The sequence below is a fragment of the Crocodylus siamensis genome, chromosome 5 (genome assembly GCF_052110815.1).
Source record: "Crocodylus siamensis isolate JL-2025a chromosome 5, ASM5211081v1, whole genome shotgun sequence".
NCBI classification, from domain to species: Eukaryota; Metazoa; Chordata; order Crocodylia; family Crocodylidae; genus Crocodylus; species Crocodylus siamensis.
In genome coordinates this window covers 20,931,901-21,076,079 of record NC_143399.1, presented here as the reverse complement: position 1 = coordinate 21,076,079, position 144,179 = coordinate 20,931,901, and the positions used below count along the sequence as shown (strand labels likewise).

General features: G+C 42.0%; 1 long non-coding RNA gene across 1 annotated transcript; it reads left to right on the top strand.

Moving 5' to 3' along the window:
* Nucleotides 1-67,927: 67,927 nt before the first annotated feature.
* LOC149863586 (uncharacterized) lies at nt 67,928-139,573 on the top strand. The gene is made up of 3 exons (XR_016442558.1): nt 67,928-68,044; nt 138,798-138,990; nt 139,436-139,573. It is a non-coding gene; the product is annotated as an uncharacterized LOC149863586 (long non-coding RNA).
* Nucleotides 139,574-144,179: the final 4,606 nt, after the last annotated feature.

The window sequence follows — 144,179 nt, the reverse complement described above, 5'->3', positions numbered from 1 at the left end:
TAAACTAAGTCTTGACAGTTTTACTTACCTTACTTTTTCTTCAACCAAAATCTCAGTAACATGACAGGCAATGCAAATTGGTGCAACCTCGTTAAAGTCAAAAGTGCCCCAGAACATTCACAAAAAAAATCAGGAGATTAAATCTGAGTAAGGAGATCAAGATTTTGCCCAAGGAGTCTATATTAGTCATGAAAAATTGTGACAGTGGATGCAATATACCTTGACTTTTGCAAGGCTTTTGATATGGTCTCCCACAATATTCACAAGCAAGCTAAGGAAGTATGGGTTGGATGAATGGACTGTAAGGTGGATAGAAAACTGTCTGGATTATCAGGCTCAGAGGGTAGTAATGAATGACTTAGTTAGCGACTGGTATCAAATGGAGTGCCCCAGGGGTCAGTTCTGGGGCCAGTTTTATTCAATGTCTTCATCAATGACCTGGAAGATGTTATACAGTGCACCCTCAGGAAGTCTGCAGATGACATCAAGGTGGGTGCAGCAGTAGATATGCTGGAGGAAAGGCCTAGGTTCAAAGATACCTAGACACATTGGAGTATTGGACCAAGAGAAATAGCATGGGCCATGTCCACACAAGCAGGGGCATGCATTTGCAACAACCCAAATAGTAGTGGCACAAATCTGTGCTGCTGCTTTGTGCTGCTGTGCATGCCCCAACTCATTTGCCACTATGGTTTCCCAGGGCTGCCTGCTCCCCTATCTCCACATGTTGCAAAACCTCCACATTGAGGCACCCTGTGCCCCAACCAGGGAGCAGCTGGCTGCGGTTCAGTGTGCCTTGAGATGGGGGATCAGGCAGCTCCCTGGCCTGGCTGCTCCTTTGTCTCTGTATGCCCCTGCTCATGTGGTTTGCAGCAGAACATGTCACACTGCTCCATGTGCTGCTAAGGGGGCTGGATGGGACACAGGGTGCCTCAGCATGGGGTAGCCAGCAGGCAGCCCCCACTCTCAGGCATCTTGTGCCATAGCAAGCCAGGGAGTGGCACATGGAGATGCGGGAGCGGTGGTCTCAAGTTGCAGCAAGGAAAGTTTAGGTTAGTTATAAGGAAACATTTTCTCACTAGGAGGGTAGTTAAGCACTGGAATAGGTGACTCGGAGAGGTTGTGGCATTTCCATCCTTAGTGGTTTTTACAACACGAATCCTTGGCTGGGATGATCTAGTTGGGGATGATCCTGCTTTGAGCAGGGGGTTAGACTAGATGACCTCCTGATCTCCCTTCCAGTCCTAATTTTCTATGATTCTTTGACACACCTATGAGAATCAGTTTCAGATTAGGAAATTATAAACAAAGAATAATTCAATTTTATTTTTTTCCCATTTGTGTGGAACTACAACCAGGACCTTTGTTAACCTGATTGTATACCTGGTTCCATACTTTATAAATAGTTTGGCCTGAATAGGAGTACAGATTCAGCGCTCACTCCCATGAATTTGGGAAAGTTTTTTTTAAAACTAGATGTCAACTATAAAACTACTGTCTTTTGCCAAGTATAAATAAGTTAGGAACAATTAAATTCATTCTTGTGGCATAATTATATCATAAATGCTGTCTTTTTTTGAAATTATGTTATAAAAGACAGAATCACTGTCATTTGTGTCAAAGCATAATTTCCCCCTGCTGAAACAAGGTACATTATGTCCCATTTTCTTAGAAAAACAAAACAGAATTAAACTATTTTCTATATAATATTAACTGATTTACTTATGTCTGGAAAATTATTCTGTGAGTAAAATTATTTCAATTGTTACTTTCAGAATAGTGTTGTTTGAGTGTGCTGAGGAGAAACAGTTATGATAAAACACAGTCCATGAAGGATTAGGCACTTAGATAAAATGTTGATTAGTATAATATAAATGTTTAGATAGCTAGTCTGTCTGTCTATTTGATAGACATTAACTGCTTGTGCCTAATAAAATAGCTTTTCTATTACTGCAAAAAAGATTCTAAAAAGACAGTCTGTTAGCTAGGCATTGATTTTTATGTGTAAGTAATTTGTATTTAATATTTGGCAACTTGTGATTCAAAGACCACTTAATTTCAAAATGATAAAAAAAAAAGTTCAGTGAAGTGGTCACTTTTAGATATGATATCCTCTGCCTTTCTTTCAGGTTCTGTGATTATAACTCAGTAACATGACGGCCAAAACTTGCACAATGCAAATTTGTGCAACCCCCATTAAAGTCTAGAGTGCCCCAGACTGATTATAACTAGAACACTCCAGAGTCTAAAGGTCAGAGGAAAGTCTATGCAAATATAATGAAATCCAAGAAAATTTAGACATGTCTAAATTGATGCAAAGTAAACTTTTGTCCAGTCCATTCCATATTTAAGCTGTTTCATCTCAGCCTCCCCTTTTTTAGATGTAAATATTTAGGCACCCATTATTTTAATTATTTATTTAAATATCTTTATGTTTCCAGGCTGAAATTCAGAGGCAGTACATAAAGAAAATCCCCTATACTCTGTTAAACACTGTCTGAACTATTATAGCCACTCTATTAAACACAAAAATACCTTAAATTTGTACAGTTTACAGATGAGGAATCAAAAGTGGTAGAAAAATGCTAATTTAACTCAGGGAGTTTGCTGCTACATATCACTTCCGTATTTGGCTTAAAAATTTCACATTATCTAGAAGAGCTGTTGTGCTGGAAGTATGTTGTTTTTAGTCCAAATGCTGTAGCAAAATTTTCAGCACCTGGGGTACCTATACACATACAGGGTAGGCATTTCCAAACATGCTTTAACCTTGGCACTTTACTTAAAATACTTTCAGTACATCACCCTAAAATATAATAGACATTTCATGGCCTGGTATGAGTTTCATGTGATGCTGTAGTTCTGCAGAGTACACAAAGGAGATTGCCTTGAGGCATGCTGATACCGGGCTTCAGAGCTAGCTACACCTGGTGGTAGCAATTAAGAATTACCACTTTGAAAGGCCCCAGTTAAATACATGTGCAATAAATGGTGCATTAGGTAAGCCGAGCCACTGCCATAGTTAGCTTTACATTTAAAACACATACAAAGTTTAATTAAAGCAACTTCTGCCACTTTAAAAACATTCTAAAGTCGTCCATGTGTATTAAGAGATGTCTTTAGAGTGCTTTAAATGGTGAAAATTTGTATAGCCACCCCTACAGTGCCCTGCAAAAGTAGCAAAATGTATATCACTCCAGCACCTCCATCTGGAGATACTGGGATCTTTTGGATATTTTTCAATGTGTTACATGTACATTAATCCATTAATCTAAAGAGCACTCAGCTTCTTCAAAGGTGAGCTGTTTCCATCCAGATAACCCATCAAAAGTGCATTAACCTGAATAGTGAAAACCAAGAGCCAACAATTAACCCTAACCTCATCTATTTTAACTTTACCTATACTGTCCTCCAATATATACATCTTCTGAAAAAAATGTCACAGCAGAACCTATATAACATAAACACAAGCTGCTAATTGTTTAGAAAATGCAGTTCAGTCATCATGTTTACAGATTAACCTTTCAGATTTACTTATGCTTACACCATAGATGTGGATAAAATACAGCTTTAAATGAACGAGGGGATGACTGAAGCAACCGATACTTTTTAAATAGAACTATATTGTCACAGCAAGGTCATAAACACTAAAACCTTCTTTGCTAATATGCACTTAAGTCAGGTAGTAGGCTGACTCAGATGGCCCTGAATGCTTATTAAATCCATTTTTCCAATAAATTCCCAGTGGTTACATTAAGGCATACTACTGGGTAATAGCCAGAAGTAACATGTTTCTAAGACAACTGGGTTTTTATTTACTGGTTTGCAGGAAAAAACATCAAAAAATACATACATAAAAAGATACATAGATAGATATATAGATACATATATATTGATATAGATATATGTATATTAGGGCTATGCAAAGCGTTGGTCCCTGATTTGATCTGGCAGGGATTCAACCCTTTTCAGTCACCAAATATCCGAATCCAAATCGAATCAGAGTTGAATCAGAACCCTTTGAATTGATTCAGAGAGATTATGAAATTTGGAGATTTGGACATAGACACAGCTTTAAATGTTTTTTCTACATACCTATATGTAGCAGGGGCTCATGAATGCTGTGATGCTGGGGTGCATGAAGTGTCCCACAGAAGTGCAGAGGGCACCCTGTGCTCAGCAGCAGACCCGGAAGTGGACCACAAGCACTTCTGGTACACTTCCAGGTCTGCCGGTGAGCACATACCCCCCCACCCCCGCCCCACACACACCCCCTCACTGGCTCAGTGACTGGTGCCTCCTGGGCCTGGGGGCAGCACCTGGGGGTCCCCCCATGGCTCATTGCCAAATCAGGAAGGTGTGGCCCAGTGCACTCCCCAGGAGACCCAGAAGTGGACTTTCCGGTTTGCCGCCAAGCATGTGGAGGGCTTCCCCACACTCCTGTGGGATGTTCTATGCACCCAGCATTGCAGTGTTCATGAGTTGTGCCTGCTACCTCAGGGTATATAAAAGAAAAAATTCAAGCTGTGACTATGTTCGAATCACTGATTCTCCGGATCAGCATCAAATCTCCAGATTCGGCTGAATTGAATCAGGGACAGTGATCCCAATCAACAAATTGAATCACTATCCCTGATTTGGACCAAATCCAAATCGAATAGGGCCCATTTCACACACCCCTAATGTGTGTATGTGGGGGGAGGAAGAACCAGCACCATATCTACAGGCTGGGGAACTCCCTTCTCATCAGTGCAGAGGCAGAAAAGGATCTTGAAGTCATCATTGATGCCAAGATGAATATGGGCCGGCAGTGTGGGGAGGCAGTCAGGAAGGCCAACCACGCCTTGTCATGCATCCACAGATGTATCTCGAGCAGGTCCAAGGAGGTGATCATTCCCCTCTATGCGGCACTGGTCAGGCCACAGCTGGAGTACTGCGTCCAGTTCTGGGCGCCACACTTCAAGAGGGATGTCGACAGCATGGAGAGGGTCCAGAGGAGGGCCACTCACATGATCGGGGGCAGCAGGGCAGGCCCTATGAGGAGATGCTACAGGACCTGAACCTGTTCAGCCTCCACAAGAGAAGGCTGAGGGGGGATCTAGTGGCCTGTTACAAACTAGTCAGGGGGGACCAGCAGGCACTGGGGGAGTCCCTGTTCCCCTGAGCACTACCAGGAGTGACTAGAAATAATGGTCACAAGCTGGCAGAGGGTAAATTCAGATTAGATATCAGGAGGCGCTACTTCACTGTCTGGGCGGCTAGGATCTGAAACCAACTTCCAAGCGAAGTGGTGCTGGCTCCTACCCTGGGGGTCTTTTAGTCAAGGCTAGACAATCACCTTGCTGGGGTCATTTGACCCCAGTACTCTTTCCTGCCATGGGGCGGGGGTCAGACTTGATGATCTGCTCAGGTCCCTTCTGACCCTACTAACTATGAAACGATTATATAGATATATATATATAAAATCACTAATATATCAAAACACAAAGGCATCTTGCATTGCAAATTTATTTATTTTAAAAGACATATTTTTTATTTAATAATAATACCTATTAATATCAGTTACATAACAATTTTATTCCCCAGATCTCAAAACACTTTACAGAGGACATCGGTATTATCAGGTCTTCTGAGGTCCTGTCCATTAGATCCCACCACAACCAGTTTTATAAGATGTTTCAAACCTTCCCAAGTCAGCATGTATTCATAACCCAAATGCTACACACAAATCCAGAAGTGTGTGCTCAAGTTTGCTGCTCTCAAAAGCACGTTCCTCTCAGGCACTTTTTACTGTTACTAACTAGTGATTTACTGGGGAAAAAAGGATTAGTGCTTAAAAATCATTCCCAAAATGCCACAGGGCAGGTGGCACTTCTTAGATCTGAACCTCTTGGTTTAAAGGTTCACTGAAACCTCCAAATGCCTTACACCTTTCATACTGAATTGATATTTAGGGCTTGATTCACACCAATGATTGAAGGGTGGGGAGGAATATCATTTGCATTCTACTATGTACAACTAGGGATTCATCCTCCAGGGGATAGATAGATGGTGGTTAAGTCCATGGATGATGATAAAAGAAAGCAGTGTTTAAACAGTATAGGAGGCACTAAAGTACCCCTGCTGGGAAAGCTGTATGGGGGAGATGCTGAATCAATACTCTTCCTGAATTACTTAATCTGGCCCTAGTATTGCTGGCAACACAGAGCTAATTTTAAAAGAGTGAATATGAAGACAGTTGACAATTTGAAGAGAGGTGAAATCCAGGCACAGGCATACATGGGTTATAGTACAGGTGATGATAAGCAGATATGCTGACATATGAGAGGTGGGATTAGAAGGCAAGTTCAAGGTAAAGGTGCATACCAAGGTTATGGACAGTAGAGTCTCAATTGAGGAAGGTAACAGAACATAATTGGTAGTAGGAGATGTTCAGTGGTCCAGAAAGGCCTTTTAACTTTAGGAATTTCAGCTGAAAAGGGGCTAAGATGAAGTTTCAAATGTACTTAGTTAAGGCACACATAAATGCAAAGAAAGAGTTACTAAAAGATTGTTAAATGATACCTGTATCTTAGCACAAAACTGGTAACTGAGGTCATATGTAGAGAAAAAGTAAGGTATACAGAACAGAACACAAAACAGCTCTGTGGGAGTCAGTGAAGTAAATGTGGGCCAGATTATTTACCTTACTTCTTTGGATCTGAGGAATTATTCATATTTAGTGAAGTGTGTGTCAAAGAACAGTACTACATCCCCATTCAGATATCACAAGTATGCATTCTCACATGAAACAATGAAGAAATTTGTATTTAAAAAAAACCAAACAAACACCTAAATGACAGTCTCCCTAACACTCAAGGTTGTAATTCAATTTTTTTTGGTATCTCTCATAAAATTTTACTGCCGTGTATTGTATTTCCACAAAACAAAATATCAATATATAACAATAACAAAAAATGATGGAGAACACTTCATCATCTATAAAATGAAGTAAATTTGTCACATGCTTCATATAAGAAAAAATACTTTATGGTAGAGAATACTAATAGTATTCACTATCCCATTAGAAGGCCAATAAGATTTTGATAGGAAATGTCACTCATTAAAACAAACCATATGAAGGGAGAAAGATGAGAGACCTTTATAAACAGAAGGTACAATCCTGACACACAAATATGAAACCTTTGTCAACATTCCTAGAAAAAGACTAACTTCATTACGAACATTACACTCTTCCGCAAAGAAAAACAAAAGCATGAAAAGATGAATAACACTGTCACTAATCACTGTGAAACTGTTAATTTTAATTAAATTATAGCAAACTTCAAGTCGCACAGATAAGTCCTAATCCTGTAATGCTTTGATTTTCTTCCTAATATTCTTCTAATATTCTAAAATACCATGTTACTTGCGCTGTTTAATCAATTTCATGTTGAATTTGCAAAACTATGATACTGTATTGTTGTTTTTAGACAAATAACTGGATTGTGATTTCAAAAGATTACTCTAAATGCAGCACTGACTAAAAGGAGCACCACTGTGCACAGGGAAAGAGTGAGAGTTAGCTTAGTTCATTATAAAAGCATGAATCGGGTGTGCTGCTTATGCAGCTATTGCATTGAAAATCTTTATACATTTGGATCATTCCTTTATTCCTATATTTAAATATGGCTAACATCGCTGAAGGGGCACAATGGTTAGATCCCAGTGGCTAATTAAGGCGGCACTGACTGGTTCTTATCCCATACCCGGCTCCATAAGGAAGTCTGTTTGTCCTTTAACTGGGTTCTGAATGCGTATTACTGTAGCTCTTCATTTGCATCTTCTCTCCCCTTTAGCCTAGTAAGTCTGTGTTTCTCTGCAGACAATTCACAAATGACTTCTGAGCCTGCAAAGTCCTTTTAAAAATAAATGAACCACTCCGCACTCCAACAGATGTTTCTTCTCTTTTAGATAATGGCTTTTGGTACGAGTAGTCTTTTCACCCCCTTCTGCGCAAGTGTAAATAGTCAAAGTACAAAAACCTCCCGACTCAATCCCATATCCATGGAAAACTAAATTGTAGATTTGAACTGCTGTCTTCTCAGAGTGTTTAACCAACCAAAACTTTAATTCATCCAGCTTACATACTAGCAAAAAGAAGTATTCATACCAGGAGAAAAAAAAATATTCACGTTCAATAATGATTAACTGTGTTTAATATCATTTTTACTAAAGCTATTCACATTTTAAATACCCCTTTTATATTAAAACAGTTGGCATAATATTAGACATTTTTCTGATAGACAGAAATATACAATACACAAAAGAAAAGGCAAACCGAGAGCTCATGGAGTACTAAATTCAAAACCTTTAATCAAGAAAAAGTTTGAAGTACTCAGGAAGGATCTCAGTTTTGTTCTGGAAAAGATTAATTACAATTTTAATACTCTGTGGCTAACTGCCACTAAAGAATCTAAAAGTACCTTTGTAATATAAAGAAATGGAGAATGTATACTGGGATTTTTTTGTCTAGGTCCTATAGCTGTGGCTTTTAAGCCTATAGCCAAAGAGATAAACCCTATATGGAAGCTATTGCAATATTTTCTTAGCATGGCCCCCATTGCTTTGCAACGAGTAGGGGGCTGGGCCTATAAAGACTATATTGATGTCAGTCGGTTTCACTGTGTTATGCCTGTATACACAGTCAATTGTGCAGAACTGAGCCTAAGATATATCAGAAACTGCTATATAATAAATAGGCACATGCTACATTATAATGGTGATATATGCAATTTCAAAATTTCTTTCATTGTGAACTGGCTCCTCATTAGCACAGTAATAATCTGTGAAGAAGAAAATAAAAAATAACCTGGGCAAAATAAGATAAAGCATAAACATATTACAAATGAAGAACACATATATTAGATAATTTTATTCATTCCTAAGACCTCAAATATATTGCTAGCAATAACAGTTATTAAATATATAGCATAAGAATATTTATAATACATCCTCATTGAATAACTGAGAGGATTCAGTGGTACAAAGAATATATGACATAAGAGTCTCTGGAATATTCACTTCAAGTTGGAAAGATGAAATCTTTTATGAGCTACATAGCTAGTGTATGGAAGCAAGCTACAATCAGGGAGATGTAGATGTCAGAGTAAAGAGTCTGTTCATAATTATTTGCATTATCAAGACATACTTTGAAGAGGCAGCGTGCTCTTCAAGAGGGAGCACAGCCCAATGAGCGGAGTGCTGGCATAGCACTAAGACTTGGGGGATCTCTTCCCAGCTAGCTCTGCCACTGGACAGCTGGGTGACCTTGAGTAAATCATTTCTCCTCTCTGGATCTGTTTCCCTTTATGTCATGTGTCTTCCCTATTTTGATTGTGTGCTCCTCAGGGTTAGATATCGTCTCTTACTGTATGTTTATACAGCACCTAACTCAATGGAGTCCTGGTTTCATTTCAGGTGTCAACACACTGATGTAATATAAGTGATAATATAGTTTGAGTTTCGTGGGACAAATTTAAAGTCTTCTTGCCTGTTCTAGAAGTGCTCAACACAACAAAAGGAAATGCTACCAGAATGGAGTATCAAGCAGGCCAGACATCTAATACTAATAATTAATATGAGAGTGGGTGTTTTTCATCCCTCCTATTAGTGGTATCTGACACTAAACCACCAGCTGATAGTATGAGGAACAGATGCTGGGAGGCTGATTTTTCTGCATTAGGAGAATCACTCCTTTTATGTGATTCTCTTTCTGCAACTTAATGAGATACGGAGGTTACAAACATATAGCTTGAAAAAAAGCATATTCTTTCCATAAGCACTGACAATGTATACAACGGCCACATAAATGGTATAAAGCTGATTATGAATGCTTCCACGACATGTTAACAGAAATGGGTGACAAAGTCTTTTCCTAACCTTTTCATGGGAAAGCAGAATCAGATCCTGACACACATTGTCCAGTTTTCTGGTTAGATTTCAGAATCTTTCAATGTTATCCTTAAGAAAACATTTTAATTGCTGGATTTTCTGGTAATTGGTTGTAGAGAAGATACTGCCTGATGAATACACTCAAAACTATTATTTTTAAAATGAATGAGTAGCTCAGCACTACAGATTCATAGCTTTGTTATTACATTATATTACTGTCAGTTGATGCAGCAGAGAGACCATATGGGATAGCTTTGATTTATATAAAAAATAAGTTTCGGCAATATCCTTCCTTATTGCCTCACCTGTTAAAATCAGTAGTTGTGTCAGCAATGTCTAAATCACAATCCTTGGGCAACACAGAACTAGAGATATGGGGAAGGTTAACACTTTATATTTGGAAATACTCAGTTCTACTTTGCCTGTGATTATAGATGAACAGGAGCTTATCCCTTGTTGTTCTTGGTAATAGACTCAGATTGAGATATTCAGCATGGATAAGATTCCTAAAATCCTTCAGGAAAGGATTTTAAATCTTTTGAGAGCTAAAGCATAAATTTAAGCTACTAAAATAGGATTTTAATGTAGATATGATAGCACATGTAGGTAAAGGCAAATACTACTCTGAATTCTGTGTGCCATTATTCCCCATAAATCAATATATATTTAACAGATTTACAGAAAAGCAAAACTTGCAAGAAACAAAAAGACTGCATTAAATCTCTCTCCTTAGATTTATTACACCAGTCTGTGGATGAAAATAAATTTATGAAAGAAAGTGAACATATGTCCCAGACTTCCAATAGTTAGTGCATAAGTAGTGACACACATTCATAATAGTGGGGCAGTTTCTGGCAGAGCCTTACTGTAATTATTTATCCATTAAATTAAACTAAAATAAACATTCAATTAAAAATCATCTGAATTCTTAATGAATCTTTTGTCACATTCATGCTTCTTTTTTATTCACTTTCTCAATTGAGTTTTACTGACAAAAATAGTTAACAAAATATAAATGTTAACACTTAAAATTCAGTTTTAGTTTATGTATGAAGTGTCAAACTATCTTGCCTTGCTTGGTCCCAGACAACCAGTCACTGAGCGCATCTACATAGGACGCTTAACTTCACATTAGCATTATTTACTGTGAAGTAAGCATGTGCTTCTACACATACACATCTTACTGCACAGTAAATCTCCCTAATCCTGAGTAAATGTGCTAGTGGGAAATGCAAGTAGCAAATGTACTCAGTGCCATAACACTCATGCAGATGCTTGACTAGGAGCAAAATCTACTTCCCATCAGTTGTCCACCAAAGTGTGAGAGAGCTCCCTGCCCCCAGGAGCTGCCTGCTGCTGGGGCAGGCTTTGCCATAGGAGCCGAGGGTGGGAACTATGTCCCCCTGCCCCAGCAACAGGGAGCTCCAATCCCCTTTCTCCCAGATCATGATTGGGACCAGGGGTTGAAAGATGCTTATCTCCCAGCCCAAGCTCCATGGTTGTGGGGCTTGAGATGAGAGACCCTTATCTCCCAGGAGTGGCACCACGACTGTGGGAGATAAGCATCTCCCAGCATCGTCCAGAGATAAGCATCTCCCAGCAGCAGCTCTATGATTTCAGAGCAACTGCTAAGACATAAGTGTCTCCCAGCCTAAACCCCGTGACCATGGAGGTCAGGCTGAGAGCTCCTGCTGGCAGAGGAGCCTGTTCCACCCCAGGTCTGTGAGTATGAAGCTGGAGAGGGAACAGGCTGAGGAGCTTCTTCCCCCTGCCCCCCCCACAGCTCCATGCTTACGAAGCTGGGTAGGGAGCAAGCTCCCCAGCTCCTGCCCTGCATACCTGGGTGGGAACAATGTTCCAGTCATGATCATGGGGCAGGAGCTGGGAGCTTGTTCCCAGCCGCTGCTCTGTAATCATGGAGCTGGGGCTGGGAACAGGCTGGGAGCTTATTTCCAGTCCCCACTCAGTGATTGCAATTGAGACCATGGAGTAGTGTCTGGGAACTCCATACATGGGAACAGTTCCCAGCCAGCCCCAGGCTGTGCAAGGAAACATGTACAGCCTGGAGGTTTCTGGGGACTGTCCAGTTTTGGGCAGCCCCAGCCAGCTCTGGGCTGCACATGACGACTTCCCTATGCAGCCTGGGGCTGGCCAGGAGCTGCCCCAGTCAGGGACAGATCCCAGCCTAAATCAGGTGATCTAGGCACAGGGCTAGAAAAGAGCTGCAGGAGGTGGTGTAGGTCCCATCCCACTGCAACGATCTGCTGGTGGAGCAGCTAGTAGCAAGATAGCTGTTAGCTGCCCCACTGGCAGGTCGGGGCAGGGGGCTGGGACCTGCCCTTCCCCTGTGGCTCTTTCCAATCCCCGTGCCTCTGATAGGGAGCCAGGGCCAGGAGCTCCCTGCTGCTGGGGTAGAAGAACATTGTCCTCACTCAAGTATCAGGCAGCCCTCCAGGGCTAGGAGACATCTGTCTCCTGGCCCAGTGCTCTCTGGGAGCCTGGAGTTCCCTCCAGTGGCCACAGAGACCCATTGCAGGACTGCAGAGAACTGAGTGCAAATCTGGTCCTTAAACCCGGCATGTGTAAGTGACAGATTTATGGTTAGTGGGGCCCTGTGATCCAAGCTGGGTGTGGGGCCCCATCTCCTGCCCCACAGCATGTCCATGGGGGAATTAGTATGGCACACTGGCTGTGGGGTGGAGGCTAGAATTTCTGGCCAGAATGGCTGAAGTAGCCCAAACCTGCTGGGAGGAAGGGAGGGCTACACACAAAATGTGAGAGGCTTGACAGTGGTGGCAGGGCCCACTGTTGTTGAGGGCCTGATGCCACCACACAATTTGTTTCATAGCAAATCCACCACTGCATGTGCAGAAGCCTGCCCAAAACCCCTTAATTTGCACCTGAGTAAATCTAGGTCAGAGTAAATGCAAGTGTAGATGTGCCCACTGGGTTTTCTGTTAGGTAGAATAAATATTAACTGGATCCATAATGTGCATCTTGTATGGAGTACAGCTTCTATTCTTCAGCTAGTCCAATGCAAGCAGGAGGGTAGGGGCCTGTGAGGCTGCAGGAGAGTAGACAGTGGCCAGTTTTGTCTTGCCATCCTCTATGTGCTAGGTATTGGAACTAGTTATGATCACAAGGGGCAAAGTGCAACCTTTCAAATGCTTTAATAAGCTGTTTCCATTACACACCATCCCTTATGTAGACCTGACTCTAGAAATTCTGTCTAGTCCTAAATTTGCTTTCCTGAATATCTGTGCCAAAATTCTTGTATACCCTGAGCTAGACAAGGAACCAAAACAATTACATGTGACATTTATGACCAGTCACTCATCATGAAAATTTCAGAGAATAAATATTTTGAAAAGCTGTTTTTAACTACATTTGAATAATAAATATATTTAAGGAAAACATTTGCTGCAAAATAGTCCAAACAGAAAAAGATGCTACATCTGTTGACTATATTATTCGTTGGGCACAGCTACATGTGCATTGAAGCACAATTAAATTTAATGTGCATTAAGCTAATGCTCATAAAGTGATTTTTGGCAGGTGTCTACATGTGCATGGACTTGGGACTAAAGTTAGTCCCAAGTCTCTGCTGCCCTGCCATGTCCCCTGTGGCCACAAGGAGGAGCTCCAGCCTCTGGCCACATGGTTGCCAGAAGTTAACAGCTATATTGAAACCAGAGCCAGCAGCCATCTGGGAAACTCTGATCCCTGGCCAGCCCCTTCCCTGCCCAGGAGCTGTGTGCCCAGTATAGGGACAGCATGCAGCAGCTCCCTCTTTGCCCATTCTGCTTCCCCATGCCAGGGCTGCTCCAGCCCCTGCTCCTACCAGCAATGCCCAGCATCTCACTGCTCCAGCTCAAACCCTAACAGCAATGACCAGTGACCCACACTCCTGCTGGCTCTGCTGGCCCCAGCAGGCCCCAGAATAACTGCCAGTGAGAGTCAGGCACTGTCTGCAGGGGGCTCTGCACAACCCCCTCCTTTTTCACACCCTGCTCCAGCCCACCTGCCCTGCTGCCCAGCCCCCCCGCCCCCAATCCCCTGCCCACCCCCAGCACCACTCTCAGGACAGGCACATGGGTAAAACAAAAAAAACCTCATTACCCTCACAACACCTACCTCCACCCTCAACAAACAGAACCCCCTCACTCTCTCTCCTCAACCAACAGAGCCCCTCCACCACCTTTCCCACCCACCAATTAAAAAAAAACAAACCTACTTACAAGTGCAAAACTATATACAAGGGGAAAACGACAATATTTTAGCTCTTCAAGCCCCGAGTAAGGAAGTTGTAGGGGGCCTAGGGGCACGGCCCCAGGGCAGGTACCCAGCAAGGGGGAGCTCCAGCCTCCCCAAGGGGCAGGGCAGACCCGGCACTAAAGTTAGAGGTGGGTTGTGTCTACATATGCATTAATGTGCATTAACTAATCATGCCTAAATGTGATACCTGTATTTAAGGGCGCACCCATGTAGATGTGTGCTTGTAATGCACATTAACTTAAACTAATGTACATTAAGAATTATTCTTGTGGCTTTTTTTTAGTTAGTCTTCCCTTTCATTGCTTGAGATATGAAGAAGATATTTTAAAGATAAATGTTTAAATATGGTATCATAGGAAAGTGGGGCTGGAAGGGACCTCATAAAGTAATCTAGACCAGCCCTTGCTCAGAGCACGATCTCAAGTAAAACATCACATCCCAGTCAAGTATTTGTGTAAGAATAATAATTGTTTCAGTAAAATGTGTATTTTCAGTGGAAGAATTGGTTAGGAAAACAGCAATCTTGGTTTATAAGGTAATATGCTGACATACATATACTACATCAAATAATTGCTAGGGCCAATTTCTGCTACTAATCACTTTGCTTTTGAGAGGAATTCACAATTCGCAAAGGACAAACACAAGGCCTACACAAGACTAGAGTCTCATATCAGGCCTCAAGGAAGAAATCCTGCTCCTACTAAACTGAGTTGGATTTTGGTGGGGCCAGGCTTTCACCCAATACATGGGGTTTAAGTGGCTTGGTAATCACAACAGCTTAGCCCCAGCAGCCTCCTAGGCTAGGGACAGACATTCCAAAAGTCTGAGCCTGAATTGATTTAATCTTTACAGGTTAGTCTAACCTGACTAGGCTGAATCAGTTTGTAACTGTAAAGACATCCCAGAAATGCAGGCATGTGCCTGCAATGGCTCAGGCTAGAAGCCTGGGGAGGGGGTTATGCTAGAGCAGCCTTCCTTTTCCTCCCACAAGGCTGAGCTGAGAGGGTCTGGACAGGCCCCAGCAGGACACTCTGATTATAGAGGGGTCCCCTCCCCTCCCACCCCCTGCTTTTAGCCAGCCCAGCAAGGAATGGATACCATAGTGTTTATCACCCCTAATTCAGTGTTTATCACCCCATTAAGAAAACAACAGAGGGACATTACCAACTACTTGTTGATTCTGCCTTTGTCCCATCTGCCACAGCATGGACTATAGCCAGCATGTGGTCTGCTAGCTAATGCTGTGCCTCTGTGTAAAGCACAGGTGATGGGGAAAGCCCTGCTTAGGAAGGAGTGGGGAGGGGAAGTAGGAGCAGAGAGAAGCCAGGAGACACCTGCAGTCTCTGCCAAGCTCCAACCAGGGACCAGAGGGGAGAGGCCAACCCTGCTTTGGAGCAGAGAGCCTTGCCTAGCCCAGAGAGCATGCTGGGATGCTGGGGGAGTCTGGTTTACCTTAAACCAGCAGGGGATTTGGGACAGACATTGCATAAGCCAGTTTGAGTCAAATCAGTTAAATCTGATAGTACGTTCAACCAGGTTTATCTCAAACCAGTTTCAGCCATTTTCAAACTGGTTTATGTGCACTGAACACCATTCTGTTACAGGTTTAAATCAGTTTCTGATCACTTAAACCATTATATGTGTAATGTCTTTTCCTAGTCCTGGTAAATTAGCTGATAATGTGCTGATCTGAGTAGTGTGTTTCAAGGCAAATAGCTAGGTAAAGTATCTCTGGAATCACTACGGTGTCTGTTTATGTGAAACAATTTCTTGAAATCATTGGAATTACTTAAGATGTAGTGCAGTAGCATGATTTTTAATACTGCATTAGAATTAAAGATATACTGGTGGCATGGAAAATTCTTATTCTTGAATGTAAACTTTATCTTGATGGTAGTTTATAAACTATCTCAGTACTTTACAAGTGTAAATATCTGGGGAGAAATTGCCTGCCAGCTTAATTCAATTAAAGTCAATGCAGTTCATCAGCAGACAATATGTCCCTGTTTCTTTTAAAGCCACATAAACACACAAAACCAGTCAAGGGTATTACATATTCAGCCCTTCTTTCACTTGTGTTGTGAGTGACAAATATCTCTACTAAACAATTAATTTTCAGCTCAGCTCAGAAAAATATTCTGCAGTAATAAAACAGTTTCTTATTGTTTCTGCCAAATGGATGTTTCAGCATAGGAACACACTTGAGTACACTGATATGACACTAGCCACATTCCCACTTTTACTCTGCTTTGGTAAGGCAGAGAAACAGATATATGTGGTTGGCATAGAGAAACCACAGTTTATGGACCTATGGGCATTGTATAGCTGTTCACATGAATTTCTTACAGAGTTACTCAAACTTTGTAAGATCCTGTAGGTTTTTCCCTTGGCAAATACAAATCTGAACCACGGTTGACAGGTCTATGAAAGCTGCCTAAACTATACAGCCTTGTTTCTACAACAAACCATACCTTTTTTTAAGAAAACTGGATCCTGATACTATGACATATATTATACTATACCCTTTGCATAGCCTGGAGAGTTTGCTCAAGTTGTCACAGAAGAATAATAGTGGTTCATCTGAGATGAACAAGTTTTGGGAGACTTAAGACATCGAGAGATTTGACTAAATGAGTTCTACTGAGAGCTGACAGGGTGATCCGGCTGGAAATAATTACTGACACAAAAATGTTGAAAAGATATCCATTGGAAAGGGGCTCTTCTGCTGTGTGAAGTGAATGCAAAGCACATCAAACTGGTATTACCCCCACAGTTTATACTTTAAAACTGAGCATGTTAAAACATTGTGACAGATGATATATACCATCATTTAGCAATATAGCTAATGTGAACACTGCTGCCCTTTCAAAGTTCATCCAGTGCAAGGGTCTTTTACTTGGTTTCACAATTTGTTTACTGAGAAATGCAGGCAGCTGCCTGGATACTCCATGCCGCAGGTTTCATGGGGCACATCCTCAGTGGCTATGAACTGTCATAGTCACATCGACCTTAGCAGAGCTATGGCATTTTATACCATTGAGGACAAGTCCTACAATTCCTTGTAATTCCTTGTTTCAGTTTTCTAGTTCAAACTAAGAGCTCCATTCTGGAAAGACTTCTTTGCATCTTGCCTTCTTAACCTTTTAAGCATTAATTGCAATACAAAGGAAGACTGACAGGAGAAAGGGTTTGCAAGATTAGAATTTTTTGGTAATGTTAACTAGTAGAAAAGGGAGAAATTCTCTTTGCTCATCCTTCCACATAAGGGTCAACAAGAGTTTCTGGATCACACTGTATGTATCAAGTGCATAGTCTAGAAACAGAACAATTTTATAATTAAAGGGAAAATTTGTTTTTCCTCTCTCTATTTCTTCTTTCTTTTCAATAGTGTTGACCTCCCCATCTCCCTCCCCATTTAGCATTCAGAGCAGTCTATTTAAATCAGCTTAAATATGAAGCAAATTTATATCCATTTGTAAAAGTCTATTACTATAATAATTAGCAAGCAATCCTTGGAATGACATCTCTGATTTATAAGATTATTTTCCATCTAAAATGTAATTCAATTGGGCTCATGATTACAGTAGTTTTTCTTTCTTTCTTGTTTTTTTACTTGCACTGGATACGTGGTACCTAATTAACCACATGGACTGAAATACACAACTTTCATTTTTGAGGCTTATGCAGTACATAGTGGTTTGCATTGTCTGACATATCTGGTATGGGCTTTCTATGACAAAAGAAATGCAATTAGAAATATTTTACATCATCTCTAATACTAGATTTATCCATATAACCTTAATGAATAGCATAGAGCTTTGATGGCCATTTAATTACAAAATCTAGGTCTTGTCTTACTTTCTTTATATGACCTGTCTACATTTGCATTTTCTCTTTTTATTTAAATAATAAAAGGTGCCCAAATAAAATGGGTCTTTTTATGTGCCTCACTGTGAATACGTAGTAATTTCCAAAGGAGGGAGAGCTGGCATGCCATTTAAGCCATTATACAGAACGAGAAGGTGTTTTTGGGTTTCCATGGTCAGTGGTACATCTTTTTGCCAGTAACAGGGCTAACAAGGCAACTCTGTAGTGCTTCGATGAAGTTCAGTGATATAAAACATACACATGTAGCAGGCCAACTCCAGGGAACCAGGTCCAGATTTACAAAGATATTTAGACACTTAAAGATGCAGATAATGGCCTGGTGGGATTTACAAATGGATCTGAGCTCATCTAACTGACCTCACATGCCTCTAGAAATTCCACTCGTACCCATCCATAACAATAGGTACCTCCAGTGGCATCTTTTAAAATGTATCACTCAAGTCTTTAACCTAGATAGCAGCCCTATAGAAAGACTGAATAGTTGTAGAGAAAACCTTCGTCCCTGAAACCACGGAGTAGCTGAAGAACCACATCATGCAGAATATTCAGCTCAGCGTCTCAAACAACCTTGCATATTCTGAACACTGCTACTGTCAGACTGGAGCCTTCTCACAGGAGTAAATTCTCTAGCTTTACTGCTTTCCCCTGCTTCATATTTTCCAAAATCATCCCCTAGGCCAGCCATTCCCAAATGGCTGTAAGGAAAGGAGCTTTTCCAAATGCCTCCCTTGGGAAGCAGAAGTTCCTGGGTGGGGTGCATGCAACATACAGCAGCAATCAGCATCCCCCATCACCCCATCCCCTTCAACCACTCTTGTATTCTCCTAGTCAGCAGCTGCCCCTGCTTCCCTTGCAACTGATTGTCACTGGTGGGGGAAACTGGCAGCAATCAGCAGCAGAGGGAATCAGTGATGAGGGAAATCAGTGCTGAAGAATGGAACAGTGGCAGATGAAGTACGGGGGCATGAGCATACATGACTATACTACAGGGGGCCATAAATCTGCAAGATTTGAAAAAAACCCTCTGTCATAGACAACTATGGGCAAGGAAATCCTCCTAGTGTGAACCCCTTTAATTTGCACAGTAGAGGCATGTCCCAATGAGCATACATGTGCAGTTTGTGGTGTCTCAAGCCTGTTTGAGGCACCGAAAACCACATGCAGTGCACATGTGCCCGTTCACCCACTGCTAGTTTGCAGTGCAGCAGGTTTTTCTGACACTGGGAGATCCTAGTGTAAAAAAAAAAAAACCACTAAAAAAAAGCAGCATGGCACACACAGCAGCAACACGTGCCACCTGAAACTGGAGCCTGACTGGCCAGAGCCATACTCTGGCTGCTGGCCAGGCTCTGAGCAGCCAGCTCAGCACCACTGCTGACCTGGGAGACCACCAGACCCCAGGTAAGGCTGCTGGGGCCAGCACAGGTGCTGGCCCCAGTCTCTCCTACCCTACCTGGGGCAATTTGCCATGAGCTGGAGCATGTGTGCAGGAGTGCGCCCTGGGGCAAATGGCAGCAGGAAATATATGTACCACTGCTTTTTGTCCCATGAGAAACGTGTGCCCTTGTGTGTGCTCACTGGGAAGTGGGTTGGCCCCTACAGCCAAAGGCATTTCTGTAGTTACAATGGCGAGTGCTGCATGGCCCCTGATGTAAGGGTATTATACAATTGAATTATATATAGTATTTTTTTTCCTAACACATGTAAAAATCACAAGCTTGCAGCTGGCATATATGAACATTTTAAAAAATGCATTCAGCCATCTCTCTTTAGAAATTAGCTAGTGATGGGAAAGACCATAACATATCTATTAAGGTACCGTCATGGGCTTTGCCTCTTTGACAGGTAGGAGAAGTTTATCTTTGAAAAGTTGGCAATCTGCATGGAGAAAAGCACACACTATGCAAAACATTGAAAAATAAGAGTCTATATCCAGCAGTTATGCTTTTACCAGTAGATAGTCTCATCTCTTACAGTGTCAGTTCAGCATGTGTTCAGGGACACAGCTCACAGGCCTTTATATTAATTTACTACTCATATTCAGCTTTGGCAAGTTAAACTAGTTCTTTTGGTGGCAAATTAATTCTAATAACTTTGAAGAGCATATGTTTACAGTGAAGAATTCATACCAATTAAAATAGTGTGTAATGCTCTATGGGAAGTGACACAACATAGTCAGCAATGTTGAAATCATGTTGTCTGTTTTAAATTAAAGGGTTAGTTGCATAAGCCAAAAGTTACATTTGTGTTTATTTAAGAGATTTAAAATAACTTATAACGCATCAGTTTCCTAATGTAAAATGTTAAAAATCTGAAGGAAATTCAAGGAGAAGCCATACCAAGATTTACTGGATTCTAGTCCACTGGTCCCAGTTTTGTTGCACCATTCCCCAGCATAAACTCACAACATGTTTAATTATCCTAGATGGCCATGATCTCATATAGACTTTGAATCAACAAAATATCCTTCTTTTAGAATTCTCTTAATCAACTCTTGTTCCAAAGCTACAAGAATGTTAATTATTAGACTGAATTAATGCCTGAGGTCATGCCACCTAGCATAAACTTTGGGAGTGGAGGAGGGGGGCACAGAGGCAGGTAATCTCAAAGGAAAGATTGGCCGCTAAAAAGTAAGCAAACAGCCAGCTTCCTCCCCCCACATCCTAGTTGCAATCAAGCATTATTAAATACAGACCAGACTTCTGTGTTCAGAGCCATATGCTAGAGAAGTATACATTGCTCAGGCCCAGGCGCTGTCTTTTGCTTTGGACCCTAGACTTATTCTGTGGGCAAAGACTCTCTGTCACTGGTGACCTGGCCCCAAGATCAGAGCTGAACCTGTCCCAGCTTCCCAGCTACTTCAGCATATACTTTCTCAGGGGTACTCTGGTTTATTATTTAACCTTTTAGGGTTTGTGTGACAGTGGACACTGATGTTATTATTTATTTTATGGATTGCTAAACTAATTGCCCTCCTTAAATAACACTCATTAATTACAGAGCTATGCAAAACAAGGCACATCTGAACCTAGTTCCCTGGCTCACTTTCTTCATCTGTTCCTGAGCGGCCTTGAGGTCCCTCTCCGGGAGCTTGCTTCTCCTGCTCAGGCCTCTTTTTAACAACTACAGCCAACTGTCTTCTGCTTTAGCTGATCCAGAAATCAAAAGGTTCTTTTGAACTTAGACAAGTTTCTCTCTGCAAACAAGGTAAAGATGCTCAGTGGGCGCATCTACATGAGATATTTACAGCAGAGCTGCCTAATTAGCTCTACAGTAACAATTCAAACTCTACATGTGCAGCCCTATTGGGCCACAGTAAACTAATTAACTCCTCTGTAGGTTAGTAATTATAAACACAAGTATTGTCCTACAGCAGTGCTGTTTAGTGCACAGCAATGCACATGTAGAAGCTCATGGGGCTGGCTGGGCACTAGGATGCTTCAGTGCGAGGCTGCCTGCCACTTAGCCTCACATTACAGCACCCTCATGCCTCAGCTAGCCCCTCTGCAGCACATTGAGATGGGTCAGAGCAGCCCTGGGCTGGCAGGCTGACCTCCTGGACCCTCTGCTAGCCAGGGCTGCTCCCACCCAGCTCAGTGTTCTGCAGTCCCACGTGTACATGTAAAAGCAGCACCTGAAAGCAATGAACTCTAGTAAGAGATGCACCACAGTTTATTGCATTGCATTCATTTCAAGTGTAGATGCCCCCAGCTTTTCCAAAATTGCAGCTAGATTGTTGTCCTGCCAAGACAAAGTATATTCAACAATAGATACCCAGGTACATTGCCCCACCTCCTTAGTCCAAAAAGTAGGATGCAAGACTACAGCAAAAGGCAAGCATATAGCATAAACGTACAAAATCCATTTGCTGTAGGTGACTAGCTAAGCTTTCCAAAGCTTCTACAGAGCAATATCATGTATCTTGGGGGATCTTTGGGGTACCAGGGTCTCACATGGAGTCCCAGACCTTCCACATTATTTCTAGGTTACTGTGTCTGAAGCTTGCAGTGTACTATCCACAGAAAAACCTGCCAGCTCAGTTCATTATTAAATCAAAAAATCATAGAAAGTGAGGATTGGAAGGGATCTCTTAAGGTCATCTAGTCCAACCCCCTGCTCAAAGCAGGATCAACCCCAACTAGATAATCTCAGCCAAAGCTTTGGCTAGCCAGGTTTTGAAAACTTACAAGGATGGAGCCTCCATCGCCTCTCTGGGTAACCTGTTCCAGTGTTTTACTGCCCTCCTAGTGAGAAAATTCTTCCTAACATCTAACCTAAACTTCCCTTGCTGCAACTTCAGTCTGTTGCGCCTTCTTCTGTCATCCACCACCACTGAGAACAGACAAGTGAGTCAATGCAAATCAGAAAGGCATCCATGAACTTCAGAAAGGATACATATGCTTATTATAAAAGGGTCTACTAGAAACTCTAAGACAGTGGTTTTCAACCTTTTTAAAGTCAGGGCACCCCTTCATGATTTTTAATGTAGTGGCACTCCTGTTCAAGAACTACTATTGCAGTGCCTCTGCTTACCCCAGTGCTTTTTAACTAGGTGATACTGCACACCCCTGTCTATATTAGGGTTTCCTGATAAACTTAAAGCAGGCAGAAGCAAAGATATGGCTAATGGATTTCGTGCTGTTGGCAAAAGTCCCCTGTGCCTCTTGTGTGAAGAGTTAGGGTGTCTTACCTGCTCAGGGTGTCCCCACACCCAGTCTCTCCAGCTGGGCAGTGAAAATGGCTGCTTCAGCACGGCAGGACTCCTTTAGCTGAGCATTGTAGAGGGTTGCTCCACAGCCCAGCCTGACCCTTCCAGACGGGCTGTGCAAAAGGCTGCAGCCAGAGCACACCCTCTTGCCACAGCCCTTTCTGGTCTGAACCTTCATACTTTTCCCAGAAACAGAAGGGTGCAGAACAGTCCCACATGTCCAGTGGGACTATGTTTCTGGAATCAAATGGTGGAGTTAGATTGGGAAGAACTGCAGGAAAAAGTTTGGGCCCCAGCTGTTGCTGCTTTCCAATCAGCCTCTACCAGAGGCACATACAGCATTTTCATCTGGCCTCAGCAGTACCCATGTCAAAGCACTTATGGAAGAGGCTCACTGCACCCCAGGGTATGGCAGAACCCTGGCTGAAAACCACTGCTCTAAGTCATCCACTGACACTCAGATCCACCATGGGTACATGTACCAGAGATGCTGTAGTGCACAGAAGACTATTGCACAGTATAGCATTGCAAAGTAACCATGCATAGCAGCTACTGCACATTAAAATAGGCTATTGCACATTTTTCTATTGCCTGTAAATGCAGGTACTAGATTTACGATGCATTAGGTAATGCATAGTACTGCACACTAACTGGGAGCAAATTGCTCCTCGTCGGCTCAGGCACGATGAGAACTGTCCCCTCCCCTGGGCAGCTGCCTAGTTCCCAGTCCCCACTGTGATAAGAAGATTGGAGCCAGAACTGGGACACTGTCCATTGCTTTGGCAGCAGGCAGCTGCTGAGGCTGGCTCCTGTCTCAGAGCTGTAGCTGGGACATTGTCCCCTTCCCTGTCACCTGCCTGCTGCCAGGGCCAGCTCCAATCTCAGAGCCAGGGCTGGGACACTGTTCCCTGCCCCAGCAGCTGCCTGCTGCCAGGGCAGCGGACAATGCCCAGGCCTCACCCTGATCTTGGTGCAGAGGTTGGGCAGCAGACAGCTGCCTGGGGTAGGAGTGCAGGGTGGGAGGCAGCTGACTCAGGGGAGGGACAGCTTCCCCTGCCTGCCAGAGTCCAGGCCTGACCCTGGTGCCCCCTGCCAGCCCAGAGTTGGCACCTGGGGTAGCTTAGAGCTTCATCTCACTGCTATACAGGAACAGAGCAGGGCAGGAGCAGCTTTGCTTTGAACTGCTCCCAACAGGCACAAGTGTAGACATGCTCCCGGGGAAAGCTTACTGTGCAGTATTTTACTGTGCAGTAAGCTTTCCATGCATTAATTGCACATGTAGACACATCCTGTCTTTTCCAGATCTACCTTCATATACATTCAGGTGTTACATATATTTGCATATTAAAAATAACTCAATGGTTACTAAATAAAAAGGCGACTTTGAGACCTGAAAGCTGACACCTTTGCTCCAACCTTTTGTTTTGAGCCACATTTGCATGGTTGCAGAGCAGCCTCGGCACATGAGAAATTTCTTGCCCAGGAGAGCCTTCCATCACCCATCCTCCTGTGAAATATGAAACATCATAACAACAAAGAAGCAAAATTCAACATCCTGCTTGCCCTCAGACAACTCTGAGGTAAATAGACTGCTCCAACTTTTACCTGAGCCTATTTTGCATAAAATGAATTTTTCCAACCAGGAGATCTTACGCCACCTTTCAGCTCTCCTATGAAATATGAATTTTCATTTACATATTGGAGAAATTTTACAATTGTTGCACTCTCCTATGCCCCAAAGCTTGCAAATAAAGAAAAAAATTTGCCACTATCTAGTTGCTCTTATAAAAGATATCACCTCCCCAAGATTTCTGATTACTAAGCCTACTAATGTAGCATTCAGTGCTGACTGAAATGTATGTTATGCTTAATTCTGTCCCTCAGTTATGATTTTAAGAGAAGAGATCATAGTTTGTCCTATAAACGAGTGGTCTCCAAACTTTTTTGATCGCATACCCCTATCAGTAAAAAATGTTTGAGCACGCACCCCCAATATATGTATATTTATATAAATATAAATATAAATAGAAGTTCTAATATTTTCTTCCCACACCCCAATGGATTGTCTTGTGCAACCCCCTGAGGTGCGCACACCCCACTTTGGAGACCACTGCTATAAACATCCATTTATACAGTATATAGAGCAGATATAAAATTGGCTTTATAAAAGATTTTTTCCTGGTATCAGTGGGCTCTCAGCACCTTATACAGTTTGGCCTTTAATTAGATATGTTCCAACTCAAGGTCCTTGTGCAATGATAAGTTTGTAACAGACTCACAAATAAATTTGTCACCTGGCATTCCCACCTACACTGACTCTCAAGAGGGGACGGTGCACAGGGGAATTTTTTGTAGCATGTGTGGCAATTAAATGCATGTGTATGTATGATTTATAGCTTCTGTAATGGGATTAGAAATCTTTCCAATTATTATGTACCATATTTACAGTAGTTATACTTCATATGGTGCAACTTTCTTTCCTTTAAAAAGTCTCTATCAAGGTAAAATTCTTTGTGCAAAGAAGATAAAGGCTAAGTTTAGTCAGCCAGCAAAGAGATTTTCATGCAAGGAGCTTCTCAAACTGGTTAATGAAGAAAAATATGTCTATTTGTGCATGCAGCTAAACTAGGAGGGGTGACTCACTCTTTGATCAAGAGTCATTTGAAGTGAGAAGACACCTTTAAATGAGCCAAAGTATCGTTGTAAATTAAAACAGGAAAAGAAACATGACATGTTGGTCCCAGACCTACTATTGACTTCACTAGGAACAAAATCAGACTCATTATGTAATGAATTAAACACAGTCAGTGCTGACATGCAGTCTATGTAGTCAAGGTAATAAAGGAAGTGCGAGTAAAGATAGAATCTGGCCCAATGAATGTATTTGTGAAGCAAGATATAACTACAGGAGTGCTGAGATAATCATCAACATTAACATCCATGCCTGGTCCTAAGCCTTCCTGAATTCAGCTAACATCATTTAGGACCTGTTAACCTATCAACGCCTGCATGCCATCTTACAATCATGGCTTGATGAAGTAGCTTAAAAAACATGTAGTACTTTAAGAGAGTGAAGTGGAGGAGACACTTGGAGCATCTCATCCTTATTAAGATAAAATGGAGCGTTCTTTCACGTTGCCCAGAAAACTGACTTATTAATAAAGGCAAATGCAAAACCAAAACATTTCCGACAGTCAAGTTCCTTGAGTACCTATTAGAGTAACTTTTTGCAGGAGGGAGAATGTCCTTGATGGGATGGCATTCATTTTAAATTGCAGGAAGAAGCAGTTGCCAAGCTATGTGCAATGTGATAGTTATTTGCCAAGTACATATCATTTCAGAGAAGGATATGGGAGACTTGACATTACATAAACCTTTTCTTCAGAGGAAAGAAATACAGGCAAAAAAAAATAAAATAAAGATGAGCAACAGGTGAAATAACAGAAATCCTGAGAATGAGGAAGCAGAAATGGGGGGAAAGTGGAAAGGAAAAGCATTATATTTACTTTTCTTTTGATTTCATAACTGTCATTATTTTTTCCCACTGCATTAGCCACTTGGATCATATACTTCTAGCCCCATGTATCCATTTCCCACTGAAAATTTGCTAGCCTATAAAATTCCCCTGAAATATTAATCCAGTGATATGTCACCTCAGACACAAGGGACCCAGAATTTGAGGACTTAACCTGAACTGGCCACTTATTTGCTGTATATTGCTAATTTCCTTCAAAACTGTAGCTCAGGGTATAAGGCAGGGCCTATACAATCATTTTCTAAGTTCAGTTTAGTAGTAATCATTTGATGCCATTAGTTGCCAATAGAAGATACTAACCTACACTCTTCTGTTATCTAGCATCAATCTGGAATAACTGCTATTGACACCAACAACCACCCTAGGTAAATCCACTGACTTGAACAGAGTTGTTATGCACTAATGGCAGTGACAGTGCAGCTAGGAGCACGTGTCTTATCAGCCCTGTTTTCATACCTGTTCTGAGCAAACTCAAATAAATGGCGAATAAAACTACGGTAGTATAATAGGAAAAGCCTGTTGTAAACAAACAGATTTAAATCCTTAGAGCTACATGGGTTTGGTTTGGGGTTTTTTCAAATATGGGTCTGATCCTAAACCTAGAAGCCAATGGGGTAAGTCTTACTTTTTTACTTCTCTGGGCTCTTCCTACAAAAGCACAGCCTGAAAATGAACCTTGCCAGGCTGAAAATGAGCCTTTTTCTTAGGAAACCTCAGCATTGTGGGGATTCTTTTTACTTCTAAAAGAAAAATATCTTATGTATAAAGCTATGGTGGCTGGAGTCTTAAAGTTAGCAAAAATCAAATGCCTGATTTTTTAATATCAAATGTATCAGTATCATCAGGTCTTTGTTTTATGGGCCAAAAAAGCAAGGTACCAGAATTGGTGAGTTATAAGCTTCTTTTTTTTTCTTTTCCGTAACGTACTACGTTGGTAGCAGAGTTTTGAACAAGTTGGAGCCTGCTTATCAGCCTGCTTGGAAAAACTCATAAACATTAATCTAGTCTGAAGGCGATTAAGAAATGGACAAGCTTCTCAGTGTCAGCCATGGATAAGCACAGTCGAAACCTGGCAAAAAAAGGTGCAGTGAAGATGGAATATCTGTGCCTGTGTTTGTGTATGAGAGGCAGAGGAAGACTGAATGAATATGTATGTCAGCATTCTCCATTTACCTGCAAGCCTTGCCATTTTTCTGACTCAAAAATTGCTAGAGATTTGCATTTTTTTCATAGGCACAAAACAAATCATTCTCATTATTTTAGTGGACATTTCTGCTCTCTCAGTAGAGTTATTTTTGCTAGCACACGCTTGACAATCTGTACCTATAGAAGCTAAGAAATAAAAGAAATGTGACTTACAAGAGTTAGGAAGAAAGAGAAAGAACGTATGGTTTGGGAAGCAGCAGGAGTTTCTCTTTAGAAAAAGAATCTAGTGATGAATATGTGAAGGAATAGTATAAGGGAGGCCTGGATCCTTCAGCGTGATGCATGTTGGAGACCCCCAATCCAAAACATAAGACTTTGCAAGAAGGGGGTCCTAAACTGATTCTCTTTATTCATTTCTGACAAGTAGTTAAGTACAATAAACTCAGCTTCACCTGCATTTTGATGGGATGCTGTTTCAGCATCACTGATTACGATGTATTTTGGTGCAAGGTAGATTATTGTAACATGTCACTGTCTCCCTTTGACTGTCATTACTCTATTCTATGTTATTCTCAAAAGACCAAGGAGTTAAGTTTATAGAGCAATAACGTTCGTTTATTATTGAAAGAGCAGTGCTCAGCCAACTTTTCTGCTCTTGCCTTCAGTTCCCTCCTGCAATCCCGAGGCAAATGTAACAACTTATACATACAAAATCTAGAACTCTTGGTTCCAAAACGATACCTTTTATTAGACCAACTGGAAAATGGCAAGAAAATTGTAGTTTTCTGCAAGCTTTCGGGACCAAAGTCCTTTCATCAGGCTCTCGTCAAAGTTTAGATGGTGCAAGATGGTAAAAAGTCCCTATAGGTAGGAAACAAACTTCATTTTTGCACAGAGGGAGCTGAAGATGGAAGTGTGTCCCTCTGGGTCCATGAGAGTGTCTTTGTGAGCTGTGTTGAGTAGCTCTTTGATGTGTTGATCAGGTAGAATTCCTTCCCTGGAGGTGTCAGATGGCAGGCAGGGAGGCAAAAAAACTTCCTTGTTATTCTGCAATGAAGTTTAAAGTCCAAAATTGGCTAAAATTTGGCATTCGGTCTAATAAAAGGTATCATTTTGGAACGAAGAGTTCTAGTTTTTTGTATGCCTTTTTGTCTTAGACCAACACGGCTACCAAGTACACTCCTGACAAGTTATACATAACACTCTTCAAAGCATCCATACATCTTCCCCCTTTACATGTAACATATCCCCATGTAATACTGACACTGAAAGTTTAGTTCAACTCATAGTTAAAGCACATTTTAAGAGGTCTCTATTAGTCTTCATGTTGATTTTTTGGCTCAAAGTGATCTCAATTACTCTGCTTTCTCAATCATTATTGGTTCCATTCTTGTTTGGTTTCTTTATTCAGGTGTCTCTACTTCCTGTCATTTCTTGTTGCTTTGATGTTATCCCTGTTTCCTTCCGTGAATATCATGATGTTGCTTCTTTTCTCCCTGTTACTGGATGCACGTGTCTGAACACCTGTCCTTTTGCTGTTACTACTTTATAGGATCTGAGAGTCACTTGGTGGAAAGCTAGTACTTTTTGTTTTCACATTTGTCCATCTGAAATACGCACCATATCTTTGTTGTACAGGTGTGGTAACTCCCTAGAGCCCCTGTTATAGTACCATTTTTGTCTGAGTTTGTTGAACTTTTTAAATGTTTTCACGTCTTGATTTTCATTATGAGAGCATCATCCACAATATTTGGGAGCCTGGTTTTGAGTTTTCTGTTAAACAGCATTTCTGCTGGGGGCAGTCGATCGTTCCATGGGTGTTCCCATATAATTTAAGAGCGACAGGTAAACATCAGTGTTTGGTTTCAACAATTTCTTTTTTCAACAATTTCTTCACTATCTGTACTCCATTTCCACCAGACCATTGGATTGTGGGTATTTAGGACCTGAAGTGTTGTGACAGAATCTATATTTGTTTGCAAACTCTTTAAAATCAAAACAGTTGACTTGAAGTCCATTGTTTGTTCTCAGAATTTGTGGAATCTCATGTTTAGCAAAAATAGATTTGATGTGAGTTATGACATGGGTTACTGTTGTACTTTCAAGCAATGCAATTTCAGAATAGTGAGAATAATAATGCAGCACTAATATATAATTTTTTGCTGCATGCATGAATAAACCAATGCCCACTTGATATCGTAGAACTATAGGCTCCTCCATGACCATCATGGCCTCTTTTCTTTTTGCTTATCTGTACGTTAGGCAAATTGTACAGCCCTTTATGTCATTATTTATGTTGGGCCAATGTACAGCACCCATTGCTCTCCTTTTATGATTTTCAATGCCCTTCATGTATTTTATTTAACATGTCTTTCTTTAGCACTGCTGTAACAACCAGTCGTGAGTATTTGAACAAAATGCCATCCAGTACTGACAGCTCTTCCTTGAACTGAGAGTAGGGGCTAGGTCAGGCTTGTCCAACATACAGCCCGTGGGCCCCCATGAGGCCCTCCAAGCTGTTTTCTGAGGCCCAAGGTGCTGCAATGGGAAATGAAAGTAAACACTGTATTTTCGTTTTGGGGGGAGGGGGTGCTGTGATACTGCTTCCTGTGAGGTCTTTGAATATGGCTCGCTGGCCCACTGAGTGATAAAAAGTTCATGATCCAGCCCCACATTCAAAAAGGTTGGACACCCCTGGGCTAGGTATATGTTTTCCAGGCCAACCAGCACATATTGCAATATGGTGTCCTGAGCAGTAGCTTCTGCAATTAGTACCCACATTTTATCTGTGACAGGAATCACTCTTTTAAATAGCTTAACATGTATTATGTCTATAATTCTGTCATCTTCCATTGTGCCATATGCTCTGGACAATATATATGCAAAAAGTAGATGTTTTCTTGGTGTGTACTGTATGTCTAGATCATACATTTGCAGTTGAAAGAAAAGTCTCTGTAATCTTGGTGGCATATCTGGTAACACATTCTTTGCTATAATTACCAAAGTTTTATAAACAATTTCAGCTACCACAGGCTTCCCATAGATTAATATATGACATTTCTTACAGCCATATACCACAGCTAAACTTTCTTTCTCCATTTGTACATATATAAACTCTGAATTAGACAGTAGGGCTGGGCAAAACAGCACCATTTAGTTTCAACTTTCAACTTTGACAAGATGGTGTTTCTTTTTGAGTTTCATTTCATTTTGAAAGCTCTGTTCCATTTTGTTTCATTAAAATTATTTTACTGTTTTGACGCTGTTTCAACATTTCACCTCTTGGCTATAATGGGGAAGCATAAAACTGCCTATAACTTTGTCATTTCTTGCCTGGTACACATGAAACTTACAGGAGTGGTAGACCCTTCTGCAGACATGGATTCTTTCAAGTTTCAAGGAGATAGGTGCATGGGTTTCTGGGAAACTCCACCTCAAAGCCTTGAAAGTAAAATTTGTGTTGTATGTGTTAAGGCACAGTTGGTGAAAACTGCAGGGATGGTAGCCCCTGCTAAGGCCACAGTTTGCCAAGTTTCAAGGAGATAGGTGCAGGGGTTTCTGGGAAACTGCACCTCAAGATGCTGACAAGTAAAACTTGTGACGTATGACTGTGTGTAGGTGTTAAGTCGCAGCTATTTTTCCGTCCCTCCCTCAGCACACTGGGATTGGAAGGGACCTCAGGGAAGGATCACAGTCATTGGCCAGTTACACATCTCAACATCAGAACAGTCCTTTCTCACTCTTACTCCTCCCTTTCCTTCTCTTCTATTTTCCTGCAAGTAAGCCCAGCTTCGAAATTCGAAACATTTAAAAACTTTCAAAATGTTTCAAGTGCCCTCATTTCATTTTGAGGCTGTTTCAAAGCTTTTCATTTCAATTTTGCTGTTTTGAGCTTGAAACTAATCAAAACAGTGTCAAAACAAAACACCCAGAGAAATTTTGCACAGACCTATTAGACAGCGCCCGAGATGCTATGCTACTGGTTTCCAGCTGTCCTCATGTTTTTGAAGCAAAGCTGCTCCAATTATTTCTTCAGAAGCATCTGTTGACAATTTAATAGGTCTTTTAGAGTCATAGTATTTTGGTACTGGAGCTTTCATTATTTTTTCCTTCAAGTTTTTTAATTCAGCTTCATGCAACTATCCCCATATCCACTGAGTATTATTTTGTAGGAGTGATCTAAGGTGTTTGCTCTGCTAAGTTAGGTAGATATTTTCCTACAAAATTGATCATTCCCAGTAAGCTTTGCCCTCCTTCCTTATCTGCAGGGGGTGGCATGTTTGTAATGGCTTTAACCCTTACAGGATCAATTTGCACCCCTTTCTCCCAGATATGTTATTTCTTTGACCCTAAATTTACATTTTTGTTTGTTCAGTTACAAACCTGTTCTGCTTGCTCCTTCTAGTGCCTTTCTTAGCCTCATGTCATGTTCTTGCATAGTATTTTCCCAAGCTAATACATCATCAGTAGAAACCATAGTTCCATCAAGACCTTCAAAAACGTGTTTCACCTTTCTGTCAAATACTTCAGATGAAGAACACAGTCCAAAAGGAAGCCTAGAAAAGTAATACCTTCCAAAGGGTGTGTTGAAGGTACATAATCTAGTGCTGTTCTTTCCTAGGGGAACTTGCCAAAACCCAGAAGAGGCATCCAACCTGGAGAAATATTTAGCTTCTGCCACATCGCCAAAAACCTTTTCCCTGATGGGAATAGGGAAATGCTCCCTTTTGTTGTAGCTGTTCATTTGCTTAGGATCCAGACATAAACTCAAGGATCAATCTTTTTTTTTCTATCATGACCAGTGAATGAACGCAAGTAGTTGGTTGTTCTATTTTTTCTATTATGTCCATGTTAACTAATCTAATTCCTTTTTCAGTTTCCCCCTTAGCACAAGAGGAATATTTCTTAGAGCATGTATGGGGGGAGTATTTGGTTCTCTTAATTCTATCTTGTCCTCAGTTGACAGTTTTCCTATGCCTTGAAACACAACATAACACTCTTCTCTGTTCTTGCTTTCTAGTTCCTCTGTTAGGGTAGCTTGTCATATTTAGCTTCAATTGCACCTGCTTGAGTAGTGAATTACAGCATTATTTGAACTTTTCTTTTATATTCAGCCTTATTTAACCATTGCTTAAGTTTTTGTATATTCTTGTTATAATTTGAACTTTTCTTCAGCATCCTGAGCTTCTCTTAAGTTTGCTTTAATATTGTTTCTTTCTTTCCTTATCACTGTGAGAATCAGTTTATGCTCTTCTAACACTATCAACATAGGAATGTAAAACGTAAGCCTTGTTACTAGCTCAAATTAACTGAACTTGGCACTGACTGATTCAGAGGGATGACATGATTGGATATGTTAATGAAAGGTGATAAGAGGGGACCAATTAGACAGTGCCCAATTGAAGAGCCCCTGGAATTTTTGATCTTAATGAACAGACCAAATTAAGAGTCTGGGGTATGCCCAAATTAAGACACTGGTAGAAGCCCAAACTAAGATGTGTAAGTGCGATGGGTTTACTAGAATAAAGAAATATGCTGACAGGATAAAAACATGAACAGTATGATGATCACAGGGAAACCAATCAACAATACCTAGAAATGAAGAGGCATCAGAAGAAAAAAGCATAAAAAGGGGGCAACAAGGAAGCTGGGTGCGTGTTGTCATCCAACAACATCTGGACTGAAAAACAGCCATTACCACAGATTACCACCTCTACTTTCAGGAACTGACTGGACACCTTTTCTGTGAAGTAGAGTAACATCTGGGATTGGGTGAGATCATTGGACTGTTTTTTCCTATCTCTATGTAGAAACTAATAATGTGTTTAAAGTGTTAATAAAGTTAGATTTTAGTTAAGTTGAATTGTGTAAGGCATATTCCACATTAAATTCTGGGTTGATTATGCTTTGGTAATACTTTAGTGCTATGGGGGTATAACATGTCAATGGCATCCATTCTCTTAATCAAACCTAGAGTTTTACATGTTTGCAACCCAATAATTGGCATTAACTAGCTTTCCTGAGATTGTGACAAACTGAATTTTTACTATATTACCATTGTGTCTATCACACACTACAGAAACACCCTTGGTTGCAATCATGTTCCCATTATATGCTGTAAGTTTCACTTTCTTATTCTCATAGTACACAGGTTTACTTTTCATTTTCTGAATAATGTATTCTGGTACTACATTGACCTATGCCTCTGTATCTCATTTAAGTTACCATTAGTCCATTGGTGTCTAGGGTGATGGTTCAGAATGAATTTCTTGCATTGTGCCAATGAGGAATTCTTCCTTTTCCTCATTGCATTGAGCATTCACTTGCTGTTTGTTGTGTGGTGTATCTTGCTCCTTTCTGCAAACTCTTGCAAAGTGATTGAATCTTTTGCATTTGTTGCAGTGCTTACCAAATACAGGGCATTACATGAGTTTGTGGAATTTGTAGCTGACCATTGTTTCATCAAGCAAGTCTCTTTGGTCTCCACTTACCAGTTTCATAGTGAGGTCCCCCTTTTGCTTTGTTTTTGTGTTATCATAGGTTTTTGCAGTCTTGTAATCCTGCCTCGTTCAGCTGTTCTGATTTTTCCTCCAGCTTTTGCTGCCTAGCATTTGCTATCTCAGCTGTTTGGCACATTCTAACTGCCTTTTCCAAATTAAGCTTAGGATCCTCTAGCAAACATTTCCTGAGGCTTATATCCCTTATACCCAATACTATTTGGTCTCTGATCATGGACTCTTTTAGGTCTCCAAAGCTGCATGTCTGGCTCAGCAGTTTGAGGTCTTTGACAAACTCCTCTATTGGCTCTTAATCTTTCTGCTGCCTCATGTGGAAATTATATAATTTAAAGGTTTAATTTTGTTTGGGTATACAATATTCCTCAAACTTTTTTATTACTGTGCCATAGCTTTTCTGTTCTGCTTCTGACAGTTGTAGGCTATTACAAGAAGACAGAGCTTCTGGGCTTGCTATATTTTTAAAAAATAGCTATTTTGAGTGGATCTTCCTTCTCTGTAGCTCCACTGGCTGTCATATATATGGTGAAGCTCTGCTTAAATTTCTTCCACTTTTCTACTGCATTGCTGGACACCTTTAACTTCCCTGGAATTCTGAGATGCTCCATTTTTCATCTTTCTTCACACCCCACTCCTGGTACCATATGTTGTTCTCAAAAGACCAAGGAGTTAAGATTATAGAATGATAAAGTTTGTTTATTCAGAGAGCAGTGCTGTGACTACTTTTCTGCTGTTCCCTTCAGTTCTCTCCTGCAATCCCCAGGCAAATGTAACACTCTTAAAGGTATCCATACACACTCTGTACTAGTTTTTTTTCTCTCTACCACTTACCCCCAACTCTTCCCTCTCTATCATTTTATTATATTGATGTATGAGTACATGTTACATATATATGGAAAACATACAACAGCAAGATACTACAAAAGCATAAAAAAAGCTTTGGAAACCAGAGTATAGACTTACTTATATAGTATTCCATTTTTAAATGTCAAACAGATTTTTTCCAAACAAGGCAACTCAGAATATGCATTTCTAAGCTTTTTGAATCACTCAGAGAGACTGTAAAGTTGATCAAGATAAATTGCACATACTAGTGAAATATTCCAGAACTGTTCAAGAAAAACAGTAATCTAGAAATTAGGAAACTAGAGATAACAAAGGTGATCAGGCAGAACTAATTTTCTGCAAAATATAATAAACAAATATAATAAGTTGCCAGGCATGGTGACTTAACTGATTTTTCAGTTCTAGAGCCCCCTTGATATCTTACTGTAAATGGACCTTAAGAAGTGTAGTTAAAAACATGGAAACATAGAAACAAAATAAACCAAAAAAGGGGTAAAGTGTTCCTAAAAGATTCCATTTTGCTCAAAAAAATGTCCTCAACTGAGACATCTGAGAGCTCTAAAGAGAAGTTCAGGTTGAGACTGCAGAGGTTTTGTTTTGAATTTAATCTCACTAATTATTTTAATAATTAAAAATGTTCTGCTAAAGCAGGTTGTAATCAGCTAATTATTTACTCTGTTTATGTTTCCTGTCAGCTTATGCATTTCTGTTGCAGTAATAAATTTAAAGCTAAACTCTTCAAAGGTTTGGGTGTCTCTCTTTCAGGGTGACCAAACTAAGACATTTGGTGTCTTCTACAACTATTTATGATTGCCCAATTAAGTGTAACCCGGGCAGCAGACCTACCTGTCAGCTGCGGCCAGTTATAGATCCCTGGGGTCTCTGTCTTGGAGTTCCCTTCCTATAGTGTGGGGAATCTCTCTACAGAAGGACACCTGGAGCCTTGAAACCTTTGATCAGACAACATTCAATCCTTTATAAAATGTATTTACATAGGGAGAAAAAGGGACTGTAGAAAAGACCATAAGAATCAATATATACACTAACAAAAAAACTAATAACTATTATATACTAATAACTATTATACATATACTATAGCAGTATGAAACTCCAAACAGTCTGTTCTTCTGGAAATTTGGAAGCAGTCTCTGGGGAGGCGGGGTTGGTGAGAATCCTTTCCACTCAACCCTCAGGTGGGTTCCTAGATGAGTTGCACCCTATGTTGTTTATAGTGACCTTGTACAACTCTCAGCATTGAATGTCATACTGGTCCTGCATGCAAGTAACAACCTAGCCTTTTACACATACTCTCCACCCCACAGAAGACACTGCAACGTTCTGACTCACTCACATGTGTAAGCCCCTTCAAGGTCTTATACTCTATAATGTAGCAGTCATAGATCCTTCTTCAATCAGTCTCGTACCAGTCACTCCCACCTGCAGGGCAAGCACTGTGAAGCTTAGTACCAGGCTCCTGCAACCCACAGAGGGGCTTATGTCACATTCCATGGCTTGGTGAAAATATGCGGTTTTGCAATCCCTGCCTGCAATATGCTGACAGCCCCATCCAGACTTGACAGGTGTCATCTTGCTCTGTCTCCTGAAACCTGCTGATTATCAGAGCAGTGCCTTGGTCTCTGTCATCCTGCTCTCGCTTGAGCCTCATCTTACTGATTTCAGGCTCTTCTGGGGCTCATTTGACCACCCCACTGAGTCAGCTCACCTCAGCTATTCAATGCCTATGTGCTTCTCCTCCCTCTGGCTGCAGCATGTTCCTTCTTTTTTTCCCTCGGGGTCCATGCCAGATAGCAGCTCAGCCAGTAAGGGGTTTGCAGTGAATTGTCCAATCACCTTGGGTCACATCAATGATCATGGTTAGTCCAATCAGAAGTTTGGATTGAATAGTCCAATCACACCAAATTGCTCTTGTTGCAACAGGCCAAAACATAAGCCCAACCAGACACAGAGCCTGATCTAACTCTGTTACATAACTAAAGTACTTCTAAATGTATTTTAAGGATGTGATTTTTCACGCTGAATTCTGAACTAGTCACATGATAAAAGTTAATTGCTGGACTGGGACCAACACCATATTTTTTCATTGTCCTTTTATTAAATATAAATATTAGAAAGAACTGAAACTGAATAAAACCTGTTAAATATTATATCAGTCTCAGTAACTTTCAATACTTTGGCCACTGATATTATTTGTTCTAGGATTACCATCATGCTTATTCTTTTAAAACTAATTCTGAAACATGCTAGTCATCCAAATGCCTTCCTGAAATATATATATATATTTTTAGATATTAGTTGAGTTAGGCACTAGGGCTGTGCAAACTTTTGCCGGCCATTTCATTTCAACACTGTTTCAACTCATTTCAAGGTTGAAAGAGGAAAATCTAAATGAAACAAAGGGTTGCAAAACAACCTCAAAACAAAATGAGGCTAGTCAAAATGTTTTGAAAGTTGAAACATTTCAAACATAATGGTGGGAAAATGAACTCAGCCCAGCTGGGCTGACTTCCCATCCCCAGCGCTAGATGGCATTGGGGGGGTCTGGGCGTCAGCCCAGCTGGGCTGACTTCTTGTTCCCAGCGAAATGTCCAAACAGCATCAAAACATCTTTTTTTGTTTTGATGGAATGGAATAGATCAGCTGTTTTGAATTGAAACAAAATCCGTTGATACTCAAGGCAAAATGGAATAGTGTCATTTTGCACAGCTCTATTAGCCCCTAAAATTAATGGGGTCCTGTAGAGTTGTGGAGAATTAGGCTTACTGCCTAACCTTGAGAAATGACCCACCACCCACCGTGTTCCAGTATGGAATTCCACTGGACTGTAAACTCCATTCATTTCACTTTGAAAGTGTGTTTCAATCCTACTCCCTATACAGTCTGGGTATATACAAGTTCTTGTACCTATTAAGCATGCACAGTAGAATACATAGGTGACTTGTAACTGTTGATGAGGGCACAATTTAAAGGTCTTAATAAAAAACGGGGAATGGAGGAATAGAACCCCTTTAGATCTCTCGCTTTCTCACAGTGGCACCAGATCCTACCTGAGGCAGTGTTGGGGACAGGATGTGCAACTGTTACCCTGCCATGCTATACTGCTGGTGCTTGGGCAGCCTCTGGTGACAGGGGGAGCTGATACTGATCCCGATGCTGATGCTAGCCATGGGTGGAGCTGGAGCAGCAGCACAGCTACCTTTGGCAGACCCCCTAGATATGCCCCTGTTGCTTCCTGACATGTTGCCTATGGTAGGATACACACTAACTGAGTTGGAACCTGGTTCCAAATGCACTGTAAGTCACAAAATGCCACCCAGCAAAAAACTGTGGGCTGGAGAGGGGCTAGATAACCTGTGACTCAGTGGTTAAAGTATGCTAGGTAATTAAAGAGAAACATGTACTCTTGCCCATTCTGGGTAAGGGGGCCTTAGAAGTTGCTGTTTCCTGGAAAAGTACTTTAACCACTATTAGAGCTAAAGGATGGAAGGATTCACTTATTTTTTTCAGGATTTACACTCAAGTGCATACATATATATCCACATATTGGGCAGTTCTAGGATTTTGAAAAGTGGGGTGCAGATGGTCTGGCACATTGTCACATACAACACAATACATATTTCTCTCTAGTTAAAAAGAAACTAGAAGCTTTGTTAATATGCTGGAGGCTATCACTATATTATTCAGTTTAAGATCAAAATAAATATAGCTATTGGAATGTACACTAATTTGCTAGATTATATATTAAAACACATTAAAAAAAAAGGCAAAAATAGTCAAAATACTCAAAAGCTATTGTGGCATTAGTCCTGTAGTCATTGTAGTTAAATGTATGTCTCTTACTCAGTTTGAGTGCCTTGACAGTGCATCTACTGTGTCACAGTGGGTGCACCTACATGAGTTGCTAACTGCTCAGTAGCCTAATAACACTGCACAGTAGTGCGTCACAGCACTGACCATGCTAATATGCTACTGTGTATTATTATTAGACTACTCTGCAGTAGCATCACTAAAAAGGTGTTCCCCAGCACTACTGCGCAGTGACTCTGGTTACAGTGCATTTTTTTTAGTTACCCAGGTACTAAATTAAATGTGCAGCAACCCCTGCACATTCATGAACATGTAGACATGCTCAGTCAGTCATTTCTACATCAGAGGACATATTACTAAATTAAGGTTTCTAGCTAGACATAAAATAGTCTCAAGGGTTGTGAAACAGAAGAGATACATAAGCAGATCATTTAAAAAAATAGCAGAATCAGGGAGATGATAATGAGGCATGAAGTCCATTGATTCTTTCACTGCTGCCTGAATAGAAATGCTGCTGCCACTCCCAGGAAGTTGTTTTTATAGTTTGGGTGGAGCAGGAATCAAAGTGGGGTGCAACTATCCCCCCCCACACACACACCTAGAACCTGCACCTGGAGCCACATAGCTGCTTGGCTAGTCATAGCCTCCTACACAAGCTCTGTAGCTTTGTGGACACTTACATGTGTGCACTGCACATAAGATAGGAACACAAACTGTATTAGTACTAAAAATACTACCTACATGGCTGTCAAACTATCATTTGAGTATAAAGCAATTCTGCCCTATGCATCCACAAATGCACTTAGATTCTTTATTTGTGTTTATATTTTGGTGAATGGGAGAGTTGCTCTTTTAATTGATAGAAAATACTACGCTTTTTAATATTTGGATATTGTTTTTGATTGGTTTGATTGATATCGTATTGATTTAGAATTTCTACAAGTAAAATATATGCATTTGTCACTAGGAGCTGAAGTCTTCTCAAAAGGAGCACCTAACTCAGCATAACTGGCACTGTAGTTCCACCATAAAGACTCATTTATTTATTTGTATGAAACCCTTACAGGCCAAAACAAAATTATGAAAACATTTTCCAAAGCATCAGTTTGCATTAGCTATAAGATGAAAAGCATCAGATATGTTTCCAAAATCAAATCAAATTAATTTTAAAAAGGGGGTTTTGAGATTTTTTTTAAAGTCTGATTGAAAATATTAACAAATACATGCTAAGTAGTTAAAGTGTTCCTGCATTGCTTGTATTTTCTTCAGAGTGACAAACACAAGTATCAAGAGATCATTATACCATTTTTTCTTGTGGTACCAACAGGTGTAGATAACTTTGAAAGAAAACTTTGAAAAAAATTCTGATCCAAAGGAAAATCCAACCTGAAATCTAAAACCAAGAACTTAAGTTGTGCTTTAGGATTTAAGGTTTACTCATCACTGATACCCATCTTCTCTGTCCTTCCATCCACTAGCTAGGTGCAGTAATAATGTTGAGTTCAGACAGCTTTCTTAAGAGATCTGGCCACGTGTCAGCTCCTTAAAATAGAATAAATTTACTATGGAGTAAAACCTAGAGCAAATAACTCTTTATAAATCATGTTGTGTGTCTGCATCTAAAATCCATGACGTTTTTTTCTAAAAACTGTTATTGTACAGACACTCTTTGTCTATAGGGGATATACTTTGTTTTAGTTTTTCTTTAGCATAGGTTTGGACACTGTTCTACATCTGTGGGAAAATAATCCAAGACACAAATTAGATCATATTAAGAATAGTATGCATTGATGTAAAGCAAATGGCAAAACATATTGGGATGAAATTAAGAGTGGTAAATGTAGAGTTGGCTTCTGGAAAATGTTACCTAGTATTTCTGATTGTGAAATAGTCCTACATAAAACTGAAGAAAGGCATTCAAGGCATTTTTACACATGCAAGCGCTGCAGCGCCAGGCTCTTTGAAAAATTCCCAGTGTTGCAACACTTGCAGTTGTATAAGCAGTAAAATGTGCTTTTCAACTAAAACACGTACGAGGTGCTTTAGTTCAAAAGTGCAGCACCACCATTTTCTGTGCCCTGACAAGTGCCCTAAATCAATACATTCTGTGTACAACAATTCTATGACCAGTTGAGCTTGCATTGGCATGCCGAGTACCATTTTGTATTGCCTGCTTCTCATGCCTCTTCTTTAGCTCATCACTGACCTGCTCTCTCTTGAAGCTTTTTCACAGCGGCGTTTCACTTGCAGCGGTCCAAAGTGACTTATTCCCAGCATTGGCCATCAATGCGAAGCTCACGTGCCTTAAAGCTGTCTTAATCATAATATCTTTAAGTGCAGGTAGGAATCAAAGAGAAGATCTGATTATGCCTCCTTCCCCTGGTCATGACATTTATACCATCTGGGGAGTGTTGGTGTCTGTAGGAGTCACTAAGATGGTTCTGCACCACCAAAGCACCTGTCCAGCCATGGCAGTTTTACACAGCTTTGCACTGGCGGTGTGATATTAAGCAGTGTTCATGTGGGAGAGAATCTGGCCCACATTCTTATATGCTTTCAATAACTGTGTGAAAACTGTTCTGCTCCTCATTTACCTGTACTAAAAATAAACTCAGAGTAGTTATTTTAATTATAGAGTAAATATAACAAATTGATGCAATTATAATTAATGCAGGAAAACTAGTGAGAACTGACGGAGGTATGAATTAATGCCAGGCCCTTGCTTTAAGTTAGGAAAACTCTTTCTCTCTCTCTCTCTCTTCTCAATGACACTCATCTCACATTCTGGGGGCTGCTTTTAGTTGCCTCCCATTTATGCAGGTGTGAATCAGAACTAACTGCATAGGAGACAGTGGTAAAAATGTATGTTAGTGAGAGAAGATTAAGGCCTATGCATGTGTATTATTCCTCTACTATTTGATACTGAATACACAGAGCACTTGTGCTGAGTATTTTATTATTGTAGGGATTCAGAGATATCCTGCTTTGTATAGGCCACTGCACATTTATTGAATTGCTTGCAGATCTTTATTTATTACTGCTGACACATCTCAACAAATAAGCGATATTTTCTCGTTTACCTATTCAACTCTACAGTTCTTCCTTCATCAAGAACCATCTGTGCACAGAGTTTAGAGACTCGGGGCTTTTTTTAGTAAATCTGTTCTTCTATCACACTCAAACAGAAGTCTTACCAGAATGTTCTGTTTTGCATAGGTTATATTGATATTTTTCCTACCATTGTACATAAAAACAGAAATGCCCAGATAGGAGTAAACAGAAGGTGAAATACTGGCTTTTTGTTACCTGTCTCCCTACTTACCTGTCCATGGTGTTTCTGCAGCTCTCATTATATTTGTTTCTGAGCACTTCTATTTTCAGATGTTTGGAAATATATGTGATCAGGAGAACTATTCACTGTCTGCTTTTTTGCCTATAAGGGTAGTGACAGAAATTACACATAAACCAGTCTATATGATCAGAAACCAGTTCAAATCTGTAACACAACAGAAGTTCAGTGCATATAAACTGCTTTCAAAACAGTCAAAACCAGTATAAGATAAACCTGGATAGATATAGTATCAGATTTAACTGATTTAGGTTTTATATCAGTTTATTGAACTTCTGTCTCAGATTTAAGTTAATTCACAGTCCCTCAGTATTCCAGGATGGTTTATACCTTCCCCACAACCTCCCCGGCCCTTGCAGAACAGAGAGGCTAACCTTGGCTCAAGCCGAGCAGGGAGATATGCTCTAGCACCTCCTGCCTTCTGGCCTGGGCCACTTCAGGCAAGTGGCTGTATTTCCATAATCATTAGTGAATGTCTGTTCACTTGCTTATTGGTTCAATCTACACAGCTCAGGCTAACCTGCAAAGAACGAACTGATTCAGCTTTTTTGACTGTCTGTACTTAGCCTAAAAGAACTGAAGCTAGATTGCAAGGTATCAGAATTTGAAATGTAACATGCTCATTACCCAACACTAGTCAAAATGAAAATAAATATTCTGACTTACCAGGACTCCATTTTAAGATCTAGTTTGAAGATTTGCATAAAGAATGTGGCTTAAGGACTCACCATGATACATTTCTTCAACTACCAGTTAGATGAAATCCTAAATTCCACATGATGTCTATGGGTAGCTTTCAGTCAATAGTTCATAATTTCATTCTGGAAGATAAAAAAAAAAAGCAACAAGGGAAATGGAAGAGTATTGGAATGATGTCTGGAGAAAACAACACTAAATAACAAGGAGGAATGTATCTAGACACAGAAAGGCTTAGGACATTTATTACTAATATATAACAAAGAGTTAAACATAGATAAATGACAGCTTTGATGAGCCTTTATTGCAAAATTCTTTGCGCCTCATTAAATATGAAGAATAAAAGAAGAGTACAGGAGTCAAAAGACAAATCTGTGCATATTGCTAATGAATGATGAAGAATTGAAAGACAAAGGACAAATCTGAGAATATTTGAGAAGTCTGCATTATACCAAGATTTGTGCTTAAATGAGATGGGGCTTTTAAAAAGAGTCAGAGTCAAAGAGGTAGATGATATGAGGGAAATTTCTTGGTTATTGCTTGGGAAAGGGAGCCAGATTTCATACCTTAATTCATTATCAGGCAAAGAAAGACTTATCAAAGCTGCCAGCATCAAAGGACTAAATGATGCATTGTTATAAGAACTTCCCAAGGAGTTGAAAAAGTGGAACATATTAGTCAGTGTTCAGACTTAAATTCTCAGTCTCATCTGTGCCATAATGGGAGAGACTGCAAGAAGAAAAACAGGCTAGGAGAAACAACAGGAGAAGCAGGTTAGGAGAAACAAGACAAAAGAAAGGAACTGCCTTTGTGACATAACTTTATTTTTAGGAGCCACACTGCATTAGACCATCTTTTTCCAAGCAGTGCCACACCCCACGTTGATCAGCACACCTTCAAAGGTGGTTAATTGTGTGTTCTGTTTCTGTGTCAGCAGCTGGCTTATAAATCAGGGATCTCTGCAGATAACATAGTTACCCATGACAGCAACTGCTCTGACTGAGCAGTTTTTGGTAATCTGCAATGCCTCTATTTTTTGATCCTTCTTTTAAAAGGGCAGCTATGTAATTGGAATTTTTTCTGGCTTCATCTTAAGAAAAGTGAAATGCTCCACTTTGCTTGCAATCTCACATTGCCACATTGCCATCAGCAGGATTGCTTTGTGTTCAGCCTATACTTCACATATTCTTATTCTCCCCAAGAAGAGCCCCACAATAAAATCCTTACTGTGTCTTTATGGCAGTGCCTTCTGATACTAGTATGAAGCACATCACCATGGCAGGAGCTCTAGGAAGCAACCCCCATAGAAGCTTATTGGACAGCAGGGCAGCACAGGGCTAGCAGCACAGGGACATAACATCATAGGCCCCCATCATCAACATCAAGGACACATCCCAGAAGCATGCATGTGTGGTTTGTAATGCCTCAAAGCAATTTGAGGTGCCACAAACCATACATGGCTTATGTGTGCCTGTACACTGCAATGCAGTGGTTTCTTTTGACACCAGAAGTTACTAATGTCAAAAAAAAATGCCTCTGTAAAAGGCAGCATGGCATTGACCCCAGGTAAGGTTGCATGGACCAGCACAGATGATGGTTCTAGCCTAGCCTACCCCGCTCAGGTCACTTCTCTGCACTCCAGAGCATGCAGGGTCATGCCCAGGGACAAACAGTAGCAGCAGATCCTTGTGCCACTGCTATTTGTCCCACGGGAAATGTACAATTTTGCACATGAGTGCTCTTTGGGATGCATCCAAAGAGGTTAATGCTAGCTTAAGATGAGCAGCCAGATCTCCAGCTGGTGTAAATCAGCAGAGTCTAATCTCTGTTCTAGCTATGCCAGATGAGGCTCTGGCTTTCTTAAGAAGCCGGTTCCAGTGCATTGCATGGACGTTCTTAAGCTTAGGTCCCATTCTGGGACAGGTTGCAGGAAAGCCCCTCCCCTTGGAGGCACAGTCTCTCACTGCCTTGCACTCATACACAGGCCCAGGGATACCATGTACTGCCCCTCTGAATTTTTACCTTGCTACAGATAAGTTTTCCCCACCATCCTTTGGAACAGAGTTCTCTCTGCACAAACACATTCTTTCTAGTTACATTTGGGGCCATTTTTATTTTATTTTTTTGTGACTGCATTCATTTATTTATTTGCTTCAGATGGAAAGACGTGTAGGGGAGTAAGGGTCTTGCTGGAGCCCATTTGCTACATAGCACTACAATACCTGCAGGGATTTCCTGCTGCTTCACTGGAGTTTAACATTAACACAGAATGTTGCTGATTGAATCATTTGCATTAATCCATAAGCTAACACAGCACTGCTGCCCATACTACATACCACTAGGCATGCCTATAGCTGGCTTCAGCTGCACACAGCTCGTTGGACTCAGTCATGCTCTCACAAATGTTGCTCAAATACATCACATATCATTCTGTATCACACATTCCTGGATCCACTTTATATTCAAAGCCTCTCTCTGTGCTTCACGTACTTGCTTTTGCCTTATATTGGTATGTAGATAATGACACGAACTCAAATGTGCTTGTCTCTTGCTGTTGCTACTATTCATTTCTGTTCCTTCAATCTTTCATGCACCATGAACTTCTCGGGCCCCCATCCCACACCATGAATTGAGGCAGACCCAAGCCCCTAACTAGAGTTTACCTGTGCACAGTGATTCAGCAAAGAAGGGAGACTGATACGCTACAACGAGAGGGATGACATGGCCTGCAGTGTTCTCTCTGATCTATGCCTGCACTCTCTGATACTGTGGTTTCCATTCTGCTCTCTTCACCACTGTATATCATTCCTTGTCAAACGATTCACTGACTCTAGAGTCTATGGCAGCTTAAAAGCCGTATCTTTTTCCAGGGTTACTGCACTACTGTCTCCTTTGCTTTCAAATTCAGTCTTCATTTGTTTGAGTAAGAAGTGCATGTAGCTGATAAGTAGCTCTTATTGAGTTACCATTTCAAATGGGCAAACAGAAGATGGCGAATAAAGTGACTACAATATTTCAGTAACTGGAAGAAAGGACAACAGTTCATTTGTACCTACTGGCATACGCTGCTGTCTTTTTACAGCTTTTTTTGTTCAAAAGCTTTTAAAGGCCAGATGGTTAAATGTGTTTAGGTGCCTACTGGGATTTTCAAAAGCAACCAGGTGCCTCCCATTGAAATTAATGAGAACTAGGCATCTAGGCACTTTAGAGAATTCCATTAGCTGCCTAACTGCTTCTTTGGGCACCTAAATGCATTTTAAAATGACATGGGACCAGAAAGAAGTAGTTAGCCACGTTAGTCTGATGTTAGGCAGAAGGCAGGGTAGATTTGCACCTTAAGCTAAAAACACACAGCTTGATTCGATTCATATACATACTGTCTCAGTCTATTGGCCCAGTTACACAGTAATTTTAGGCAGCTCTTGGAGCTCTTAACCTATGGCTTGGTTGCATGTTAACACCTTTATGCGGCTTAAAGCATTTATTTGACGCAAAATTACATCACTTCAGGGCAGGGTTATCTGAATAACCTTGCTCCTGTTCTATTATGGTGCAGCCTCTCACCACAGATATTTCACCCAAGTTGAAGTCTTTCAGTATCCCATGATACTCCATGGCTGTGGTACTTGCTCTGCCTGGCTACCTGCTCGCATTGGGCAGAGCGAGCACTGCAGCCCTGGAGCACCAAGAGGTCACGATACCACACAGGACCACAGCCAGAGGAGCCCCAACTCCTGTGTGCATGAGGTCCTGGCATCCCTTGGGGTTGCGGGGGATGCTTCAACCACCTTTTATGCCCCCTTCCCCCACTGAAAGGGGTTCAGGTTTAGAGAGGTCAAAGAGCACCGTCTCCACCTGGGGCCATACGCAGTTCCTAGTCCTGCCCTGAGCTCCTAGTCCTTCCCTTGCTCATCAAGCTGCTAAAGGCAAGTCACAGCTGTGCAGGTGAAGGACAACAAGAATATTTTTTTTTCATTTTAAGGTATGACAGTGCCACTAAGCTGGACAACACTAAGCCAATTAACATTTGTGCGGCGTACAGCATAAGGTATAACAAGGCCCTATGGCTCTCTTGAAAACTGATGCAAGGCACACTAGTCTTAAATGGCAAAAGTGTTAATTAGGATAACTCACGGGTACTTAGTGTGGGTCAATGGTCTTGTCATTCTGTAAAGTCTGGAATTTGCTGCAAGACAAGACCCTCAAATGCAGATCAAGATGGTCGGTTGTCTGTTTCTAGCCTTGTAGACTAACTAAATCAGAAACATACAAGTTTCTGTAAGCATCAGCTTGCTTCATGAGATGCCAAGAAGGACCTGAAGATCAATCTTCAAAAGACTTAGGCATTTAAGGGTCTGAGTTGCGTATAATCCCATAAGACTAAATCACTTTTGAAAAAGGGTCATCCCATTCATTGAAAATCATCATGACCAGAATTTTTATCCTGGTCATGTTGAATTTCAAAGGTGTTCAACTGAGACCTTGACAGATTTCAACAACCTGTTGAAATGAGAGTCAGTTGCCGAAGAGCCTTATCTAACCTGCTTAGATTTCTGAAAATCTGATTAGGCAGCTATCTACATCTTTCAGCATTTAAATATCCCTCAAAATCTGATCCTTATTTTCCAAGAAGTACTTAAAGTTATGCAGACAAGGTTCTCTGGGTAGATGTGACATATTTTATTAGACCAACTGAGTAGTTGGAAAAAAGCTATTTGTAGGCTTTTGGGCACAAGCACCTCTGCAGAGTCTCCCAATGCCTGAAGAAGGGTGCTTGTGCCTGAAAGCTTGCAAAAAACTTTTTTCCAACTACTCAGTTGGTCTAATAAAAGATATCACATCTACCCAAAGAACCTTGTCTGCCTATATTAGACCAACATGGCTACAACCAACAACCCTTAAAGATATGCCTAACTTTAAGTATGTAAATAGTTGCATTGGACTACTCTCCTCTGAACCAGAGCATAAATAAATCACGTTCCACGGAGTTTCTTCTTGAGATGCTGTTTTTGTTTTAAAAAAAAGACTGAGCCAAAAATGTATTTTCTGACTTGTTTTCAATGAACTTTGTTACTTGCAAAACATTGTTCAAGTATTTTTCACGTATGAAGTTAGATTAATTCATGTTGTGTGCTATGTAATACTTACCCACACAGGAAATGTAGGACAATGCAGCAGTGAATATACCCAGTATTCCCACAGGACTTCAGAATTGCAGAATAAATGGAGAACTGAACTGAAAGGATCAGCTAGCTACAATACTCTTGAGCATTAAATTAAGAGAGAGTTGCATAACAGTCATACAGAGATAGGAGAAACTGTTATAAGGGCTATACCCACAACTGGCAGACAATGTCCCATACGCACAATTGAAAACATATAGCTAGTAATAGGCAAAACAGCTTCATCTTCAGCAGCAAATTTTGAGGGCACATTATGCAGAAAAGGAGCTGCTGATTTACATCTGCATTCAACGAGAGCAATATCAGCATTTGACCAGTGAGAACTCCCTTTGGATTTTTGTTTCATTTGATGGATCTACAGCAGCATATTATCTCTGCATCTGACTGAGCCAAGTCAGGTTTGAAGTATCACCCAGAGCTCATCTAGATCCAATTTTCACAGGCAGTAATGACAGGGCAATGGAGTGATACCATTTGAGCTGAAATGAGACAATTTTTGGAAAATCCTAAAGTTAGTGGTGAGATCTTGCTTGAGGGGATGAGCCTCGCCTATTGTAATGAGATGGAACATTAGCAAAAGATTAGCTACTCAGGCAGAGCAAGGAGTGGTGTACAGCAGAATGAGGCAGGGAGCCAGTACAATCCCCAGCCAGCCATGCTGCAGATAGAGAAAGGAGGCAAGAAAGAAAATGCACTATTTTAGGAATTAAAGAACAGCTAGCATGCTACTCAGGACAGGACATAGTCTGTCATGTGGCTTTTTCAATAACCCCAAGGATTCACTGTGTGGAGAATGATGGGATAACCTCAGGGAACTGGTAATGATGGTATTGTATTCGCTGGAACCGTAGCGGTGACTGCTGTTAGGGCTGTATCAGTAAAGTACATGATGCAACCAGAAGAAAAAGAATACACTGAGAATAGGAGGCAGGATCTATAGACAGACTGGTGGATGGACACAAAACCTCACTTCCGTATGCTACATGTGCATAACTGTGTAAGAGAAATTGCCATTAAAAGATATATTATAATTAGCTCATACAAAGGCTTGTATTATAAACACATTTACAATATTTTCATTAACTTATTGCTATCATTAATGTTTCTGTTAGTAAAATACTTGTAAGTATAATTAGACATAGATGCAGAAAATGTAAGGAGGGTGACCTTCTGGCAACCCAGTAAGTGAGTCTTCTGCCAGAAGAAGCACAAGGCAAGGGGTGGAATATTTGGATTCCCTATAGGCAGAGTATGACTTTAGCAATGCTTGTAATTCACTGGCCAGTGATTCCTCACTGGAAATGAGATTTTCAAAGATGCCCACAGGACATACATCCCTTTCACAATCCCAGCTTTGTCCCACATAGGTGTACATTCCACACGCTCTTTAAATACCTGAGCCATTTATGTTAGTGTGGAAAGAGCTACTTGGAGCTTTCCTCTAGGTATGCATGATATTATAGTGACTCTACCTATCAGCCCCATTGCTATGCAGTGGAACTACTACATTCTGATTTCTTTGGGGCTTCAATTCCTGATCTTTATAGCTGAAAAGATATTATGCTAGTTTCATACCCGATATTCATACCTAACAAGGTGATCACAAAACCACTAGATTATTCCATCCAGTTCCTCTGTAGTCTTTTTTTTTTTTTTGTCATTTGATCTATTGATTATGCATGGATTCACTCTTCTGTAATCACAATACCTTGCTCAGTGACTCCTCTATTGTTCTAGGGAGCATCCAGGTAATTAAAATGCTCCATGATTAATGTCCCAGCCCTCACACAGACTCCTCTTAGCTGCGCATATATATATATATATTTTTTTTTTTTTCCTTGACCTAAGGTCCACTGTAGTATCTTATCATTTGTTTCCTTACCAGTACTATCATTTGCCTTAATCCAAATGATCTCTTCACTACTATTCAGGCTGCATGTGCAATGTCTTCCTTCAGACATTACTGTATTTCCTCCTAGTTTCTTCCTGTCTTCTTACATCTGGTCTTTTTCTATAAGCTCTAGCCTGATTTTTAACATTCTTGTCATTTCCTTCATATAGCCGTTTCTCGGTTGTATCAAAATCTTGCTTCATCGGTTTGCAAACTTATTTATAGCTCTTCATTTTTACAGAAATAACAAACACACTGTGTCTCTATCTTGTTGTTGGTTTTCTTTCAGGACAGATATTCCTTCTCTCTCTCTTCCTATCATTTCTCCCATTATTCATTGTTAGTTTAAAAACACTGTCTTTCGGGGGGGAGGAGGGGTTGGTCTCATATGCCTTGGTATTCCACCCAGCTCTATGAATATATCTGTTGAATGATATTATGCAGGATTTCAGATACCCTTTTCTCCTTAAAGTAAAAAATTATCTCCTCCAATTATTTATGTTTTATGAAGGTAGCAACAATGTTTCTATGAATTTCTTTTACAGATACAAAAATTTCCTATTCTTGAAAATAGGAAAGAATTGTATTAACTTAAATGGCTGTTTTCCTTTTCATCTTTCATGTTTGTGTTTGTCGTTCAGTTCCTGATCCCCTTCTCAACATTCATTACACTCCATCTCACCTCCCCCCTGGTTATTTATTTGCTTACTACACTACATTTTCAGGAAAGCCTATTTCCAAGAGAAAAAAGGAAAGAACTTTAGGATTTTAGTAAACTGTTTTGGGAAGCCAGAAAATCAGGAAAATGCAGTCCATCAAGGCTCTGTATGTAAATACATCTTCTTGCAGGAGGATAGGCATTATCAGATCTGTAAACTCCTTTTTGGAAAATAAATTCCCGTGGACAGTTATGACATTCCTGACAATTATAAACTCAGCGAGTCATTGATAAGACACATGGTAAATGCAATTTCGCTGTTCTATGAAAAAGCCATTTTTCCACATGACTTTCTCTGGACAAGATTTCAGACTAGGTTACAATATTCGGTGAAGTCTCTGTTACTGAGTGCTCAACCTGAGATGATGTAGTATAGCCTGATTTTAGAAAAAAGCTGTATTCATTCTGTGTAAATCAGACCTCTGCAAGATGTCTCAAGACCCGAAGTACCCTGGCTCACCCCCCCGGCAATGTTGGTTAAACATACGGTATGAGAAGATATTGTCCTCATAGTTTGGGCAGAAGTGTAATATATACAAATTAAGAAACTAAAATGACTTCACCATTCTGTGATGGAACTCCAGCTAGCTACAAATATCAAGGATAATAAAAAGTCCTTTTTTAGATATGTGGGGAGCCAGAGGAAAAGCAAGGGCAACATTAGACCCCTGCTAAACCAGATGGGACAACTGACAACCGATGCCCAGGAAAAAGCAAACTTGCTAAATGGGTACTTTCCATCAGTTTTTCATCAGTCCCATGGGATGCCCCAGCCCACTGTGGGTCAGGGAGGCCCAGGTGAGGGAGATTCCTTACCCTCCATCGAAGCTGACCTGGTGAAGGAACACCCTGACAGGCTGGATAGCTTCAAGTCAGCTGGCTCTGACAGTTTACACCCTAGGGTACTCAAGGAGCTGGTGAATATCATAGCTCAGCCCCTGGCACGGATCTTTGAGAACTCCTGGTGCTCTGGTGAAGTGCCCGAAGATTGGAAGAGAGCCAGTGTCATGCCAATCTTCAAAAAAGGGATAAAGTAGATCTGAAAAACTATAGGCCCATCAGCCAGACCTCTATCTTAGGGAAGGTCTTGGAAAAGAATATCAAAGAGGCTGTCCTTAACAGACTAGCTGAAGGTAATATCCTGAGGGATACCCAGCAGGGGTTTGTTGTGGATAGGTCTTGCTTGACTAATCTCATTTCCTTTTAACCAGGTGACCTATCACCTAGACAAGGGGGAAGAGATTGATGTTGCATATCTTGACTTTAAAAAAGCCTTCGATCTGGTATCCCATGATCACCTCTTGGCAAAACTGGCTAACTGCAGCCTCGACCTCACCACGATCCACTGGCTGGGGAACTGGCTCTGTGGTAGGACCCAGAGGGTAGTGGTTGACGGAAGCCAATCATCTTGGTGTGCAGTCACCAGTGGGGTCCCTCAAGGCTCTGTCCTTGGGCCTATACTGTTTACCATCTTCATCAGTGATGTGGACATTGGTGTCAGAAGTGGACTGGCCAAGTTCGCTGATGACATCAAACTCTGGGGTAAAGCATCCACACCTGAGGACAGGAGAGTGGTACAGGCAGATCTTGACAGGCTCATGAAATGGGCAAAGGAGAACCTGATGATGTTCAACACTGAAAAATGCAAGGTTCTCCACCTTGGAAGGAAAAACCTGCAGCATGCTTATAGGCTTGGCAGTGCTATGCTGGTTAGTACTACAGATGAAAGGGACTTGGGGGTCACGATTGACCACAAGATGAACATGAGCCATCAATATGATGCTGCAGCTAGTAAAATGACCAAAACCCTGGCTTGCATCCATAGATGCTTCTCAAGCAAATTCTGGGAAGTCATTCTCCCGTTTGTACTTGGCCTTGGTGAGGCCGCAGCTGGAGTACTGCATCCAGTTTTGGGCTCCATAATTCAAAAAGGATGTGGAGAAGCTTGAGAAAGTGCAGTGCAGAGGAGAGGCACGCACATGATCAGGGGTCAGGAAAACAGACCTAATGATAAGAGGCTGAGAGCCATCGGGCTCTTCATCCTAGAAAAGCACAGGCTCAGGGGTGATCTGGTGGTCACCTATAAGTTTATCAGGGTGCTCATCAGGATCTGGGGGAACATCTGTTCACCAGAGCGCCCCAAGGGATGACGGGATCAAATGGTCACAAACTCCACCACGACTGTTTTAGGCTGGACATAAAGAAGACCTTCTTTACTGTCTGAACCCCCAAGGTTTAGAATAGGCTGCCACTGGAGGTGGTTCAAGCACCCACTTTGAACACTTTCAAGACACATTTGGATGCTTATTTTACTGGGATCCTATGATTCCTGCTGAGTTTCTGCCTATGGGGCAGGGGGCTGGACTCAATGATCCTCCAGGGTCCCTTCCAGCCCAAATGTCTATGAAATCTATGAATTCTGATGAGTTGCCTAAAAGCATATTCTAAAATGCTTCCTCCTTCTATAATATTTCATCTGTTGCTTTTTCTGATCGCCTGCTTGTATATCCTTTCAAACTTCCCAATTGGACTCTGTTAACATCTCCATATATACAGTATATCCATTTTTTCCCCTGTGACTCATATTCCTTTGCATTGCCTTTCTTTCCAGAAACATCATTCCCAGCATTTCTACTTTAAAATATGCTTGTTGAGTGAGATTTTAGGGCTCCATATTTGAAATGCACTGTGCCTGTTGTGTCTTTACAATGTAGGATGCCTGTTAAATCCATTCTGCCTATTCTGTGCTGTATTGCACGTTTACAGCATTCCATAAATAATCAACTTCACTCCAATGAAATATAACACGAGTGATTAACCTCCGGCCCACAAGGCTCCCTGCAGGCCAGGAAATCTGGGGCAATGGCAATAAATACAGCCACCCTCCCCTGTTGCCAAATTCCCAATCCCTGAGTCCTGCGCAGCAGGTTGGAGCTATGTCAGGCCCCCACCCCCGCCCCCATGACTGGATAATATTGGGAAACGCCAGTTCCCCCCAGCTGGATGGGGCTGGGCCATGACCCTGGATTGGGGTTGGCTCAAGTTCCTTCCTCCTCCCTTCCCAGCTCCCATGGGGCTGAGTCAAGGACCACTAGCCAGATCTGGCCTGCAGATAGCCTGGGCATTGCTGATCCAGCCCCCCTAGCCAAAAAGTTTGAGCACTACTGAAATACAATTCTGCTGTCTCAAATATGTATCCAGCAGAAATATTTTTTTTACCACATTTCCATATAGGAGGCATCATGCAGTTTGTTCATAAACTGCATTTGTCATGTACATATTTACAGTTCTCAAACCTTTCAGGTGTGTTCTTTAAGTCTATTTCCCAAATAAAAATTGTCAATGACAGTGGCCTATATATTATAGATGAGATGCTAATTTTATAGTGCAGTTGTCCATAGATTAAAGGGGACAAAGAATGTAGAGGAAGTATCTCAGAATATTTTGTTAAAATATTTCTGAAGATTTAAATTAACGCTGGTCAGGAAGCTGCTCTGTACTTCCTAGGTCACTGATATGCTATCAGCATATGTTATGTCATATGAAATATACACATCCTTATGTTGCTTAAATTATGAATGGATATAAATATATGGCTACAACTCTGTACAAGTCAGAAAAGCTTCTTTGAAATGACATCAGAAAAGCTACTTTGAAATGACTATACACTCATTAACAGAAAAATAATGCAAATGATATGCTTCTGTAAATGATGTCGTTCAGCTAACAGAAGGTTTAATGGACTAAATGCTCATCATAAACACATCACGAATAAATCGAATAGCCGTTTTATCTGCATTCAAATTTGTCGAGGTTGTATTACTATATTACAGTATTCTTATGCCTGAATAGAAGGATATCATCATTAACATTTATAGTTCTTACTGGTAAAGAAGCAGATGACATACAGGCTACAAAATGATACTGTAATTCAATTGCTGGCACATTAGGATTTTTAACATTAAGGCTTGCACTATAAATTCCAATTCCATATTCTGTCAGTAACTAACAAATGCTGAATTATCTCCTTCCTTAGACATACACCATTGGAATCCATTTAAAGTGCTTAATGATGTATTAATAAACCATGATTTTCCAGCAGAGTTTCTGAACTCTAGTCACTGGCGCCAGTTACCAGCACTGCCAATCAAATTAGGATGTCATCATTTCTCAGTAAATAAAGGTTAATTGGATGTACAGTATAAAAGGATCAAGAACATAGGAAATATCTATAGTAGCCTTGTTCTTGATTTAAAGTATTTCATATCACATTTCCAATTTCTCTTGGATGGTGATTAAAGCTTGCTGACAGTTTCTAAGAGAGCTATTATTATTATCATTACTATTGATTATTTGCTATGTATTTTTACAAATTACTTTGAACAAGTTCATGGACATCATATTTACTAATTTTATCACTGATTCCCTGAAATTATTTTGACCTACTGATTTCCAGGAAATGTAGACAGATGTGAAAATTCTCCCCCTGTGTGCTAACCACATCTGCTCCCAGGTCTCTAGAAAAATGCAGATGACAGACATGTAATGCAGGTAATAAGACATGTATCTTAAACACATCAGACACTCTCTCTTCTGGTAGTAGTCTTGCTTCCTTATCCCACCATCTCTCTCTCAGTTCTGGATATAATGGCTCAGATTCACCTGCAGACCAACTATACCTGACAAGAGGTGGGAGGGGACATAAAGAGCTAGAGGAAAACTTAGGCTGCTTTGATTTTCTTGGTGTCTCTTTCACCATCCTAGACCCACTTGATTGAACTGTTACAATTTATGCCATCTGTCAAAGGGACATACACCATTTCTGACTCGATCTGGTACAGGCATGCTGTGCCTTTCTCTCAACACACACATTTTTGCTCTGTACACCAGGGAGAAATGTGTCTGATGTAGAAGATGGCTGTGACACTTCACCCTAGCTGAGTGCTCCATTTATGCTGGGGAGAGCTGGCTAATTGGGACCTAATTCCACTATTTTTCCTGCTGTAGAACTCATCTCTTTTGTTAGCATTTCACTGCTTATTAATGAGCTGGAGCTATGTGCTCCTAGTTCTGCCCCTGGGGCCTGATCTTGGATCATTAAATCCATTTGATGTTTTGAGCTGGTCAAAATATTTCCGTCAAATATTTTTTTAATGAACAAAAGACTCCAACCAGAACCAAAAAAAAAAAAAAAAAGATTGGACAAGATTGGATTTTGTTGAAAAGTTTTATTTTTTAGTGCAAAAATAAGAACTGACAAAAGTTTTGGTTTTATAAAAACGACCAACTGTTACAGTAAACAGTTTCAGCTTCAAAACCCAAATCATTTCAGATTTTTTCTCATTTAAAGCCCAACATTCTCAGATGAGCTTCATAAGAAATGATTTTTAAAAATATAAACTCCCATGAAAACCAGTTGTCATGTTTGACTGTCTCTGCAATCTAGCCATTTACTCCTAATGAAATAAGATGGAGGGTCCAGTCTTTATGGTTCAGTCTTTAACTATCACATTGTATTTGTCTAATATCAGACCTAGTTTAGTTCCCATGGGAGTCTGTTGGCTTTTTGCCTTTAACTCAAGAGAAAGGGACCTGACTCTTGGTTTACAATGCTTTGCTATATAAACCTCTTCTTTAAGCATAGGTAATAATTAATTAAATATAAATACAAAACCCCCCTCATCCACTAAACTCTAAAACTTTCCTTCACAGATTACTCTACATATCTAGTAAGCTAATTTAAAATCAAATTAACTTCTCAAAAATGATTGGTTAGCACCGGGACCTTGATATTGCAATGGAATCATAGTATTACATAATTATCACAAATGCATAGATGTATGAGACCTGCAGAGAAAATGAAAAGAGGTATTTTTCAGTTACAAAAGAAAAGGAGACAATGAGGACATTACCTCTTGGTTTATAATACAAAGCTGGCATGCATTAATGGCACAGTTTTTGTGAGTTAATGCCATATCATCAGTGAAGCTCACTGCAATTGCTCTTGTGGCAAATACAATATTCAGTAATTTGCAAATCCATGGGCATCTGTGAGACTCATGAGTCTCTTATTTATTTTTAAAAGCAGATTGAATTTCTCCCAAATTTTCCATTTCACTGAAATATAGAGTGAGCAGTCATGCACGCATGCATGGACAATGTACCAAAAAAAAAAAAAAAAAAAAAGCACAAGGTTGATGTGCTAGCATATGATGCTAAAATAAAATGAAGTCCATCTTCATCCATTGAAAGCCTGGCACTAAGAATTTTTGTTAGAGTCTACATTAGGCAAACACCTTTTGAAGCTTGAAAGTATCTTCTAAATGCGTGCATAACTGTTATTCATGCTTTCTGGATATAGCTGATTTGAAAAGGTTTCAGGGTGGTTTCTAATTTTGCTTTCTCAAATTTAGTGCAAATAATTTACTATGGACAACGATGAGAAATCATAGATATATTTGCATATGCATGTCATGTATTTAGGCACCCAGATTCTGTCATTTGTAGCCAGGCTTTTAATCTTAAGATTTTGAGGTGTTCTTAACTTTGGTCAGGTGAGCTAGGTGTCCCTGTTTTCTTCACCATCCATACTGGCTTTCTTCTGGAAGCAGCACTTCCTGGGGCTCTGACTGGAAAGTAGGGATGTATCTGGCAGATTGATTTTCTGTCCTTGACTTTCACTTTCCCTTGTCTTTATATATTTTAGAACCATTGATATACTTATATATTTATATATTTTATATATTTTAGAAGTATTTATGGCATCTTAGTTATTTTAGAGTTGTTTCTTCAAATCTCTGGAGCATTCTATCTTACTTCCATATTCTTTTTTCTCCTTCCTAACGTACTGTATCATCTGTATTATATTGCTGTTTTTCTTCCTCATTCCAGTGTTGTTTTCCACCCTGCCTCTGTGTCTCTATACCATGCTATAATCTGCCCCATGACTTCATTTAGTAGGTCACTGGACTAACAAGCCCTGACATGGTGCCGTGTACAAAGGATCATCATCAGAAATGCATTTCATTTCTCTTCATCACTTTTGTTTCTTCTCCACAGCAGGATTCCACTCCTTCCCTCACAGAGCTAGCTTCTGGACTGAGTTACACGTTTTTTGCAGTTTTTTTCAGGCCTCCCAAATTTCCTCCAAAATCATTAGACTCCTGGCCAAATTCTAGAGATGGGTGTTGAGATGTAGTGGTGGCTGGTACAACATAAGAACCTATGTAGATTTATGGTCATTGTAGGCTCTGTGGCTCAAAGTGCCTCAACCAGAAATGTGATGTTGAAAGAAATCGGAGAGGAAGAAAGAAATGGGTCCTTTCCCCACTTACGAGGAATGGAAGCTCCCTGGGAAGGAGAACCTTCGTCTGTCTGTCAAGGCATGATTTCAAGATGCTCTTCAGGTACTCTGCAGTGCACAAAAGTAAGATGGAATAAAATGCGGAAGTTTGATATAAAGGTGGGAAAATAATCTCTGTTGTACAGATCGTCTCATGCTTCCCCCAGCAAGACTGCAAAGCACAGCCTACATTAAGGCAAATTCCTATAAAACAGAATAGACATGGATCTAAAAAAATGGGCTAAGATTTCACAGAATTGCTCTAGAAGTTGTACAGTTAAACAGAGAATAATCATTTTTGAGTATTCTTACCAATCCTACAAAATCTTGTAGTTAGGGTCATCTTCTTTCATGTTATCTAGAAGAGTTCAGAAAATCTATAGAATGAGCCCAACTGTTGAGCTGAAATAGCTTCTGTGGAGTGGCTTTTGTCATTCCTTAAATGCATGGCAGGGGGAATTTTCTTCCTCCCCAGCTGTCTTTTTCGACAGCTCCTTGCGTCCAGCCCAGCAATGCTAGCCAGGTGCTAGGCAGTACATTTGCCTACCCCTAAGGTGACTATACTATTTTTTAGTCTCCTTGAACAGAAACTATAGCTTACAGAAAAAAGAATATCAATAGTAATGACAGCAAAGATAAGTAACGATAGTAAAGAGAGCAACTTTAATTTGAGCTAGGTGACAACAAAACATGTGCCGTGTGCGTTTTTCTTTAAAGCCAATTTCCCTTCATTTTATATGTCCTAGAAAATCCCTTCCAGCACAAAAGTCTTCCTCCCACTCTTTGCAATATTTCCCCAACCAACTGTAATTGTTTAAAAAATCTATCAGAAAACATTCACCTCCATCTGGAGAAGAGAGATGCGTAGGGTCACTGTGAAGGTCACCCTCAATACCAGGCCAGGAGAGAAACATTCACTGTTTCAGCATGAGCAATACTGTTGGTCCTCTATGTTTATCTCATCCCATCTCTAATTTATTTCTAAGGTTTGTCTTATTCCTTTGCTACCTATTCCATAGTTATATAATACAGTTCAGATGTTTTGAGATTTAGCTTGCTCTCTCTCACATATACACTCATCCCATATCTCTGAAACACAATGCTGGTGATGGGCTAATAATAACTTTCCAATCTATTCCTATTTTTGAAAGAGTAGGAGGGCATGAGAAAATTATATTTTGGCTAACTGGAATGCATTCATTTGAAATATTTTTCTTTTGTTTGTTTTCACATTGTTTGGATACATATTTGATTTCAAACAGGGAGCCACCTACAAATATAAAGCTAATAGTCATTTTATGACTTTTTATTACTTCAGAAGGATGTCTAAATGAACCAAAGGGAATCCACTTCTTGGGATAGTTGATTGCTCCTTAGCCATTACATTAGAGACAGAATTTACAGGAATCTAATCTGTTTCTTCAGGTCACTTTTATATGTTAGAGTTGCTGGTAAGTGTGAGGATACTCTATGGGCATGGCTTGGGATTCAAGAGATCATGGGATTCAACAGGTTTCATATCCTGGCTTTGCCATAGATCTCTTAAGATATCAACCGACTTGCCCCAGGTTCTGGATCCCTTGTCTATAAATAATAATGCCTTTGGTAGTCCTGTCTATTTAGATTATAAACTTCCTAACAAAAGGACTGTCATTTGCCACATGTGTACAAAGGGGTCCTGATCTATACTGACACTTCTAGGCATTGCTGTGATACAAGTAATAAATATTAAGAGCCTTGGGAAAGACTAACTTCTCACTGGTGGCCACTGCAGATGTTACAGTAATTGAGATGTTTTAATTAGAATTAGAGAGTATGAACATTGTGTCCGTCTCACATCCTCATCAAGAAGAAAAGAGTGACATCGATATACTGACTTGGGAGAGAGATTTTTTTTTATGGCTGAAATGTACACACTGTTACTAGGGTGTGCTGTACCATGTATGCTGCTGTATGCACTGCAACACAGACTTCTTTCCTATGGAGGATTCAGTGATAGCGAAAAACATGCTAAATCCTTCAGCCATGCTGAGAATGAAAAAGAAGATAAGAAGAGTCAAGTACAGTGGAGCCTTACTTTTTTCTGCTATGGATTCTTTGGAAACTGAAAAATTGACTTCCTTTTCATCCATTTTAATGTTGAAGGGTGGACTAGCTTTGGCTTAACTTAAAGATTGTCAACACTTTGTCAGTTTGACGCTGCAATTTCAGAATGTATAATAGGAAAAGTTATATTAATACAGGACTCAGGGTGAGATTTTAATTACACAAGTCACAGCATTTAGAGTTTAGAGTCCAACAGCTGTCCTAACATTTCCCCCTTGTGCATATGCATTATAATAAGGCTTTTTGTTGCATGATCTCAAAACAGATCTGCAGTAATACAAAATGGTGCATGGAATATGTTTTGCTAATTTTGAAGGAAACAAATTTTAACGATATATCTGTCCAGGAACCTACTTATTAACACATTGTAATCAGAGCTTTTCTAAAGAAAGTAAAAGAATCTCCTGTCTATTATATTGTGTATAGTGAGGACCCTCAGCTTCAGAATTCAAATAATGATATGACATAATTCAAATTTTAGGGACATTCACATGTGTGGTTTGGTTTGGGCTCATGCCTAATTATATCAAGTAGATTAAACTTCTCAAGGCAAGGATTTTGTCATCACAGCTGCAGCCAGGGTGCTAAGTGCTAGGTAAATAACACTGGGAATGATTTTGGCTCTTCCATGGAAAGGGATTTCAGCCATCTCTGCAGCTGATCTCTTTCTCTCTCTCTTCACCGAGACCAGTAGTGGATGTGTCACACTACTCTACAGGAAAAGGTGGTAAGGCAGCAAGGCCAAGAGAAATTTGTACCTGCCTAGTAGAGACACTCAGGATGGTTGCTAGCAAGAAACAGCTTTGGTATGTCTCAGATGAAGGTAAATTCCCTTGGGAAGGTTTCAGCTACACTCCAGCTGACCCTCCCAGGCCCTCTGCCAGCCCCAAACGTGGGGCATCAGTGGCAGCACAGAGGACCATAGGGCAGCCTGGGTGTGGGCTCTGGGAGGCTGCAGCAGAAGGGAAGGGTGTGCACAGGCAGCCAGTCCTGCCATTGTGGAGCAATGCCCAACAAGTAAATGTGTAGGGGGCAAGGGCGGAAGAGTGGAAGTGGGGGCAAATTGAGGCCCCTACAGTGATGGAGGGAGTGGGGCAGGGGCAGGAAGTGGGGTGTACAGGGCCTCAGGGGGCTTATGGGAGGATTGGGGCCTGAGTGGCTCATCCAGCAGTGTGGGGGGCTCCTGCCACTGTGCACACCCCCAGGGCAGGCATGGGGGCACATACCCCGCTGATCTGTGCATGGGATGTTGGCGGCTGCACTGTGGGCTGGAGCTCTGTGCCTCCCGGGCACAGAGGGGGCCTCCCAGGGCTGCAGCCACAGCGATTCTGCCATGTGTAGCCTGGTTGGCAGCCGCAGTGCAGCTCTGGGTGGCCTGGCTCCGCTTTTCAGCAATGTGCGCTGGCTGACTGCATTGCACTGTTGTTTTTTTCTGCATTTTTTTTTCCCCTGCATATCCAGGGATAAAATTTTTAAAAGGTGGGGAAAAAAACCCTGCACAACACACACTTGGCCAGTGTGCCCTTACAGCATGGAGAACACCATTAGTTCATTAGTGGCAGGTCCTGTCAGACCAACCTGGTGGCCTGCTAAGATCAGATCACCAAATCATTAGATACAGGGGTAGCAGTGGACATAGTCTTCCTGGACTTCTGGAAAGCCTTCGACACTGTCTGTCACCCTGTTCTCATGAAGAAACTGGGGGACCGTGGTGTTGACACCCACACAGTCAATGGGGTCGCCAACTGGCTGGAGGGCTGCACCCAGAGAGTGGTGGTGGATGGGTCATTTTCAACCTGGAGGGATGTGAGCAGTGGGGTCCCCCAGGGCTCAGTCCTCGGGCCCGCACTGTTCAACATCTTCATCAGCAACTTGGACGAGGGGGTAAAAAGCACCCTGTTCAAATTTGCTAATGACACTAAGATGTGGGGGGATGTGGGCATGCTAGAAGGGAGCAATAGGCTCCAATCAGACCTAGATAGGTTACAGAGGTGGGTGGATGAGAATAGGATGGGATTCAACACTGACAAGTGCAAAGTGATGCACCTGGGGAGGAACAACCAGCACCATACCTACAGGCTGGGGAACTCCCTTCTTGTCAGTACAGAGGCAGAAAAGGATCTTGGAGTCATCATTGACTCCAAGATGAACATGGGCTGGCAGTGTGGGGATGCAGTCAGGAAGGCCAACCACATGCACCAGCTGGTCAGGCCGCAGCTGGAGTACTGCGTCCAGTTCTGGGCCCCGCACTTCAGGAGGGATGTGGACAACATGGAGAAGGTCCAGAGGAGGCCACTTGCATGATCAGGGGGCAGCAGAGCAGGCCTTATGAGGAGAGGCTCAGGGACCTGAACCTGTTCAGCCTCCACAAGAGAAGGCTGAGGGGGGATCTGGTGGCCTGTTATAAACTAGTCAGGGGGGATCAGCAGGCATTGGGGGGAGCCCCTGTTCCCCCGAGCACCGCCAGGAGTGACCAGGAATAACGGTCACAAGCTGGCAGAGGGTAGATTCAGATTAGACATCAGGAGGCGCTACTTCACGGTCAGGGCGGCTAGGATCTGGAACCAACTTCCAAGTGAAGTGGTGCTGGCTCCTACCCTGGGGGTCTTTAAGAAGAGGTTAGATGGTTGTTTGATCCCAGTACTCTTTCCTGCCATGGCAGGGGGTCGGACTAGATGACCTACTCATGTCCCTTCCGATCCTAGAAACTATGAAACTATGAAACACCAGACTGTGCAGTATGTGGTGCCATATTTGTTTGGCTGCACGATTCTCTGCACTCAGGAGAGTGCAGGGGGCAGTCAGGGGAGCCCTTTTAGCTTGGCTCCATTGGAGCTACACTCTCAGTCGGTTTGCTGAGCTGCAAGTGCATCAAAACGCTTTAATATATGACTGTGGCCTGCTGTGGGTCTCATAAAATCTGCAGTGCTTGGCAGGGAAGGGGTAAATCCCCACAGTGGGGTCTATTTGTAAGCTCAGTAGAGTGTTTAAATTAGAATTGCTAGGGGGCTCTCCATTTACCACGTGACTAAGTAACTACCCCCCTAGTAATTTCTTCCTATAAGGCACATCTTTACTAAAGATCCCCTTGAACTTTCTTCACACCCTTCTCACTGAGCTTTGGTATGACTCAATGTGATTGTTGGTGTGATGGTCACTAGTGGCCTCTGTGGGACTATCTGTTCCCTTCACTACCTCCAAATGTTTTTTATTTATCCATTCTTTTCATGTAAACTGGACCTTTCTTTTTAGTGGTATTATTATTATTACTATTATTATTTTTATTATTATTAATACTTCAAAATGAAACAGTAAAAAACAGGTACAGTAAACAAATTTATCATCTCTAACTGTCACCTCATTATCATCACACTGTCCACTTTTCAATTGCTATTGTAGCATTTTAGATATTGTGACTAATAACTAATTCCTATCAAGTACGTGCAAACATATAGTAATCTGCATTCTTAGATCACATTAAATCAGTGAATTTACAGTTGCATGAGTCCTTCACAGGAATTAGATTTGTGAAAGAAAAGATTAGCCTTGTATAACATAATAAAGCATTTTATTGTTCTGAGTTGTGCTAAAGGTAAGTCATGTCTTGCATACGGAAATAATTCAAACAGAGCGTGGGAAAAAATAATATACAAGTAAAAGAGAAAGATTGTGCATATAGTAATATAGTGCATTTGAAACTACATGAAAGTCAAAGAGACACATTTATTTGCAATGTTCAAATAGTGCTCTGCCACTGTTTCTCTGAAATAATATAATATCTGGATCCTTATAAATGCTACAGCAGGAGGGGAATATCAATAAGACTGTGATAACCCAGAACTTCATTCAGTGATAACGCAAAATTTGTACAGGGTGTTCCCAGGTTCCCAGGTTCATGCACTCATAGAGTTAATGTAATAAAGAAATATAGAAATCCAGGAACAGTTGTCAAAAATGATGCGTATTATTTAGAGTTAAAATCTTAGAATCTGTGATGATGGAAGGAGTAGACACCCACCCAGAGTATGGCATAGAAGAGGGTAGCCCTTTTCTGATGGCTAGAAAGACCACAGCTGCCTATACTGAGTGCAAGCTAGTTCTGCTAAACCAGCTGTAGGAGATTAACCTCTTTCCTCCTGCACTTTATAAAGGGATGTGGCTATAGGACACTGGGCCCTACAGTATGCTTGTAAGTGGAGGACTGGTTGCTATTTAGAGAGATGGCTGTATTAAGAAGCAAATTATATCCTTTATGCCTTGCCTGTTCTACCCTTCTCTGGGAGCAGCATAAAATGAGCTATGCTTAGATTTCTGTGAAGGGCTTGCCTCCTGAAAGCTACTCTCTACACTTCTAGTTTAAACTTTTTAAACCTTTGAGTAGATTTAGCCCTTATAGGAGCAATCAAGTAGTATAAAAGATGCTGCCCCTCCATACCTCTGCAGATGGTTTGCAGTATCCTTTATCTTCATTCATTCATTGTAACTGTCCTACTACTGTTGTAGGAGTGTACCATTTCAGTAGCTAGCACTTCATCATTTCTAATATCAATAGTAGTAGCAGAGTGCCTGTCAGGTAGTGACAATAGGCAGTGCTGATACAAAGTAAGCACATGTCCAAGAATCCTACATGGAAGAATGCCTTCAATCTCTAGGCTCATGAGTCCAATAAACTATGAGATACGTATGGTTCTAATTTGAGGTTGGGAAGGGCAGGATTTAGGGAACCTGGGGGAAGGGTGGTGGGGCAGAGACCTGCTTCATGAACTGTAAAGCTGAGCCCTTCCCTGCTTTGCCTGCAGTAGCACAGGGCATGTTTTAGCAATAAGAATTGAGCCAAAACACACTTACTTGTACAAAGCAGCTCACTATAGCTGTTTGTAGTTGTGTGTGTATGGGGGTGGGGGAGTCTGTCTTTTCCTCCCTGGAGGATCATCCATGAGTAGGTCAATTACTCAGTCTATGTACATCATCCTATGTCACTCCTTGTAGGAACCCTGTGAACAAAATGACTGTACAAGACTAGGCAGAGCCCTTAAAAATGGGAAAATTCATTAAATCTAAATGCTTGCTCTCTCACACACATACAGCATCTGTAGTCAGACCTAAACTTTCCCTCATAAACTAAGGACTCCAGCGATCTGATGGTTCATTTGCTCAGCTCAGAGCTCCCTCTAATTTCTGATGAGGAGGTGTATTCAGCACTTTGTATGTATGCACCAGAGTCAGGGTAAGAGGAGGGACTGTTATTTCCCTGCTCTGTGATGTGATGCCTCAGCACATACAGCCCAAAATGGCACTGGCCTCTTCAACTGCCAGAACTTAAAAACTTTTTAATTGCCCTTTTCAATCAAGTCATTTGGTGTTGCAAATGTCTAGTAAACTTCCAGATTCTGTTACCCTGCATTTTTAGTCAGCAGCTTTTAACTACCACCAGGGAGATGGATTAAGCTTAGGGGCATTTTATAGCTGAACAGGAATTCATGCAATATTAATTGTATTGGTTTTTAAAGAGATGGTTCCTAAATTAGTACTAAGAAGGGCCTTATAAACTTATAAAATGGACTGTCTCATACTGAATATGTGCATTATACTGTATTCTTTGGGTGATTGTTTTTCAGTATCTCAAATTTTCATAACTGAAGCTTTCATGAAGCTGCTTTGCAAAACAGGAAAACCATATGGGTTAGGGCATGCTCTGCTCTATATGAGTAGTCCCACTGAAATCAATGTGGCTGTTCAGAGGCTCATATGCTGTCTCATACATATAGCAGATACTAATCTTTAAGTTTCCCAAAAGACTAAATCCTGTTTCTCTGATAACCCTGACTGATCCCCACTGATGTTCAGTTTAGTTCAGTAAGAGCAATAACCAAGACTCTGTGGAGAGTTAATCAGGTTTCCTTTCTATAAACTGCAGTTGCTCCAGATTTTTAAATAGAAAATATTGTTTTGGCTGTCAGGGGAACAACTCTTTGGATGAACAATAATAGTTTTCAAATATATTTCAATATTAAAGCAACAGTATTTCTATGATGATATGCTTTACTTACGGGATCACAAGCCTTCTTCTGTAATTAGCAACACAAGCTGACCCTTTGTTTAGGTTGGTCAGGAAGAGCCAGTACATAGTTTTAAGTTTTAGGCCCAGCAAAGAACAATATTGTCAGAATTGTTATACCCACAAGGCCTTGCTGAAACCAGGTCATAATGGCTGGTTAATTTCTTGTGCCATGTGCATATTTTCAGATGTAAAACACAGCAAGATCATAGTAGATTCTGAACAGGGTTGCCAACTCTCCATAAAAAAATGCCTGTCCATGAAGTCTATAAAAATGGAACTGTCTGGAAAAAAAAAGAAGCTAATATGACTTCTCGTCACTGTTGAAGTGAGGCTAGAAGTGTCAATCGACAGACTGAACAGCTGGGTGCCACCTTGTGTCTAAGCTGGAGCAACTGTCTGTTAGGGCTTGCTGGCCCATGTGAGCCTTCATTACCCCTTCCCTCCTCCTGCCTCAGCCATGTGCTGCCACTGAATGTTCCAGCTGTCACCTGCCCACAGTGGCTGCTCAGCATTCAACTCAAAATATTCACTAGCTTCAGTAAATGCAGGTATATACAGAATGAAAAGTACTAACAAGTTTTATTGCAGAGAAGATGATCCTCAGCAGGCCTCTAGTCTCGCTCTCGTGACTAATCAGGTGCTCCCTAACTGAGGAGCTATCTTCAAATTCCCAACTCCTTCAGTCTCCTGTTAGGGAGCATCTCTAAAAAATAACTTCTATTACTACAAAAGGCGTTCATGGTCCTAGGATAGACAAGACAAGAAGGAAGGAGTCCATGCAGCTGGGATGGAGCTCCAGGGCTGGAAGGGAATAGCCCAGTGGGTTGCAGGGATCAGGCAGTGGGGCTGGCAGGCATCCGTCTGGAAGTGGGTGGAGGGAATAGCACAACATAGGATGCAACTGGAGGTGTCATGTTGTAGGATGAGTAGGGGAAGTATGGTATAAAATAATTGCTACAGGCAAGCAGGGTTGATATTTACATTATGTAAAATGTATATCAATAAATACATATGTCAGGAAAAAAGCTTGTTTGTCAGTAAAAGTTTACAGATTGTCAGTAAAAAAAAAAATATGGGGTTGGTAATCCTGGTTTGGGACCTGATATCTGAAAAGCAGAGAGAAAAAGTGGGATGGAACTATAAAAAGCATTTTATAGAGTTGCTTATACTGGACAAAACTTAAAATTTAGCATTTAGTTCAGTGTTCATCATAACTGAAGGCTCTGTGATTGGAAGACTGAGGAAGTGATATAGATACTTTGGGGTTGTTAATTCACAGCCAGGTTAGGTTTGGGCATAAGTTTTGGGATATGTTAAGAGGCCATCTGTTAATTAGTGAATAGCCAGATTTCTGCAATGATATCTTGAAACTTTTGCCTTTTCAGTATGGCCAGGCATTGAATGAACATAGGGACTGAAGGCCACAGAGACTGGATTACCTTCTTGTCCCTGAATACTGCCTCTCTGGGTCTGAGCTGCTGAACTGATGAGAAATGAGAGGAGCTTCTTGTAGTGTACTCCAGCCGAGGGAGTTCCCTCTGTACAGAGGTCAAATAAACAAGCAGCTTTCACAGGCACTTTGTTATGTTAATGGATGGGGAGAGAAAGAAAGTTGCTGTAAGAAAGCAAAGTGCTGATTTAATGAGAGGGGAGTATGGTTTTTGTGAGAGAACTTGCATTAAAAGCTAGCTAGTGATAGAGCATACTGCACCATGAAAAAAAACAAAAAACAACTGGCTTGGATATTTTAGGAAATACATTGTGGCCAGAAGTCCCATAAGGCTTTTGAGAGGCCTCACAAAGGGATCAATCAACATCTGTGTGAGAACAGGACTGGCCTCCACTCCCCAGATTGCTTGGGAATACAAAGGTCTGTGCAAGCTGAAGGGGCATGTAGAGCCATCCGTGCAGAATCCCTCTGCTTCCACGTTGGCTTTGTGCGACTGCCGGTGCTGTGGGGTTCTCTTGGTGTTACACTCGAAGATACCATCCACCTGGCTTGTGCGCCTGGGACCCGGTTTTAGAAGGTATGCAGGACAGAAGCTTTTTCCATAAAACTGAACACAAACCTACATGTAATAGATTTCCCTTGTGGGTTATTCTGGGAACAGAAACTAACTATAAATCTTCTTGGTTGCACCTTGGTTTACCTGGGTTTTTTTTCCAGATATGAAGTCCTTTTTGGGCTCTGATGAAGTTGGCTTCTGCAGGGAATTGCCAGGGTTGTGTTCACAGAGCAGCTGTCTTTCATGTACTGGTTTTAAGAGCATAACTTGAAGCAGTGCTCTGCTCCTCTATTCCCCTGGGGGTATATTGCTCCCAAGAATAGAAAGGGAAAAAGGATTTAGGTAGTACCTTGGCCTGAACCTCCCCATTTCAATCCACTGTGGACTAGCCCCTAGAGAGCAGGGGAATAGGCTACTCAACAGCAGGGAGCTCAGGGAGGATTTATGCCTTTATTTGATTCCATGAATTTCCCCTGGGTCAAGGTGGTGTTTCTCTTCCTCCTCAACACAATCTAATCTTAAATCATCAGCAATTTTAAGAGATTCATTATCTTAAAACCAAAAGAAGCTGAGTTCAGTGATAATGCAAATAAAAGGAAAGAAATGAACTGCCCATGTTTAGTGACTAAAGAAGTCTGGGCAGATGGCATAGCAACAGGAAAAGCTTTGGGCACCCACTGTTCTCTTATAAGATAGAGACACAAATAGAAGGTGGGCATCCTGAGTATAAAGTTTCCTCACAGGAGATAATAAATCAGACAGATGAGTTGGAGTAGGGCCATGAATGAGAATTGAAAATCAAAGGTGTGCATTATTTCCTGTGATTGCAGGTGATTGCATGGGTATCTTTAAAGAAATAGAAACAAATGCTGGTAATTGGTAAATATAATGTATATAATGGGGTCTGCACGGTAAGTTTAGTATCAAACAAACAGTGCAAGTATGGAGATAATATTAATATGATGTTTGAATCCACCTTTTGAACTTGAATGTCATGGGCATTTGGGCAGCAATAATTCATTATTCTGAAACTGTAGGAAAGGATGAATGTGCATAAAATTGTAATAGAACTACTGTATAACGTCCTTTAGCTGATTAACGGAAGCTGAGATCAGCATGAGGTGATCAAGAAGAGTCTATCAGGTGTACAGGAAAAAAAACGATACAAAAGTGCCTCTGTTGTACTTCAGTGAATTATATCAGAAACTAATTTTATTACAAGTCCACAACTTCATATATGTCAATCAGATCTTTAGAGCTATTGATGAAATATCAACTCCACTGTAGGATACAAAGTAATGGGGATAGGTAAACCAAGTGAACTAAAACACAGATCATCTGCAAATGTTGCCTAGAAATTTTAGGGGGACGAGAATTTAATCATAAAACATTTTGTAAAACTAACTTTCAGATATGCTGTCTCCACCTTCCCAGCTTCAGGAACTAGAAATAGTGAGAGAAACACGATGATTCTAATATTACCAATGCCAGGTGGCACTGGATATTGCACAGGAAAGCCTTCATCAGAAGAACAATAACCTGATATGACAGGTGTTGCTTCCTGCCTGTTAATTCATGATGCCATCAATGCATTTTAGTCAAAATCAGCACATGGCCAAAATACAATTCACATTTTGTGTGTTATTCATCTCTGTTTTCTTGTAAGGTCTGGCAGAAATTAAGAAGTTCTGTCATATTTAATATACTTGGTTAAACATTACAGGCTATTACTTTGTAAATAATTTGAGATGAATTTGAATAAAAACTCCAGTAATGGACATAATATAGTATTGAAAATGTGGGTCTGGAAGTATTTTGCAGACTGCCCTTTTCTATACAATGGCTACATCCAAAGAGTCTTCATATAAGAAGACCTTGAGATGGATGCTATCAGTTGGGACCCATTTTTTTTTTATTTGGGTTCTTTTCAAATGTTAATTTATCCTATAAAAAATGATAATATGTCATCACAGGAATACCCATGTTTGTCTAGTACAAGAAGTCACTCGGTCACAAAAATCCAGGCACAACTACTGTTTGGAGAAAATGGACACAAACTATCTTGAGCTGCTAAATGTAAAGTAAATGATCAGTGATGTGGTAGGTAATACCAGTCATGTGAAACTCAGCATGATATTCCTCAACTCTACAGCCAGCAGCTCTGGAGGTTACTGAATACTTTACATGTGAAATAGGTTTGGGAACAGGAGAATTCAAAGCTTTCCCGTAAATTCAGAGCCCAAACATAAATAATTATGCAAGGTCTGAGACTCTCCTCTTTAGTGAATGTTGCTTTTTCATACTTCTCAGTTAAATTTTTCAGAAGAGTCTGCTTTTGGCTTGAAATCCTCTGTGCTTGTGCTCTGGCTGCAGGTAATTGTTGTGTTGTGCTTTATTGGAAAGTTTCTCTTTCAGACATCTTGAATTCTAAGACTGAGGAAAACACGTTTCCTTTTTAAAAAGATCACCACGCCTCTCTCAATAGAGCTACAGTGAAAATAACCAACAGATGTAACTAGTCACTTAGTTGCTCAGAACAAGTGCCATTACATGGGAAGAAATAAAACTATAAAAGGAACAAGTAACAGAAAGGTCATACCTGAACCTCCTGAGTTGGGATTTTAGATTTTCTCTGATGAAATCCCTCCCACATTAGCAAAAGCAAATTTAAGATTTTTAAATGGGCTGGGACTGGAATTTGTCTTTCAGTATAGTGTGTTAAACAAGTATATTTTGAAGCAGGACATTGAAAATTTTTTTTTTCTTCTGGAAGTAGGAGGTATTGAGCCTTAAATTCATCCTGTCCAGACCATCTTTCATCCTCCCTGAATGGGTTAAATTCCTTCCTTGTAAGGTACAAAAGCAATTAGCATTCTCCTTCCAAAGCCCAATCATTTTTGTTTGCCTCCAATATATCCTTCAGAAAGGTTTTCAGTCTTGATCGGAAGATGTCAGGAAATGGCGAGCTCACTATTTCCGTGAGTAGTTTGTTCCAGAGGATTATTGCCTCTTCTCACTATTAAATATTTGTGCGTTGTTCCCAATCTGAATTCATTTGGTTTCAACTTCCAACTAGTGTTTCACATTATGCCTTTCTCTGTTCAGCAAAATAGCCCTTTAGTGCCCAGTATTTTCTCTCTGTAGGTACTTACACCCTGCAATCAAATAATTTCTCAAACTTTTTTTCTGATAAACAAAACATATTGTGGTCTTTAAGTCTCTCACTGTGTAAAGTGGCTTCTTTAGTCTTATATTAATTTTGTGGCTCTTCCCTGCACTCTCTCAAGCGTTATAATTTCTTCCAATTTACTATGGGACACAATCTGTGCCAGAATTTCCTTGGCTTCATTGGGCAGCCCGTTTGCTCTTGTTGCATTCATGACTAGCACTCTCGCATCTGGTCAAGCCAATGTGAAGCCAGGCAAAGAAGCACAGGGCAGGCACATCTAATGAACTGCAGCTGTCTCTATTTTGCATTTGGCTGTTTTCAAACCCATTCTGTTTGAATGGGCCCAGGTTAGCACACAATCCAGATCACACAACTGTCACATAACTGTCTTGTTTTCATTGTTATTTACCTCTTCAGTCTTTGCATAATCTGCACATTTTTTCCTGAAGTGACTTCTATAGTTGTGTAGAAATAAGTGATGAAAATATTGAATAGCATGAGGACCAAGTTGTAATCCTTTTGGCACCAGTAAAAACACTACAATTCAATGATTATTCCCATTGATGACTCAGATTTAAGATCTGTCAGTCTGCCAAATCTCAGCCTGTTTATACAATATCAGTACATCTCATACTAATGATAATGTTTTAATGAAAGAGTCTTGTGGCCCTAAATCAAACGCATTTCAGGAGTCTGATAGCTATGCAATTACCTTTATCAATAAAACTTATAATCACATACAAGAATAAATTCAAGATAGTTTAACAAGACCTGCTTTGATAAAACAACATACGCTGGACGCATATATATTCCTATGCTTTAATGCCTTATTAATTGAATTTTGTATTAGCTTTTTCATTATAGTCTAAGTTGCATATGGTGGGCCTATGAAGTAACCAACAAATTGGTCAATGTGCCTGTTGGCCAGCTAATTCTGTAAGTAGGTGAGCAGTTGCCACATGGCAGCAGAAGCCTTACTGTTCTCAGCAAAGTTCTCCTGACAAAACTTCGTATTGTGCAAAAGTCTGCCCTTTTTTTGTTTTTTTTGCACAAACCGGGGAAGGACAGGTGGCTTAAGTAGCACCTGGACAGTGAACAAGCTGCTGTGTGCTTAGTTAATTATTTCTCCCGGGCCCAAAATTATATGGTAACCAGCCTTAATCAGGTGTTAACAAGGAGATTTAGAGCACAGTGTTCAGAAATAAGTAGTTGGCATGGTTAATCTATTTGAAGCAGTGCCTTTTAATATAGAAATTATAGGATACAGAACATGACTTCTCCTTGTAGCTTGTCTTAATAACCATTCTATAGTTTGTTTGACTTGTTCTTTTCCTTTTTTGTTTAAATATTTGCACAACATTTTAAATTCTTGCTGATTTCTTATTTTTAGCTAGTAAAGGATTTTTTTTTGCTTAAGTCTTAACTTAATCAATATTCCAATTTGTGTTATCATTAATTTTCTTTTTTGCCTGTTTATTACTTTATTGCTTTTTTGTTTCTAAGTAGTATCTTCATTTCACCACTTTGGAAGGATAGGTATTTTGAAAAGTTGCCTTCTTTTACAATTTGGTATTTTGAACTTCTTGTAAACTCTTCTGAAATAATTTTAATTCATGTTTCCCTATTTAGTTTTTTACTGCATTAAATTTTGGCCCCTAGGCTTCCTAAGTATTGGGAAATCAGCATTTTTGAGACATTAAATAAATATATTATTGTTTGGGATTGGTCACCTGGATTATTTTTTCCTGTAATGAAAATAATCAGTGATTTAATTAATGTTGTTATAATGAGGTCCAAAACAATTGCACCTTGTTGGGTGAAATCTTTTGCACCAGCTAATTAATATTTTCATAATTATCATTTATAAATTTTAGAAAGTTTAATGATGTTTTACTACTGGCTACATGCAACCTCCCAAATGCACCTTTGTGTACCTCTTGCATGTACACAAAGGGATTCAAAAAATAACTTATCCTGTTTTCGCATATGATTTAGTGGCCCCCTCAGTGCGCTTTCCTGTGCTTTCTTAATTAAGGCATCAATCTATGTGTTATAGTTCTGAAACAAGGAATGGTACCTCGGAAAGATTTTAAAGCTACTCATAAGACCCAGGCTGGCTAAGAGAATCAGCAGAATAGTTTTGCACATCTATGCCAAGTTCTGGTCCATAAAATATCAATTTCTTTTGAAAATGGAAACACATCTTTCAGGCAGGATTTTTTTCATTTAAAAAAGGACATTGGTTAGCAACTCAGTTTCTCAATAGAAAATTGAAAATTTGGTTTGTTCTAACTAGTTTTTAATTTTTTTTCTTATTGCCTGCAGCAAAATGTCACTTTGTCCTCAAAAATGATTAAGACATGGCTTCACAAATAGGCTGTCTGACAGGCCTGTCCCATTGACACATGCTACAGAATCAGCATCTGAACAACCAGACAAGCTGTCTCTATTGACATCTGCTCCTGTTTCAGCAAATGAATTATCCTTCTGGGCTATCTGAATTGCTGCTGATGATGCCACCTCATCAGTTAGCTGCTCCTTACCTGAGCTGCTGCAAGCAACTATTTTTGATTTTTGTGGACAGTCAATGGATGCGTTTGTCTATGATCCCTAGAAACGCATGCAGCATCTGGCTACACTGTCTGTATTTTTCCCATTCACTATTTTCCCCCCAAATGCTAAGGCCTATAAATAAATGTAGAGGAATATACATTTCCCTGAAGCTATACTGAAAATAGCCAGCAATGTCTGTCTATCTTTACATCTGTTCATCTCTGATCCTATGAATTGTAAAGTAATACCCCTGCAAACATGATTTGATATAAGAAGAGTTCAAAATTGTTCAAATGTTTACTCGGTACAAGCCTGTGGTTATATGTGCATGCATTGCTTGTTTAAACGTGCATTTTCAAATCCTTTTAAGACCACCACCACTGAGTTAAAATGTTATCATAGTTGTTACAGTAGCACACAGGTATCCTACCTGAGGTTTGAAGCTCTGTTATACACACTGTACAAATATATTGTAAGAGGCAGCCTTTGTCTAGGAAGGATTACAGCTGAATGGGGATGGGTGCATGGACAGAGGTGAAGAAGTTGCCAGCATAGGTTCACCTACTGGGAACAGTGACAGGTACTGAATTGCAATCCAGCTCTACCTGTTAACTGGGCTACCAATTTCTTTAGCCCCTACTCTGGCTTTAGTAGGGAGTGGTGCATTAGGAACTGAAGAAAATTACCTCCCTGTACTTCAGGACAGCAAGTGGACAGTTCACCCTATTGTGGACACCCAGAGATGATGATCTTCGTTATTGAGGGATACCACAGGCAAAGTTATGATGTCATCCTCTATCTATGCTAGCCTACGTTTGTTCTCTCTGGGCACATCTCCACAAGTGGGAATGTGTGTTTTCCCTGGGACAAGTAGCAGTGACATACTACTGCTTCTTGTCCCCAGGGAATGCCCATGCCATGTGCATTCTGGTGTCTGGCACATTGCCTCGCGTGGGGTATAGCAGGCTGGGGTGAGCAACTGTGCTGGCCCCAGTAGCCTTACCTGGGGTCCTCTTGGAGCTGCAGCCATAGTGCTGCTGCATCAGGGAGCCTGGCCAGAGGCCGAGCATGGCTGTAGCCGGCAAGGCTCCAGTTTTGGGCAGCGCATGCTGCCACATGCCACCCTGCTTTTTTTAGCAGTGTTTTTTTTTGACCTTTGGATATCCTGGGGTCAGTCCCACCACTACCCCCACCCAGCAGAGTAGCAGCACAGGGAACGCCTACATGTGCAGTGTTTGCAGCATGTGGCACTGCCGACAGGTGCACACCGCACATCCACACTCATCTGGTCGTGCCCCCTGTTGGGAGCTCAGGGAGTTTCTCCTGCAGCATAATTCCTCTCTGGCAATACAGCAGTGCAGTTTCTTAGTATCCCTACATAGGAGAGTACCTAAATGCTGTCATCTGTATCTTTTACAGATTACTCAGAGTATCTGTGTAAATCTTATTCTATAATCAGACTTAATTGGAAAATCTTTTTACTTGATTCATATGTAAATAAAATGTACAGAGAAAACTGAAAAGTTTATATGTTGTCACTTACAGGAAAGAATCCTTGCTCTTCTAATATATACAAATAATGAAAAGAGAGAGGAATAAGAAGTGTATGACTCCACAGTGATTCCTGGTTTAGATAATGGAAAAAATAGAGAAATTAACTTAACATGCACCATATAACAATCAAGCACAACTTACATTTATGCAAATTTAAGAGAGGAGATATTAGGAGAACAAGATAAAAGAATACACTAACATGTATGTGCAGAGGCAGCATGTGGAAGCTGTGTTTGTGCCCACTGTGCCTCCCTGCACTACAACTGCCCCAGTCCCTGTCCCTGGGAGTGAGGAACAGGATCCCAGGAGCCTGCTGGCTGCTTTAGTCACCCTGTTGGCCTGCCGTGCTGGCCATCGCCTGGCTCAAGGCTAACTCACCCCACCCAGCTCCCCCACATGCAGTGATCACCTGCCCGCCCACAGTATGCCCCCCCAGAATTCCCGCTGCTGTCACACAGCTGCTGCCACCAGGAACACTGATGAGGGACTCCATGAGACCACTGCCAGAGCTGTTGTTACCCTCTTGGGCCTAGAGCCCCATGGCCTCTGGGCCCTCTGCACTAGCCAGCACTAGTGGCAGCTCCTTGTAGAACAGAACTGGGACAATAAGCAGTGGATGTCAGGACACCGGCATTTGCCCGGCCCTTTCTACTGATACTCCCCTGGCCCTGGTGCTACTCAAGATGGCCGCTCCTGCCAGCCTCCAGTATATGAGCTATTTGTTTCACATGGGCAAAGCCACTACCAGGAAGGTTGTCCTGGAGGTGTGTGGTGCCTTCCAGGATGTGCTGTCAGGCACCATGCTTCATGTTCACATCCCCCAGGTGGTGGTAGCATGGTTCTGTGCACTGGGCTTCTTGCAGTGTATTAGGGTCCTGCATATGGGACCCACATACTGGTCACCTGCCTGCCCCTATTATAGCCATGGGGTTCCACTCCATTGTCCTGCAGGCCATCATGAGCCTCTAGGGGATGTTCACACATGTGAAGGCTGACTGGGTGGGCAGTGCACACAACACCTGTGTATTTCAAAACTCCAGCCTGGCTGCACTGGTAGAGAGTGTGTGATGCATGCTGGGGTGGCAGACCTACAGCTGTTCACCATCATCATCATCATCATCATCCCACCTCTGCAGATCAGGGACCCTGCATACCTGCTTCTACTCTGCCAGGGCCCACTTTAACTGGTGCCTGGGCTAGACCCATGCCATGGTTGAGTGCACCTTCAGCTGCCTCAAGAGATTCTGTCCCCCTTTAAGTTGCAGAGGAGAACCTCCCTTGGGTCATTGTCATAGCCTGTGTCCTGCATTATATCTGTGAGGCCCAGGGAGAGTTCTTCCATGAGGCCTGGGCAGAAAAGGCACAGCTGATGGAGGTAGTGAGAGCATCTGCTGTGGCAGCAGTGGCAGCAGCAAGTTCCCTCCACTGAGGCCCCATAAGAGCCACACACCCACCAGCAGGGGCCAGGGCATTGGGTGTTGGAGGCTTTCATGGACTACTATCTGAAGCGCTACTCCCCCCTGTCACCCACCTGTCCTGCTGTCCACAGATCCCCTACCCCCTGCCCACCCACAGGACCACTCTCATTCTAGGCATGGATTCTAAGAATAAAATGTTAATCCCCTCACAGTATGCACCCCTCTTCCTCCCCAACACATGGAGCCTCTTCCCCCCTTCTCCCTGAACCAACTGTTCCCCCTTCCCCATTCCTCCCTAACAAACAGAGCCCTTTCAGTACCCTCCCCACTCACCAACAATAAAAAAATCTTCCCAGTTTAAAAACTATGTACAGAATCTGTGTTTTTGGTGTCTTTGAGTGGGGGACCATGGGATGGGTGTGCCTAGGGGGCAAAGCCCAAGGGCAGTGCCAGCACCCTGACCTCAAGCTGTTCCTCCATGGTGCACACACCAAAGCACATGCAGTGAGCAGAAGGCTTTCCTAGGGGCAACAGACCACAGGAGGTGTTCCAGTCCTGCACGCACCTCTGATGCAGCTGGCGAATCTAGAGGGCTCTAGTGCTGGATGACAGTGTCCCTGAGCCCACATCCCCACTAGGCCCTGTTGCTTCTTCCCCATGTCCAGATGCTGGCTCTGCAGAGCCAAGAGACAGAAGTCTTTTGTGAGAGTTTGCAACATTTCAGAGAGAAGATGCTCCACACCAGTGCCTCTGCACTGTTCAGCTTCAGATTGGGGGTCAGCCATGCACGGGTGCCCAGGGGCCATGGTAAATCGGGCCAGGAAGTTGATCCCCCATCCGCATGTGTTCCCCTAGGTCCAGTGGCCTGCTGGGTACTGGCCACAGGCAGCCATTTCCCCCACCCTGTCCCCAGGGTAGGACAGGCCAGGCTCATGGCACCACCTGCTTCCATGGCAAATTTAAGCACAATTAAGGGTCTTTACTGCTCAGTAAGCATATGCATGTGTAGAAGCATGTGCTTGCTGAGCAGTAAATTAGGCAACCGTGCAGTAATGCATCTCATGTAGACATGCCCACTTATGCTCCTTTGTATACCATCTCCATCATCTTTCAAATGTGACAGACAAGAGAGCAAGTTTCTAGAAATTAATTTCAATTTATAGGAAGGGGGGAAAGTTCCATTTTATTTTGCTTTTTTATCAAATTACCTCAAAATAAGATAACTCCCTTATTACACTTTTTTGATTTATGTCCTAGCCACTGATAAGATCTTCTATGATATATTACAAAAGCCAACAAGCAGGCATATCCCCATCAGTAGGCCAAGAAGAAGCCATATACCCCATTATAACTCCATAAGCAACTTGATCCTCAGTTTTAAGGTATATGTGGGGATTTCTTTAAGGGCATCTGATAGTAGTTATAATCTATGCAAGTCTAAGTCCACTGGAAGGGTAATGTAGAGCAAGAATGTAGTAGGCATGCTAAGAGATCACTACTAAACTTCTGCTTGTTCAAGTTCCTTGATTTTAATTTCTACTGGACAGTTAGACATAATACTCTTTCTCTCCCACACTAATAGTTAGTATGAGATGTGAGAAGGATCCAACCCTAGTATGACTCTAGAAATTATCTTTTTTATGTGTCTCACTGTGGTGTCATGGTGTAGGATGTTGGCCATCCTAATGTAAAATCAATTCAAAAGAAATAGAAATGATTTTCTATAGGAGATATTTTTGCTGTTTTTCTTTCTTTTTTTTTCTATTTTACAAGGAATCCGACCTGTTGTTCAAACCTAAGAATATGAGCTTTTCGCCATATTAAAATTTGATTCCTTTGGAATCCACCCATCTGATACAGATTTAGATATGAGCATTCCTTGAAAAGAGAAACCTGTATTCATGCACATTAGCCTATGTTCTGAATTTTAGTACTGTACTTCCTTTCAGTATGCACTTGACTTTGCAATTTTCTCAATTTATACTTTTCAGGCAGTAGAATTTTATTTTTTTCAATTGCTGTAGAATAAGATCCCAAATTCAACAGAGTATTTAAGAGGCAACTTAACTTTTAAAAGTACTCAAATCAGTTGGCTGGCTCACCTGCTTTAAGTTAAGAACATAGAATTGTACAATCTTAAAAAAATTGGGGCTGAAAAGAGATCTCAGGAGGTCAAGTAGTCCAGCCCCCCAGTTGAAAGCATGGCCATCCATAACTATATCATCCCACCCAAGGTTTTGTCTAGCCAGGTCTTAAAAACCTCTATTGATGGCGATTCTATCACCTCTCTGGGTAACCTGTTTCAGTGCTTTACTCCCCTTCCAGTGAGAAATTTCTTCCTAATATCTAACCTGAACTTCCCTTGCTGCAATTTGAGAACATTGCTCCCTGATCTGTCATCTGTCACCAGTGATAACAATCTAGCTCCATCCTCTTTGGAACCTCCCTTCAGGAAGTTGAAAGTTACTATTAAATCCCACCTAGATCTACTGACAACACTCCTATCAATACAGCCCAGTACGCAGTTAGTCTTCTTCATAACAATGGCACAATGTTGGCTCATATTCAGCTTATTGTCCACTGTAACCCTAAGGTTGTTTTTTTCAGAGCTGTTGCTTAGCCAGCTGGTCCCCAACCTGTACCACTGCATAGAATTGTTTCACCCTAAGTGCATAACTTTTCTCTTCTTATTGAACCTTATGAGATTTCTTTTGGTCCAATCCTCCAATTTATCTAGGTGTCTCTGAATCCTAGCCCTGCCTTCCAGGATATCCATTGCTTCCTCAAATCTGGTGTTGTCTGCAAACTTGCTGAAGGTGCACTCCATCCTATCTTTCAGGTCATTGATGAAGATATTAAGCAAAACAAGTCCCAGGACCAATCCCTGGGGCACTCTACTTGATACTGGCTGCCACTAGACATCGAGCTATTGACTACTACCCTCTGAGCCCAATGACCCAGCCAGTTTTATATCCACTTTAAAGTCTATTCGTCCAACCTGTACTACCTTAGCTTGCTTGTGAGAATGTTGTTGGAGGCCATGTCAAAAGCCTTGCTAAAGTCAAGGTATATCACATCCTCTGCTGTTCCCACATCCACAGAGCCAGTCATCTCATTATAGAAGGCAATCAGGTTTGTCAGGCATGACTTGCCCTTCATAAATCCATGGTGACTGTTCCTAATCACCTTCTTTTTCTCCAAGTGCTTATAAATGTATTCCTTGAGGATCTGCTCCATGATTTTTCCAAGGATTGAGGTGAAGCTGACAGGTCAGTAGTTTCCTGGATCCTTCTTCTTCCCTTTCTTAAAGTTTGGCACTATACTTGGTGTTTTCCCACCGTTCAGGACCTCTCCCAATCGCAATACATTTTCAAAGTTGATGGCCAGTGACCATGCAATCGCATTGGCCAACTTCCTCAACACCCTTGGGTGCATTCCATCCAGCCCCATGGACTTGTACATGTCCAGGTTTTCTAAATAATTCCTAACATGTTCTTTCACCACTATGGGCTGCTCACCTCCTCCCCAAACTTTGCTGCCAAGTGTAGTAGTCTGGGAGGTTGACCTTGCCTGTGAAGACTGAGGTGAAAAAGGCATTGAGCATTTCAGCCTTTTCCACATTATCTGTCACTAGGTTGCCTTGTCCATTTAGTAAAGTACCTACACTTTCCCTGATCTTCCTCTTCTGCTTATAGAAACCCTTCTTATTATCCTTTACCTGTCTGGCTAGCTGTAACTCCAATTGCACTTCAGCCTTTGTGATTTCATCCCTGCATGCCTGTACAATACTTTTATACTCCTCCCTAGTCATTTGTCCAAGTTTCTACTTCTAGTAAGCTTCCTTTCCGTGTTTTATCTCGTTGAAGTTCCCTGCTAAACCAAGATGGTCTTTTGCCATACTTGCTAGTCTTTCTGGGTATCAGGATAGTTCATTCCTGTGCCCTCAGTAAGGTTTCTTTAAAATACAGCCAGCTATCCTAGACTCCTCTCCTACTCAGAATGGCCTTTCAGGGTAGCCTGACCATTAATTCCCTGAGTCCTGTTTTTCTGGATTCCAGGGTCCTTATTCTGCTGCCTGCCTGGCTTCTGAATCCTCAACTCAATCATCTTATGGTCACTGCTGCCCAAGTTGCCATCCAGTAATACATTCCCCACCAATTCTTCCCTGTTTGTGAGCAGCAGGTCAAGAAAAGCATCACTCTTGTTGGCCTCTCCAACACCTGCATCAGGAAGCTGTCCCAAACACTCCAAAATCTTTCTGGATTGCCTGCACATTGCTGTATTGTCCTCCCAGCAGATGTCAGGATGATTTAAGAGAACATTCATGATCAGGGAAACTTGTGCTAGTTGTTGAATAAAGTAATTAGATGAATTCTAGATAATGTGGTCTATTTTGTAGGAAGTTAAGTTCTTCACTTTTGTTTGTTTCAAACTAGGTCATGTAGAGATATTGCCATCTCAGGCCCATCCAGTATCTATGGGCATGCAGTCAAATGTAAGATTTTACTGAAGTTTACTATTTTGCCACCGTTAAAAATAAAAGATCGAAAGAAGGACAATCTGGATTCTAATGAAACTTCCACCACATGTTAAGGACTTGATTCTGTTCCCACTTAAGTCAACAAGAAAAATCCCATTTACTTGGATATGGCAGGACCAAGACTAAAATTTTCATTTAAGTCTCTGCCTTGGATTACATCAATGCATTTAAAACAATAAAAACCAAAAAGGCAGAATTTGACATATGGAAGCTTAATGCCAGGTGGGCCAGAAGAAGACCACTGAGAAGTCTTATAGTCCAAGCGGCTCTTGCAGAGCTGATACTAAAAAAAAAAAACCTCTTTAAAACAGTATTTAGATAACAGTGTTCCCAGATCTCAGTGACAAGTCATTTAGAAGTGTTTTTCTAAGCACTGTTCTGGCTAAATCCAGGTGTGTCAGAATCAAAGGATGGGAAGGGACCTTCCTGCACAGATTCAGGGCATGCTGCTCTAAAACATCCCAAATGGAGTTTTGCCCTTTACACCAATAGGATAACAGAAAATTGTCCCTATGGGGTGATAGGAGAAGTACGTGTTTTTAAATAACTTTGTATAGCTCACTCTTTAATCTGCCGGTTATTGTTTCCCTAAAACTATTTTCTTATAGTTATTAAACATCTTTAAAATGTAATTTTAAAATGTAATAACCTTTGTCATCTGTTCTATGGCTTGCCTTCCACCAGTGCATTACTTGTGAACACAGAATTTCAAATTAAATTTGCTAAGCTCATCGAAAAGGAAACTTTAGAAAATATTATATTCTCATTTTATACTGCCACAGTAAAGTAAAAAGAACTAATTCTATCAAGTGACAGAATAAACGCTATACTCTCTGTTCTGGCTATGTTCAAATGTTTTGTAAAACTATTGAAAAAAGTTTTTTCATATAAAACCAAAGGAAAATACCAATTAACCACATACTCTCTGGCTACAGAGGAAGTAAAACTCTTTCAGAAAGCTTCGCTGTTAAAACAAACAGAAAACCAAACAAACAATTAGGATAGAAGCTGTTATTACAGCTGTAATTAGTTATGATCACTTAGACTCTGTAACAGAGATGTAGGTTGGGATAGATATGATGAATTCTTCAAATGTTTTATCTTTGGAAGAACATTTAATACATGAACTTGTCCAGGATTCCACTGCACATGACTGAAACTAAAGTACAGTCTGATTAGAAGTCTGTCCTCAAATAGTGGCTTTCCAGTGTGGTATTTTGTCAGGTTAAGACGCATCAATCCATGGGTGACTGGTGCCTCTTGAGTCAGCGACTTGTGGGCGGAGGTCCCTTAGTGGCCAATTCATAGACTGGGGTGGGGGCTCCCTTGCACCCGATCTCACTCACCAAAAGGTGGCCACACCACTTTCGGAAGTCCCGCAGCCACTTCCAGAAGCAGCGTGGCCGCTTTTGTTGGTGGTCCCACTCCCCGGCCGGCACTCACAGGCGGGACACTGGCACTCTCACCTGCCCCTTGCCTGTCAGCTAAACAGGGAGCATGGCCTAACAGAGGGTGCAGCAGAACTCTCAGGGGGGTGCAGGTGCACCCCCATGTACCCCCTACACATCACCACTGCATCAATCTTACAATAGGAAGGAAAGATTTCATAATATCTGCTGAAACAAGATCTAACTGCTGTTAATGTAGCCAAACCCATTCTGTCCTTTCAAAGGCACAGAAGTTGCTCACCAATAGAAATTAAATATCTGAGATCCTCTTTCCAATAGGAACTGCAGCTCTGTACTCTATCCACAGACTTTCTATACTCAACATAACCTAATAAAGGTAGGTAATAAGTTTTGGTCAGTTTTAATTAATATTACAAATCAACAGGTTTTCTGTCAAAAGAACAAGTTACATACAATTAATTTAAATAATTTGAATGACACTAAATCTTAAAATTTCCCGTTGTAAGCTTTCCTCTTCAGGATTTTTTTTTTTTCTGAGTATCCTAAAAAAGAACTTTACACATTGTAAAGAAAGATATAGCCTTGCCAAATACTTCTCAACTCTAGCTCCCTTTGGCATTCTGATGATATTCAAGGCCAATTGGTCTGAAGCAATGATGGGACTGCCAATCAAAACAGTGGATCTGGGCCCAACTAATACCCTTGATAGATTTCAATCTTTAATTAATTCAATATCATGGTTACTGTCAAAGTCAAGGTGAAAGAGATCTCCTTGTGACATCCTAAACATCCCCCTCAAACCTCAGAAGCCAATTGTGATTGAAGAGACTGACCCACAAAATATAAATCTTTGAGAATAGTGCTGAAAGCATTTGATAGTGAAAAATAATTTGAGATAAAACCATAATTCTAATTTGGGGGTTACTAGAAACTTTGAGAAGATGGCAAGTGTGAATCAAGGTTGATGGAAATGTGGAAGAAGGGAAGGTGAAGAGCTATATAGGGCCCTCAATCAGTATGCCTTCCCTTTTTCACCTCCTGCTGATTTGGACACCCACCTTAAAACACTTTTTATAGAAAATAATTTTTTTCTCAATGTGTTCCTCTGAAAATTAATTAAAAGTTTTAACATAGGCACCAATATGATAGTGCTTCTCTATATTCTGGTTCTTGAGTTTAGGAACATCTGGAATATTTCATAATATGCCATTTAATACAATTTAGTAAAACCAACAAAAAAAAACAACTCGGTCCATACAAAGCCTGTTGAACATACGGGGGATAAATAAAGTAAAAAATGAATAACAATCGTAAAAATTACCCGAGTTTTAAAGGGATATTTTTGTAATAATTCAGTTTTGACACAGAAATCTTTGTCACGCTCTGACTGCCTGAAAAACAGGTAGAAAAATAAATGGGGAGGAATCAGCATGCTTAAAACAAAATACTTTGAACTGTCTTTTCATTCAACCTGTACAAGCCTGACCTCTGTGTTTGACCTTTATTTAATTGGGACAGGACTGGAAAGATTATTAGAAAGCACTAGAAAGTCTACAGCTTTTCTAGTGAAGTTCCTGAAGAAGGGCTTTCCTATATGGTAAAATCTATAGGTTTAGCAAGATGGTTACCTTTTCTCAGGGAGCCTATAACAGGAATGTCTTAACACACACAGAAAACAGAACGGTATTTCAGAGTAGGGGTGGGGTTGGGAATACCATTCTCTGTTAAACTATTTTGAAATAGGAGATGATTTGATAGTGATGATTTCTATACCCATGGCCCTATTCTTCAAGCATTGCTTTTATGGACAGCTCAAAAAGGACCATGCTATTAATGGAAGGTGTCAAAATCAAGCAGGTTTACATTTAAGTGAATAGATATTTGAGTGGACATGTTAGCACTCCCTTGCTACTCCTGTTTGTGTGTAGGCGATGGTGCATGAAAACCAGGTGAGCGGGCTTTACATTGCTTAGACACAAGAGGAGCTCACCTGTTGAAAGCAAGACTCTCCTGTACTTCTATATCATGCCTGCACTTCTCATAAAAAGACATCTTTTCAGGGAAGGTGTTTGTAAAAGTATATTTTCAATTAAATACTCTCAGGTATGAAGTCAGGCTTTTAATGATTCATGTTATATATGCAAAGATTTTGACTGAAGTAAAAGATAGGATTTTTTTTAATCATCCACATGCTCATTATTCACTTCCCACTCATAGTCGAGACAAGAAAAACAGTAGCTTTCTGATGAAAAGAAGGATCCATCAGGTCCCACTCACTTTTCATGAACTAAGAACTTATGTCAGTGACTGTCAGATTCAAGTGATTTTCTCCATAAATCTCCTCTTTTACTGGCAAAAAGGAATCATTGTTCCCTAACACTGCAGAAGCTTTTTGTTCAGGTTTGCTGTGTATAAAATTTAATGAGAACAGGCATAGAACATATCAAGAGCTGAGCATGTGTCACTTAGAAAATGTGTGTGTTTGAAAACCTTTTCCTATAATTACCTGCATTTCCAGTTACCTATTCAGGGAATTGTGGAGGGGGGCACTTGCTGAAAACAATTGTTTTCTGAAATGCAAGAATGAAAAGTAACTGATTGCAAGAATAATATATGAGTGTAGAAAATAATAACGCAATGATCCAGGATTACTTAAAAATATTCCAAGAGCCCCCAAAGTAAAATGACTGTTTATGACATCTTTTTAAGTTTCTGGCTAGTGTTACATTTGACTGCTGCTTGCTACATTAATTGTAATGCTCTCCCTGTTACCTTGTTGTCTGTTTGTTACATCCACCATCATCTCTTAATTTGTACTTGGACTATAAGCTTTTAGGACCATCTTTATATGCTGTGTGTACAGTGTTTAGCACATTGGGATGAATATCATTAACTGAAACCTCTAGGTGATACTACAGTATAAATAATCATTCTGGCATCTGAGAAGAATGCTATCATGCTATAGTCCTACATTTGTCAAACAGTAATTATGAGGTGACGAAAACGCAACGACTATGATAGGAATGAAAACAGACTACTACTTCAGTACCTGAGGCCCAGATATGTTAACAGCTCATACAAACTTACAGAGGCTGGATTTTTCTTAAGTGGTTGATAGTAAAATGTTGAGAGAGAGTGTGTGGGGGGAGAGAAGCATAATAAAAATGCTTGCCTCATAGCAATTTGTCTATGTTCTTCCAGGGTTAAACATGTTTTGAGGTGTGAAAGATTTTTGTGGTGTTTGTGTCCAATGGTCAAGCTCTTCATGGCAATGACTCACTACCCTAAGTAGCATTATTATATGCAATATGTTCAGAAAGGATTGACCTTTCATTGTGTATTGCCGGGGAAAACAAGCACATACATTCTGTGGTTTTGCCTTCAGCTTTTGCAGACAATGTAACTGTTTTAAGTAGACATATTTTCTCTTATTTAAAGTTTCATAAAGTAAATATAAAAATACTTTTAGGTCATCGAAAAGGTGGATGGAACTACTGATTTTAAAACCTGATAAGCATCATCTTGCATGCCAGCCAATTTATTTGTGAGCAACTAAGTAAGAGCCTGGAGCAGAAAACTCCCTCTATGTTAGAAATGGGTACAGGGCCAAGCAGCAGCAATTGAAATAAATAGCGAATGTAATGAAAGGTGATGGACATCATTTTACCTTTGCTTGTCTAAGTCTTTATAGAACTAGTTTTCAAAATTACACATGTACCCACTTTGCAAAAGTAACTCCTGCTTTCCTCCTCTGCCCCCCCAACTTTTCACTCCAACCAATCTTTAGCTTTTCATTCTCCTCATTAAACTCCAATATTTGGGGTAGGAAGGGCATCCAGCATGACCTGTTCTCTGTCTGCCCTCTCCTCTTAGTATATGGCGACCAAACAGTTTAGCCTAGTTCACCAATCAGTCCAGTTATACTTCATTTCTTCTCTGTCACGTTCTTAAATCCTAATAGAATAGGACTGGCCTTGACAATTGCTATGACTATTTCATTGACTTTGGGTCCTGAGTTGCTGAAGACTTGATGTTGGAGAGAAAAATCAAAGGGCAGCCATTTCCCAATGTTCTGTCTAATGTATATTTGAATGGTAATTGTGGAACATCATTATGGACAGTTTGGTAAACAGTACCAGCTCAGTGCTCAGCAGCCGTCAAAAAGGCAAACAATATTAGGAATTATGAAGAAAGGAATTGTAAAGAAAAAAAAATGTGATTATACTCCTTAATAAGTCCACAATGCATCCGCATCTTGAATACTATGCCCAGTTTTGTGCCCCCACGTTACTTTAAATTGCCAATTGTTCAAATCAAGAGCAAGACCTTATGGGGGGGGAGGGAATAAGGCAAAATGCCATGTTTACTGATTACATGAAGCAGATACATAAGCTTGGACACACAAGTCATACAAACAGACATTTCATAAATTTCATAGACATTAGGGCTGGGAAAGACCTCAGAGTTCAGCCCCCTGCCCCATGAGCAAGAAGTCAGCTGGGGTCATAGGATCCCATCAAGAAAAACATCCACATTTCTCTTGAAGGCATTCAAAGTAGGTGCTTGAACTACCTCTGACAGCAGGCTATTCCAGACCTTTGGGACTTGGACAGCAAAGAAATTTTTCTTAATGTCCAGCCTGAAATGGTCTTGCAGGAGTTTATCACTGTTTGACCTTGTTATTCCTTGGGGTGCCCTGGTGAACAAATGTTCCCCCAGATCTTGGTGAACACCCCTGATATACTTAGATCATAAGATTGCCCCTGAGCCTACGCTTTTCCAGGCTGAAGAGTCCCATAGCGCTCAGCCTGTCATCGTAAGGTCTGCTTTCCTGACCTCTGATCATGCACATGGCTCTTCTCTGGACTCTCTCAAGCTTCTCCACATCCTTTTTGGATTGTGGAGCCCAAAACTGGATGCAGTACTCCAGCTGCAGTCTCACCAAGACCGAGTACAATGGGAGAATGACGTCCTGGGATTTGCTCGAGAAGCATCTATGGATGCAAGCCAGCATTTTGCTCACTTTCGTAGTTTTATAGTTTCATAATTGGTAGGGTTGGAACGGACCTAAGCAGATCATCTGGTCCAACCCCCTGCCATGGGCAGAAAAGGATGCTGGGGTCAAATGACCCCAGCTAGGTGGCTGTCTAGCCTCCTTTTGAAGACCCCCAGGGTAGAGACAAGGACGACTTCCCTTGGAAGTTGGTTCCAGCTTCTAGCCAACCTGACTGTGAAATAGTGCCTCCTGATATCTAGCCTGAATCTACTCTCAGTCAACTTATGGCTATTGTTCCTTGTTACCCCTGGTAGTACTTGGGGGATCAGGGACTCTCCCGTTGTGTGCTGGTTACCCTTGGCAAGTTTATAGGCATCCACCAGATCCCCTTTCAGCCTTCTTTTGTGGAAGCTCTCGTAGCCTGTCTTCATAGGGCCTACCCTGCTGCCCCCGTTCATGCAAGTGGCCCTGCTCTGGACCTTCTCAATGTTGTCCACATCCCTCTTGAAGTGTGGCACCCAGAACTGAACACAGTACTGCAACTGTGGCCTGACCAGCATGGCATAGAGGGGGAGGATCACCTCCTTGGACCTGCCCATGATGCATCTATGGATGCATGACAAAGTGCAGTTAGCCTTCCTGACAGTGTCCCCACAATGGCAGCCCACGTTCATTTTGGAATCAATAATGATTCCAAGATTTTTCTCTGCTTCTGTGCTGATGAGGAGGGAGTTCCTCAGCCTGTAGGTATCATCCTGGTTCTTCCTCCCCAGGTGCAACACCTTGCACTTGTCCATATTGAAACCCAACGTATTCTCATACGGCCACCTCTGTAACCTGTCCGGATCTACTTGTAGCCAGTCTGTCAGGGGGCGGGGACCCAGGAGCGGCCGTGATCTCTCCTGGCGCCTCTACCGTGCCAAGTTGCCTGTTTAGCACCCTCGTTCTCATCCGCCATGACTTTGATGGTTCTCTAATATTAATGGGAGGCTGCCTTTACTTGGCCCCTTGGACTGGTGCTCCTGCCCTTCAGGTCCGTGCTCGCTACAAAATAGTTCTTGTGCCCCAACCCTATGGGCATTGTGTGGCTCCTTCCACCCCAATACCATGCCCCAAGCCTCTCTGGTGTTCTGGACGTTATTGTGTCTCTCCTCTTCCTTAGTGGCCCTCTCCAAGACCTCTGATTGTATGTCCACCCTCACCGGGCTCCTGAATCCTGTACTTGCCCTCACCAGGCTATAGTCATACGCTCGCCCTCACCGGGCTCCCTAATCTGGTCCTTGCCCTCACCAGGCTCTCTAGTCATATGCTCGCCCTCTCCTGGGGCCTCTCTGTGTATGCACCCTCTCCCGGGGCCTCTCACTAAGCTCGCCCCCGGGTGGGGCTTCTCGATAAGGTTTGCCCCACCTTCTGGGGTCTCTCCTGTACAGACAGTGCCCCACTGGGGCCTGTCTCCCCGCGCTCACACTCTCGCCCCCAACCGGGGCCTGTCTCGCCTCATGCTCACCGTGCGCTCGCCCTTCTCCGGGCTTCTACTCGTGCCCTCACCCTCCCTGGTGCTCACTGCAATGCTCTCGCCCTCACTCAGGCCTATGGTCACGCTTCCTCGCGCTCACCACCCGCACTCGGGCCTATGGTCGCGCTTCCTCGCGCTCCCCGCCCGCACTCGGGCCTATGGTCGCGCTTCCTCGTGCTCGGGGCTCAGGCGGCCTCGGCCTTACCTGGCCCCAGACCCCTTCCTTGGGTCCTACGCCCACTGAGCTCGTCCTGAAAATCACCCACAATGGGACGGGGGTCGGGACACCCCAAAACGCAGCGCCTTCTGTGGCGCTAGGAACATCCCCACTCTACTGGGGAGCTCCCCTGAGGCCTCCTCCAACCCCTACAGCCTCGCCCGGTCCTCCAGTATTACGCAAATGACCAAACTGAAACATAAAGCCACGAGCCAACCAGCTGTAACCCAAAATAAGCCTCCTGGCTATAACGTAAATTCCCAGCCAAACTGGCCTTCTTTCAATACCACCCTGTCGGGGTTCTCTCCACCCCGTATCATCATGCCAACACTCAGGTGGTCAGGTTGTTCTGCTGTGCAGTAGAGCTCCTGCTGCGCAGGCTGCCAGAGGGGAACTGACTTCTGGCTTTGGCCTGACTGCTTATAAAGGCCAGGCCCTGGACCCTTCTGGTCATCTGACCAAATTAGTTGCCCCAGCAACCCTCACCTGCGCTGCCCTGAAGATTGGCAGCTGGGTCCTTATTACCATTACCAGTAGCGAGCACCCTAGTGCTTTGCTACACAGTCCCTCTCTTCTATTGTGCTTACTTCTCCCCACATCTTAGTGTCATCTGCAAACTTGAACTGCCTCATTCAAATCGCTGATGAAGATATTGAAAAGTGCAGGTCTGAGGACCGAGCCCTGGAGAACCCCACTGCCCACATCCCTCCAGGATGAAAATGACCCATCCATCACCACTCTCTTGGTGCAGTCCTCCAGCCAATTTGCGACCATCTGACTGTGTAGGCATCGACACCACAGACACCTAATTTTTTGATGAGGATGGGGTGAGAGACAGTGTTGAAAGCCTTCCTAAAGTCCAGGAAGACTACGTCCACTGCCACACCTGCATCCAAGGATTTTTTTGACCTGGTCATAGAAGGCCACCAGGTTGGTGTGACAGGACCTGCCTCTAATGTTGATTGCCCCTAAGCATAAACTTTACTAGCTGCAGCATCACATTGAAGTCTCATGTTCATCTTGTGGTCAATCATGATCCCCAAGTCCCTTTCATCCATAGTGCTAGCCAGCGTAGCACTACTGAGCTTGTAGGGATGCTGCTGGTTTTTCCTCCCAAGGTGGAGAACCTTGCATTTTTCAGTGTTAAACACCATCAGGTTCTCATCCGCCCATTTTCTGAGCCTGTCAAGGTCAGCCTGGATCACCCTCCTGCCCTCAGGTGTGGATGATCTAACCCAGAATTTGGTATCATTAGCAAAGTTTGCCAGTCCACATCATTAATGAAGATGTTGAACAATATGGTTCCAAGGACAGGGCCTTGAGGGACCCCACTGGTCACAGGGCACCAAGATGATTGACTTCCATCAGCCACCACCCTCTGGGTCTGACCATGAGCCAATTCCCCAGCCAGCAGATCATGGTGGACCCAAGGCCACAGTTGGCCATTTTTGCTAACAGGTGATCATGTCCATTAAGAATGGCCTCTTTGATAAACTTTTCTAAGACCCTGGGATAGAGGTCAGGCTCATGGGCTTGTAGTTTGCTGGATCCACTTTCCTCCCTTTCTTGTAAATAGGCACTACATTGGCCCTTTTCCAATCTTTGGGCACTTCACCAGAGCACTAGGAGTACTCAAAGGTCTGTGTCAGGGGCTGAGCTATGATACTAGCCAGCTTCTTGAGTACCCTGGGGTGTAGACTATCAGGGCTGGCTGACTTGAAAGTGTCCAGCCTCTCAAGGTGTTCCTTCACGAGGTAACCATTGATGGAGAGCAAGGAATCTCCCTCACCTGGACCTCCCTGTCCCATAATGGGCAAGGGCATCCCATGGGATTGGTGAAAGACTGGAGTAAAATACCCATTTAGTAGGTTGGCTTTTTCCTGGGTGTCGGCTGTCAGTTGTCCCATCTGGTTTAGCAGGGGTCCAATGTTGCCCTTGCTTTTCCTCCCCACATATCTATAAAAGGACTTTTTATTGTACTTGATACTAGTAGCCAGTTAGAGTTCCATCGCAGCCTTGGCTTTCCTGGTTTGCTCCCTGCAGGTCTGGACCAGTGTGGAATATACCTCCTTGGGGGTGGATCCCATCCTCCATCCTTTGTAGATCTTTCTTTTTAGACACAGGTGGTCTGCTAGTTCCTTGCTGAGACATGGGGGATGCTGCACCTTTTTGCTGCCTTTCCTCTGAGATAGAATAGCCTGAGCTTGTGCATTGAGGATCGCTCCCTTGAGGAGCAACCACTCTTCCTGAACTCCCCTCCCCTTTGGGTCATGGTTCCTTAGGGCCTCACTGAGAAGCCTCATGAGTTTGTCAAAGTCAGATTTCCTGAAGTCAAGACTTCTGCATTGCTGACTGACTTGCCAGCTTTACAGTGGATGGTGAAGGTGATCAGCTCATGCTCACTGTCACCCAGCTTCCCTTCGATCATTAGGTCACTGATTAGGTCATCCCCAGTTGTCAGTACCAGGTTGAGCAGCTTTTTGCCTCTCATTGGCCCATAGACATCTTGCATCAGACAGAGGTCATCCATGCATGAGAGGAAGCTTTGCGACCACTTGGATTTGGCTGAGCACTCTTCCCATGAGATGTCTGGGTAGTTGAAGTCTCCCATGATAACAATGGACTGGGAGCATGCGGCTTCAGCCAATTCCCTGGCAAAATCCTGGTCCAGCTCTTGACTTTGGATGGAAGGTCTGTAGTAGACTCCCATCATTTTTTCCCCTGAGCCATGTTCAACACAGATTTTAACCCAGAGCGTCTCCAGTCATCCACCCTGGGTGCCAATAACAGCTTGCAGAGATGCATAGTTTTCCTTGACATAGAGAGCTACACCCCTGCCCCTTTTGTCCACTCAATCTCTCCTGTACAGGGTATAGCTGTTTATACCCATAGTCCAGTCATGGGTGGAGTCCCACCAGGTCTCCGTTATCCCTATGACCTCGTAATTATTTTTGTTAAACAGGAGGACACATTCCTCCTGTTTATTCCCTAAGCTCCTGGCATTTGTGTACAGGCAGGCAAGTGTCCCCTTGGGAGCCCTAGCCTTGCTCACAGATAGTTCTATGCCTGGGGCAGGGGTGGGCTTCCTTAAGTGCCTTGGCCTGCTGGCTTTGCGAGGGTTGGTCAGTGGGCCAGCAATCACGGTATTCCCCCCATCCCCCGGAGGCCTTAGTTTAAAGCCAGGTGGAGCAGGTCAACCAGTCTGGCTGAGAAGAGCCTCCTCCCCAGAGTACACAAGCATACATACAAACATACAGACTAAACCACTCCAGTAAGAAGTTATAGTTACCAGCAGAAGTTACTCAATGCAAAGAATTATGATGTCATTGGGATAATGGAGACCTGGTGAGACTCCACCCATGACTGGACCACGGGTATAGAAGGCTATACCCTGTACAGGAGGGATCATGTAGATAAAAGGGGCAGGGGTGTAGCTCTCTATGTTAAGGAAAGCTACATGTCCCTGCAAGCTGATATTGGTGACCAGGGTGGACATCTAGAGACCCTCTGGGTTAAAATTTGTGGGGAACATGGCATAGGGGACACAACGGTGGGAGTCTACTACAGACCTCCCACTCAAAGTGCTAAGCTTGACCAGGAGTTCGCCCGGGTGCTGGCTGAGGCCACATGCTCCAGGACCATGGTTGTCATGGGTGACTTCAGTTACCCGGACATCTTGTGGGAGGATCACTCAGCAAAATCTGAGTGGTCGCAAAGCTTCCTTTCATGTGCAGATGACCTCTACCTGACTCAAGAAGTCTATGGGCCAACGAGAGGCAAAGCGCTGCTCGACCTGGTACTGGCTACAGGGGATGACCTAATTGATGACCTAGTGATCAGTGGGAAGCTGGGTGACAGCGACCACGAGCTGATCATCTTCACCATCCGCCATAAAGCTGGCAAGTCAGTCAGCAACAGAGAAGTCCTTGACTTCATAAAAGCCGACTTTGACAAGCTCAGAAGGCTTGTCAGTCAGGCCCTAAGGGGCCAGGACCCCAGGGAGAGGGGAGTTCAAGAAGAGTGGTTGCTCCTCAAGGGAGCAATCCTCAATGCACAAGCTAAGTTTATTCCATCTTGAAGGAAAGGCAGCAAGAGGGCACAGCAGCCACCCTGGCTCTCCAGGGATCTAGCAGACCTCCTAAGGCTAAAAAGAAAAGCCTACAAAGGATGGGATTAATTTCCAAGGAGCATTATTCTGCACTGGTCTGGTCCTGCACGGAGCAAACCAGGAAAGCCAAAGCTGCAACTGAACTCCAACTAGCTTTGAGCATAAAAAGACCTTTTTCAGATATGTGGGGAGCTGGAGGAAAAGCAAGGGCAACGTTGGACGCCTGCTGAACCAGACGGGGCAACTGACAACTGACACCCAGGAGAAAGCCAACCTATTAAATAGGTACTTTGCGTTGGTCTTTCATCAGTCCCATGGGATGCCCATGCCCCCTACGGGACAGGGAAGTCTGGGTGGGGGAGATGCCCTGCCCTCCATAAATACTGACCTTGTGAAGGAACATCTTGAGAAGCTGGATACCTTCAAGTCAGCTGGCCCTGACAATCTACACCCCAGGGTACTGAAGGAGCTGGTGAGTGTCATAGCCCTGCCCCTGGCACGGATCTTTAAAAACTCCTGGTGCTCTGGTGTAGTGCCCGAAGACTGGAAGAAGGCCAATGTGGTGCCGATCTTCAAGAAAGGGAGGAAAGTGGATCCGGCTAACTGTAGGCCCATTAGCCTGACTCCTACCCTGGGGAAGATCTTAGAAAAGTTTATTAAAGAGGCCTTCCTTAATGGACTGGCTGAGGCCAACACCCTAAGGGATAGCCAGCATGGGTCTGTTGTGGGTAGGTCTTGCTTGACCAATCTCATTTCCTTCTACGGCCAGGTGACCTATCACCTGGACAAGGGAGATGAGATTGATGTCATATATCTTGACTTCAAAAAAGCCTTCGATCTGGTATCCCATGATCACCTCTTGGCAAAACTAGCCAACTGTGGTCTTGGTTCCACCATGATCCGCTGACTGGGAAATTGGCTCTGTGGTCAGACCCAGGGGGTTGTAATAGATGGAAGTCACTCGTCATAGTGTCCTGTGACCAGTGGGGTCCCCCAAGGCTCTGTTCTTGGACTCATATTGTTCAACATCTTTGTTAATGATGTGGACATTGGAGTCAGGAGCGGACTGGCCAAGTTTGCCGATGACAACAAACTTTGGGGCAAAGCATCCACACCAGATGAAAGGCGGGTGATCCAGGCTGACCTGGACAGGCTCAGCAAATGGGCAGATGAGAACCAAAAAATGCAAGGTTCTCCACCTAGGGAAAAAAACCTGCAGCATCCTTATAGGCTCGGCAGTGCTGCAGGTTATACGCTGGCTAGCACTGCTGAAGAAAATGACTAGGGGGTCATTATAGACCATAAGATGAACATGAGCCTGCAATGTGATGCTGTGGCTTGTAAAGCAACCAAAACGCTGACTTAGATAGATAGATGCTTCTCGAGCAAATCCCGGGATGTCATTCTCCCCTTGTACTTGGTCTTGGTGAGGCCGCAGCTGGAGTACTGCTCCACAATTTGGGCTCCACAATTCAAAAAGGATGTGGAGAAGCTTGAGAGAGTCCAGAGGAGAGCCACGCGCATGATCAGAGGTCAGGAAAACAGATCTTACAATGACAGGCTGAGAGGCATGGGACTCTTTAGCCTGGAAAAGCGCAGGCTCAGGGGTGATCTGATGGCCACCTATAAGTTTATCAGGGGTGACCACCAGGATCTGGGGGAACATTTGTTCACCAGAGCGCCCCAAGGGATGACTAGGTTGAACGGTCACAAACTCCTGCGAGACCGTTTCAGGCTGGACATAAGGAAGAATTTCTTTACTGTCCGAGCCCCCAAGGTCTGGAACAGTCTGCCAGCGGAGGTGGTTCAAGCACCTACATTGAACACCTTCAAGAGTAAATTGGATGCGTATCTTGCTGGGATCCTATGACCCCAGCTGACTTCCTGCCCTTTGAGCGGGGGACAGGACTTGATCTTCTGAGGTCCCTCCCAACCCTAATGTCTATGAAATCTATTCAATGTTAGCATTGGAGGGCCAGTCCAGACTCACTGAGGGTGGTAGGAGTGGGGGAAGAACAGACACGCCTTTGCTCCATGAGGTTGCAGAGAGTAGATTCCCCATCTTGGCTTGTCTGCATCTCGCTTTTATAGAGATTTCAAGTCTTTGTTCAGCACTGGGGTTTTTCCATACTCAGTTTTCAATTAGAAGTTGTTTCTTCTGGTTATCTCAACTTGAGGTCATTCCAGTCAAGTTGGTATCTCCGATGAGGTCATTCCAGTCAAGCTGGTATCTGTGTTGGTATCTTTGTCTTTAAGCATTGTGTAGTTCAAATGGCAGGATGTGCCAAATTCCTTCTTCTAACTATCTTCTTTGCACCTGATCACAAATGAGTTCTTCAGCCATCCATTAATTAGCTTAATTAGTTTACTGTCTGGTAACTTATACATTGGTGTCTTGTTGCTTACACAATCAATTAAATCTTCTTTTGTTTTCATGCAAATAATTACCATTCTTTTACCATTCCCCCTTTCACACAGATACTCATGTACACAGGGCACACAAAGTTTATTTATTTATGTCCAGCAGGTAACAAACACAAAATGGAGTTTTAGTTGTTCATTAACTCATAGAAGTTTATCAATTCAATACTATTATCATTTAAGCATAATTACTAATATGCAAAAATTCATACTACACCCACACCTCAAAAGCTACATACAGATAGGTTGTCCACATGAATGACAACCCAGACCTCCCCCTCCATAGAGATTTAAAGAATCTCTCAGCTCACTGCTTGGTCTACCAGAAACCTTTGTGGACATGTGTACAAGCCATGGTAGGACATGACAGTGCAACAACTTGGAGGAAAGTGTGGAATGAAACCTCCATTTGGAATGAACATCTAATTTCCAAACCAGCAATAAAGTCTCCTGGTTTTGCCCTTTCACAAAAAAACTGGAAGGTTCTAAATAGGATTCAAACTGGGCATAGCTGGTGCTGTTACTTGATGCACAAATGATGTATTAGGAGTGCTGCAAAATATGACTCTGGCAATCATGATCAAACTATTAACCACATAACAACACTCTGCCCTCTATACAAATTTGAAGGTGACATTGCAGAGATGCATTTCCTTTCTTCGAAAGAATTAGATGGGTTAACTCACCTTAAAATAGACTTACAATTGTGGCTTCAAGTCAGCTATATGAAAGAGAGAGACCTCAAAAGGGACACAGAAAAACTAGAGAAAGTAGTTGAAGTGAAGGGAAAATGAGGATAATTTGTGGCATGGAAGGGCTTTCATATGTTGAGAGATTAAAGGGGCTAGGCCTATTCAGTTTAGAGAAGAGATAGCAGCAGATAGCAATGCATTCCCTCCTGAAAAGATGCATTTATTCTTTGACAGTGCTGTAAAATGGTGACTATGGGTCACCACTATAATAAGCCTGTCCAGCCCCCAGCCATGGATCTACAAATCCTCAACAGTGGAACAGGCAAAAGATGATGTTAGACTTTCAATGGCCGTGGAAGTAGATAAAAGCTGCAGTGGAATGAGATTTCCAGTTGCATTGGCCTCCTTGCCATTGGATCAAGGTCCTGTTCTGTTAATCACATGGAAGCTGGTGTGCTGCAGGTTCTCCATGTTAAAAGTAATCCGGCACAGACATCTTCTATGAAAATAGCTTTGGCACATTTTTCAAGCCCTTCAGCAACCAGCTAATAATGGCAGAAGCAGGATTGTGAGGTCTTAGATGCTCCTAGTCATAAACTGACATGAAGGAAGCAGAAGAAGGTCATCTAACACTTGGATAAAGCAGGAGTATGATTTGGCAGTTGTAACTGAAACTAAACAGCCCTCTTTAAAATCTGCTCTGCTTGCTGCAGATGGGAAGGAGGCTAGAAAAGGTGCCCTAAACATCGCCTATCTACTTTCTTCCTGACTGGATACTGCGTCCAGTGGGACCACCTTTATTGAAATCCAAAATCAACAAAGAGATACAATCAATTTGGGGACCTGGAACATCAGGACTCTCACAGACAATCTTAATAGTGAACATTCAGAGCACCACATTGCAATTGTGGCTCAAACTCAGGTGACAGAGCATCAACATTGCTGTACTGAGTGAGACCCAGTGAATGGCATATGGGCAACTCAAGGAACATAGAGGCAGCTATACCTTCTTCTGGAAGGATAAACAGGAAGGGGAATGCTGGTTTCACAGAGTTTGTTTTGCTATCAAGAATGAACTCACAAACTAACTAAATGAGCTCTCTATCAGAATTAACAAGTGTCTTATGACTCTGTCTTAAATTGGCAGGGAGCCAACTGTCATCAGCACGTATGCCCCAACTCTTGATGCCACCAATTTAAACTAAGGATGAATTTTATGCCAAGCTTGAACAAGTCCATTCTGACATTCCAGAGGGAGACAGATTTATTCTGTGCAGCAATTTCAACAACAGAGTCAGAAGGAACCTCTGGAATGGAACACAAGAAAAGAGTAGGAAAGGTCAACTCCAACGGCATCCTCCTCTTGACCACATGCATGGATCATAGACTCACCATCACCAATATGCTGTTCAGACAGAAAAACAGGCACAAGATATCGTGGCAGCACCCATAATATAAGCACTGGCACCTGATTGACTACATAATTGCTCATGCCAGGGATCACAAAGATTTCTAAATCACTCAATTTTTGCCAGGAGCTGGTGATTGTGCTTGCACTGCTGACCAGCAGATACTGCTTAGGGATCATTAAAGCACAATTAACCCATAAATGGAACATGAAATAGGAACACAGACAACTCAAGCATCTCAGTTTCTATATTCAGAGAGAGGAAAACAATACAATGTTCTCACCTAATCCCAGATTTTACTTTGCTTCACAGAAAAGATGACCACTCAGTTCCTGAAGTATAGGGTACATCATTGGTTGGGCTGATCCAAACAGGTGTTGAAAGCTGGATTCATGATGAAAATGATGACAATGACAACCCACTTAACTTTCTTGCTCCCCCCTTTTATACTCTCTGCAGTCAGCACATTGTCCATATTTTATCCTCTCAGCATATTCCTTTGTTCAAAAAACGCATCACAAGCACACCTCTTAATTTGGCCTTTTTCTGGTGTCTTACTTTAAGCATTGTCCATTGGTCTCCTTTACCACCTTTCATTAACATATCCAATGATTCCATCCCTCTGCTTCAGCTGATTACTGCCGAGTTCAGTTACTTTGAGACGGTAACAAAACTATTACTATTTTGTGTTAGAAAAATTTCTCACAGTGATAGAAAAAGGAAACAAACATCATGCAAGCAAACTCAATGCCATAAGTTGCTTGCAAGAAACAAGGCCAGCTGATATTGCAAACACCAGCAAAATGAAAAGTTCAGATAACAATGAGGCTATACAAAACTTTAGGATGAATATAAAAGAAAACTTTAAACAATACTATAATTCACCACTTTATAAACAGGTGCAACTTTAAAGCATAAAATATGACAAGCTACCCTAACAAGTGGACCAACTCATCCTTTATATCACTCAAAATGGCTCCCAAAGGACAGCTGACAAAAGATCAACATTGAAAGACCCAAGCAAATGAAACCACTTCCACTAGTGCCTCAGTGAAAAACTGGTGAATGCCATTAACAACAATGGGAATATCAGCAGCACTTGGAGTGCCTTCAGGTCTGTCATCATCCATGCCTGTGAAGAGATGCTTGGATTCTTTACCAGGAGACAGCAAGACTAATTTGATGAAAATGACTGGGATATCCAAGAGTTGATTGACCTCAAGTACAAGGCCTTTTGTGCTTGACAGAATCACATTAACTCCATACACAATTAATTGAATCTCCAGCAAGCCAAGGCAGAGGTTCAAAAGAGGATATGCGTTCTGAAGAACCAGATGGTGGGAAGACAAGGTGAAGGAGTTTCAATATTTCACTGACATCCACAATATGCACAGTTTTTCAATGTCACCAATGCCATCCATGGTCTGAGCACTCAATGGTCAAGGAAAGGAGGAGCCATCAAGACCCCTTGGAAAGACCTTCTGCATCAAGCCTCTGTTGTTAATGACAGTGCTGTCAACTCCATCTTACAACACCCAGTCAGAGATGATCTTGGATTCCCTCCATCCCTTTATGAGGTAAGGAAAACCGTCAAGCAGATGAAGAGTGAGAAGGCATCTGGAGCTGATGGAATCCCCACTAAAACCTTCAAGCTGGGGGGAAGAGAGCTCACATCACAGCTCCATGCCTTTATCTTAAGGATTTGGAGTGATGAAGAAATCCCAGATGACCTCAGAGACACCATGATTGTGACAATCTTCAAGAAAGGAGACAAATCCAACTTTGGAAATAATAGAGGGATTGCCTCATGATCACCTTCTCACCACTGGAAAGATCATTGCAAGAAACCTCCTGAACCATCATCTTCCATTCGCTGAAGAGCTCCTCGCAGAATCTCAGTGTGGGTTTAGGACACCAAAGGACACAGCTGACATGATCTTCACAGTTCACCCGCTGCAGTATAAATGCCAGGATCAACATAAACCTCTCTACATGGCCATCTTTGACCTTACAAAAGCCTTCAACTCTGTCAAGTGAGAAGCACTGTGGAGGATTCTTCTGAAGTATGCATGCTCACTGATATTTGTCACCATTCTTTGTTTGCTCCATGATGGTTTACAAGTGGTGGTTTTCAGTAACAGAACTATCACAGATCCCTTTGAGGTTAAGACAGGAGTTAAGCAAGGCTGAATCATTGCTCCAGCCATCTTCTCAATATTCTTTACTGTGATGCTACATCTGACCACCAACCAGCTTCTAGTCAGATTGGAGTTAAATTACCAAATGGATGGTAAACTGTTTAATCTCAGCCAACTCCAAGCCAAAACCAAGACAACTCCAAACTCAATCATTGAGCTCCAGTACACTGATGATGCTGTAGTGTGTGTTCACTCAGAAGCAAACCTTCAGAAAATTGTTGACATCTTTACCAAGGAATACAATAAAATGGGACTGATGCTTAACATTCATAAGTCTAAGGTCTTCTATCAGCAAGCTCTTAATGCTGAACTCTTAGTCCTCAGCACTGATAATTCAGATTCACAATGAAACTCTTGAGAATGTTGAGTATTTCCTAAACCTCAGAACCTCTCTTTTGCAGAAGGCTGACATTGATGAAGAAATCCAACATCGCCTCAAGTGTACAAGTACCAGCTTCAGATGGTGACATCAGATCCCAAACCAAGTTCATGGTTTATCAAGTAGTTGTGTTCCCCACCTTACTGTACAAAGCTGAGATGTGGACACTGTACAAAAGACACCTCAAATCATTGAAAAAGTACCATCAATGCTGTCTATGGAAAGTCCTTAACCAGTGGGATGATAGATGCACCAACATTAGTGTCCTCTCACAAACAAATACCATGATCATCATCCAACATCAACTTTTCTCAGCTGGCCACATCATCTAGCTATACAACTCCAGACATCCAAAGCAAATCTTTTTCTCCTAGCTCAGTCAAGGGGGACACTCAAGAGGAGGACAGAGGAAGCACTTCAAGGATGTCCTCAAAGCCAACTTATAAAAATGCAACATTGACATGAACTTGTGGGAGACAACCACTCAAGATGCCTGAAATGGAGGGAAAGTGTTTCATAGTTTCATAGTTTCACAGTTTCTAGCGTTGGAAGGGACCTGAGCAGATCATCTAGTCCAAACCCCTGCCATGGCAGGAAAGAATACTGGGGTCAAATGACCCCAGCAAGATGTTCATCTAACCTCCTCTTAAACACCCCCAGGGTAGGAGCCTGCACCACTTCTCTTGGAAGTTGGTTCCAGACCCTAGCCGCCCTGACCGTGAAGTAGCGCCTCCTGATATCTAACCTAAACCTACCCTCTGCCAGCTTGTGACCGTTATTCCTGGTAACTCCTGGCGGTGCTCGGGGGAACAGGGACTCCCCCAGTGCCTGCTGGTCCTCCCTGATTAGTTTATAACAGGCCACTAGATCCCCCCTCAGCCTTCTCTTTTGGAGACTGAACAGGTTCAGGTCCCTGAGCCTCTCCTCATAGGGCCTGCCCTGTTGTCCCCTGATCATACAAGTGGCCGTCCTTAATAATTAAGGATTATTGTCCTTAATCTGGGAAGCTAGTTCCATCTCTGCCTTGGCCTTCCTAACTACCCTCCTACATCCCCGAGCAACTGCAGAATAGTCCTCCCTGGTGATGACCCCTTCTTTCCATTGGGTGTAAGCCTCCTTTTTAGCAAGGAGACATTCCCAGATGCTTTTGGTGAGCCACAGAGGCTTGTGTGTTCTCCTGCTCCCTTTGATCCTCGTTGGAATTACCTTCCTTTGGGCTTGGAGGATCGTCTCCTTAAGGAGCGACCACTCTCCTTGGACACCTGGCTCCCCTCCCCTCCGGGACCTCAGCGCTTCTCCAACTATCGTCCTTAGCTCGTTGAAGTCTGCCCTCCTAAAATATAGGGCTGCTGCCTTACTGCATGCCTTTGCCACCTTGCGCTGGACGGTGAATTCCAGCAGGCGATGATCGCTGTCGCCCAGGTGGTCAAGCACCCACAGCCCCCTCACCAGGTCATCACCCATGGCCAGCACTAGGTCCAACAAGGCGTCTCCCCTGGTGGGGCTGTGCACCTCCTGGGTTAGATGGAGGTCCTGCACTCTGGCCAAAAACCTACGTGAGTGTTCAGACCTGGCTGACTGCTCTTCCCAGCAGATGTCTGGGAAGTTCAGGTCCCCCATGACTACTACATCCTTAGCCTTCACTACCTCTGTGAGCTGACCCAAGAATTCCTGGTCAAGCTCTTCTCCCTGGTTGGGAGGTCTGTAGTAGACTCCCACCGTTAAGTCTTTCCCCTCGACTGCCTTGTACTCTAACCCAAAGCACTTCAGCGTGCCCCTCCCCTGACTCCTTGCTAATTGATGAGGATGTGTATTCCTCCTTAATATAGAGTGCCACACCCCCACCTCTCTTTCCTATCCTGTCCCTCCTGTACAGCCTATAGCCCTTGACATTCACCGCCCAATCATGCATTGCATCCCACCATGTTTCCGTAATCCCCACATGCCCGGGCTGGTGTCAGCCAGCAGGAGGGTGAGTTCCTCCTGCTTGTTACCCATACTACGAGCGTTTGTGTAGAGGCAATTGAGGCCTCCTGTGGGTGTGTGTACTGACCCCCTAGTCCCAGCATTACCCTGGCCCCTATCTCTTAACTGTTTATTCGCTTCGCTCATTGGTCTGGGCTGGGCTGTAGTTGTGGGTGCTGTTTGGTCTGGCAGTTCTTTCTGTTCTGCAAGGATCATACTTTGAAACCTCACAATGACAACAGGAGATAGAAAAGCAGAAACGGTGTAAACAGCCTGTTACAGACCTAATCAAGAATTCAGGGCTACCCTCCCCCTGCAGGGAAACACATGCCCAAGTTGCAGCAGAGTTTGTTTGATCCCAGATCAAGCTCATCAACCATCTTTGGACCCACAGATAAGACTACTATGGAAGACAATCATCCTCTAGTACCAGGGATTGCCAAAGAGGAGCTACCTGAGACAAATTTGTTGTTTTTAACTAGTGTAAATATTTTTTTAGATTTGAAGTGTTGCATTTGTTTTGAGCACCTTCTTTTGGTATTTGAAGGCTGTTTATATATCAAACATAAAAGTCATTTCTGTTGAACAGACTTCAAGTTTAATAAGAACTATGGGCATTATTTAGTACATGGGATTTCAGATCTTCAGTTTTCTTGAACCAAATCAACATAAAGATGTTCATTTCCATTAGTAACATTTCTCCAAAATTCTTACTGGTAGAAAAATAGCCCAAGAGTGTACATGTGTTCTAGGTCTCAGGCTGGACTATATAGGCAAGCTCCTGGGGTAGGGACATGAGAGGGCTGCTTCCTCAACCACCCCTTGGAGAGAGAGAAAGAGAAAGAGAGAGAGAGAAGAGGACTGTAAGAGTGAGGCTGGGTGTCCTCAGCACCTGGAAAAAGCATGCAGATATTCCAGTTAGTGCAAGAAGAAAGAAATCTACCTGGTTCAACAATGTAGAATTTTATTGGGATTAGTGGAGGCTATTTTTTATTTTACCACAGCAGAGAAGAAAAGAGGAAAGTTCACATTCATCAAACAAAGGTCTATGTTCCAAAATTCCTGTACTGAAGATGACAAGTAGTGATTAGATAAGGCAGATAATACTTGCAAAGTTCTACTCCTGTAACACAGGCCTCCACAGTTTGTGATAAAGGAGATCTCTCTTGCCTGCTACCTGCTACCTAAAATAGTCATTTGTCCTCATTTGTGGGCCAGCCCCTAGAAAACAAGTTGATAATAAAACAGATACATAAAGTTAGTTCATTTTATTCTCATTGCATTGGATTCTAAAGGGTCAAAATCTCAGCAAAATACAACAAAAGCATAGTGTCAAGTATTTTTTTACACTGCCTCACTTCTGTTGTCACTAGCATGCAAGAACAATGAGAGGGAAGGCACTATTTTGCCTGCATATCAACTACAGAGACAAAGAACATAGGGTGTTTCAGCAAGCTGAACCTCACCCTCCCAGCTGAAACAAAACAAGGCTTTTCCTGTGGGCCATTTGAAGGTGCTCTGCATTTTTTTTTTTTTAGCAAACCACTAAAAAAATCACACTCCATGGCAACTGTAAGATGGTTCCAAATCAGTGATATTTGGGAATGGTTTAACTGTTATATGTGTCTGTACCCTAAGAACCAGAGGTCTATTCTGACGGGTGGCGTGACTTGGCATAATACCTAGAGCACTGAAATATATACTGAAGGAATATTTGTCATTATCTCTTCTCTCTATTCCTGCAGAAGTATTGTTAGAGGTTTTCAACTTAAAGGTGATGATAATCATGTTCTTTCCTTATGGCTTCATTCAATGGGAGATCCAGGAGCTCTGTTTTGTAGTTAGCATGGGGTCCCATTCAGGAAATGGTTGAGAAATATAGCATTAAAAAGAACCTACTGGACCTTTTCTATTTGTAATTTCTGTTAAATGTCATAAGCATCTTAACTTTTTCTTTCTTTCCTGATAATTTGGCTGGTCCATTAATAAAATATATTATTATTGTGTTAAAGAGAATTTTAAAAGTTGAACATTAAATTGGCATAAAAATACAAGAGTGACAAATGTAACCTTCCCATTTAGATGGCTATCTCCACACCATTCCAATGCCAATTTGCCTTCAAGTAACTTCTGAAACATTTATCAGTGTTGGTTAATTTGTTTTAAAGCATAGTATTGAATTAATAAAAAGAGAAAGAGGTTATGACCATAATTTGTGCTTGGCATTAAAAAATTCACAGCTTGTCAACAGCATTTTAATTTTTCTTTCCAATCTATTATGGTGTTAATTTAATTTTAACTTTAAAGAGTGTGGGTTGGTAGTAACTATCAGTACTAAATTAATATTGCTGTTTTGCAAGTCATAAATTGCTATGGCTGAGTTGCAACAGTAGTTCACTAAAATAAAATTTTGAATTTAGCATGTGCTCTGTTCAGTAGTATATCTGAAGCACTTGGCTATGAAGGTGTATTAAGTCATTTGCAATTACAATTTAGAAATCTTTATTAACTGACCTGTGCTTTGTAAGCCACAGCCAAGCATTGTCATTTTGGGGCCTTTGAGTGACTGTACTGGATTCACTGAAGCATATACATCACAGCTGAGGTACATACTGCAATGGGGAAGCATGTAGGAGGGTTAGGAACTGTGCAGTTTAAACCTAGGTAGTAAATAATTACAACCTTTCTGAGATGCCTTTGTATTGTGACATTTCATTGAGGATGCTTCTTGACTGCTTTCCATGGAATGTAGAATCTTCTTCCCCCTTTCCCCTCAAAAATGGAAATAGAAATGTCTAGAAAATGGTTGAAGTTTTCCAAAACACTCCAAGGGCAGTAAGTTAGTCTTCCTATGAATTTGACAGAATGATGAGTGTGAAAGGGATTGTTGCTTTCAAAGAGAAAGCATCACAGTAAATGATACAAATTGGCAGGATTACAGAATATAATGAATCCAAAGATGATTTTGAAATATAATTGGAAATGGTGTGAAAGGAAGAAAAAAAAAGGTTAGTCTATTTTATCTGTTATTGGGACTTGAGCTTACAGCCTATTAAGGAATTTAGCTGTGCCAGTGAAAATGGAAGATAAAATGTATCACTAGCTCTTGCTAACACTATTACTGCACAATAAACTCTATGTATTGGTGACTGCAGAATAGCTGTGGATTGTTTTCCTTTTTATTGTTCTTTAATTCCTAAGAAGGGATGGAATCTATTTCTTTGAAACTCCTCTTCATTGATTGACTTCTTCTACTATGTTTCCTTATGCAAATCAGGTGTGGTGGTATGAATTATGATTATGGAAAGATAATTAACCATCTCAAGATAGTATGTCTTTGCTATTGAAATATTTACCAACAACCAGAATTATCTTTTAGGTGCTTTTATATTGTCTAGTATCTGAGAACCTCACAGTCCATATTAAAATTATTCCCACAATTTGTCTCTGAAGCAGGGGAGTGCTATTATCTATGTAAAGAGCTGGGAACTAAAACACAGAGAACCAAATCCAGAAGAGAGAATTAACACACATACATTTAGTATGCCTTACCTGGTCTCCCTGTGTTTTGTATATGTAACGATAGGCATCTCAGAATAGGATCCACAAAAAATAGTATACTGCTTAGGGAACCACTTAAGTTAGCTGAAAAGGTAATGCTGAGGAAAGGGATGTGCCTCAAATCATGGCCTCAGGTAGGACTTCATGCACTTCCAGAAGGTATGTCCCTTTACTCAAAATTCAAAGCATGAACCTTCTCTTGGAGACTGGCACCTCAGTCAGTTCTTTCCAAAATCAAACTGACATCACTGTTTTCCTTTTAGGGTAGGGACAGACATTACACATAACTGGTTTAAATGATCAGAAACTAGTTTAAACCTGTAACAGAACATATATTCAGTGCACATAAACCAGCTTGAAAATGGCCAAAACTGGTTTGAGATAAACAGCAAGGGGTCTGGGACAGACATTGCAAAAACTAGTTTGAGCCAAATCAGTTAAGTCTGATTCTACATTCAACCAGGTTCAAGTTAAACCAGACTCCCTCAGCATCCCAGTATGCTCTCTGGGCTGAGCTCTGCTCCAGAGAGCTGGGCTGACCCCTCCCATCTGTTCTCTAGCTGGAGCAGGGATGGGCATGGCCAGACACTGACCTGCCATGGCCCCTGAGGCAAATTCCTCCCTCCATCCCCTCTCTCCGCCCACTGGCAAACCCTACAGACCTCCATGGCTTTCCTACAGCCAGGCAGAGACAGAGGTAATTCCTCCCTCTGTCCACCTTTCCTGCAGCCAGGGAGAGGATTAATTACACAGTGGTCCCAGAGTGGGGGAAGAGAGGCAAGATCTGCAGCTTTGAGCCCAGAGCTAAGACCTACAGGACCAGACTGAGAGGTGCGAAGTGTTGGCAAAGACCTGACAATCATCACTCTCATGTGCTGGAGATGAAGTTAAGGGAAGTTGCAGACAGCTTCTGGCTGGAAGTGGTAGACCAAAGAATTCAAAGAGCTACATTTACATTATAAAGCAGAACCTGTAAAACCTAAACAAAGCCTTTCTTAATTCCTGGCTGTACGGAGACATTCTGCCCTCAGGATCAGTAAGACTTATGCAAGGCTTTCTCTTGTCTTCCTGCATTACATTTTAAGTTAGATTAAGTTGTGTATGCTGTGTTTTACTGGGCTGTATCTTATCTTAGGCAAAGATTGTTGGTAGTCCCCTTTGTATGCACTGAAAATTGTTGTGTTCAATACATGCTTGTTTCAGAGAGAGAACTTTTTTCCACATCTCCACTTCTCAGTCTGGCAACAGCTCCCTCTCTACACTCCCAAGTTGGTGGTGGACATCCTGTGTGTCATGCTAGCCCTGGCTGATGCCTGGCCATGCCCCCTCTGCTCCAGTGGGAGGGGGGTGAGACCCCTGGAGGATGTCTCTCTTCCCTCCCTTTTGGCAGTGGCTGGTAGGCATGCTCTAGCACCCGCCAGCTTCTGGCTTGAGCCTCTTCAGACGTGGCCGCATTTCCTGATTTAACAGAGAATGCCAAGTTATCAATCAATTTAAGCTGCACAGCTTAGACTAACCTGCAAAGAGTGAATCAATTCAGGCTTTTTGAATGTTTGTCCCTAGCCTTAAAGCTTGGCCAGCAGAGGAGGGAGCAGTCAAGGCTCAACATTCAAGTGTAGTGACTACAGTCTTCAGTCAGGAAGTGGGAAATATGGTTTAAGTTCTCACCTTGATTTGAGAAGTTTCAAGCCAAAATCTTTCACCTTCCAGGAAATTCTGTGACCTACCAGGTCATAGTTGAAGTAGTCCAACTTCACATGGGATACTTAATGTTTCATTCAACAGGCGAAGGGGTGGAGGTAGCCAGAGAAAGAGTAAAAGTAAAAGTGAGTGTAGTTGCTTGGCTTACTGATTAGAACACTCTGCAAGGAGTGGGAAGTCCCAAGGTCCCTCCTTCAAATATTTCTGTATTTTACATTGAACTATAACTGGACAAATTATGTGTATAGTCCTTTGAACTGTGACTGTTGGACTCCTAGCAGAGTGCTTTCATCACGAAGCACAGAATTATGCTCATTCTTGCATGTATATGCTTTTTCTTTCTTTACCCCTGTGAATCCTAGACATTCAAAAAATCCTAAGAATAGTGGCTGTCCAGAAAAAATGACTGGAAAATAGATGATATTCAGATGTGTGAATAGAGATTTTTTAAGAGCCTGTAGACACAAGTTCCCTAAAGAAGTTGTCTGTCTATAACAATGTTACTCCTGACTATATATAAGAAGGTTTTCCCAGAGGAGCATTCTGAAAATAGATAAACTGGCTGTCAATGTGTCATTATCACTGTGGTAATAAAATGTAATATTTTTCATGCAAAAATAGACATCTGGCATGGATGTACAGAAATGGCGGACTTGGGTAGCCTTTAAACTCATCACATGAAATGACACTGTTGCAGGAGATGGACAAAATATGCCTCATCCATAATAGGCAGTATGTGAAGTCTCTGTGCCAGGATCTATTGCCAGCTGGCATAGCTCTTCCTTTCAAATCAGATGCCAAGAGATCACCTCTATTGTAGAGAGAAACTCTGTGTTCAATCACTTGGAAGTATAAAGGGCAAATTACTTTCCTATAGGGCAAAAAAGTGGCTAAATGAAATAGCTGAGGGGAGTTATACTAAAAAAAGAAGAATGTAGAAAATGTGGCTTTAACAATTGTATAAATGACCAGGCATACACATGCATTCCACATAGCTTATTGCATCATAAAAGCACTTAAACTTGATTAGCACGCTCCACTGATTTTTAAATCAATTGTTATTTGGGTCAAACCAGTTTGACTAGCTTATCACAAATGGAAAAATCATGCAGCTATTCATACATGGTATTACAAAAAAGGTGGTGCGCTGCACTGGAAAAGAAGATGGCAGTAAATCAAAATGGGCTGAACCCTCACATAGCAGCAGTACATTATTTTACATACAGTGAGGGCTCTTCTTGGTAGCTTTGTATCCCATGTTAAATTAAAGGATGATTAGTACCTGTATTGTCTACCATCATTTTCAACACAGTTCAACCTGGTGGTCCTTTATGATGGTGTCACTAAATCCTTGGACGTAGGCATCGTGGTGGATGCAGTCTTTCTGGAGTTTAGAAAAGCCTTTAACACTGTCTCTCACCCCATTCTCATTAAAAAATTAGGAGTCTGTGGCATCAATCCCTGCACATTCAGATGGGTCGCCAATTGGCTGGAGGGCCATACCCAGAGAGGGTGGTGGATGAGTCTTTTTCAACCTGAAGGGATGTGGGCAGTGGGGTTCTGCAGGGCTCAGTCTTCGGGCCTGCACTGCTCAACATCTTCATCAGCAACTTGGATGAGGGGGTGAATAGGATTGTTCAAATTCACAGATGACGCTAAGATGTGGGGGGAGGTGGGTACACTATAGGGGAGGGACAAGCTGCAATCAGATCTGGACAGGCTACAGAGGTGGGTGGATGAGAATAGGATGGTATGACTGCCAAGTTTCTAACAACCTGTCACGTGCAGCCTTAGTCTGAGTGATGGGTGACGTAGGTCTTACCAGCTCCCGTGATTGGCCGAGTAGCTGTTCACTCCAGGAGTCGTCGTCCCTTATCCCACCTGCCATAACTTTGAATGTTCCCAGTAGGGGGGTTGACTATCCTGAGTCCCTCTGCAACCTGAGGTTTGCCTGATGATCACTCGCGGGGCTCCACCAACCCTACATCCCAGCGTCACGCCACCTTGATGGATCCCGCTGTGTTTCTGGCCACATCCCCTCACTCCTACAGTTATGGTGCCTCTTGGGTTTCTTCTTATCAGCATACTATTCTTGGAACCTGCTCCGCTTACCCTTTCATGGGTCTTTTGTGATCGGAGGTCCTGATTGTGGAGCCTGCCCTTGTCTCAAGCAAACTCCGGCCCTCGGGCTCAAATCATCACCTGATGCCCTATAGGGCTATGCTCCCTAGCCCTCTCTCTCTCAACCCCTTCACCTGGGGAAACAAAAGAAAAGAACACAACAGAAAACACAGGACACTGCCTCTATCACTTTGCTTGGAATTAGGAAAGTCCCCTTCCCTGCTTCCTCACAGCAGGGGGCCATGGGAGCCTAGTTCCCTTATAATATAGGCAGGGGATACCTCCCCTTTACTAGAACGATCCTAGTATCATCATATATTTATGGTTTGTCTGCTTTGCCGCTTTAGCTTCTTTCATGAGCCTTGGGCCACCACACTTCTCTCCCTCCTGTAGCGTTCCCCTCCAGGTGTTCCATAGTTCTCCTACATGTCATGGAAAAACTTTGAGTATATGCTGCCAGCACAGAAGAGGTTAAACTGACATGCGCGGTTTGAAGCTGTGAGTGGAAATTTCCAAGGCTCACCCAGTCCTTGCCCCCTGGGTGACCTGCGGAGCTGTCAATCATTGTTGACCTACTTTCCCCACAGACGCATGCTCAGATTGTGTCAGCTCCTGACTGAGAGCATGCTCAGTCAGAACCTGACATGAGGTAATCGGACTAGAAATTTCCCTGCGGAGAGCACGTTGATTGGCTACTAAATTGATATAAAAGTTCTGTGAGCCCCTCCCTCGGTGTGGTGTATGTGGAGATCGCGTGGACTAGAGACAGAGGCTGCTGCTGCAGGGACTGCTCTCTGAGTCAGGCTTTAGGGCCTATTGATCTCCTCCTTCGCCTCCTTCGCTTAGTATTTCGTATCACTCGTTACCATTGCGGTTTTTGACTACGTTTATCTGGCTCCTGATTTACCTTTTGAACTGACTAACGGCTTACGATTTCGGATCACCCTTTGGACTTTGTTTAACCCGGCTCTGGATCATCGACCTCGGCTTTCTTCACCACCTACGACTCTGCTCATCCCTCCAACTGACGTCTTCGCTGCATCACCTCCTGGCTACCGACCCCGGCTTCTCGTATTCGACCACCTGATTGTCCACTGCTGTGGACTGGCGTCACGCGACTCGTCACCTACGCGTTACAGTTTGTTTTATGTTATACCCATTTATGAGCTGTTGACCAGCCCTGGGACTAGGTCTTCGGACTGAACCTCGTGGGCCAACAGACCCCTTTGTTGTCTGTACGTTATCACTGTAACCAAAGAAGCAACTGTGTGCCTCCGCTTCAAAGCGTGAGTAAAATAAACCATCTTTGTTAAATCACTACGCCTGGGTACTTCTCAGACTCCAAAGCCGCTAATCCCACCTGCCCATGCTAATAGCCACCACCCAGCCAACCCACCGTGACCGCGACCCCGAGCTTGGCTTGCCAGCTCTGCCGGGTTCATCACGACACTACATAGGGTTGGTCACTCTTTTATATTTGATGTAGGTGCTCTGGTTGTCTGAAGCCCTCCCTGGGATCTTCCTCAGCCTTTTCCGAAGAGACCACCTCCTCCTCCTCCCAACTGTGCCCAATACCCCCACCTGCTGTACTGTGGGTCCATGCATGCCTTTCTCTATTGTTCCTGCTGCAGATTGCAGGGGCTGCTTCTAGTCTGCTTTTCCCACACTGGTGGCTTGTCCCCTGCTGCTGTTGTTGGGCTTAGCACCAGAAGTGTCTTCTGACTCCTCGTCTGACCCTCTTCCCCTCTTGAAGGGTTCCCAGAGTGGGTCTTGAGGCCACACGTTGCTCCAGTCCATTCTCCCTCCTCCTATCCTTCTGCCATCCACCATTTTTATTTTTGCTGGCCAGCAATTGCCGGTGGCGTCACTGGCCAGCCTGATCTGAATAAAGACATGGCTTACAAGCCATGTGGGCTTCTCTTCTTGTCCCCACTGTGCTGCAGCTCCTGCTGCAGGTAAGTGGTTTTTGTCCCTTATCTTAATTTTTCCATTTGTCCCCTCTCTCTCCTGTTCTTTCCTAGGACATATGGGTTTCAACACTGACAAGTGCAAGGTACTGCACCTGTGGAGGAAGAACCAGCAGCACACCTAGAGGCTGGGGAACTCCCTTCTCACCAGCACAGAGGTAGAAAAGGATCTTGGGGTCATTATTAACTCAGATGAACATGGACTGCCAATGTGGGGATGCAGTCAAAAAGGCTAACCGCACCTTGTCATGCATCAACAGATGCATGACAAGCAGTTCCAAGGAGGTGATCCTCCCTCTCTATGCGACCTTGGTCAGGCCAGTCAGGCCCCAGTTGGATCCAGTTCTGGGTCCTGCACTTCAGGAGGAATGTGGACAACATTAAGAGGGTCCAGAGGAGGGACACTCGCATGATCGGGGGCAGCAGGGCAGGTCCTATGAGGATAGGCTATGGGATCTGAACCTGTTCAGCCTCCACAAGAGGAGGCTGAGAGGGGATCTGGTGGCCATCTATAAACTGACCAAGGGAGACCAGCAGGCAATGGGAGAGTTCCTGTTCCCCCAAGCACTACCGGGAGTAACACGGAACAATGGCCATAAGCTGACAGAGAGCAGATTCAGGCTGGATATCAGGAAGCACTACTTCACAGTCAGGGTGGCTAGGATCTGGAACTAACTTCCAAGGGAAGTGGTCCTCCCTCCTACCCTGGGGGTCTTTAAGAGCAGACTAAATAGACACCTTTCTGGGGTCGTTTGACCCCAGCATTCTTTCCTGCCTGTGGCAGGGGGTCGGACTTGATGATCTGTCCAGGTCCCTTCCGACCCTACTAAGTATGAAACTAGAATGTTGGTCTGGCTTTCACTTTGGTCCTCCCAAGCTTTTAAAGTAGTAGTGAGTTAGATTAGAGTGTTCGTTGCCATCTTTCATGTTATAGCTACAGAAACATCTTCTAAAAAATATGATGTACTTTTGAAACATCCTCAGACTTGCAGAATGGAACAAGACATTTTATGAGCAGTATAATATTTGTTTATTTTACAAATGACTGGGCTAATCCTATTTGTCTTAATCATATAAATATTTCCATTGATTTATGCCAGTAGGATGAGCAGAATTTGGCCCCAAAGCATGTTTTCCTCATTCCTCAATTTCATCTCTTTACAAAATATCTAAAAATTACTTTTAGGATTACATATATTTTTCCTCCTTAATAGCACTTTCCTAACATAGTGATTATTGATTTTCTGGTTAATTAAAGGCAAGCCAGACATTCTAAGTCAAAAATTTTAAAACAACCTCTTAAATTGTCAGCATAGTTTAATATAGGATGGATCTTCATTTGAAAAACCATTGCATTGCATTTAGACATATGCTAATAGACATGGTTAAGTACCTATATTTTATATACAAGTGCGACTTGCTTAGAATTATTTTGTATTCTGTGCATAGGATAACTTTCTAATCTGTTTTCTTTTAGACAGGTGTTATCTCCCCCAACCCCCCTTTCCAGAAGTAGAGTCAGTCATGTGATTGCTGTATGTCACTCATCATGAAAATACTTACCATTAAAACATTCTACTCCACAGATACAGAAGATTATATTAAAGTCCATTTCAAACCTTGCACTTCAGAATAATTGGACTGTGACTTCCAGTTTGAAAATATAGGGGAACTGAAACAAAATTTCAAAATACTTTAATAAAAAAAAAAAAAATCACTCCATTTTAGTAGAGAAGCAACTTTGCAAAGACAGTTTTTAACAATCATTTGTGATATACAAAGAATAATTTGTAATGACAGAATAATTTATTTTTATGACTGTAAAAAATTCTATAGTTGTAGCCCTAGACATTTATTTAGTACAGTCAGGTTTTACATCTATAAAACTTCTATAGGAGAAGGGCACAAGCCTAAAAATCACAAAAGTGGAGGTACAATTGTGTTCTTCTGTCATTAGAAGGCCACGGCTATTAAAGCAGTCTTCCCTTTTTTTTTTGGTCATTCTCTGAAGTGAACTTTAAGAGAAGTTTTGTTTTTTCTCTGGGGGGTCTTGGTCCTTTACATTGGAATCTAGGTAGGGCATAAATAGTGGTTTTACTATTGATAATTTGTTCATTTAACAGAATTCTTGTCCCATTATAAAATAAACACTGGAGGAGATAAGAAGCAAAAATAAGAATGTGTCTAGTATGTTTCTTAACATCTAAAGGTGCCTCAGTAATGTAAAAATGAAGATAACAAAAATATATGGATAAGCCAAGGCCCTATAATGGGTGGTGGTAAGTTGAGGGCAAGTTACAGTACGAAAAAAAAAAATATATATATATAGAGAGAGAGAGAGAGAGGTGTGTGTGTGTGGCAGCTGCATGCAGAATATGGAGGGTGTTGGCTGCTGCCATGTGCAAACTTTCGCCGCCCCCGCCCTCCACAGTGTTTGGCCAGTGAGCTGGAAATTCTGGTTAATAGAGTATTTTGGCTTATAGAATGCCAGATAGCAGAGATTTTACTCTGTGTGTGTGTGTGTGCATGTGCACGTGCATGTGTGTGTGTGTTTGTGTGTATGTATGTCTGTATTTATGTGTGTATGTGTGTATGTGTGTGTGTGTGTGTATATATAGAGAGAGAGAGAAAGAGAGAGAGAGGGACTATAAACATGCACTAAAATCCCTGTTATCTTGCATTCTACAAGCCAAAATACTCTATTAACCAGAATTTCTGGCTGACCAGCCAGATGCTGCAGGTCGGGGAGGGGCAGGGAAAGATTGTACATGGCAGCTGCACCCCCCCACTCCATGTGTAGCCACTGCCGTCCTGTCCTGTGTGTGTGTGTGTGTGTGTGTGTATGTCTTTAGCCGATAAAATCCACTTCCTAATAGTCACTGTGAAAAATAAAGACAACAGGGGAAAAAAGTATGGAATAAGATTAAAATGATTGAGACTGATTACAACGAATATCAACTCATTTGGAAGCGACTATCTTTGTAACTACAGTGTAACAGGTGTAAAGCTTGCACTGCTAAATCAATGGATAAACATTTTTAACAAAAGCAGTAATGTCATCCACTAGGGCTGTGTGAAGCTTTGGGTGCTGATTTGATTCGGAGGAGTACTGACCAGATTTGGTAGCTGAATCTCCAAATCTGAATCAAATTAGGGACCCAATTAAAAGGTCTGAATCAATTCAAAACTCTCTGAATTGATTCAGAAAAGATTTGGAGAGCTTCAACAATTCCTTGCTCCCAGCAGCAGGGAGCTGGACCTGAACTCCATCCTGGTAAGTAGGGGGTGGAGGAAGGGAATCTGGAGGAGGAAGGAGGGGACCATGGGGGGAATGCTGCCTGCTCCCCCAACCCCCACTTGCTCTCCCAGCTTCCACCATGGCTGCTTGCCCAGTCTTAGCTCCCAGTTGTTGTTGTTTTTTTAAAAAAAGCCCCTGCTCACTGGCTGCTCCCAGGTGGGGGGTGATCCCCACCATGTGGGGCACTCTTCCATAAGCTCCCCAACCCCTGCCCGCTCTTCTAAGCCATGGCTGCTTCACCCACTGCAGCTCCCGGCCCTTTAATAAAAAAAAAAGCCCAGATTCACTGGCTGCTCCAGCATCTTTGGGGCTTCTGGGAGCTCATGGAAGAGTCCCCAGCACAGCAGGGGACAGTGGGAATCACATCCCCCCCGGCAGCAGCCAGTGAGTGGGGCTTCTTTTTTTCAAAGGCGAGAACCTGGGGCCGGGTGGGGCTGAAGGAGCATGTGGGGGATGGGGCCTGTGTGATTTGGAGATTTGCCTGTTTCAGCAGCAGCTGAATCTCTAAATCAGATTCAGCCAAATCAATTCAGGACAGTGATTAGAATCACCGAATTAAATCACTGTCCCCCGAATTGGCCGAATCTGAATCTGAAGTAAATACTAGCTGCTTTGTACAGGCCTGCAACCTACCCTCATTAGGCTAGACTAATTGTTATTAAAACTCCATTGTCCTCCCTGAAGAGTGAAATTTGTCCCACTGTGTCTAAGATTTAATTTTCATAGGAAAGCAGATATTGTTAAATAATAAAGGAATCTTATTTTAGAGATCAAGAAAATGTTTACTTTTTCTTCAACAGAAGTTGGAATGGAAGTGACCCTAGTCTTATTGCTATTTAAGAACCTTGAAGAATTGATGATATTAAGCCAATTTTGGCTTCAGTACATAGCTCCTGTTATCTCCAAAGCCCAAGGCACACATAAATTGGTTCTGCATATTATGAGGAAAAAAAATTAAAATACATTTTTGGTCAGGCTGCCATATATCGTGAGAGATGGGTGGTAAAATTGATAAACTGATGTGTATGAAATAAAATAATGTTTTTAACATTTATTTTAATTATTCATTTTGAATCCCTTTGTATATACATTGCATACAATAAGGACCCTATCCATAACTTGGATTTAACCTAAAATAGTTTTTGTACGATATCATTCCCTTTGTATATACACTACATATAATAAGGGCCCATTCATAACTTGGCTTTAATCTGGAATAATTTTTCTTGAATATCAGATACAGCTGCTCCTCTAACTGATACTTTGAAATAGAAAAAAAGATAAGCAGTCAGAGTACTGCAGTATTTCTTTACTATACAAACGGAGATAGAAAATGAGATGTCATGTTTCAACCAGTATGAAGTAACAGTTCCCTCTAAGGATTTAATAAAAATATCAAAGAAATTTCATATTTAACTGTTCCTTCACATTCGTTGACAAATTATGACATATCAGCTGTCGTGCATGTGAGATATTGCAAGATGATTATTGATCTGTCATGAATTTATCTAAGTAAAATAAAAAGTAATATCAAGTTAAAAAAATGAAAATTCCATTTTAGAAAGCAAAAAATGAATGGTTTTCAAAATAAAAACTTTTTTTTTGTCTGAAATTTTAGAAAACATCTTACAGAAATTTTGTTTTTTTAAAAGCTCTACCTCCATGATTTAAGTAGTTTCAGTGCTATCAATGGGGCCAATCCTTTGATTAAAACCAGACTTGTGCCTTTTTAATAGAAGAATTAACTGCTTCTTTCAATGTGATATTAGGGTATACACACTGGGAAGATATCCACTTTTGACACAATTACTGTATTCAATTTACATATGTCACAGTATTATACCTGAATATCATGACAGCTCAGGGCTTTCCTGTGCATTAAAACAGCACTTGGCTCTGAAAGCTTCAAATTAAGTTTTGAGTCAAAGTGAACATTAGTTCCCATCTACATTTCATCTTCTTGCTAGCACATTGGCTTTACTGAATATGCTAGACTGGACTTCAAATTTGCTGCTTATGTACATGACAATGAATACCAGATGTTCATTGATAATGGCAATGCTGATGCTTACACTTCGTTATGATTACCTCATGAAAATGTTTCCAACATTTGCTGAAAAAGCAGAAAAATATAATGCCATATCTGAATGAGCATTACCTTTTCCTAGAAAAACGTGTTTGTAGCTGAGGAGACTCATAAATACAAGCATGTGAGAAGTCAGGCTAGTACCATAAACAGATTACTAAGTCAAATGTAACTTAGTCTTTCCTCTATGTTTCTGTAATATGCTAGTTAAAGCAGAGCACAAGATAAAAAACATACTAACAATGGGATAAATAATACAATTCTACATTGTTGCTAGCACTGCTGTTAGCATGCCATGGGAATGATGTTGTGCCTATTTTTATTTTTGCTATTGATACAGGCTTTTTCACAGAAACAAGACATCTGAATTTTAATAAACTTTGTGAAATATATGGAGTGCTTCACCATTCTGACCTTTTCAGAATTCTTCATTTCAATTGGCTGGTCGTTCTAGTCTTTTGCAACAGGTTAGTCTCCCTTCTAATGGGAAGAGGTGGAGTGGAATGGTCAGCCATTCAAAATACTGAATATTAAAAAGGTCAACAAAGTACGGCATAGCAATGTGAATACAAGACAATACAAATCTGGATACCTCATTTCAGTGACAAAGATTGTAGCAAGAATAGAAAATGTCACAACAAGAATCCATTTCCAGGCAGGACTGGAGTGTGGTGCGGAATGAATGAGTTCTTCTCACAAGTTTTAGACTCTGTTCGCACAATCGTAATGAAATTGTTTGGTAAAATAATGTTAACTATGTACTGGTCAGGAATATTTGCACATTGCAGAAAGTGATCATGAAAATTGCGCTAAGTGACTAAAAGTAGTTAAAGAAACAAATGAAACAGCATGTTCATTCAGAAATACTATACTCCTTTAGGCTATGCTGGAAACTCTTTTTTCCTAGACACAAATTCTTTTTACACCTAAACTAATGCAATTTCTTGCCCCCTTACTCATCCCCATCTGCTCCTCAACTCCCTAACTCCACCCCAATCTCCTTTTTCACCAGCAAACATGTTCCTAGTGATGATAAAAGCAAACGAATAAGTATCTATCTTACCTGACAGCTGAAGGAAAATTATAAAATTTAGACAAAAAACTTACCATGAGTTTTTAAGAGGTGGAAAAATATTATTAATTATAAATACAAAGTCTGGGAAATGAAGCAGTATACTTCTTTATTGCCCACTGTAGACATTTCTGGCTTCAGTGTACACATTTTAAAAAGAAAAAAATGGAAAAAATAATAAATCTATAATGGTCTGTTTGGATACTGGGACTACAATAAGGATTAGGGACTCCTGTGTCAAGATAGTTTTTGATATAAGCAAGAATACCACTTAGGGAACATACATGCTGACACCATGACTGTTCCATCCCATCTCATTCTCAGCAAGTGAAGCTATTTTAAAAGTTTATTTTCTCATAGAGTAGTCCCTTTAGGTCATAGTGTTTTCTGTTGTTTTTTTGTCTGAGCTCACTCTGAATTGCTTACATCTTATACTCTTTATATGCCCCAAACTGTGTATAGTATTTCAGTGTTAGCATCTACACATGTGCAGCTGCACAAGACAAACTCCACAGCAGGGTAGTACTTGTATTTACAGATGGAGGTTATTAGTTTCCTGTGCCCTAATAGGGCACACTTGTAGACACTGAGACATTTACTGTGGGACTAATTAGTCAGCTCCACAGTAAATGTCTCATGTAGACACACCTAATGTGTGGTTGTTGGCACACATAACAATGCTAATATTGTGCAGCACCCTGTGATACCCTGTTGCTCCCTGACTGAGGATCATTGATCAAGACTCCACTTTCCTTTGCTCTTCTTCCCATACCTTCACAGATCCAAGTGCCATTGGCTGTTCTCACAACCATGGTCCATTCACATAGAGGCAAAACTATTCACGCACCAGCTGACTTGATATCTTCATAGCGGTTGGACTCTCTCCCCTATAACAGTACAACTGAGCTCTTATCTTCATGCTAACTACCTATTTACTTTAGAATTCTAGACCATGGAAATAAGATAAAATATGCCACAATAGCTATTTTGCTTTCCTAAACTATTTCCATGCTCCTGGAAGCATTGTGTGAAATGCTGATAAATGCCTTTCCATAGCTTTGGTTTTATCTCCATCCAGATGCTTAGTCTAGGTTTTAAGAACATAGCAGACATTTCTCAGGGAACAGCAGCTGCTTGTCTTGTTTCAGATGACATATTATTGTCCCTCCATATCATAGAACATTGTAACCCCAGTAATAGCCTGGCTGCACTGATATTTGGTTGCAATCGCATAATCAATTTTGGCAGTATTGTAGTGACTTCATCTCCTTTCACCTGTTGAACATTGAGTCCATAAACCCTCTACATTACTGTTTCCAGAGCTGGTCAAATTGCTATTTATGCATAGCTGTACATGTCTGGGAACTATATTTTAGTTGCCATCAATTCATTTTTCTTGCTGTTCAGTCAGTAACACTTTATTTTCCATAAGAAATAAAGAAACCAAACTCCTGTTTGCAGAGTAGTTTTTGCAGTTTGTATATACTGTGTTCCATCCATAGGAATCCATAGAAAAAAAAGCCTATGGGAATGGTTTGTAGTTGTTTTTTTAAATTACCTTGTGATGACAAAATAGTGGATTATAAATATAGATCTAAGGTACTTGACTTCAGGCATGCAGGTTTTGTAAATTGTAGCCTATGACTACAAGGAAGTACTATTAAAAAATGCAAATGCTAGTATTAGCATAGCTAAGCTACAAGTGAAGCTGGTATTTCTTCACACCTAAGGCAGAGGAAACAGCCCCCTCAAATTCTATCCAGTATTAAAAGGACATTTCCTTTTTATCCTCAAAGGAAGAAATAGTATTCAGAATAAATTAAAATGAGTTGTCCCAGACCTGTTGTTTTGTTACAACCTAATGAAATTTCATTGCCAGGTTATGACAGATCCAGCAGTTTTTGAGATCACTTTAAGCCTTGCTTCTCATGTTCTTTCTTGGGCAATTATAGCCAGCAATCCCTCTTAATAGAGGGCAATATCCTGTCATCATTTGCATGCACAATTCCTAGTGCAGATGCTGAGGTCTGAGTAAAAAATGAATGGAAGACAAAGCCTGGAATTTGGACTGACTCTACAGCAAGCTGGCATAAAACAGCTTAGTTCATGCATATGATCAAGTGCCTGGTGTAGCTGCTAAAAGGAAAAAACAACCTCTGGAATGCAAACCTATTTGGGTAATTCTAAAGCAAGCGCCAAGTGCAAACCAACAGAAACTGTGATAACAACATCATTTGGCTAATGCGCTGTTTGTATATACAACATGCTTTTTGCAAATGGTAAGAGCAAAATCACTGGCAGAATAGTTCCTAAAAGCATCTTAGTTTTCTAAAGCCACACTTATCTAAAATTGTAACAAAGAACAGCAGTAGGCATGTGACAATGAAGCCAGTGCAAAATGTAAGAAGTCTCAGCCAAATGTCAAAATAGAGTAGAGAGGAATTTCTGAAGCAAAAGAAAAAAAAATGTATTGGGAAATGGGAATATAGTAGTTTTGTAAAGATTTGGAACTTTAAATTATTTAGAACTGGTACAATCTAAAATAAGAAATAAGTGCATGTGTACCATCTGCTTTCCAAAAGAGAGGGTCTTTGGAGAATTAAACTCACCTGCCAGAGTTCTGCAGTAGGAAACTAGTTTCCAGTTTACCAGCATCATTACTTGAGAACTGGAACTCAAGGAGAAAGAGGTTCACAGCATGTCTGACTGTCTCCATAAAAAAAGATTCCCCAGAGAGCACATCAATTGCTGCGTAGTACCAGGGCATGAAACGAAAAATGAGATTCAGACCGTGAAGCCAAAGTCAACTATCAAAACCATTGTAAAGACTGTTACTAGCTTTATCATAGTTACTCAAATACATTGTTGAAAATTCATTCTGTGATGGGAAAATAACTTTGTGCGAGTCATCTTGGAAAGAAACAGCACAAAAGAGATTGTTGTATGCATTAGAAATGGGAAAAATCACATCTAATCCCCTTTGGTAGTTTGGATACAATAGTACTTGGATCTGAAGCACCCTGATGTAGGCCATTACACAAGTAGAACATGATCAAGAAGGTCTGGGAAAACACAAATCAAAACTGATTCATAGCCCGTGACTAGGACATATGTACAGATATACAATCTATTTGCTCAAAGCTAATTTGGCAGCAGAATAATCCCTAATTTTCAGGACCCCTTGAATTGATGCTATCATGTTGTTTTCTTTAAAGGCATGTATTCTTTCTGTCCCAAGAATAACACTATTCCATCAGCCAGTTGGCACTTGCTGGAATTGTGTTAATTATGGAACTTCTCCTTTAGGAAGTCACACTATGCTTTAATAGCTAAAAACAGAGATTTTCTATGTATGTATTTTTATTTCTTTAGAATTAAGGTAATTAAAAAGATTCTATCCAAGACTCAAAAATGTTCTAGCATATTGATAATAATACAATGACATCCCAATAGTCTTAACTAAGCCAGCCAGCCACTTCCAGAAACATTTTTATACTTCATTTTTCTGGAAATTCTTCAGATCTGCAGCTCCATGAAAAAGTTAAACACTATAAATCAGTTGTCTTTTTAGTGTGTCAGCAAAATCACCAAATTTGGACTGTTTTAGTCTTGAGGTCCTTGTTTTTCCATCTATTCCCTGTACTACATCAAAGGGGAGCTGCACAGCAGGCACCCCTCTGAACACTGCTATAGCACTGTCCTTCAGGTTGGCCAGCTGCTAGTCATTTCAACTAGGGACAGAAGTTGCACATAAATGGGTTTATGTGATCAGAAACTAGCTGAAACCTGTAAAAACAAACAAACAAAAAAAGTTTGGTGCACATAAAGCAGTTTTAAAATGGCCAAAACTCCACTGGTTTAAGATAAACCTGGCTGAAGGAAATATCTGACTTAAACCAATTAGGGACAAACCAGTTTATGGAACTTGTGTCCATACTTCTTCCTTGTTAAAATTAAATCAGAGTCCCCCAGCATCCCAGCATGCTTTTTGGCCCTGGGCTGGGCTGTCTGCTCCAGAGAGCAGGCCTGGCCCTGGCCCTCCCCTCCCTAGCTGGAGCTGGCTAAGAATGAGGTGGAAACTACAGGAAGAGAAGCGTTTGCCTGGCTTTCTCCTGCCCCCTACCCCACTGCCACTCACTGCTCATGCAGGGATCCCCCTGCTTCCTCCCTTTTCCCACAGCACAGAACCCACTAGCATAGACCCCAGCTGGCATCTGGTTATGTGTACGCCACCCCCATGCTAATTAATGCTAAGAGGTGTCTATGTGTGTGTGTTTCCAATTTTCCTGGAAAAATGGCAGGCAGAATGGTATCCACTTAGGGCTTTTTGGAATTAATCAGCAGGTCAGCTAGCAATGTCCCTCCATTCTTCCTTACACATGCCTTGGAAAAAGGCTGTTTAAGAAGAGCTTGAACTAAGAGAGATGTTTGTTTTCTTGATGGGCTGTTAAACTTTGTGCTCTGATAAGCTCATGCTACCTGCTGGTTTGCTTCAAATGCTGTAATCAGCATTGCAAACTAGGTTCAAGAGGTGACCTGGTTTGCAATGCTTGGGACTTGTGAGTGCTGTCAGTTTGCTGCAGACAGTATGAAGAAGCAGGGAGAGGATGACTGAAAAGCTCAGTATCATCAACAGTTGTATGCACTGCTCACAAGCAGTCCTCCCACACCTTTACCTCAGATTCTTTACCTCAGAGTGTTAGTTAGGGCCCAGGGTCTGGCAAGACTCCTGCCCCTTGAACAGCGAATTGGGTGGGGGAAGCCTGGCAAGGGTTGCTTCCCCCTTCCCCTCCAGGTACGCCCTGGCTGAGGACTGTGTAGGCCAGGGTTGGGGTTTAAACCCTTCCCTAATCAGAGCATCCTGCTGGGGTCTGGCCACCTCCCCCCCACCAGCTCAGCACTATAGAAGGGGAAGGAGGGCTCATCCTAGCACCCTTCAGCTTCTAGCCTGAGCCACTGCAGGAATGTGCCTGCATTCCCTGAATCAAGAGTGAATGTCTATCCACTTGCCAATTGGTTCAATCTCTGCAGGTTAGATTAACCTGCAAAAATTGAATCAATTCAGGCTTGGGCCCTAGCCTTACAGCTTCAAATGTCATTATCACAAGCAGACCAATAGGCAGTCCATGCAGATTCTGTAAAATAGCTACATGCTCTCACTTGGAAGACCCACTTGATAAGTGAGCATTTTAATTCTGTACCAGTCAGTCTCCAGATAAAGTACAGTCCCAAATATCATGCAATCTGAAATTTCCCTTATGCTATGAATGCTGGAAATTAATGGTATACTCTCAGTCAGACTGACTTATGATGTCCACTGTCTCCTCCAGAAGCTTTCTTCAATTCAGTCATTTTGTCTTAGTTTGTCTGGTTTCAGTTTAGCCAGATACCTCTGATTCATACTCAAATCACAGTTGGACACTCTCTGAGGCATTGAACTGAACAGCATGACTATCATTTATGGGATCATAGAATCATAGGAAAGTAGGGCTGGAAGGGACCTCAGAAGGCTATCTAGTCCAGTCCATGTAACCTTCTCTTGATAGCTTCCAAGGATGAAGAATCTACAACTTCTCTAGGTAGCCATTTCCACTGTTGGACAGCTCTTATAGTCAGAAAGTTCTTCCTAGTCCCTAACCTGAATTTCTTCTGCTGCAGCTTGAAGCCATTGGTCTCAGTCCTCTCCACTACAGCCACAGAAAAAGCCTGTTTCCATCCTCTCTGTCTTCACCTTTCAGGTATTTGTGGGCTGTTTGTAACAGGGAACCTTAGCCCTTTTACCAGAAGGCAGGTCGGTCCTTTAAGATCAGAACTTTCCAGGATAGGGCTGAGCTGGGACAGCTAGTCAGGTGACTGGAAGGAGGCAGGCCAAAACTATAAAAATCCTGGGCTTGGTGGCAGTAAGGGGCAGTGCCCAAAGGGGAAGGAAGTTGCATGCGAGACCTCCATAGAGAGGCTTGGCTGCTGGTCTGACTGCTGTGAGAAGGGAACTGCTGCTGATCCTCAGAGAAGTAGTGGCAGTGCCACAGGGAGGGGGGAAGCAGAAGCACCAAGCCATGAAGAAAATATAAGCTGGCATGCTGCCACCTTTAATTTTTTTTTTTTTGTGGTTAGAACCCAATGACTGTGCGTGTGTGTGTGTATTTTTTTTTTTGGTTGATTGATGAACTGGTGGTTTGTGGATAAGGCAGTAGGGGAGGAGGAGGCCTCATTAGTGCCTTGGGCACAGTCATAAAAGGCTAAGGGGGCCTGGTGCACCAGCATGTGCAGTTGCATACTTCTTAGCCTGAACTAGTAGGGATTTGGGGCCACTGCCCACCCTTGAACTTGTGGCCCTCTGGTTACAAAACCAGTAGGCAGGCCTTTAGGCCAGAGAACCTGGGCTACATATTGGAGGCAAAAGGAGGGTGATGAGCCCCAAGATTAAGGAGCTAGAGCCTTGGAGTCAAACCCTATCTGATGGGCTTAGACTGGTAGGCCTAGCAAGAGAAAGACAGTGGGGCAAGGCCGGTGGTGGCTGAGAACCCCAACATAGAAATACAATAGTCAGTCTCCTGCTTGTAAGAACATCTGTATAATATTTCCATCAAGACATGGCAGGAGAGTAAAAGTGGGATACGAGAAACATTAAGAGATTTCAAGGGTGTCCCTCCTAGGCCGCAGACAGCAATAAATAAATAAATGAATTTTAAAAGCCACTGGGTAAGGCAATCTGCTACACTGTTATTAAATTCCCCCCTTCCCTAAACCTCAATCTTCTCTTGTCCAGAATTGTGGCAGAGCACAGGTTGTGCCTGCCACTTTAAAATATTTGGGCAGGCTGTGGAGCAGCTAGTAGGTGCAAGGAGGCACATGACTGCAAGAGGGCACCCTCGGTATAAGACCAGGCCCTGAGGAACAGAGCTGGCAGCTGCTGGAGGGATCCAGAGGGATAACATCACCCAACCATAGATCTGCTGCTCTCAGAACAGCCTGGAGTTTAAGGATAGGAACTATGGGAATGGAGGAGGTTCCTGGTCCTGGGGAATGTTCTGAAACTACAACCTGTTAGGATTGGATGGTGTGGTTGGGCTTCTTGTAGCAAGGCAGGCTCTGGGAAATGCCACACCTGTGCCTCCTGAGTGAAAGGCAAGTATGGGGCAACAGAAAGCCTCAGCCCCTGTTGCTTTATGGGTAACCTAATGGGGGGAAGGCCAGGGGAGCACAGCCCAACAGAAAAACACAGGACCAAGGCCCATAGAGTGGAAGGCCCATGGGGCATAAGGCCCAGTAGCCCAGTGAGGGGAAAGAATATTGGCCCCAGGGCAGGGGCAGAGTGAGAGCCAGAGATCACATACAGTACAGTCTGTGGAAAGTCCCAAAGACTGTGCATAGACTAACCAGAGTAGAGGCCCAATAAGGGGCAGAGAGAGACAGTGAGCCCAGTGAAGGCAGAACAGAGGGCCTAGGAATGGTCTGGAGAAACTATGTAGTTCACAAGCTCAGAAGGTGGACCTGTATGGAAGAGGGCTAGCTACCAAGAACCCTTCCATAAAATCTTGACTAGTCAATACTAGGGACAAGACCAAAATGGTCAAAGGGCCTAAGCACTAGTTGCAAAGAACAGCCAGAGCTAGAGGCTTGAAGTCCCGACTGGCCCAGAGGTGGGCCACGGCCTGTGTGGCCAAAGGTCCCAAAGGGGACCACTGTCTAAAAGAGAAAAGGATCGGGGGGGCGGGGGTGGCAGCCCAATACGAAGGCAGAGGTTAAGCTGCCTGAGTAGGAGGGATCCAGGGTAGGGCCCAGAGGTTCAGTCTGGAATATAGTGGGGTCCAGTGTAAGGATGGAGCCATGTAGTGATGCCATCTGTGAGGAATGGGACACAATGTAGGGAGAGTACGGAGCAGTGTATTACATCCTTGGCATCAGGGCATTAAATGGGCAGCTTCCCACCTAAGAATAACTACTTCTGAGCTGTATCGAAGATGTGGCAGGTGAGTCAGCTCGGAAGACTGCCATAGACAGGTGGGAACGCCAATGATTGGGCTGGCCTTGAGACAGCCCCCCGTCACAAGAATAAATAACCCTACTTCATCCAGCCTTTCCTCATAAATCTTGCATTCCAGGCCCCTAATAATTGTTGTTCCTGTATGTTGGACTCTTTCCAAACTGTCCATGTCTTTCTTGAAGTGTGGTACGGGTTTCCCTCGCCAACTGCAGGAGTTAGGTTCCTGGAAGTTCCTGTGACTGGCAAAACTGTTGTTTGTAAAACCAGAGGCTTATGGAAAAAATGGAGTTAGAGACCTGGCTGGATCATGGGACCATCTGAGCCACCAGCCTGCACCTCTGGATGAGCTGGTAAGTGGGGAGAATGGGGGGGATTGAGGCCCCTGTAGGGAGGGAGCTGGGCAGTGCTTGGGACTTTGGGCCCCAGAGGGGAGCAGGACAGGGCTGTGGGTGGCTCATCCAGGGGAGGGCTGCTGCCCTCAGTGCAGCTCTACACACAAGAGGCACATCATTGTGGCAGTGCAGGGCAAGCAGCAGTGGGCAAGGAGATCCCCATACAGCTTCTTTGCTTCCTGCCATGCCAGGTCACAGATGAGGGCAGCAGAGCACAGTGACGAGTGGGTCTGCTGTTCCTTGCTACTGCGGATAGGGTAGCTCTGGCAGTGAGGCGGCACTGAGGCATGGATACAGGGAGCAGAAGCTGAGCCCTGCCCTGTGCAAATATCGGGGGCTCACGTGCCCCCCTCCTTGTCTCCCCAGCACTGCACTGGCTCTGGAGGAGCTGCCGGGCTCCAATTCTCCCATGACCTAGCCCAGCCAGGGCCTGATTCACCATGAATAGGGCCCTGGCCAGGTCAGGACATGGGGTAATCCAAGCTCGGCACCTCCTCCAGAGGCAGCACAGCAACAGGGAGCCAAGGAGTGGTGGGGGGACCACATAGGCCACCAATATTTGTATGGGGCGTGGACGAGCTGCAGCTGGGCTTGACCTCTGCTCCCTGCATCTGCACCTTGCTGCCACAGCCCTTCCCTGCCTCCTTTCCCCTTCTCCCACCCCTTCCCTCGTAGACTCTTCCACCTGGGGGGGAGAGTGCATGCGCATGCAGACATACACTCATCCCCTCCCAATTTTTTTTCCTTCCTCTGCCTATGAGTAACCATGGAAAACTGTGATTGCTACAAACTGTATACTGTGAAAGGTAAAATGGTATACAGAATATTAACTGTTGATACTCAAAACCATGACTGGCAAAACCATGGTTTACGAGGGAAACTTGTGCCCAGAACTGGACACAGTACTCTGACTGAGGCCTTACCAGCACTGAATACAGAAGAATCACTTTTCTTGATTTGGAAGTGACATGCCTGTTAATACAACCTAGTATACTGTTGGGCTTTTTTTGTAACAAGAACACATTGCTGACGCATGTTGAGCTTGTGTACATGTTGCCCCACAATGATGTAACAATGCACTACATCGGTCTACAGCAGTGGTCTCCAAACTTTTTTTGCACCCCTATTAGTAAAACATTTTTGAGAACGCACCCCCAATATATGTATATTTATATAAATCTAAATAGAAGTTCTAATATTTTCTTCCCGCACCCCAGTGGATTGTCTTGCGCACCCCCTGGGGTGCACGCACCCTACTTTGGAGACCACTGCTCTACAGCACAATACAGTGATGGAGTGATAATATGGGTCTACCTGTGATCACCAGCTACATTGCCATAAAGGCACGCTCTCTGGATATAGCATGTTACTACAGCGATGTGGTGGGGAAACTAAGCATGCACTGCCCACACAGCACAGTAATTGCCCATACTTGTCATGTTTTAGGGCTTCCAAAAGGAAGTACTGAAGTATGATGCTGTAGCAACATCCCCATATGGTGACATGTAGATGTGCTCGTTCAGTTTATGATCTACTATAACCCTGAGGTTTTTCTCTGTAGTACTGCAGTGTTGCCAATCATTCCCCAACCTGTATTTGTGCATGCAATTATTCTGTCCCTGGTACAGGACTTTGCTCTTGTCCTAGTTGTATTGCATCTGATTGTTTGCAGACCATTTTTCCAGTTCACAGATGCATGCAGTTGTGTGTCACCAGTACACTGGACACACTACGTTTCAGGTCAGCACCATGTACACACATTATACAAGTCTGCCTATCTACCTACCTGTCTACCTATCTATTCAGATTATCCATGGGGTTTTCTATAGCTCCACCAACCAGAAAGTATTGACTGTGTGTGGCAGTGATATCCACCCATGTTGAATCATTTATTTCTTACAGCTTTGACTGCCTTGTCTGCCCACTAATCCATCTCCTGGGACTTACTGCAACATTGCAAATCTCTAAATAGCTTCCAAAATTTGCCTTTTTTTAAGCAATCATTTTACCAGAGAGCTAATTCTTTCTTCAAATATGACATTGCTCAGCAGTGTCCCAATTACTCAGCCACTAACAACCAACTTGTCTATAGTGTTTGTGTATTTGTCTACATATTTAAAAAAATAGCGTTTATTTTCCTATAATGTTATGTTTTAAAGACTTTAAAACTCCCATAAATATACACATCACTATCACTTTCAAATCAGTCAACCCAACTGAAAGCAAAATATATCCCAGGGTCAGAATTCAAGTAGTTTTATTTACTGGAGATCCAAGTCCAAAAGACCACCAATAAAATAAGACATCTGGAACATTTAATACAATTACATTAATAAAAAAGTTATGGCAAGCTCTTTATTTATGTAGTGTAATGATCTACAACATTTGAGGTGATTTAGCAACAAAATCAAAAAGAAAACATTTTCATCTATAGTATCTTTTGCTTCCCTAATCCTGCAAGTTTCTGAGAGTTGAACTGACCCCCAGGCAGAAATTAGTACAGCACAAATTCTAGCTCTAATGTCCCTAGAAACTGTTTCAGTGTCTCAGGGTTGTCCAAAGTCAGACAACAATAACCCCACTTCGCCAGCCCTTATGAAGTTCTGGCCTGTTTTGGAAGTTTGTCAGCATCAGGAGGGAGGTAATCATATCAGGGTATGCATTAAGGTTGTATAAAGAACACAGTGATGATAAGATTCATAGACCAATAAGCTGCACAGTGAGGAATATGTCCCACAATTCCTATACTTCTTCTTGCAATAGTCCCTTTTTAATTGGTGATGCCTGCTTCTCCGGTTTTCCTCTATAGTTGCTATTTTAGGTGGCTAAGGACATTGTCCTTTCTTTACTGTTGTCCCCCCCTTATTCTTTAATAAAGTTTCTCCTCACTAGTGGCCATGTCTACATGAGCAACAGACTTCACAGTTGTTACTGTGGAGTACTTGCATAACCAAGTACTAAGTGACTGTGTAGTAACTGGCATTCCCGCGCAGTTTTTTTTCTGATGCAGTAGCTCATTACTACTGCGCAGTAGCGTCACATCAGGGTTAGTGCTCCCCAACAGCAGTGCGCAGTAGCGTCATATGCAGATGTGGCCACTAGAACTAAAATATTTTTTTTCTCTAGCAGAAATATCAGTAACTAGTCTTTGTCTTTATTACAATCATTAAATAAATGCCAGCTCAATTGTAAGAAGAAATGCATTTGAGGGTGAAATGAATCCAAGATGTTAACTTTATAAGATGCTGAGAACTTCTTCCAGAGAACCAGGGGCTCTCAACTCTCACTGAGGTCAAATAAACTGAGGATGCACAGCACCCTACAGTATTGCACCTTTATGTGCCTTGACTACTAAATCTCTAATAAATTAGAGATTAAAGAAATGACAACATTTTCAGAGTTGCTGATATTCTGCAACACTCAGTGAAGTTAACAGGGGTGAATGCACTGAGCAGCTCTGAAAATCAGGCCATCTTTATTTCGATACGGAAACGTAAATTTTGAAGCCCAGCTTTAAGAATCCAGATTTGAAAGTGGTGTTTGTATCTTGTTACTTTTGACTTCTAATATACATCTTTTCAAAACTGTTCATTTAATGTCAAAGTATTTAAATGATTTAAGTGTTTGCCTTAATGATTAAATTAATATTTCAAATAAACCCTCCTGGGAAGTAGTACTGGCAAAGATATAGGGTACTTGCATGTGGAAAATGAACTCTGGTCTCAGGTTTGTTTTTGCTCCTTTTGGTAAACCTGGGCAAATTGCTTCATGTTTCAGTGTCTTTCCCCCCTCCCACTCTGTCTATCTTATTTCATTTACGCTGCAAGCTCTGGCAGTGTTCAAATATGTCTTGGTAGCAGAAGTCTCTAGTACTGGTAAGTATTACCATATTACAAATACTAAGCATAAAAAATTAACCATTATAGATAATACTATATTATTTCTGTCTATGAGTCTGATCTAAAACCAGCTGCACTGGACAGGAGACTGCTGTTAACAGAGCATTTTGGATCAGGTCCTTCTGAGGTATCCAAGTTGCTCCCTCCCTTCCCCTGCTGGATGTTAATCATTAGAGCTCACAGCTCAGGAATTTTATTCACAGTCATATCCTACTTTTATTCTCAGAATAGTCAAATGGCAAATTATTCATTTACTCTAATCACAGTGGGGTTAGGATCTTCAGTATGCAAGTGACGATATTAATTGCCTGATGTGTCGTCTTCTGAAGAACAGATCTTGGAAAGAACGATTCCACACCCCCAAGTCATCAGGAGAACAGCACAATTCATTATCTGAATGTTATTATTACTAATGATATAGTAATAGACTTCATACTAACAATAAATATCTTTCTATAAGCGCTATGTTTTACTTAATAGCCCTTTTAGCTTGAAGGCAAAGGTTTGTGTCATCCTGAACTGAATCAGACTTACATTGTCTTTTGTTGAGCCACTGAAAACTTTTTAATGCACTGTCTGAATCAAGCACAGTGATCATGGTGCTATGCATCAGTGTCCTGGCAAATGGCACATTTGAAAGTTTCTGTGTTCTGAGAATATAGCAAACATTTAGTCCCTTGATAGGAGCTTAAACCATAGGGGGCCTCTGAAGCAAAGCAGTTGGCCAGTTTGAGCACTGCTGTTTTAGTGCATTCTTTCAATCCACACTTAAACATCAATATTTCCATCAGGCTAAGACAATGAAGACTGGCTCAGAAATACACACTCTGACAGTGAAACCCCTGCAAACCTTGACTTTGGTATCTTGATTATACATACAAGACATTTAATTTATTTATAAACGTAGATTGTTCATGCAAACTAAAAATCCCCTCTTCAGTGTGTCACTGATTAGTTGTTAAAATCATTATCAAGGGCTGACTAATCTAGCTCCAAACCAGTTGATCACTGCTGATAAGTGCAGTGCTGAAAAATTTCACAGCAGCGTGAAAAAGCTTCCTTCACCAGTAAGAAATGAAATAGATTAGTCATGACTCCTGTGCACCAGCTTGCTCAGTTCACTATTTCTCTGGTAAACTGGATTTTTCTCTTTCCTAAGGATATGCATATCAAGATCTAGAGGGGGAATGGTGCTGGTGTTGTGAGTACAATCACATCCTGAACCAGCTCATGAATCATAAGAGTCATTTCTTCTAGAGGTATGCATAGCATTTTCTTCAGGGTTTCTACCTGAGTCACATATAAACAAGCTGCCAAGACCAAGTTTTCTAAAAAGTTAGGTAACTTGTACTGTGACTGAAAGCTGAGAGCAATCTCTTAAATTCTCTCCTTCAACCCAAGGGCATTTTATACAGCAATAGTATGCTTATAGTGCCTGTTTGAAGCAGTGTGAACTTGTAAGAAAGTGTATCAGAAAAGGTTGCTAAGTCAGACACAGGAAAATTCACACCAGTGCTCAAGCTGGGCACTTGGTTGCTATTGATCTTGACAAGGCCTCAATTTGTAGTCCTACCTTTGAAACAGCATTTGCAAAATAAATGCAGCTATAGAATTAAACAATCTGAAAATAATGGCAATAAGGTGGGTTTTGTCTGGCATTGGTATAAAGCTGAACTCTGAAATGTTGGCCACTCTCCTTCAGTGACTAAGGGCAGTTGAGATCTTCAGCACCTCTCAAAAGTGGTACCCTGCTTCCAAGGAGATGGACATAATAGCCTAGTGCAATTATATTTCATGTACATATATCAGTGCCCATTTTGTATTAGTTCATATATAAATCCAGTCATAAAAACCCAGTACATAAATGGACATGCCACAGTGGTCCTTGTGATATAATTTTGTTCTGCATGAATCCTGGGCAGCATCAATTCCGGGAGATGTTCCTGTTCTTTTTCCTGCTTCTTTCAAGCACTTAATGCAATGGGTCAAACCTAAGATTCTCCCCTAATTTTGTTCACCTCTATTTTACATTGAGAACCTCTCTTTACTATCACTATTTTACTATTCTGAGAATTCAGATTACATGTTGCATATTATTTGCGTTCAGTCCAAAATCTGATCCACTTCATGAAGCACTGCAAAAAGGGGGAGAGAGAGCCCAGGAGGATTTGCTGAAATAAGTTATTTTTGGATCTAGCCTGGTTGTTTATTGCCGCAGATCTAGGTGGAAAGTTTGACCCTTTGGCCCTTTACAAAAATATTTTTAAAATTAGGAAAATTAAAACAGTTCTTAGATGTCATAAATTTCTTAGACATTAAGGCTGGAAGGGACCTTGGAAGATCATTGAGTCCAGACCCCTGCCCCAGGGGCAGGAAGTCAGCTGGGGTCAAAGGATCCCAGCAAGATACAAGTCCAAATGTTTCTTAAAGGAGTGTAGGTGCTTGCACCACCCCTGCAGGAAGTCTATTCCAGGCCTTTGGGGCTCAGACAGTAAAGAAGTTTTTCTTTATATCCTGCCTGAAACAGTCTTGGAGGAGTTTGTGACTGTTTGATCTTGTCATCCCTTGGGGACTCTGGTGAACAGGTGTTCCCCCAGTTCCTGATGTATACCCTTTATATAGGCAGCCACCAGGTCCCCCGTGAGCTTGTGCTTTTCCAGGCTGAAGAGTACCATGGCTCTCAGCCTGTCATCATAGGGCCTGTTCTCCTTCTCTCTGATCATGTGTGTGGCTCTTCTCTGGACTTTCTCAAGCTTTTCCAAATTCTTTTTAAATTGTGGAGCCCAGAATTGGATGCAGTACTCCAGCTGCGAGCTCACCAAGGCTGAGTACAGCAGGAGAATGACATCCTGGGATTTGCTTTAGAAGCATCTGTGGATGCAAGGCAGAGTTTTGCTTGCTTTACCAGCTGTGGCATTGCATTGGTGGCTTGTATTCATCTTGTGGTCAATCATGACCCCCAAGTCTCTTTTGGCTGTGGTGCTAGCAAGTATAGCACTACTGAGCCTATAAGTGTGCTGTGGGATTTTTTTTCCCCAAGTTGAAGTACCTTGCATTTTTTGGTGTTGAACACCATTAGGTTTTTGTCAACCTATTTTCTGACCCTGTCTAGGCTGGCCTAAATCACCAGCCTACCCTTGGGTGTGGACGCTTTACCCCAAAGTTTGGTGTCATTGGCGACCCCTCCGATATGGGCTAGAAATTGCTTGTGCTTTCAGGATCGCTCCCTTAAGGAGCAACCACTCTTCCTGAACTCTCCTCCCTTTCAAGTCATGGTCCCTTAGAGCCTTGCCAACAAGCCTCCTGAACTTGTCAAAGTCAGCTTTCCTAAAGTCAAGGACTTCTGCATTGCTGACTGACTTGCCAGCTTTATGGTGGATAGAGAAAATGATCAGCTCATGGTCACTGTCTCCCAGCTTCCCTTCGATCATTAGGTTGCTGACTAGATCATCCCTCATTGCCCATACCAGGTCAAGCAGTGCTTTGCCTTTTGTTAGTTCATAGACTTCTTGAGTAAGGCAGAGCTCATCCATGCACACGAGGAAGCTTTGCAACCATTTCATTTTGGCCAAGTGCTCTTCCCATGACATGCCTGGGTAGCTGAAGTCTCTCATGACAACCATGCACCAGGAGCATGCAGCCTCAGCTAGTTCCTTGGTGAATTCCTGGGCAAGCTCTTGATCTTGATTAGGAGGTCTGTAGTAGACTCCTACCATTATGTCTCCTGTGCCATGTTCACCATGGATTTTAACCCAGAGGGTCTCCAGTCATCCACCCTGGGTGCCAGTGTTGGCTTGCAGGGACCTGTAGCTTTCCTTGATACAGAGAGCTACACCCTAGCCCCTTTTGTCTACACAATCTCTCCTGTACAAGGTATAGTCATCTATACCTGGCCCAGTCCCACCAACTCTCCATTATCCCTATGAGACCTTAGTCATTCTTGTTTAGCAGAAGGACCACTTCCTCCTGTTTATTCCCCAAGCACCTGGCATTGGTGTACAGGCATGTAAGTGTCCCATTGGAGGCCCTAGTCTTCCCTACACATCATTCTGGGGCTAGGGTAGGGGTGGATTCCCTTGAGTGCCTTAGCCTGCTGGATTTGCAAAAGTTGCCCAGTGGGCTTGCTGTGGAAGCAGTCTTCCCATCCCCCAGCAGGCTTAGTTTAAAGCCCAGTCAAGCAGGTCAGCCATTCTGGCTGAGAAGAGCCTCCTTGGTGCAGTGAGGTGGAGGCCATCTCTTCCCAGCAGACCACTCCCTCACTGCCTCTCTCACCTAAGTTGTTACATCATCAAAAAGGATTGGGGCTCTGAATTTATTTATATGCGGCTGACATTAGTATGGAATCTACACATTGATTCAGGGAAGAAGAGAGTCAAAATCCTCTGCACACCTCAGAAAAGATTTTTATCCATAGCAAAATGTACAAGAAGACATTTTACCTCTATGTCCTTTATTCCCGATCATAGGTATACTGAGCCAATTGTGCTTGTTCACTGGAATACAAAATGATTTATTAATGATAAGAAAATCTGCACCCTTGAGTATATCCCAAAGCAAATTTGAAGTTATTGAGGCAGGGTCATTACCATCCACTCTATTGGCAAGGCCTAGAAAAGAGGTATTTTAACTGTAATTGAATTTCCCATAGGTTCCAATCTGGCCTTTAACAGAGAGGTTTCATTTTAATTCATCATAGACCGAGGCACTTGCTTTATGCCCACCAATTTATTATTCAAAACTGTTAAAGCCTCCTTACCAACTGTGTTCTGGTATCGAATACAGAAACTTTCCCTACAGAATCAACATGATTTTGCTTTGATGTTTTCTAATTTAGATATAACTGTGCCCAGCAGGGACCAAATGTCTGACATATTTTTCTGTCTAAAGTTGTTTTAGTTGTCTGATAGCTAACTTTGGTTGAATTGGCTGTTAGGAGTTAAAGGAGGACTGTGCATACTTGTGAATTTTGAGGAATTTTGCTTCTCTGAATGCTGGAGATGAATGGACATCCACAGTGACTTTGACTCCATTGCCAGGAATCCAGTCAGTTCTAACCTGCTTTCAGAATTGTTAGGCATTCGGGGTATGTCTACGTGTGTTTTTACATGTCCCTAAAAATGTGCGTTAAGGTGATTTCGGTGTGCCCACGCCCATGTGTATTAATGTAGATGTGAAAACAAATTTGGGATTAAACCTAGTCCCAAATCAATGGATGCACAACGTGTTTATGCACTTTAGTGCATCTACATGTTTGCTAATGTGATTTAACCCATCATACATAAATTTGATACCTGCTTTAAGCAGGTATCAAATTAGGCTTGAATAGCCCTAAATTGCCATTTTTAAGGCACATTAAGGGCACAGACATGTAGACACATGCCCTTAATGTGCCTTAAATCTGGTTAATTCACAATAAATGTGTATGTATAGACACGCACTCCACTTGTGCAAAGTAGTTCTGCTGCAGAAGTCTTCCATCATGACTTTTCCCAAACATGAAATTTCTGATTTGAGGTAGGGATATTGAATGAGCCTGGATCAGTGTCTAGTCTGATGGGGAACCCCTCCCCACCCTTAAAGTATTTTAGAATGTATTTAGTTAATATTTTCAGTAGTTTCTTTCCACCATTTTGAGATGTGGACCTTTTAGACTTCAGTCTGAAAACCTAGGGTGCTTCTCGAGCGGATCCTGGGGCGTCATTCTCCCCTTGTGCTCGGCCTTGGTGGGGCCACGGCTGGAGTGCTGCATCCAGTTTTGGGCTCCACAGTTCAGGGAGGATGTGGAGGGGCTTGGGAGGGTCCGGGGGAGGGCCGTGCGCATGGTCGGAGGTCGGGAGGGCAGATCTTGCGATGGTGGGCTGGGAGACGTGGGACTCTTTGGCCTGGAGGGGCGTGGGCTCAGGGGTGATCTGATGGCCACCTATAAGTTTATCAGGGGTGACCACCAGGATCTGGGGGAACGTTTGTTCACCAGAGTGCCCCAAGGGATGACTAGGTCGAACGGTCATAAACTCCTGCAAGACCGTTTCAGGCTGGACATAAGGAAGAATTTCTTTACTGTCCGAGCCCCCAAGGTCTGGAACAGTCTGCCAGTGGAGGTGGTTCAAGCACCTACATTGAACACCTTCAAGAGTAAATTGGATGCTTATCTTGCTGAGATCCTATGACCCCAGCTGACTTCCTGCCCTTTGGGCAGGGGGCTGGACTCGATGATCTCCTGAGGTCCCTTCCAGCCCTGATGTCTATGAAATCTATGAAATCTATGAAACTATAAGAAAAGCTGCAGTGAAAAAGTGAAACTTGAAGAAGAGCCAGCAGGTTGAAACTAAAGCTCTGTGTACACAGCTCCCATAGACATTACCAAGGTTTCTTGTTTCTACAGCTACAGAATAAGATCCTGGATTTTCTTCTATCTTTACAGATAGAGCTGGAAAGAAATGCTTTTACTTTTTTATGTCTTCCTTCTACCATAAGCAGGCAGACCAGGGACTTGCACCTTGCATAGCTAAGTCAGTCCAGAATACTGGCTATTTAGGAATAAGGATAATTCTTTCTCTCTCTCTCTCTCTCATTTTGACCAGGCAGCAAGCAAGGCAGAAAAATACATCTCAACCACTTAAGCCTCATCCTCTTTCCTTGAGGAAAAATTAGCACAACTATGCGCTAATCTGGAATAGATGGACAAGGTTTAAAATAGAAATGTTAGAAAGGGTTTGGCCAAAGAAATGGTACATTCTGGCAAAATAAACCACCTATGTCAGCCCTGCATTCTGAATAAGGAGGGTACCAATAGGAGTACAGGGCACAGAAGGATGATAGGGAGTATATTAAGCTTTCCTCTTTGAATGGGAGCGCGATACTTAGATAAGGAGTTGGGTGTCATCAAGCAGCAAGTTATCAGCAGTTGGCTCAGCAATAATATATGTCCCCATTTCCCCAGTGGGGCATAATGAGAAAAGGAGAGGTGGTGCCGAGAGAGAGGTAATAGTGGTATCGTAGCAGAAGGGCTCCTTCAGTGTCTTCTCACCCTTATATATAAACCTCCCTAGAACAGTGGTTCTCAACTTTCATAGACTCAAGGAATCACTTGTTAGACACAAGGCACCCCTCCATACATTTTATGAATTGATAAGCACCCTATTTAAAAAAAAAAAAAACCTAACTTATTTCAGTGTTTACCACTCTGCAGAAGAGCTGGTCAGTGGAAGCAGGGGAATGGCCAAGTAGGGAAGACCCCAACTTTGCATTTATCTGCTTACATCCTCATACCTGGTTTATCTCCACACACCATGGTGAAGAATCACTGTCCTAAAGGATATTCCTGCTCCCAAGATGATAGATGCACTGTTCATGGGTAGCATCATTATAAAACTATGTCCCCAAAAGCACTGGTAGGGGCTTGAGGCTTTTGTAGGTGGTGGTATTCCTATGCTTGCAACATGGAATTTCTGATTTGGAGAAGTGATACAAATATTTTTTATGAGAATTGGATCCGGCTATGATGAGCATTTAATTACTACTTGAAGCCTTTCCCATCTTTTAAATTCTTCTATAGACTCTTATTTTTTGGAGAGGAGGAAAAAAACAGTAATTGTTTTAGGAAAGCCATATAAATAATTTTCTTTTAAGCTATGCCCAAGTCAGGATTATTCCATCACACTTTAAAAAAATGTAAATTAAGCAATATAATATTACACTTTACAGATGTGAAATTGAGGCACAGGGATTATGAAATATTGTTCAAGATTATGTGGAGAGTGAGTGACAGATTTGGAAATGGAAACCAGGGTCCCTGATTATCATTGTCCAGTTTTTTCAGGTAGTTGCTCTCAGAGAACAGTGCTGAAGTGTAGCATGACAAATATCAACATGTGCAAAAGTTAACCACTTTAACAATACATCTGAAATTAGGTGGTGGATAATGTCTGTTGTATGTTTCAGAACTGATCATCTACTAAAGACTCCCAGAATGGATTCTCACTTTTCTCCTGTGTCCTGAGCTTGGCAATATTTTGAAGGACCTCAGGATACATTTCACTGAACATAGGTCTGAACTAAAGTGCCTCATTAGGTTTCCATCTGCTTCCACTCTTTGAATTGACATTATATTCCTTCTTTCTGTTATTTCATGTCCTCCCTTCTCTAGCTCCTGCCACTGCCAGATGTTTAGGTCTGCCAGAAGACAGCACAAACACTCTCTTCTATGGGCTTCAGGAATATTTTCCATGATTCTGACAGCAGAGAATCTCCTATGAGAGGAGCAGCAGAAAGACACCTAATCCCTGGAGGCTGACTTCGGTAACTTCAAAATCAAGCTCAAGTCTGCACTTGATGCTGGTGTAAGAGTTTCCACTTATCCCTAGTTCTCTGGTTCTTACATGCCAAACTAGCAAAACATTAGGTGTCTTTACAAATGAATGCAGGAAAAATACATGATTTAAACTAAAATAATGCTTGGGATTCTAGAAGCAGACTGTGCATATTTAATATACATTATATTATACCACAGGGGAATAAAAGCAATGTTTTAAACATGGTGGAACTATTTTTAACTAGTTCACTTAGAAAACAAATAGCTATTTCGTATTGCATTTCATTGCTGAATTATTTCTTTACAGCTCAAAATATCTGAGTTATTTGGGCTAGCCTGCTATTACAAATACCAAATTAATGTTAATTTATTTCTCCACTTATGTGGTGGAGATTGTATTATGACTTTATCAGTTGGCATTTTTTTCCTTGCAAAGAAACTTATTTCAATCCAATTTTTATGTCATGTTACAGATAAATGAAAGCAAAGACCCCCCATATTGTATGTGAAATCTCTAATACCATGGCTCTAGTGTAATGCCTTAAACAATCAAGCTAAATATGTCAGGGGACTTTTTAATACGCTGCACTGATGAAGCAAGAGTATTAAATTTATTCAACCATGAAGAAGACTTTGATTATCATACACCTCAGCTGCGCTGGTATGTGTTGACCATGAGAAAAAAAAATAAAATAGAAAATGAAATGTGATTAGTTCCTGATGGGTTGAAATTCCTTTAATACACATGGCATGGGGTGAATTCATATTAACAGCTTCCATCAAGAATTTTTCTTCATATCTACTCCAGAACACAATGAATCAGTGTCGCCAAAGTCTGATAACGTTCTTATCAATATCTGAGTAGAAACATATGGCATGGTGCAATTATTGGCATTTTATTGTTTGCTGGGTTAAGTGAGACATACATTGTGCATCACGTAAGTCCTGTAAATAGCCAAACCAATTATTACTTTTGACAACAGTGGCTGTGATTGCTTTGTGTGCTCTTTTTTTGTCAATAGACTTGATAGTGCAGATTCTGCAAACTGGTAAGTTACAAGATTTTTAAAAATATTTTGCTGCTGAAGCTTAACAAAAGCATATTTTTTAAGGCTTAGTTAAAAAAAAAAAGAAAAAGCATAATGCATTTGAGTGAGACGTGATTATAATATGCATAAGCCTTTGTCAGTAAATGGAAAAATTATGGGAAAGTTAAAAAGCCTGATAATTATAGAGTCACCTAGTTTTGGCAGCACTATAATATTCATTTTCCTGTTTCTTGTCTAAGAAATAGGATTCTGGATTCTATACAGCTATAGTAGATCTGAATGCAAAAAAAAAAAAAAAAAAAAACCCTAAAAATCTCACTTCTGGTGTACCTAGTACTGACTTTACAGCTGAATTATTACAACTTCATGTTTTGCTTCTCTGCCTGTGCTGCTGCCTCTACAGTTATTTCACACATACTCTTTGTGAATAGCTGTAAATGATGAAGCATAGAAATTTCACAGAATTCGCTAAGAAGTGTGAAGTCAAGTTTAAAATGTTGAACATTGTTAATTTGTGTGCATCATTTGTAAAGGTAAAGTGGTATGATTGCAGTGGAAATGTGAGGCCAGGAGAAGCAGCATACTCAAAGACACACTGTACCTGAGATCAGACTGCCCCCAGGTAAAGAGATTTAAAAAAATTTTGGACTAATAAAAATGGCTTAGCATAACTGAGGGTGGGAAGGGGCATACAGGGCAGCAGCCTGGCGGGGATGGGGCACAAAAATATCAGCTAGTGCTGCAGTGGCTGGATGCACTGCTGCCATGAGCATTGCTACAGCTGGTGCCCCATGTGCTGGGACTGCTGAGGATATGAAGCTGCCCTGCTATGCCTCTGTGTTAGGTACGGCTTGGGTGGTACAAAGCCATATGGCCCAGACATAGCACCAAATAGCATTTGGCCTCAGGAAAAATGCCACAAGGTGCTCCTTAATAGGGCCGTGCAAAATTTCACCAGCTGTTTCATTTTGCCAGTGTTTTGACTCATTTCGAGCTCAAAACAGCGAAAGCGAAAAGAAACAAAGGGCTTGGAAACAGCCGCAAAACAAAATGAGGGCAGTTGAAATGTTTTGAAAGTTTTGAAACGTTTTGAGTTTCAAAGCAGCCCAGCTCAGTTCCCCTCCCCAGCACTAGGATCAGGCTGAATTCCCTTCCCCAGCCCAATCGTAGCGCTGGGGAGGGGAACTGAGCTGGGCTGATTTCCATCCCCAGCCCACCTGAAAGGTTAAAATAGTGAAACCAAAACTGAACAGTGTTTTCAAACTGAAACAAAACTTGAAACAAAACACTCTTCCATCAAAATGTCAAAACGGATGTCAAAGTGGAACACTGATGTTTCGCCCAGCCCTACTTAACAGTCAGAGGTTTGCATGACTGTTGCTGCACCTTTAAGTATTCCTGCCAGTGCATAGCGGGGACTTAGAGTCATAGTCCAATCCCTCTAGGAAGGGAACTCTCTTGCCACATCGTACGGAGATCGTGCTATGATTCTCATGCACAGGCAGGAGAAAGTGCTTAGCAGTCCCTGGCTACGAACAATGTGCATGACATTACAACTGGCAGAATTCAGAACTCCCTGGAAGTTGGTTTGCATTGCTGTTTGAGACCTGACCTGCAAACTGCACTTTTGGAGACCTCCTCTTTCTCATTGGAGTCGCATGTCAGTTGCACACCAGCCATCTTTATGGTACTCTTCCCTTTCCCCCCCAACTACACTGGGGGAACCCAATCATTGGCCTGCAAAATCTGTTTTTTTTTCTCTCCATATGGAATTAATATGAGAGTTTTGGGATCTGGCTTATTGCCCTGGGAAACACATAATTAAACTAAGGGAGGAAGGGAGAATTACTGAACTGTGAAATTTGTCACTGTGTGTAATAATCTTTCAAAAATAGAAGTGAAGTCTTATTGGAGAATTTATTATAAACAATAATCCTGCATTGGCAGGAGGGTGAGCAAGATGACCTAGAAAGACCTCTTCCATCTCTAATTTTAGTAGATATATGTAATGGTGAATATGCAATTATAACAATTGTCTGGTTGTGCACTCTGAAAGCAGGCAGTGGAATGTGCTGGCAGCCAAGGTTTATTTCAGCCAAGGTATATTTCAGCTCATGCTGCTGTGACAGATCAAACAAAGGCTGCATTTTATGAAACCTAATTGCATGTAACAGTGAGACCAACAAACAGACTTCCTAAAAAAGTTTAACCGCTTTCTGAAATGTTTGATTTCCTCATTGAAGCATCTGGCTTTTTTGATGACACAATATTTATTAATATAATTTCACATGGCATTTTATAGGGCAGTCTAGACATATCAGTTGCTGCCCCAAAGACCTTACAATCTAGAGGTATCAAGAAAGACAGCCAAAAGAATCATCTCAGCATATTGACCTGGGTGTAGCCATTGCGTGAGGAAGAGAATAGAATCCTGAAGAGACAGCAAGGATGTTACTTTTTCATAAAGATAAGCAATTGCAAAGGGCAGAAAGCCCTCAGCAAAGGTCATGTGTCTGTACAAATGTGCTGCATTTTAACTAGCTGGAGTCAGAAAAAGCAATTGAAACATATAAAAAAAAAACACTGTTTGGAATTACAAATCAAATGTGGCCTAAGTGGTTTGTTTTAGCCTGTGTTTTAAAAGCTCACATGACCTCTTTCTGTCTAAAATAAAAAGAAATTAGTTGTTACAATGATGTGAAAGACAGAGTTGCAATGTAGTGAAAATTTTAGCAGGCCCTTTAGCTATAATAGTCAAGTACAGTAAATGAAAACATTCAATATTTATGGGTTGTAATCTTTGCTTCTGTTTAAAGGTAATGCAAGAAGATTATGAGAGATTTAATGTTCGAGGAAATTTGTTTGGTCAGTACAGTAATATTTTTATGGTCTTACATTAAAATTGGAAAGTTTAACTGTACAGGTTATGCTTTGAATGCAAACCATGTAACAGCATACTAGCTGTGCTCTGAGAATTTTGAGTGTGACAGATGAGAGACAGCTTGAGAATTCTTGTATTTTAATAGTGTGTGTGCTGAAGATGATAAATACATTCTTCATCTAAGAACTCTGAGGTTCATAATTTTTTCTAAAAGCAGGGAAGTTATAACATTTCAAAGAGTAGAGTGATTATGGTATACAGCATAAAGACTCGCATGTAATTGCTTCTGCATTTAGGACAAGGCTTGAATCAAACTGAGTTTTATACAGGAGAGATCACATGGAGCCAATATCAAAGTTATTCCACTCACATCATCTTGATGACTACAGATATCATGTAGCCTTGTGTGAGGGCTTGACCATTCCAACATAAAAGAACTGTGGCATAGAAGCCAAACATTTCAAAAAGATATCAAAGCAAAACCTTGTCAATGTGACATAAGGTTGTAACATTTGAGATCATAAACCGTTTTTTACCCTTTGGAATGGTTCTCAGATCTGTGATAATCCTACCTGCAAACTTTCTATTTTCTTTTAAAACTTAAGTAATTATTTGTAGGAAGTTTCATTAGCGTTAAACTTCAAGCATTTTATTTTGAAAATAAACTAAGAAATCTTTTTCTCTCTTTTGTCCCATGACAAAGTTACTTAAGGTTAAATGTTGCTGCTGACCTTCACTCCACAGTGCTCAGTTAGCAGAGGGAAGCTAGCCTGTTTCTGCCCCTGTGTTAATCATCTTGTTTCAGAAGGTCTTCTAAAGCAAACATATAGGGTACAGAGACTAGGATACAGTAGCTGCCATCTTCCAAAACTGGTTTGTTCTCTTCTACACATGCACTCTAGGGCTGCGTGAAACAGGCCGTATTCAATTCGGATTCAGATTCGGGCTGAATTGGGGACAGTGATTCGATTTGTTGATTTGGATCATTGTCCCTGACTCGATTCAGCTGAATCCAAATCTGAAGATTCAATGCTGATTTGGAGAATCAGTGATTCAGCCACAGATGTAGCTTTAAGTGTTTTTTTTACATACCTCAGCGTACCAGGCACAGCTCATGAGTGCTGCGATGCTGGGGCAGATGTAGCATCCCACACAATCTCAGGGGGCCTCCCCACGTGCTTGGCAGTGAACCCAGAAGTGGACCAGAACTACTTCAGGTCCACTCCTGCCTGGTTCAGTGACTGGCCATGGGAGGAGCTCAGGTGCCCGCCAAGACCCAGGAGACAC